Source organism: Narcine bancroftii, chromosome 2, assembly GCF_036971445.1.
Source record: "Narcine bancroftii isolate sNarBan1 chromosome 2, sNarBan1.hap1, whole genome shotgun sequence".
NCBI lineage: Eukaryota > Metazoa > Chordata > Chondrichthyes > Torpediniformes > Narcinidae > Narcine > Narcine bancroftii.
The window spans coordinates 40611396-40755574 of NC_091470.1; the positions used below are offsets into that span (position 1 = coordinate 40611396).

At 42.1% G+C, this 144179-nt stretch overlaps 1 long non-coding RNA gene across 2 annotated transcripts; it reads right to left on the minus strand.

The window, feature by feature from the left end:
• Positions 1-16607: 16607 nt before the first annotated feature.
• On the minus strand, positions 16608-77907 carry LOC138752312 (uncharacterized). Of its 2 annotated transcripts, none has more exons than XR_011350510.1 (3): positions 77837-77907; positions 30157-30247; positions 16608-17179 (listed from the first exon to the last, which is right to left on the minus strand). It is a non-coding gene; the product is annotated as an uncharacterized lncRNA (long non-coding RNA). The 2 variants fall into 2 exon arrangements; XR_011350511.1 differs by lacking the exon at positions 77837-77907 and adding an exon at positions 31693-31773.
• Positions 77908-144179: the final 66272 nt, after the last annotated feature.

Consider the following 144179-nt stretch of genomic DNA (forward strand, 5'->3'; position numbering starts at 1 on the left):
TATATTCAAGGTCACCGGAATGACCCCTGGTGATCTAGTGATGTAATTACATATCACCACAGGCTATGCTGGCCAAGCCGCGTTGTTTGCACACCTATTATCATCCTAGAACAGACAAAATTCTAAAACTCTGCAGATGCTGGAAATCTGAAACTAAAACAGAAAACACTGAAAAAACTCAGCAGGTCAGGCAGCATGTGTGGAAAGAGTAACAGTTAATATTCAGGTCTGGATCCTTCACTGGAAATGAGCAAAGGAAACATAATTAAGTTCAAGAAACAACAAAGAAAATTTATTTGGCTACCTGGCAAAATAGGCTGTGAAATGACTTGTGAAATTCAATACAAACCAGTGTGAGGTGTTGCACTTTGGGAGGACAAACTAGGATAGGACTTGCATGGTAAACTGTGGAGAAATGCAGAGTGTGGTAGTATAGTTCCTAGAAGTGGATTATAGTGGATGGATATTTGGATAGATACATGGATAGGAGGAGTATGGAGGGCTATGGTCCAGGCATGAGTCAATGGGACTAGGCCAAATAATCGTTTGACATGGAATAGATGGGCTGAAAGGTCTATGCATGTGAATGTGATATTCCATAGTTATATTGTATATACACGCACCCACACCCCACCTCCCACCACCAGAAATCACACTATCCTCTACTATGGGCAGCCAATTATTTTTAATCCAATCTAGCAGGTCTCAATGAAACTCATGTGTCTTAATCAGTCTACCATGAGGAATCTTGTTGAGATTTTGACTGAGTACAAAATCCATTGACCTCCCCTCATATTTGACACCTCCTCAAAGAATTGAATCAGGTTTGTAAGACATGACGCCCCACACACACACACTCATACTATTTTAATAAGGTATAATTTTCCAGGTGTGAGTAAACCTGATCCTTAAAATGCTCCACAGTGTTCCACTGTTATCCATCAAGAATGTAATGCATCACGCAATGAAAGAATAGCAAAGCCATCCACAAAACCCTTTATGATTTTACTCTCATCCGATATGAGAATTGAAATGATCTATATATCTAACCGTAGAAAATTAGTTTCCTACTACTTAGAGTTCTAAATGGCAACATTTCAAAACTCTAAGATAAGCAATGACCTCTAAATTCTTTGTCATTCAATGAATCTTCTTTGGCTTGGCTTCGCAGATGAAGATTTATGGAGGGGGTAAATGTCCACGTCAGCTGCAGGCTCGTTTGTGGCTGACAAGTCCGATGCGGGACAGGCAGACACGGTTGCAGTGGTTGCAGGGGAAAATTGGTTGGTTGGGGTTGGGTGTTGGGTTTTTCCTCCTTTGCCTTTTATAGTGCAAGAATGTTGCACCAGTTTTACATCAGGGGACCTAGTCCCAGCAGCCATATCTAAATATTTTCAATACAAATCCGTTAAGAAAAAGAGAATAGTCCTTAAAGTTCAGATTTATTGTCAGAGAGTTTTCTGGCAGCGTCACAGTGCAAACATTCATATTATAACCATCTTGCAACATTGCTATAAAAAAATAACAAAATAATAGTCCACAAAAAGTAAGACAGTGTCTTTGGTTCATTGATTATTCAGGAATCTGATGGCAACAGGCAAGAAACTGTCCTTGTGGCACTGAGTGCTCATCTTTAGGCTCCTTGACCTTTTCCCCAGTTGTAGGAGAATGGAGAGAGAATGGCCTGGGTGGTGGGAATCTTTGAGGATAGAGGCTGCTTTTTTAAGATATGGCCTCATGTAGATAGAATGAAGCCTGGTGCTTGTGATGTCGCAGGCCAAGTTAACAACCCTCTGGAGTTTATTCTTGTCCTTTTTTTTTAAACTTTATTTAAAATTTTATGACATGAATAAAATAAAAATTACATTTAAAGAAATAATAAAAAATAAGATAATAAAAATTAGAATACTACATCATTAAACTTCACAAATTAACCCCCCCAATAATTATAACACAACATTAATCATCTAATTTAAAATTAGTCCAACCCTCCCCCCCAAAATAAAGAGTGAAGAATTAATTAACAATATTGTAAATAAAATAGAAAAAACCCCACTTACAAAAAAAGGATAAAACTTAACAACAAAAAAAATTACTAACAACAAAAAAATATCAATACTAAAATAATACCCTTAAACATATATTTAAATCAAACATAATACATGTATTTAACAAATGAAATCCACTTTAAAACTAAGTTCAAATATTAAAATCATATATCAACCACATATCTGTTATTCAAAAAAATCATAATTAATAATACATAAATACAGAATTTCCATTAATACCAAGTTTCCCTTATAATTCATCGAGAGAACAAAAACATCCCTTAGAAAAACAATCAGATAAACTTTTTATTCCCTTCCCCTCCCCTTATATAAAAAAAAGAGAAAAAAAAGAAAAAAGTTCAAACTCTTATAAAATTCTCCATATTCTTCATTTATAACATCTTCAAAATTCTCTATCGAAATTAACTTAATTTTATTAAACTCTTCTCCCTCAATGTATTTGTACTTAATTTTCTTCTTTTTCTTCTTATCACCTTTCCCCTCATCTTCCTCTTCATCTAATTCAACATCCTCAATTTTTGACTTATTATCTTCTGTGACATCATCCTCTTAAAAAAGAAAGAAAAAAGAGAAAAAAAACCCCCCCTAAAAAAGAGAAAAAAAGGAGAGAAAAAAACCTAATTCCCTCTCAATTACAGAAATCAAAAAGAGTTAAAAAAAATTATTTATTTAAAAAATAATAATAATAAAAAAACCTTCACTTCTTAACCCAAAAATTAAAAAGTTTATTCTTGTCCTGAGAGTTGGCGCCACCATATCAGGCAGTGATGCAACCAGCAAGAATGATCTCCACGGTACACCTGTAGAAGTTTTGGTGCCATAATGAATCTCCTCAGACACCTCACAAAGTATAACTGTTGGTGAGCCTTTTTTGTGATTGCATCAACATGGAGGCTCCAGGACAGACCCTCAGGGATGTTAACACCCAGGAATTTGAAGTTCTTCACCCTCTACTGCTGAGCCGTCAATGAGAATTTGGTCATGTTCCCCTGACTTCCTCTTGAAGTCCACACTCATCTGCTTGATTTTGCTAATGCTGAGTGCAAGGTTGTTGTTATTATGTCATTCAATGATCTGATCCATCTCCCTCCTGTAGGCTTCCTCATTCCCATTTGTGATTCTGCCAATAACTGGTGTCATCAGCAAACTTGTAGATAGCATTGGAATTGTGCCTGGCCACACAGTCATGGGTGTATAGTGAGTAGAGCAGTGGGCTAAGCATGCATCCTTGTGGTGTGTCTATGTTGATAATCAGTGAGAAGGAGATATTGTTTACAATTCATATTGACTGTGGTCTTCCAATGAGAAAGTCAATTATCCAGTTATAGAGGGGGGTACAGAGGCCTAGAGTTTGTAGCTTCTTGACCAACACTGAGGGAATAATGGTATTGAAGGCCGAGCTGTAGTCAATGTATGAATTGCTGTTTGAGGTAATCCAGAGCTGAGCGGAGAGCCTGCGATATTGCATCTAACATCACATACAACCCAGAGATTCTTTTTCCTGCAGCCAAGATAAAATTACCCCTTATTCCTAGTGCAAAATATTGTACTCAAGAAGATACATATACATGTTAATGAATAAAGAAATGTAAACAAATTGACTGCAAAATACAAAGAATTTTTTTAAAAATCAATAGAGGGCACAAGAGCCCTTAAATTAGTCTCTGATTGAGTTTGTTGTTGAGGAGTCTGATGGTGTTGTCAACTGTTCTTGAACCTGGTGCAAGTCTTGTGGCACCTATACCTCTTCCCTGATGCTAGCAGCAAGAACAGAGCACGTGCTGGATGATGTGGAGTTTTGATTGCTGCTGCTCTCTGACAGCAGCGTTCCCTGTACATGTTCTTGATGGTGGTGAGGGTTTTGTCAGTGCTGTCTTGGAATGTGTCCACTACCTTTTGCAGGGCCTTATGCTCTGGGGAATTGGTGTCTCCATAACAGACCAGGTTACAGCCAGTCAGCACACATCTGTTGAAATTTGCCAGGGTTTCCAATGTCATACCAAACTTTGCGAACTCCTTTGCACTGGGGTGCTTTCTTTGTAATGCCATTGGTGTGTTAGATCCAGGAAAGATGCTCAGGGATAGTGACTCACAAAAACTTAAATTTGTTCACCTTCTCCACCTCTGATTCCCTAATGGTAACTGGATTGTATCCCTCTGCTTTTCGCTTCCTGAAGTCAATAATCAGCTCATTGGATTTGGTGACATTGAATGCAAGGTTGTTGTTGGTGCACCATTCAACCAAGTTTTTAATCTCCCTCCTGTATGCCAATAAATTGCCATTTTATACAACTCATAGTATCATCAGAAAATTTGTAAATGGTGTTGTTGTACTGAGCACACAGTCATAGGTGTGTGAAGAGCAGAGGGCCAAAGGGCCTGTGGTTCTCCAGTAATGATGGAGATTGTGAAGGAGATGTTCCTACAAATTCTCACTGATTGTGGTCTGGAGGTGATGAAACCCACAGTGGGATATCGTGGCCCAGGTCTTGAAGTTGGCTGATCAATTTTGAGGGGAAGATAATGTTGAATGCCAAACTGTAGTCAATAAAGACCATCCTGATTTATGCAGCTTTGTTGTCCAGATGTTCCAAGGTTCTTGGAATCAACAGAAAATGCATCTTTGACATTCATAAATGAAGTTATGGGATCTGCTATAGGAGGTGAGGGAAATGATTGCACTGGAAAATGAAGCCAAATGGAGAGGTAAGAAAATCCAAGGAGTCAAGTAGAGGAAGAAATTCATACAGAGTGGAGTGGAGAAGACAAAGACTGTCAGCACTGGATGTCTTTCTTTTGACATTTGGGAGACTGGGATTCTAATAAATTAAAGACCATTCTGCACATTCTTTTAAAAAATTTTTTTAAACTATTATTCATACAAAACCGATTGAAAAACAACCATTAGGTAGGTTCTAAAGGAAACTTTAAAATCTTCAATGAATGCAGAACGATAAACCCACTTATTAACAGCATTCAAAAACAAAAAGGTAAATGGGTATCAGTTACTTCCAGATTATTAAGTTTATTGAATAGAGCTATTTTGATATTCAAAATGGAACTTCTGGGCTTTTTTTGCGCAGTGGCTCCCACTAAAACTCTCTACTCCCTGCACAAGAGCAACTGGGGATGAGTAATAAACCAGTGGTGTAACCATCCCCTGAACTTGACTGTTCTGATGCATGATCATTAACCCATAAAAAGTCACGACAAGGGTTGAAACAAGAAAGTCCGCAGATGCTGTGAAAGTAATAACTACACAGAAATGGTGGTGAAACTCAGCAGGTCCTGTAGCGTCCATAGGAGGCGAAGATATAGAACCAACCTTTGGGACTGAGCCCTTCGTCAAAGTTATTTCTCTTTTTTGCTATTTATTTTTGTTGTGAATGATGAGTATTGCATGCTTTTACCACTTCTATTTCAGATTCCCACATTTAGTAAAACTTGCTTGATTGTCCTGCCAAACATTCTCATAATTTAGAGAAGGCCTGCATATTTGATTAATCAAGCTTACAAATATATAAATCAGTGCAATGGCATTATCCTGTTTGGATTACAACAGGTTCTGAACTCTTCTCTTTAAGCTTGATTTTGCCACTGTGAAGACGTTACCAAAACAGTGGTTTACAGATGAACTTAAAAAGGTTGATTTAAATGTGTGTTCTTGCAATCTGCACAAATTCACCTACAATGCGAGGAAAAATAATCATAGCTTGTACCTTCCATTGGGGTAAGGAAGGGGAGTGGAACAGATACTAGGTGTTGAGTTGATGGGTTGCAGGGAGAAGATGGTCAATGGGTAGGGTTAGAGGACCATTGGAGGTGTTAATGATTGATGGTGATTGGAGACAGGATCCTAAGCAGAATGAGTGGTCAGCTGATTCAGAGAAGGTTAATATATTGACAGGTGGTGAGGTGTCAAGAGAGTGAACATTTGGGCGCTTATGACTGTTAGTGATGAGTGGTGGTAGGATCAGTGCAGAACAGGGGTTGCAAAAAAAGTATGGACAATGTCTCCTAGTTCAACCATGATGTCCAAAAGCAGCGCTTTTATATAATGTCCAATCCCATGTGCCCTTCATGTGGAATTCATGTCAACTCATGTTCAGGACCAGTAAGGTGAAATTTCCATAGTAACATGAAATGACCTAAAAATAGTCATGATTTAATTTCCCTCTCAAAAACATTGCATTAAATTTTCAGTTGAATTTCTAGCAATACACATAGGTCAGGAAAATCAACAGCAAGAAAATGGTGGCAACAATACAAGATGCAACCATTAACTGAAAACGGTTCATTACTATTCTGTTGATATAGTAATGTGAAGAGACATTCAAATTCTTAAAGTGTACACTGTCTTAAAGTACTGTTATAAATATTTTAAGGTCTTTGGTAATTTACAAGAATAATTGTTTCCATTTGTTTAATATATTAGATTTTATCCCCCTCGAGGAAGCATAGAAGATACTGATTGTCAAAGGATTTAATTCATGCATGATTGACATGTATTTTAAGTATGTTTGTAACAAGATATATTCAATATTTCAATTGATAAAAATAAGGTCATTTTAATTCAAAAATCTCAGAACTGAAACTGATTCTAAAACTGATTCTACTTCTCCTTTCCTGACTCACTCAGGTAGAATACCCATGTCTCCAACTAGGTGTTTAAATAGTCCTGGTCTGCAAATTAAGACAGTGGGGTAGACCTTGAGTTTGAATTGTCAGTCAGTTTTACACCTCACCTTGTTTTTATTTCTGTCAAATATTATACCAAATAAAGATCTAGCCAAGGGAGTGTATTTTGACCACACAGCACAATCCTTCATTCCCAAACTCCAGCTAGGCTTCATCTTAATTCTGTAACATCCTTTAAAAGCAGGAGTCTTTTATTTCATTTGCAAACTGTTGCTTTTATCCAAGCAGAGGCTGTGAGAACTTCAGTATCCTAGCTAAGATTTTAGATATGTGCTGTAGGTTTCGGCTCAAGGTTAACGTTATTGGCCTTTGTTCTAAGAGTTTGATAATGGCTATATAGTGCACATTCATTCAGCATAATCTACAGGCAATAAATGATTTACTATTACTTTATATGCTTGAAAATGTTTTTCAGAAAGCAAAATTCTGCAGAAGCTGTAAACCTAAAATTAAATGAAAAACACGGGATATAAACAGCATGTCTCTGGGAAAGAAATCACAATCCTTGCCCTTTGTACTTTCCCTGCCCTCTTTTTTCCATCTTCAGTTTCTCTCCATCTGCAAATGGTTCTGTTTTCCAGAAATACAGCTCCATCTCTCTCCGAACTGCCTGAGGATGTGGATCCCTTTACAGGTGCTCCATGTGGACGATGAGGAAGAAGTATGTGGGCTATTACCACACGTTTCGAGGGGTCCGTTCAGGCCATGAATCTCTCCTGTAGGCAGACCTCACATAACACCATGGGAGACATTTGTACCTACATCTCAATATTGGCACCCCAGAGGGAGCAATCATCTCTGCACATTGAGCAGCATCATGGGAGGAAATATTTTGTATTAAGTACCTTAAAATCCTTCATTACTGTTGTAATCAAGATTCCTTTATTGTAATGTAATAACATGTACAGAAATTGTCTGAAGCACCTCTTACAGTCAAAAAGAAGCAAGAGTGATCCCAGAGTCACCAAGGGTCTGAATTCGCCTCCAGCATTGCTGCAGTCCCCACAGCCACACCATCCAAACCATCTGCAGCCTGAGCTCCAGATCCGATCCTCCGACATAATCAAGAAACCTACAGCGCCCTCGCCACCCTGTCGCATTCCAATACCTGGTACTCCTTCAGTCAGACTCAAACCAGCCTCCAGCAGTTCGCCACCTGGTGTGAATTCCTCAACTGCAGTCGTCTGCAGCCATCATTGTCGTAGGCCAAAAAAAAAACAGAAATCAACCACCATCATAAACGGTATTAATGTGTTGAATGGATTAGTTGCCGAGGGTGTGCCAATGGAGGCACCCAAGTTGTCATAAGAACCTATCAGGTTCACTCTAGGTAGTCTGGCTCCATTTTTTTGTAAATGATATGATTGTAATATGAAACCTAAATAACCTGCTTCCCAGTCAAGTACACAAGGACCACAAACACTTTTTGTTGTGCAGTGAGTTGATTGTTCATCCAGATTAGCCAACAACTTGTCCTTGGGATGAACAATCAGATTTTGCAATTGTCTTCTTTACTAACCAGAGAGGGAATTCCACTGTTTTCATGAGAATAGATATTTGTTTTTGGATATTTGTTTTGGATGCAGAAAAGTTAAAACCACAAGTGCAATTATCAGTGGTGAAACTTTGATCCCTATCTTACACTCACCAAATATTTACAGATTCTTCCATTCACATTTGATTTGTATTAAAAAGATTTATCAGCAAGGCATAACAGAGGCCACTAATGCACCAACAATTAATGCACTTTGCCTGAGCCATTTGCAGAGTCTTAATTTAAACTCCCAAACAAATCCAAGTCAATGTAATTAGTGTGCCTCTCCAAGAGAAATCACAGGATTGAATGCGCCTCATTAATATGCAACTGTGGCGACGCACATTCTTGTAGCGGTGAACCGGCCCTGCTTGTCACATGCGGTCGGCGGGGCTGCCGCAGCAAGAATGGTGTCGCGGGACCATCTTTTCCAGTCCAGGCCGGAAGGTCGTGTATGTGCTTCAGGATGCAAGCATCAGGACTTGGGATGGAACAGAACAAGGTTCAAAAGCTGCGGCACGAGATTCAAATTAAAGCAGTTGTGATACTCAAGCTCCCAGCTTGTTGTCTCAGTCTCTTTGCTGCGCTTGGTCACAACTCGCTACATTGGTGATCCCGACAAGTCTCCACATCTTGAAGACTTGAAACAATGGAACAAGCAGCTGTAGGTGCCATTGAATGCAGTCTGCCAACTTTCTGGATGAACAGGCCCAGCACTTGGTTCAACCTAGCAGAGGCCCAGTTCCAGATTAAACAGATAACCTGTGATTTAAACAAGATACTTCTACGTCATCAGCTCACTTGACCAGGAAGCTGCCTCACAAGTTGATGACCTCATTCAAGTGCTGCCAGGGGAAGGTAAATACATGGCTCTAAAACACCTCATTAGTATGTATGACCTCTCACAGCATGAGCGAGCAGCCAGGCTCCTGCACTTGGATGGCCTGAGCAATAGACCCACCTCTGCCCTCATGGATAAGATGCTCACACTTGCGGAAGGTCATAAGCCCTGCCTCATGTTTGAGCAAGCATCCCTTGAGCAGATGCCCAAGGACATCAGGCTTCTCTTGGCTGACGCTGATTTCAGTGAACCCTGCAAAGTTGTGGCATGGGCGGATGTTCTCTACTATTAAAAACGCAAAGCCACAGACTCTGTCAACTGTGTTTTGCAGCCACAATCGAGGACAATGCCCAAGTCCAGTCCACCACATGAGCAATCCCTACCCTATCAGTGGATGGAGAGGCCTGATCTGAAATGGTGTTTATATCACCAATATTGCGGGAGTGGCGGGGGGGGGAGACATCCACCTTCAGATGCCGCCAGTCATGTTCATTCCTGGGAAACTATGTGGTCAGCTGCCATGAGTGGCTGCAGCAGCTGGCCGACCAAATAGCCTTCTCCACATCTCAGCTGCAAGTTCCTGGTGGACATGAGGGCAGAGATTAGTGTCATACCCCCTACAGCGTTCAATATGTGCATAAGACAACATGGTCCTCCCCGTTGTGCTGCCAATAACCCTGCCATCCAAACCTTTGGCAAAAAACGGATTCCAATAAGTTTCAGCGACTGAGCATTCCAGTGGTCCTTTACCCTTGCTTGGCACAAATTTCCTCTAGGCCCATCCCTGCTCACCAATCTCCAGGGCAAGCAACTAGTCCATGCTCAGACTTTCCACATGGTGCCCCTCAGCAGATAAAATAAACAGTACACCCAGCCTGTTTCAGTGGAGACCAAACATGGCCAACTCCTCACAGAATTTCCCTCCATTCTGCACCCACAGTTCACAGCAGCCATGCCCAAACATGGCATCCAAAATCACATTGCTACCACTAGCCCACCATTGCATTCACATTCCCACCGCCTGGCCCCAGGAAGAATATAGGCACATAGAGGAGCAAGGAGCTGGACATTGTCCATCATTCCGATAGTCCATGGGCCTCACCCCTCCACTTGGTGCCCAGGTCCAATGGTAGCTAGAGGCCCTTTGTGATTACAGACATCTAAATGACACAACAACACTGGACCGCTACCTAATTCCCAACATCCAAGATTTTGCAGCGAATCTTCACAGTGCAAAGCTTTTCTCCAAAGTCGACTTAATCCAGGGATACCATCAGATTCCCATACACCCGGACAATGTCCAAAAGACAGCTATCATCACCCCGTTCTCCCTCTGAGTTCCCACACATGCTGTTTGATTTGAAAAACTCAGCACAGACTTTTCAGCGCCTCATGGATCCTGTCGGGAGAGACTTGCCTTTTCTTCTTCATCAACCTCAACAACATCCTGGTAGCCAACAGTTCTCCTGCAGAACACATGATACACTTCCATCAGGTGTTCACTTGCCTTGTACAGTTCAGCTTCACCGTTAATCCAGAGAAGTGCCAGTTTGGCCTCACAAAAATACTTTCTGAGTCACAAGATCACCCCAACTGAAGCAACCACTTTACCAGTCAATGCCATCCAGCAGTTTACCAGACCAATGACACTGAAGGGCCATCAGGAATTCATGGGCATGGTGAATTTCTATGACAGGTTCATCCCTGCAGCAGCCAATATTATGCACCCTCTCTTCACTTTAATGTCAGCCTTGAAGGAGCTCCAATGGACAGAGGAGGCACACAGCCTGTTTGAACAGACTAAAGCTCTAGCCCACACTACAATGCTGGTACATCCACGGATGGATGTACCCACTGCCCTCACTGTCGAGGCGTCCAACATGGCTGTGGGTGCTGTCCTGAAACAGTTTGTTCATGATTCATGGCAATCCCTCACATTCTTCAGTCAACACCTGTGACCACCCAAATTGAAGTGCAGTGCATTTGACAGAGCTACTCACATTTCACCTGGCTGTCCACCATTTCCATTATTTCCTGGAAGGATGCCTGTTCACCATCTACACCAACCACAAACTTTTGCCTTTGCAAAATCCTCAGACCCGTGGTCTGCCTTTTACTTTAAATGATTTTTTTTTAATATTTGGTCCAGTAAAGATATAAAGAGGATAAAGATTTTTTTAATAGGTTCTCTCTTTTTGACTTTTGAGCAAATGAAAGAGAAATATGATATATCAAATAATACAATATTTTCATATTATCAATTTAAATTATATTTTAAAATGAAATTATGTATGAATTTAAGATTACTGGAACAAGGTCAATTTGAATTCTTAATCACAGATACAATTATTGAGAAATTTATTACAAATATGTATAAAAAATGCAAGACACTATGAAGAATAAGGATTTATATAAATCAAAATGAAGATGGGAGAAAGATTTAAATATACAAATCCAACAAGGAGTGGTCAAGTCTGTGTCAAGAGAATGTGACAAGTGCAATTAATGTCAGATATTAAAATGGTACAATATAATTTCTTGCATTCAATGTACAAGTTACATGGACTTAAACCAAATTGCTCTGACCAATGTTTTAGATGTAATAAAAAATAGAGACTTTATGTGAAAAAGTAGAAAAGTTTTGAAGATACAAATACCAAAAGATCCAGGATTATTCTTATTTGGTAATCTAAATGAAACAGATTAAAGTTAGATAAATATTTTTAAAAATTGAGTGTAGCAATAGCAGTGGCAAAGAAATGTGTAGCAGTAACGTGGAAATCAGATAATTTAACAGGATTGGAACGATAGCAGGTTGAAATACAAAATTATATATCATTGGAACATTACATATAGTTTAAGAAACCAACTTGAGAATTTTTATAAGATTTGGAAATCATCTATGGATTTTATTGGAAAAAGTCCATCTACATCAGGGGTGTCAAACTCAAATTCACGGAGGGCCAAAATTAAAAACTTGGACTAAGTCAAGGGCCGAATTAAATATTTATTGAAAATTTTCAACAACATCTGCATGTCTTCTCTTCTTTCAACATATGTAATGTTAAACTTTAGGATATAACTTTAGGAGGATAATGTTACAGGTCAGGAGTAGGTAGCTCAAGTTCACCCTTTGCTTGACCTGAGCGAAACATATTTGGTCCCTGTGGAGATGTAGTCAGCATTCACAGGCTGTGTCCATTTTGGCCTGCATCAGGACTCAGCATTTCCTGCTCACTCCTCAGGCTCTAGGCCTCTATTCACCCTCGACCCACCATCCCTCTACCTGACCAGTCCTTTACCCAACCTCTACTCACCCCTCACTCCACTCGCTCTGCCTCTACCCACCCCATCCTATACACGCCCCTCTACTGCCTCTCCCCTCAACCTGTTCCTCCCTCTACCTGTCTCTCACCCTCTAATCACCCCTCCCTTTCTCGCCCTGCCCCTCCCCTTTTACCTCTTCCCTATCCACCCCTCCTTCTACTCATCCCTCCCTCTAACTGCCCCTCGCACCACCATAACTTCCCCTGCCCATTACTCCTCACCTACACCCTCTGCCCACACCTGCTTACCCACCCACTCAGGCCCAGCGCGCTGCCGATCAGCCTTGGTGGAACAGCGGGGGCCGTGCGCAGCCTGCCATGTACGTTGCGCCGACAGGAAATCACAGGTGCTCGCCAATCCGCCGCACCGCTCGACAGGCGGGAGAAGTGACTGGTTGTGCGGGGAGCCTTCCAACTGGCTTGCCGGCTGATGACATCGACAGACTTCTCGTGTTACAATTTTGTTTTCCCCGTTCTCAAAGTTTCACGGCCAACTTGCAACACTTTTGCTCCCTCCGCGTCCCGTGGATCTGATGCCCGGGTGTTGTTAGGATTCCCAGCAGGTTTGTGGAACTTTACCATTCTGGATTCCTTTTTGAGGCTATTTGGCCATCTTTTAAGGGGGGTGGTTTTGGGGGGAGGGGATAGTTAGGGGGTGGGGAAGGATGTGCAATGAAGGGGGAGGATGGTGGGGGTGACATTACCAAAAAACAGCATCGGCTCTCGCTGCAGGGCGGGCCACCTCTAATACATTTTTGAAATGATCTTGCAGGCCAAATATAATTATATCACGGGCCAAATTTGGCCCGTGGGCCAGAGTTTGACATGTGTGATCTACATAGTCCACGCATCCTGCTCCTCCCAACTAAATATTTAGAGGATGAAATGATCATGTTAGATTAGATGAATAGTGAGTTTTTTTTACTTTAGAGGGGACAACAGACTCGCCAAGGCAAATAGCGCCTTTGGAAGACTACACAAATGAGTCTGGAAAAACAAACAACTGAAAAACCTCACAAAGATAAGCGTATACAGAGCCGTTGTCATACCCACACTCCTGTTCGGCTCCGAATCATGGGTCCTCTACCGGCATCACCTACGGCTCCTAGAACGCTTTCACCAGCGTTGTCTCCACTCCATCCTCAACATTTATTGGAGTGCCTTCATCCCTAACGTCGAAGTACTCGAGATGGCAGAGGCCGACAGCATCGAGTCCACACTGCTGAAGATCCAGCTGCGCTGGGTGGGTCATGTCTCCAGAATGGAGGACCATCGCCTTCCCAAGATCATGATATATGGCGAGTTCTCCACTGGTCACCGTGACAGAGGTGCACCAAAGAAGAGGTTCAAGGACTGCCTAAAGAAATCTCTTGGTGCCTGCCACATTGACCACCGCCAGTGGGCTGATATCGCCTCAAACCGTGCATCTTGGCGCCTCACAGTTCGGCGGGCAGCAACCTCCTTTGAAGAAGACCGCAGAGCCCACCTCACTGACAAAAGACAAAGGAGGAAAAACCCAACACCCAACCCCAACCAACCAATTTTCCCCTGCAACCGTGTCTGCCTGTCCCGCATCGGACTTGTCAGCCACAAACGAGCCTGCAGCTGACGTGGACATTTACCCCCTCCATAAATCTTCGTCCGCGAAGCCAAGCCAAAGAAAAAGAGAGGGGAATGGAGGGAGTGGGGAAAAGTAATAAAAAATTTTGTATCATTTTGTGTCATTTTCTATCATATTTTGTTCAACAAATGGTTCATTATTTATATTTGATGCAAATGAAAATAAAATTTTCAAAAGAAAACTGACACGTCCTACATTTCTGAATTCACCTCTGCTATTCTTCACCTCTCCAGAGAGCACAACTTTGTTGCCTATGCACTTTCCAGGCCTACAGTCAATGACCTGTCACAGAGGTATCGACTACCATGATCTGACTCAGGCACATCAGAACAACCCCAAGACATTCTGCTCCAGAACAGCAATCACGGGGCTACAGCTCCGCTGGATGCCGATGGCACAATGCCAGCCCTGACCTCTCATCCCCACACAGTGGAGGGGATGGTTTTCGACTTAATCTATCGTTCCTCACACCATCCATCTGGCTAGTATCCACAAAATTTGTTTGACATGGCCACAGTGAGTGAAGAACCCCCCACAGACTGCCAGACGTCCAAGTTCCAGTGACACACCAAGAATGAACTCTAACACTTCAACAGACCAACCAGAAGGTTTCAACAGGTCCTTCTAGACATAGTCGGACACCTGCCCATCTCCCGGGGATCCCACTTCCTGCTCAGTGATGGACAGATTTACTCACTGGGTAGAGGCCATACCCATCCCAGTCACCTCCACAGAATCATGTGCCAGGGCTTTCCTCTCCACCTAGGTCTCCCGTTTGGTGCCCCGGCAGAGATTAAAGAGAGCACAATTCATCTCTGCCCTGTGGACACAACACTCCAGACTCCTGGGCACCCAGCTGCACCTTACCACAGCTTACCACCCTCAAGCCAATGGACTAGTCAAGAGTTTCCACTGCCACCTCAAATTGGTGCTGATGGCAAGCCTTGATAGGTCCAACTGGATGGATGAACTGTCCTGGGTTCCCAGAGCTGATTCACTGGCATGGCATACTTTCACATCTCCAGCTGAGGTAAGCTCCATCTTTCATAGCAACCTCTCTCACTTTCTTGTCAATAATTCCAAACACAATTTGATCATGGATGTCCTTGTTTTCAAATTCAAGTCTGTTTATAAAAAATATTAAAGCGTGCTCCGTGCACAAGCAAAACATTTACCTCTTGAACATTTCATTTTTCTTTGGTGAGCAGTGTCCATCAAACATCTCAATAACCTTGTCAAACTTACCCTGGTCATCTGCCTCAGCAAAAACAAATGTGTTGAAAACCTCAAGTGCTTGAGGCCCCACCACAATGAGTAGCAGTGCAATCTTTCAAGCATCCAGTTTGCTATTGAGTCCAATGGCTTGCAGATACAGCATAAATTGTTGCTTGAAAAACTGCCACTCATGGTTGACATTACCAGTCCAATTCACAGCATCAGAAGGGTTCACACTTTCCATGCCTCCTGCTGATACCCTTTCCTGGTACCATGTGAAGTTTATATTATTGTAATAATGAAACATAAGTTATTTTGCATTAATTTTATTTTATTAACAACTCACAACCTCGTGGAATCCATTTTTCATCTAACCCAAGGTGGAACATTCATCTCTAGTGATCAAGAGGATCACCATTTCCCAATCACCACAGTGTGGACCCAGAAGACCAAGGACACATCAGTGTTCCACAGGGATCTACCTCCAGGTCCTAATGCTAATGGCTCTATGCAGGCCTTAAACAGCCTGTTAAAGGAGCCAGTGGTGTTTTTTGTCATTCCTGTAACCACGAAGGTCTGTGCCCAAGATGGTGGTGCCTATGCTGGGCAGTGTAACATGAGAGGTGGCAGATTCCAAGGGAGCAGCATACCAGCACAGGGCACCAGAAACAAAGAGAACACTTCCCGTGGAGAAGTAGAAACATTGGAGCTGACCCTACGGGATGGTAACCATGGCAGTGGTCCAATGAGGGGCTCAATAGCTGAGGGACTCACACAGGCTGCAGGCTGTTGGTGACATGTAGTTGAAAGATCCACACAGACGCATACTTATGGTCGAAGGACTCACATGGGCTGCGGGCCTGCTGGAGATTGACTCCTGGGACCCAGGTATCAACTGGATTCGTGAGGGTGAAGAGAGCAAGAAGAGTTCGTTAGATGCTAAAGGGTTCCTAATCATATCAGTGGCTTTGATCTGGAGCTTAGACTGCCAATGGTTTGAACTGGAGTCTGTGAGGTTGCAGAGCCTTCAGGAGCTCTGGAGGAGGATCCATGGGCATTCAATGACTCTGTTGGGACCCCATTTTGCTTCTTTCTCTTATTGTTGGGGGCACCAGACAATGCTAATGGTCATTCTTTGATTGCCTTATGGCAGACAAATGTTGAAGTATATCATGTATATTATATTTTTATGTATTATTACATGACAATAAAAGGAAATTGAACCTTTGATATAAGCATAAATCAATTCCTCCAAGAAGAAACTAGGATCTATATTTCAAATAATGCAATAATCATGGGGAAATTTAATTTTCATATAGAGTAGACACATCAAATTATCAAACACAACTTTGAGGACAAATTCAAAGAACATATTCAGGACAGAAAAAGAGTTATGACCGTATGAAATAAGAAAGTGAAGGAAGTGAATGATGATCCATTCAAAAGGCAGAATAAGTTATAATGCAAAATGAGCAAATGGCAGAGATAATAAACTGATATTTTGTATATTGGTTTTCATAAAAGAAACACAAAAGCAGTGAACATAAAACATTTCAGCACAGTGCAGTCCCTTCATCCCATGACATTTTGCCCACCTATATCAATTTACTCCACTACATAGTAGCTAATAGAACTGAATTCTGGAAAATAAGTATAACTAGAATCCAATGTCCTACTGAGGTTTAGTGCTCAGAGACAAGAATGCATCTGTCATCTTCTCCATCAATTTTCTGAATTTACTTCATATAAATGACTACGATGTGCTTCGAGACATCCAAAAGGTGTAAAGGTCTCCACATCAGCGTAGGTCTTTCAATTAATCAGCATTAATCCCAAAAAATGGAGATGTCTGATGTGGCAACCTAAACCTGCAAACTATGAAACAGAATGTTAAATGAGGATGTTTAATCAAAGAATATTAGCATGCTTGGAACATGCTTAAATATATAAAAATAACAGTCAGTAGCAAGATCAGTTTACCATTTTAACCTGTTACTAATAGAAAAATCCTATGAGGTTAAAATCAGCTCATTAAAATTCTTTATTCAGCATTGTATTCAGTTCCAAGCATTTATGTTTCTTATGCTAATCGTTAAATAACTATTGTGTTTACCAACTGTGAACAAACCATTTTTACGAACTGACCACCTAGTGAATATTCCTTCTATTCATCTGGGTAAACATATTTGATATGCTTTATCAATCTTGTACTTCAGCCAATCTTCCAGTCATCACATTACAAATCTTTCAATGCATTTCCTCATAAATAAATCTGCAATATTTACCGACAGATGGTCCAGTATTATTATTATTCTCAACTAATACATTTTTCTGGCCAAATATTGCAAAAAGAATTATTTTGGCATATCTGTGTAAAACCCAATATTATTTGGGCACTACAAATCACATGCACATGATTTAACATTCTATTACATTGTTTGTACCATTTCTCCCTCAGTTGATCTTGGCTTTAAATAAACTGCTGAAGTTAAAAACGACTGAAGTTCAATGGAATTGTTAGGCACAGGTAAGCAATTCAATTGTTTAATTTGCATTAATCCATGCCATATTCTAATTGACCGCACTTGAAGTTTGCTGAGAGAATTGACTATGCTCTGATATAGTAAGAAAACCTGGGCTCTGCGAATAATCAACTCAAAATCAGGTTTATTGTCATGAGCATGTATCATGAAATGTGTTGTTTATGGCAGCAGTATTATACAGTACAAGGTCCAAAATTACTATAAATTACAATTCCGTCAATACAAGATTTTAAAAAACAAATAATCAGTACCAAAAGAGAAAAACTGAGGTAGCATATATAGGTTTATTGCTGTTCAGAAATCTGATGGCTGAGAGGATGAAGCCATTTCTGTATCATTGAGTGTGTGCCTACAGATTTCAGATTTATTATCAGAGTCCATACATGAATCCTGTGATTCCTTTCCCTGAGGGCGCGGTACAAAAAAAACTGTACATAGTGTAAACAATTTTTTTTAAACTGCGAATGGATAATGAATGTAAACAAACTGACTGTGCAATACAGAGGAAGTAGAAAAAAATCAATGAATGGCACAAGTAAGAGTCCTTAAATGAGTCTATGATTGAGTTTGTTGTTGAGGAGTCTGATGGTGGAGGGGGAGCAGCTGTTCCTGAACCTGGTGGTGTGAGTGTTGTGCCACCCATACCTCTTTCCTGATGGCAGAGCGGGTGCTGGGTTATGTGGGATTTTAATGATTGCTGCTGCTCTCCGAAGGCAGTGTTTCCTGTAGATGTACTCAATAGTGGGGAGAGTTTTGCCTGTGATGTCCTGGGCTGTGTCCACTACATTTTTGTGGGCTTTATGCTCAGGGTATTGATATCCCCATACCAGACCATGATGCAGCCAATCAGCACACTTTCCACCATACCTCTGCAGAAATTTCCCAGGGTTTCTTGTGTCATACCAAACCTCCACAAATTCCTGAGTAAGTAGAGGTCCTGACATGTTTTCTTCATGATGCCATTGGTGTGTTGGGTCCAGGAAAGATCCTCCAAGGTAGTGACTTGCAAGAACTTAAATTTGCTCACCCTCTCCACTTCTGATTCCCCAATGATCGTTAGATTGTAAACCTTTGCCTTTCCTTACCTGAAGTCAACAATCAGCTCCTTATTTTTTGCGAAATTGAGTGCAATGTTGTTGTTGTTGCACCTTTCAGCCAAGTTTTCAATCTCCAACCTATATGCAGACTCATCCCCATCCTTTGTACAACCCACTACCATGGAATCATCAGGAAACTTGTAGATGGTGTTATAGTCAGAGCAAGCTACACAGTCATAGGTGTAAAGTAAATAAAGTAGGGGGCTAAGAATGCAGACCTGTGGTGCTCCAGTGCTGTTGGAAATTATGGAAGAGATGTTCTTACCAATCATCACTGATTGTGGTCTGGAAGTGAGGAAATCCATGTGGGGTGTTGAATCCTAGGTCTTGGAGCTTGCTGATCAATTTTGAGGGGATGATGGTGTTAAATACCGAACTGTAGACAATGTATGCATCTTTGCTGTCCAGGTGTTCCAGGGCTTTGTGTAGAGCCAGTGAGATGGCATCCACTATTGATTCTATCATGATTCTATGGCAAAGATTACTACAGTGTACCCACCAAGGAGCCAAGTATTACATTAATTTTTTGGATTTCTGCATTTACCAATGAATGCAAGAAGTTGCCATGGCTTTTGCTGTAATGCAAAGAACCCTGACAATTTCATAATTTTTACTACCACAAACTCCAACCCACCTACTATAGGGAGAACCCATTTGAGGAGACAGGCCCTTCCAGCTCACAAGTCCATTCTGCCCAAAAACATACATGTGACTCATCACCGAATGTCTTTGGAATGTGAGAGGAAACTGGAGCATCCATTAAAAAAAAACCCACACAGGCACGAGGAGAATGCTCCCTGCAGACGGTACTGATTGGAACCCAGATCGCTCATGCCATAATAGCAGAGTGCTAACTGCGCCACATTTTAATCATAAATTATTATTCCCTGTAACATGTGGGCCAAACAGCACATCTTGGCTCTCGAGAAAATAGTGCCTGACTGTCTGCAGAGGGCAAATAGTTCATTTTAATCCAGCAACATCTAACAGCATTAACTTGATAGCTAAGATCTCAAACATCAAATTGCCATTTGAAAGATCTTGAATTTTAGTCTGAAAGAGGCTTCTCATTTAAATGACCCTGAACAACCTTCATTGGTTCTCAGCTGAGTTGTGAAAGAAAGGACCATTTTGAAATGAGTTGTTCTTTCTTGGGAGGAGGCAAAAGCAAATTTGGTCCATCTCATTCCCTTTGAGTGAGCTTCCTTCCAGCTGATCGCACAGTAACACACAAGTAGATTGCACTGAGGCAGCACTTATGAATGAATGTCCAGTGGTCTCCTGAGCTGAGGAGGAAGGTTACCACTAAATCTGCCTGCACTAAGATTTACATTTATAGTTGAAAAATATTCAAATGCATTGTTCAATAATTGAAAGTCATTTTATTTGGTAACATCATTGTCAACATGATCATCATGTCTTGTTTTCACTTCCTGCATTTTGGTACGTTAAAAGATTTGTTGTGCCATCCAATATAAGCCTACTCAAAAATCTAACCTTCCCTGTTTCACACCCATAACTCTATGTTTCTAGTATCTATGTGCCTAAAAGTATTTTAAATGTCCCCATTGTACCAGCCTCCACCACCAGCAATGCATTTCAGTCATCCACTACTCTCTGTGACATCTCCGCTAAACATTCCTCCCCTCACCTTAAACAGATTTCCTCTGGTATTTGCTACTGTTGCCCCAGGAAAAGGGTGCTAAGCTGTCCATTTTATGCCTCTTATAATCCTGTAGATCTCCATTAAGTCACCTGTTATCCTTTTTCGCTCCAAAGAGAAAAGCCCTTGTTCTATTAACTTGCCAATCCAGGCAACATCCTGGTCAATCTCCTCTGCACCTCTCCAAAGCTTCTACATTCTTCCTGTAATAAGGTGACCAAAACTGAACACAATATTCCAAACATCAAGAAACAGCTCCACTTGGAGATATGGTGGATGAAGCTGTCAGTGATCCCCAGGATAAGATGCTGCCCTGAGGAACTCTTCTTGCAGTCTGAAGGTATTTGGCCTCCAATAACTACAACAGTCTTCCTGTGTGCCAAATCTGACACCAGCTACTAGAGAGTACTACACTGATAAACATTGAATTTATGTTAATGAGAGCTTCTGAGCATCTCCATTAGTCAAATTCTACCTTTATGTAAAGGGCAGTCATTAACAGTTCTCGTCATGTCAGAGAAGACGATAGATTAGAGATTGATAATATCCAATGTAGAAATAATGAGGTAGTCTGACGTGTGGCTTTACTCACATTTCAAAGATAAAATACATTGGGTATAACTGACAACTGAATGGATTATACCCAGCATGTGGGAGGAACAGCTTTGACAGATTGAATGGACTTTTCTCATCCATATTCTTCAGTTGTTGACTGTGAATTTGTTCAAAAATGGAACTAATAAATTATGCAAGTCTGTATTATTTATATATTTATTTCCTCTTGCAATTTTATGGAGTTATTTAGACTTCTCTTTTCCTTCAATAATATTTCTTCCATGGAGTTAATGTTTCCATCTCCTAATTTCTTGCTCTGAGGTCAGACGTGGGAAGGATGTTTGATCAGGCCTCTTGCCTCACCAATCACCCATTTACACTCAGAATACACTAATTCCATTTTCTCTTTTAGTTCCCATGTATTCCCATTCCACTATTCACCTACACACTAGGAACAATTAACAGTGGCTATTTAAACTATCAATTCATAGAACCATACAATTGTATAGCCCCTTCATCTCATTATGTCATCATCAACCTTTCTGACCATCGACACTAATCCCATTTGCCTGCATTTGGATCAAACCCTTCTATGGCTTGCCTATACAAGTGTCAATCCCTGATGCGACTTTCTTCACACATTAATAAAGACTCTTTCTTTGTAAGTAAGCTGCATTCAGACTCGTTACCTCTCAGACAATATGTCTCAGTCAAGATTCTTCAGCCCTGTTAGTTAAAGGAACCTACAGCTATTTTCTCTTTCCACACTGCTCCTAGATCCCTATGAAAAACTCTGCATTATAACAACAGCAAAAGACATTTCAGAAATACAAGTGCAATGAATAACCAATACTATTGGATAGGGTGGCAGGGTGTCCAGAATGTTTTCCTTAAACAATACATAGAGATCACTATGAAAGAGGGCACAACACTGGACCTTCCATTGGGGAACAAAGCAGACAGGTGGCTAGAGCATCAATGGTGCAGCACTTGTGAACTTAACTCTATTGTGGAAAATGATACAAGTCATAAAGTCCTAAAATGGGATGAAGGTAAGGTTATTTGCTCACTAATGTAGATTTGAACGAAGAGCAGGGGAGTTCTCCCTAGTGACCTGATCAACATTTATCCTTCAACCATCATCATCTACAGATTACCTGATTGCGATCATGTTGCTGCTTGGAGAACCTTGCAGTATGCAAATTACCCGGCACATGTCCTCAATTGCAATAAATACATTAATTCTGAAAGGTTTTGGCAATAAATCATTTTGGTCCATTCTGATTTTGTGTAAGTACGGTATTTTTATGTTTGCATAGATTTGAGAGGTGATTAATTTCACATTATTTTCCAGGAGCACTGGACCTGATCATAATCTATTCTAAGTGTAGGGTTTCTGGTTCTCAATTTATTTCAGTTTTCCCTTTCCTGATAAAATAAATCTTTCTCGAGCTCTTTCCTTTTGTTTCTGTCTCTCTCTGTTTATTCGTCCACAAATCATCTCCATTAGGATGCAAGTCGCTGAAAATAACGACTTATATGAATTACCCTGGTCTCTTGAAGCTTGTTCAATTTCCTTCAAAGTTCAAAATGTTTTTTCTTTAATTTATAACAGATATTGGGTTTTTTTTCTTTGATTCTGAGCTGCTTACCTGGCTTTACTGAAGAAAATTATTGATGATTGATACACACTGCAGTAAAATTTTAATGTAGATGAGACTGTCCTTTTTGTAAATGAATACCAAAATGAACTTGCATTTTTATAAAAGAGAAAAAAGTGTTTGGGGTCATTATTTAGAAGTTTGGGAATGTTTTTTGTCACCAGAAATAAATTGTAGGAATTTAATTCTTAGTTTTTATCATTGAGCCTATGGTAAAATGGATTTTGTTTAACATCATTTCACTTAAAGTAGCACTTCTCAAGAACATAACAATAATGTTAAGTGAAGCCCACCTATACACACGGCACAACTCAGCTCCAGTGATCATCAACACTTTCATTTAAATATGCTGGGCCTTAATTCCACATCCACAAAACAAAACTCTACCAACCTGTGCCTCTCCTCCGACAATTATAGTTGATTGCCAGATGCTGGAAAATGTGTGTATCTCGAGAGACCCTTGCAGTGAAATAGATTGTTGATGATGAAGACCACCACCACCTTTAGTCTGTCAACCCAGCATTTACATGATGAAGGATGAAAGTATTTCAGGATTTGGAGTATTTGAAATATTTGTGCAGTATCGTTGGGGTAGCAGTTAGCACAATGCACCAGTGACATGGGCTTGAATCTGACACTGTCTGTAAGGAGTTTGTATATTCTCCCCATGTCTGCGTGAATTTCCTCCAGGTGCTCTGGTTTCCTCCCACCCTTCAAAAATATACAGGGTAGGTTAATTGGTGTATTTGGTGGGCATGGGCTCATGTGTCTGAAGGGCTGTGTGTCTAAATTTTTTTAAATATTACAGATTAAAATCAAAGTCCGACACAAAGCTGTGGACATAATGGACTGTATGCTTTCGAGTTTTGAACCAGCCACAACAGGCATCTCAAGGCAGTGGTACATTATGATCCACAATGTCTCCAAGTTCCCTGGAAGAACAAGCAAATCAATCTCAGTGTTGTCTCCTAGGCCAACATCGCCTCTACTAGTTGGTCAGAAACACTTAACATGCAATTTCACTCACACAGCTGACACTAAACTGCAAAATCAGACACTCGATTTTAAGGTGCATCATGGGATGAGATTACCGGACAGGTAGGGAAAACCATGTAAGAATGGTTTCAAAGCCTCAGTGAAGAAATGCATTATCCTCACTGACTCCTGCGAGCCTCTGTCCCATGACCGCTCAAAATGATGAAGAAGCATTCAAGATGGTGCTGAGAACAGAAGAAGCAGAGTTTCTCACAAGCCATTCACTAACCTCTTCTATCAGCCTTCACCTATACTATTTATATCCTCTTTCGTCACTTCAGAAACCAGAAAAGAAGCAAGTCATCCTTGCAATATAATGTGGATAAGCGTGTGGTTATCCACTTTGGAGGAAAGAATGGGAGGGCTGAATACTATCTTAATGGTATCCAATTAGGAAAAGGGGAGATGCAAAGAGACCTGGGTGCCACTGTGCATCAGTCATTAAAAGTGGGCATGCAGGTGCAGCAAGCAGTAAAAAAGGCGAATGGTATGTTGGCGTTCATATCAAGAGGATTCAATTACAGGAGCAGAGAGGTATTGATGCAGTTGTTTAGGGCCTTGGTAAGACTTCACCTGGAGTATTGTGTTCAGTTTTGGTCTCCTTATCTGAGGAAAGACATCATTGCCGTGGAGCCAGTGCAGAAAAGGTTTACCAGATTGATACCAGGAATGGTGGGTCTTGCATATGAAGAAAGGCTAAAACAACTGGGCTTGCACTTGCTGGAGTTTAGACGATTAAGTGGAGATTTAATAGAAACGTTCAAAATTCTTAAGGGATTTGGCAGGCTGGATGCAGGAAGATTGTTCCCAATGTTAAGCAAGTCTAGATCCAGGGGTCACAGTTTAAGGATAAAGGAGAAGTCCTTTAGGACTTAGATGAGGAAGAATTTTTCACTCAGAGGGTGGTGAATTTATGGAATTCTCTGCCACAGGAAGTGATTGAGGCCGGTTCTATAGCTATATTTAAGAAAGAGTTAGATTCAGTACTTGTGACTAGGGGGATCAGGGGGTATGGAGAGAGACCTGGAACAGGGTACTGAGTGGATGATCAGCCATGATCAAAATGAATGGCGGTGTAGGCTTGAAGGGCCAAATGGCCTACTCCTACACCTATTTTCTATGTTTCTATGGTCCCAAGAGACTGTCTATGTTTAGATAGGTGGCCTAAATGGATCAAATGGAGCAGCTAATCAATGTTCATTAGCAATTGTGAAGAATTTGTGCATCTCAGCCTATTTTGGCTGCAACACCCTGATTTTTTTAATTACAGTATCCACCTGCTGCTCTACACAAAGCCGTGGAAAATTATTAAATAAACAGGTCAAAGGGGTTCTTTTTGGCTGTTCCTGTTGGGGCAATGGATCAGAGTCGAGAATTCTACTTCTGTTCATCTCTTTGACCAAACAAATTTACAAACTCAGGATTCAAGATTCCTTTTCTGTCATGTAATAAAACAGGTGAAATAGAACAAAATTGACTTTATTCTTCCTTAAGGCGGCAAAGATTTGCCATCAGTAGAAATTGCCCAGTGCCCCTTACAGTTAGAGGAAGAGAAGCAAAGCCAAGTCCCCACGGAATCACTGAATCTTTGGTGTACTGACAATAATCACACCAGCGGTGCGAGTATAAGACAACTTTAATAAACTAATATGTACACTAAAAGGTCTTGTCTCTTTGCAAGACGAACCTGGAAGGCTAGACTGTAGCTCTGGACTGCTTTATATACAAGGTCACCAGGATGACCCCTGGTGACCTAGTGGTGTAATTACATATCACCACACATGGATCACCTCCAGTGCTTCCTCAGCCTCAGCAACTACAGAGCCTTCAGCCACCCGAGCTCCAGATCCAAACCCCTGACACGATCAGGAGGCTTTCAGCACCCTTGGCATCCTTTTACTTCCGATACCTGGTACCCTTCAACCAATCTTGAGCCAATGTCCAGCAATCTGTAGCCTGGTGTGAGTCCTTTGACCACAGTCGCCAACAGCCCACACCCTGCATGGGTTCCTTGAGTTATGTCACCAACAGCCCACAGTCCGTCACCAAGCACCAGCTGCCTGTACTGCTCAGCTTAATTCACTGCACATATAGTTAATGTATAGATGGGGCAGGGAGGAAGGTGATAAATGTGATGTGTTTAAGTCAAAAATATCAAAATCAATCATTGTTAAAAATTGGAGAATAAGCAAAGTAATGGAAATGCCAACCGAATGCTATGCCATTAGAAAGACCCATAAACACACCCATCTGTTATAAATATTTATAGATATTGATTGATTTTAAACATGATGAAGTCTTTATAAAACTTCAACAATGAGCAAAATATTCTCCTAAAATTAAAATAGAGTAACTAGTGTAATAAAAATGTGGAAATTATAATACAGCTCTTTCACTGTATTTAATACTGAGAAACAATGTTACCAAACTTATTAATTCATGACGAACAGCAGATACAATTAGCATTCTCATTACCTAGATTAGATGAGGCATGTTTGCATTGGTGGTCATTTAACACCCTGCCTGGGCTGTACCCAATAATCCAGTATGGAAGGATATCTTCAAATAAGTTTTTTTTAATGGATCATTTACCAAAACAAATTGATATTGTGGGACTTACAGCACAGTAGAAGCCAATTCCAGCCATTTAATCTTCTGCTACTCAATTTCATCCAAATTAACCTACCCCCCAGTACATTTTGAAGGGTGGGTAAAAACTGGAGCAATCAGGGAAAACCCACGCAAACTCCTTACAGTCAGCATGAGATTTGAATCCTAGGTCCCTGTTGCTGTTATAGTGTCGTACTAACGTCTATGCTAACTATGCCATCCATTTACTGCTTTGTGTCATGTAGACTGGTCATTAGTGAACAATAATATATTGATTAATACAAAGAAAAGTGACAGAGATCAATATGTTTTTGGATTTTTGGAAATCAAGGAATAAGGAGTTAGTGCAGGAAAGTGGTGCTCTTGTAAAAGATCAGTCATAATTTTATTGAAGGTTAGAACAAGTGAAGTGGGCCACACTACACTTGCTTCAATTTTTTTAGGTTCATTTATTCTCAGAAATCGTGACAGAATCATAGAAAGTTTCTCGATGTGTTTCTGAGCTCCAGCAACAATGGCCATTAAATAATGATCCAGCCTTAAAATGAATTTTAAAGCCGCTCTATTCAAAAGCAATTGTTCCTGTGTACCACCTGACAATTTATGTAACAAACAACTCCAGGCCACCAAGTTTGAGAGTCTAGTGGCATGGTGCTGAGATAACAAACAACTTGCTGGTCATTCACAATACAAAGGAGCTGATCAAAGATTTCAGGGAGGGAGTAGAGGCTCCACTATTGACTACCTGAAGGGGGAGACAGTAGATCATTTCAAGTTCTTGGAAGTAAATAATTTAACAACCTGGCCTGGATCAACCACTTGATGTGACGGTTAAGAAAGAACACCACTGCCTCTACTTTCTGAGAAGACTAAGGAAGTTCGGTATGTCCTCCATGTCATTCAATTTTCTGTAGGTTCACCATCAAAATCATACAAGTAGAATACATCACAGCATGGTGTTGGAGCTGCTCTGCACAAGACACTGAAAGAAGCTGCAAAAGGTGATGAATGGAGGTCAAAACGTCGCTCAAACTTCCCTCCCCTCCATCAACTCCATCTGCACTTCATGCTGCCCATGTAAGGCAACCAACCTACTGTAGGACCCTCTGGTAGTAATGTTATTAGTTTGGTATTTGATCTGTTGATGATTCAGTATTGTGTTTTATCTGGGTCAGACGGAGCAAAGGAGGGGCCCCACATGAAAAGTATACTTTGAGTCATTTTCAGTAAAGGTATTGAATGCTAAGCTCAAAGTGGTCTTTATTGTGTATGTGAACCCAACCCAACATGGTGTCAGAAGTGGAGATGCTTTGAGTCACGGACTGGAAGACAGACATCCTGCTTAAAAAAAAAGTTGCAGCATGGAGTATGAGCCGGGACACCTGGAGAGGTGCCCCAACTGGGATCTGAAGCACCTCCAATGGCGACTTTCACCATTAAACCTCTGGAATCCTTCGACTTCTCGAAGCCAAAGGATTGGGAGAAGTGGATTAGGAGATTTGAGAGTTTCAGACTGGCAAGTAACTTGAACAACTCCACCAAAGCTAACCAAGTGAATAAACTGGTATACTGCATGGGGGACGAGGGTGATGAGGTGCTACGAGGGCTGGATTTAACAAGCGACCAGCATCAATGTTATAATGCAGTAAGGAAAGGTTTCGACACACATTTCGTTCCAAAGAAAAATGTGTTATATGAATGGGTCAAATTTAACAAGAGAGGACAGCATCCTATGGAAGTTGTGGACTCATTCATCACAGCATTGTATGTACTGTCAGAGAACTGTGAGTATGGAGATCTGCATGACAAACCTTTGAGAGACAGATTAGTAGTGGGTCTTGGAGATTAATCACTGTCAGTGAGGATCCAACTTGATAAAGACCTCACCCTCACAAAAGCTATCACAATGGCTAGACAGTGAGAGGAAATAAAGCAGCCATAGACTGACGAAAGGGGATGTCACTGCTAGTAAAGTAGAAATGAATGCAATGCACATGAAGAGGGGAAAACACCACAAATACAAAGCCTAGGAACAGACACAGGGAGAACCAAAATTTAAGAAAACAGTGCAGAGCAGAGTGGACCACAAAGCATGCCCCAAATATGGAAAGACTAGATCGTTACATGGATAGGAGGGGACTAGAGGAGTATGGACCGGGTGTTGGTCAGTGGGTCTAGGAGGTTGGGGATTTGCTACGGCATGGATTAGTAGGGCCGAACTGGCCTGTTCTGTGCTGTAAGTGGTTATATGGTTATATGGTAAAACACCTTTCTACTCAGCATTTCAGTGCCCAGCCAAGAGTGCAGAATGCCAGCGAATGAGGTTGTTGAGGATGTGGATGGACTGTTTCTAGGAGAGGTGGCTTCCAGTAAGGAACATCAAGATAGGAGGAAGTAAGGTAACCTTCAAAATCGAGACTGGAACTGACGTTATAGGCATTCCCGAGCAGAAGTTTAAAAAAGTCATACACGAAGAGGGTAAGCTAGATAAAGCTCAGAAGCCACTCTATGGTCCAGCTGGAGTGAAACTGATGGTCCTGGGGTCAGCTACTAAAACACACTCAGACAGAGAGAGGAGCACCACAGAGGAAGTCTTTGTGGTGATAGATCTCTTTCTTTCTTTGGCTTGGCTTCGCGGACGAAGATTTATGGAGGGGTATGTCCACGTCTGCTGCAGGCTCGTTGGCGACTGACAAGTCCAATGTGGGACAGGCAGGCACGGTTGCAGCGGTTGCAAGGGAAAATTGGTTGGTTGGGGTTGGGTATTGCGTTTTTCCTCCTTTGTCTTTTGTCAGTGAGGTGGGCTCTGCGGTCTTCTTCAAAGGAGGTTGCTGCCCGCCCTCCAGCGCATGACGTCCTGTTTTGCGGAAACTGCCAAAATGTTTGGCCTGGAAGTCAGCCTGAAGAAAACTGAGGTCCTCCATCAGCCAACTCCCCACCATGACCACCAGCCCCCCCACATCTCCATCGGGCACACTGAACTCAAAAACGGTCAACCAGTTTACCTACCTCGTCTGCACAATTTCATCTGATGCAAGGATCGACAAGGAGATAGACAACAGACTCGCCAAGGCAAATAATGCCTTTGGAAGACTACACAAAAGAGTCTGGAAAAACAACCACCTGAAGAAACACACAAAGATCAGCATGTACAGAGCCGTTGAGAGATCTACAGGTGGCGCTATTGAGCAGACCAACCTCAGTGAAACTCAAGCTGGTAGACAGAGTTGACGCATAGACCAAGAGACAGTCAGAAATACATATCCTAAACTCTGTAAAGGATTCAGGCTGGTTTAGAAGCCTTGCAACATTAAACTCAAACCTGACGTCAAGCCCACTCATGGGCAAAGTGAAGAAAGAGCTAGAGAGAATGGAAAATCTAGGGGTAATCAGCTGCATGGAGGAACCAACAGATTGGTGTTGTGGCAAGGTGGTAGCCCCAAAAAAGATCAAAGAGGACGTTCGCATTTGTATGGACTTGAATGGGTCAGTGTGCCGTGAAAAGTAGACCAAACCTTAGGCATGTTTACAGGTACACAATATTTCACTTAATATTTCACTTAGTTGGATGCAAACACGGTCTTTTGGCAGATTCCCTTGTCTCAAGAATCAGCTCTCTATACCACCTTTATCACAGTATCTCCTCTGCCCCAGAACACTTCCAGAACAGGATTGGTATCGAGGTTACCGCAGATCTGGAAAGGGCTGTCTGTCACATGGATGATATCCTCATCTGGGAGGCCACAAAGGACCAGCACGACGCTAGACTCCGTGTTCTCCTGGAGCAAGCAGAAAAAGTACAGGTCACTCTCAACATGTCCAAATGTGAGTTTGGGAAAAGAGAGGTTAAGTTTCTTGGATACATCATCTCATTTTAACTGGGTCTGGTATGGTATAGTGAATTAGTTAGGGAGGTTCATACCATACCTGGCTAAAAATGACAAGCCAGTGAGACCTGCTGTCCAAAAAGAACCAGTGGTGCTGGGGTCATGAGCAACAGAGTACATTTTGCAGCCTCAAGCATGAGCTCTCATCTGCACCGGTCCTTCGGCTGTACGACCCTAACAAGCAACTGAGAATATCAGCTGACACCTCATCCTATGGGCTAGGAGCAGTGATGCTAGAAAACGATGGAGACATTTGGTCACCAGTTGCTTATGCATCTAGGTTGCTGACAGACAGAGCAGCGACATGATCAACTGGAAAAAGAGGTGCCAGCACTGACCTGGGCCTGTGAGAGATTTAGTGATCTCATCCTTGGACTACATTTTGAGCTGGAAACCTCTTGTGAGTCTACTAGATCGGCAGGCTTTGGACTCACTGCTACCTTGGATACAAAGGTTCAGGATGCGCTTGATGAGGTACTCTTACACGATCTCACACACACCTGGAAAAAGCCTCACGACAGCTGACACACTCTCTGCTGCCTCCCCACTCAAAGATGGTGCTTCACATGCCGACAGTGACCTCATGGAAGATACTAATATCTACATTGAGTCTGTGCTGGACAATCACCCAGCAAATGGCAGATACCTGAATGAGCTTCACAGCAGCTGTGTGCCAACAGTGTTTGCACACATGTCATGAGATACTGTGTTGAGGGTTGGCCAGACAGGAACCAGCTACAGGGTTTACTGGCATGAGAGGGCAGTTCTAAACGTGCATGAAGGACTTCTCATGTGTGGCACAGGTTAGTTATTCCTGAAGATCTATTCACTCTTAGAGACAGTACTTATTTTCTAGTGGTGGACTATTTCTCTAGATAGATAGAAATAGTGTACATCAGTCCAACAAGATCCACAGATGTAATTATTAATTTGAAATCTATGTTCGCACAACATGGCATCCAGAGACATTCATAAGTGACAATGGATCACAATTCCCTGGATACAAAATGAAAGACTTTGTGGTGGATTATGGGTTTGAGTATGTAACCAGCAGCCCTAAATATCCCCAGAGTAATGGCACTGTTCAAACTGCTAAAAACTTGCTTAAAAAGGCCAGGGATCCCTATCATGCCTTTTTGGCCTACAGAGCCACACCTCTGAGCAACATCTACAGCCATGCTCAGTTGCTCATGGGACATCACCTTCGCACCACATTGCCTACCCTTCCAGAGAGGTTGCAGCCAGCTCTCCCAGACCTGCTACAACTCCAATCCAAGGAGAGGGAGACAAGATGGGTGGATGCAAAATATTTCAATAAGAGGCATAGAACAACCGACCTTGCAAAGCTGCCACCTGGAGGCCATGTTTGGATCTCAGATGCAAGAGCACAAGGCACAGTGACATCCATACACCACAGCCCATAGTCGTACCTAATCAGCAGAACACAAGGAAAACTGAGGAGGAATCATTACCATCTCGTGTCTATACCAGCGCTAGAGTGTCAGGGCAATTATCTACAGGAGCACCTGCCGGAAGTGGACACTTCAGCAGAAGCAGGTTCAGGGACTCTGTCACCAGCAACAAAATCCCAGAGTTCACCTGGCGTCATGAGAACAAGGTTAGGTAGAGAATTTATAAAACCATAGACTTAACCTGTGAGAGACTGAAAAAAAGAGTTCAATGGAAATATGTATTATGAATGTTTTTCATCTTAATTGAAATGAGCAGAAGCCACAGCTAAGGTTAAATAATTTGGCATTTGACCTGTTGATGATCTCACGGGAGCGGGCTTCAGTATTGTGTTGTTTCCAGGTCAAACAGGGCAGTGGAACGAACGAGGGGCCCCGCATGAAAAGTGTACAGCGGGGTTGTTTTCATTAAAGGTTCTGAACGCTAAGCTCAAAGTGGCCTTTATTGTGTATATGTGAACACAACACCGCAGACCCATCCCACCAGGTCACACTCTCTCTTCTCTCCTCCCATTGAGGAGAAGGTTAAGGAATGTGAAATTACGCAGCAGGCTTAAGGATAGTTTCTTCCCCATAGCCATCACTCTACTGAATGAACCCCTCTCATTGTTCCAGGCAAGGTGCGACCATAAACTTGAACTTGATCTCCCATCATCCTATCTCTGCAATAAAAATGGGGATGAGCACGTGCATAAAATGGGAAGGACAAGGAGAGTTTAATTAGTCATGACCTCTCAGATGGACCAGTGCCTAAATTGAGAGCAATTAAGAGCATTTATAAAGTGACTACACCAGCAAAGATATATTCAACAGTCCAAGGATTAATGTTGAGAGATATAGATAATGGAGTGACACTATTGTGAAGATAAAACAATGGTGTTCTCCTTGCTGGTAGGTCTTTCATCATTAACTAAACACATGCATAGCCACTTGATAATATGGAAAATTAATGCTGCTCTTGGTTTTCTTGAACTCCATTGCTCATCTTCCAATTTACACATGGAACATAGAACAGTACAGCATTAGAAAAGGACCTTCAGTGCACAATCTTTCTAGGTCAACCAAGATGGTAATTTAAACCAATCCCATCTGTCTGCATATGCTCCATATCTCTCCACTCTCTGTTACTTATTACAAGAGAAATACACAGCCTGCTCTTGAGATGGACGCAATAAAACAGCCACAAGGCATATCCTTCATTCCCTCAATCATTCTCCAATCAATTAATACATCATTCTTGTGGGGCATGCAGTATCTTTGGTGGCTTTATTTCCTACACATCAATGACAGCTTGGAACACTCTGCAGTTGTGCAAGTACAATTAAATGTATGCCTTCATTTCTTTAAACCTTTTAATGGGATAAGGGTTGGTATTCGTGAGCCAACAGGAAACGCAGAAAGCTTCCATGGAGAATCTCGTCAGCTTTCTCAACTCTGGAATGAAAAAAAACAGTTCCTTCTTGCCTAAGACTAAAGTTGAAATAACTCTCAGAGCCAAATAACATCATCAGACTTAGAGTTCCATTAGTGGATAAGGACTTTGATGCCTCTAGGTGGGTTTTTTGTTAGTAACTAACCTGGGCCCTGCCAACAGTTAGCACAGCCATTTCCACCAATCAGGAATGATAGTAATCTTTCTAAATATTTTAAATATTAGCAATTAGATAAAATTACAAAACTAGCAAATAGTTAAGTACTAGTTGTGGTTCAGATTTACTGGTTTATTGAAACAAAGCAAATTTATGATTATGTTAGTCTAATGTTGTAAATATTAATGCTTTGATTATATACTGCAGTTTTGTTGGAAACATGCAAACAAGTACCCAGTAGAAGGAGCTTTGTTAAAGTTTAAATGTGCCTTGAAGTAATTTGCTGCAACTTACTTCTTCCCTTGTGTGAACAAGGACTGATCGTCCTCTGAATCTCATGGCCTTCATTCAGAACTTGCTATTTACCATCAATCTTTAAATATCCAACAGAAAGACAAACAATCATATAAATTTAATGTGATCAGTTAACAATTGATCATTTTCTAACTTAGTTCAAATATTCTCCAGTTCAGATTGTGGTGAATCATTGATGTTTTGGTTTGATGTAAATTATGCAGCGTACTAGGAGTGCTATAACTCCAAAGCAGCATTTCAAAGTTCATTAAGCAGTCAACTTGTGCTCCTGTGCTCATTATTTTCCTGCAGTCAGTAATTACATTATGAACACAATATTGCCCTTTTCCTGCACTCATTAAAATTACATTCAGAAGTCTATTTAATGAAACAATCATAATGGTACAGAAATTGCCAGTTCAGGTTAGTCTCCGCAGTCATCCTGTGCATTTCGTCATCCATCCAATTGCAGCTTGTTGACCAAATACATCCTGGAATCCAGCATTAAGGCCTGAGAAGATGTAAACACCTCAATGAGTCCATCAAACTCTCCACCTTTACGACATTCTGGCAAACTCAGTGGTCACCCTTTCCCATGGGACATGCGCCATTGTACAACTGGACAGGCTGCAGAGACTCCATGAGGAGCTCTGTCACCCGGGGATCACCAGGTCTGCACACTTTGTGAAGGCCTGCAACCTGACCTGAGCCTGCCCAGTATACGCTGAGTGTCAGCCCAACTTCTTTCGGCCCGAGAGGACCCATATCATTAAAGCCACACAGCCCTTCGAATGCCTTTCCTAAAACTTTGACTGGTGACAAAACCATCCCCATCATTGCCACCCATCAAAGATATGAGTGTTTAAATATTTTTGAAAGTCTACTGATATTCTTAACATTTATAAACCATTAAAATGAAATTAATTTAAATCATTGTAAAATGATTAAAAAATTTAAAAATAAAAACAAGGTATGTTGAAGGGCTCAGCCCAAAGTGTTGATTGGTGTGTAAGTATGAATACTATCACCAATGCATTTATTTGTATATATTTACATATAGCTGTAGTGATTGGCTGAGAGCTGTAGCCACGCCCACCGACAGGTCATAAAGGGCTGGTCCTAACCAGTCTGGACTGGTCGACCTCGATGTAATACGCTCCAGTCATTTGCTAATAAAAGCCTTGGTTTGAGTCAACAGATCTTTGGGTCATTCGACGTGCTATAATTGGGTAATTTTATCTTTGGTACATAAAGTACTGCTTGACCTGCTGAGTTTCTCCAGCATTGTGTTTTTACTTCAATCACAATGTCTGAAGACTTTCATGTTTTACTTCAGGTAACAACACAAAAAAAGTTTTAAATAATTTAAAACTTAGACAATTTAAAAGAATTATTCCTTCTCCTCATCAAATTATTTTGCAGTCTTACAATCCCCAATGAAATTAATGAAACCATTAACTAGGGTTGACCTGGTGCAAGTTTGAAGAGTTGATTCCAGTTTAAATGCTGAATGGACACAAACCGCACATTTACCTCCCATTCTCTTATTTTCTTGCACTATTTATTTATTTTGAAATGTAATGTATAGCAATATTTGCTATTTGCAATATCTGCTGCAAAACAATACATTTTGTGACATGTTCATGACAATAAGTTCTGGTTCTGAGTTCTGTAAAGATTATTGCAGACCGATGATTTCTATTTTATTCAGCCATGTGATGTGGACATAGAAGACCCGGTAGAGGTGAAGGGGTGTTTAGCTGGCTGGAGGTCTGTGACCGGTGTGAGGTGAAAAGTTTTGGGAGGTCAAATGTAATAAGAAAGTATACATCAAAGGTCAAAGAGCAGGATGTTTAGTCGCATGGATCCACAGTGATCTTGGAGTGTAGGTTCATAGCTCCCTGTTCATCATTTGTTTTGAATACAAAATTTGCCAAATCATGTTGCAATTGTATAAAACCTTTGTTGGATCGCATTTGGAGTAGTGTGTAGTCCTAGTCAGATGGATGTGGAGAATTTAGAAATAATGGATAAGAGGTTGGTCAGGATGTGTCCAGGATTAGAATTATTAGCAATGAGAAGTTGGACAAACTTGAACTGTTTTTTTTTCTGGAGGCTGAGGGGTGACCTGATGAAAACAAATGAAATTATAGGAGGCATTGATATGGTAAATCTTTCACTCAAGGTGGAAATGTCAAAATCCAGAATGCATAGATTTAAAGGAGATATGCAAGACAAGTTTTTTTGTGGCATGAAAAGTGGTAAGTGCCTAGAATGTGCTGCCAGGGGAGGTGGAAAAAGCACATGAAGAGGCAGGAACTGAAAGGATATACATGGTGTCCAGACAGATGGGATTAGTTAGATTTGCATCATAATTGGTATAGATACAGTGGGCCGATGGCCTTTTCTTTTAGTCTACTCTTTATGTAAAAGGTGTTTTGGTCATTGTGAACCAAAACCATTTTTACTTAACATCTTTACAAATGTGCAAGCTTCTGATCTATTTCTCTAAGCTACATATTTTGTTAGACTATAGGGAAATAAAGATTCGTTCATGATCCATCTACAGATATGGGACACTTATTTCAAACCTTTTTTATTGTAATTCAACAGTTCTGACATTTGGGAAAATTGCAATTGATTAATGTTCCTCTGTTATAAACCAATGAATTATTATTTCTGTTGATGAAAATAAAATATTTATGATAGTGTTCACCAAGTATAAATCTCTGAGGGAGGTACTGAGGATTAGGGTGGCACAGTTAGCATAGCGGATAACACAATGCCGTTACGGTGCCAGCGACCCTGGTTTGAATCTGGTACAGTCTGTAAGGAGGTTTACATTCAGCCCGTGTCTGCATGGGTTTCCTCCGAATGTTTTGGCTTCCTCAAATGTAAATGGGTTGCAGGTCAATTGGGTGCAATTGGGGGGCCTTGGGTTCGTGGGCTGGAAAGGCCACTTACTGTGCTCTTTGTCTAAATTTAACATTTAAACTCATCTCCTATGTTTCCTTTTCCCAATGCAATCCACCTCTAGTCTCCCTTCCCCTTCCACCTGCTGTTTCTACTTTCACCCACTCTTACCCCACTCACCTCATTTCATTATCCCTCCTCCTCCCACTTTCTCTCTCTCTCTCTCTCTCTCTCTCTCTCTCTCAACAGTTCCCCAACCCATTAAGTTTCTCCAGCAGATTATTTTTACATCTAGGGATTTAGACTCTCATTCCACATCTGGACTTGCCATTGAGTCCACAGGAGTCCAGCAACATCCTCAACTGTTGTGCAGCATGTACACTTCGCACCTCATTTCTCAGCTTTACGCCAGCCTCTGCTGGTCCATTTAGTCTATCCCCACTGAAGTGAGGTCATCAACTTTCAAGATAAGTTGCTTTGTCACTGAAGTACATACTTGAGATGTTGGTATCAATTATATATCACACAATTCAAACCCTAAAATAACAAAAGAAATAGAATGTTGTGTAAATATTTTGATATAAAGACAACCACATAAGACAATTGTATTTTTCTCGGATTGCTAATTGCTATCTACTTATTCTCTTTTATTTGCTTCTTCTTCCTATCTGGTGTATTCCTTTAGAACAGGGGTGTCAAACTCAAATTCACGGAGGGCCAAAATTAAAAACTTGGACTAAGTCGAGGGCCAAACTAAATATTTTTTGAAAATTTTCAACAACATCTGCATGTTTTCTCTTCTTTCAACATATGTAATGTTAAACTTTTTCTTATTAAAATAAATGTTTAATAATAGTTTTGGATAAACTCTTTCCAGAAGCATTAACAAATGAGAAATAAAATATTCAATAAATAATATTTCTCTGTAGAGGATTTGTCAAATGTTGCTAGTGTGCTGTCGAATAGTAATATCTGAGGGCTATTGAGAATGTGGGAGAATAACATGATTCCTGAAACAATCAAATGGGTGATTGATTGTGGGTATGAACTCTAGCAGGGTTATTTGCCATGCCCTTTTTCCATTGGTACAGATATCCTTTGATTTACACACTTTTCAAGTTTTATGCCTAATGAGCTTGTATCCAGGTGCAGGACCATTTTTAACCAGGAATATATTTATCACTGTGACATGAAACTATTGGAAGATCGTTTTATCCTGAGATTAAAGTTCATAATACTTACTCAGGCCTCTGTGTGGGAGGGCGGGGTTTGCGGGCGATCAGGTTGGACAACGACAGTGCGGGGGCATCGGCTCTCGCTGCAGGGCGGCATCTCGGCGGATCAGCGGCCCCGTCACCGTGAGTCGCGGGTCGGCCTGCGGCAGGGAGGGGGAGTGGGCAACGGTCCTGGAGAGTTCAGGCCCCCCCCTGAGTTTCTGCCGGACTCCCTTGACCTGCTGAGTTTCTCCTGGACCCCCCTTGACCTGCTGAGTTTCTGCCAGACCCCCCTTGACCTGCTGAGTTTCTCCCGGACCCCCCTTGACCTGCTGAGTTTCTGCCAGACCCCCCCTTGACCTGCTGAGTTTCTCCCAGACCTCCCTTGACCTGCTGAGTTTCTCCCGGACCCCCCTTGACCTGCTGAGTTTCTCCCGGATCCCCTTTTCTTTCCGTGCCGGTGTCCCAGGACCTTTCCAGGGCAGTCTCCGCGCTCAGGACCGCGCTGGGAACCCGGTCAGCGGTGGAGGAGCAGGTGAGCGCAGCTAATCCCGATCCAGTCCACGCCACTCCCGAGATTGGCGGGGGGTTCCACCCTACCTGCCCGACCAGCTTCGCTCTCCACGTGTACTCCGGGCACCCGCCGTTGGTCCGGTGGGAAGGCGCAGGGCGGCCGGAGGCCGGCGCCCCCATCGCCCGGCGGGGAGCCCCAATCTTCCCTCGGGGTCCCGACTCCATCTGCAGCTCCAAGAAACGCTGTGCCACTGGGGGTGCGGGCGCTGGGAAGCGGCCTTGGCTTCCCCTGACACCGGCCAGGCCGCGCTGCGGTGGGGGGGTGGGCGGGGGGGACACGACAACGTGTTTATAAAACAACCCACCACTACTTTTCAAGGACCAGGATTTTTCTCTCTCTCTCTCACCCTGGGACACAGCGGTTACTGTGCATGCGCTATATTGGCGCGGCGGCCAGCGGGCCACCTCTAATACATTTTTGATATGATCTTGCGGGCCATATATAATTACATCGCGGGCCAAATTTGGCCCGCGGGCCAGAGTTTGACATGTGTGCTTTAGAACATCTTTCTGCTCAGTCTAGCACCAGTATACTTCCCTACATTAGTTTTTGCTCTGCCTTTTGTGTTGCACCCTCCATCTTTTAATCTTTCACTGAAACATTATCTACCTTCTGTCAGAAATGCCAGAGTTGTTTAAATACCTTCTGAACAGTTCCAAATAAGTCATCTTTACTTAGACACCAATTTAGTAAGCTGGATATCCTCAAGACTTTAATGGAAAGCAGAGCAGGCAGTTTATAAAACCATTGTTGGTTTGATTGCGTCAACTGTTCGGGGGCAGATTGGATTAAAATCCTAGTCAATCGTTATACATTTTAATGCAGCTATTGCATCAAAATTTAAGTTCTGAAGAATTCTTTCACTGAGGTAATTTTCCTGTCAAGATATAATTCTGCTGGAAGAGTCATTTTAATTTTAAGTAGTTCTATTTTAATGAGGTAAGTTCATTTTCATTAACCTTCATATTAGTGTCTGCACTGGTTACCATAAATATTTCATTATCATTTCATACATGCAACTTTACAAATAGCCACTTATCTTGAGTTAAATCCATTGCATTTCCTAACACCACCAGAATAACTAAGGCTACGTTTTGAGAGAAATGTTGTACAAGAGAAATGAGCATCAGATAAAGAACAAGTGAACTACTTATGCACGTACCACTTAGGAAAACTAACCCACCATGTAATAACATCCATACTGATATCAGAAGCCCAAAGTGAGCACCAGCCAACACGTTAATTTGTGGATATGTGTTTTGGCCAAGCAGATAAGCTTCAAAAATTAAAGAAAGAAATATTAATTATGTTTTGTGTGTTTACTTCTGTTCGATAGCACACCACAATAAGATAGAGTTGTTCCCAGTTGGTGGGGAAGACTAGGGAACTTAGCTTCAAGATCAAGGGTAATAGATTTAGGACAGAGATGAGTAGGAAATGCTTTTCCCAAAGGGTGGTCTATCTATGGAATTCGCTGCCCATTGAAGCAATGGAGGCTACCTCAGTAAATATATTTAAGACAAGGTTGGACAGGTTTTTACAACTTTGGGGAGTTAAGGAATATGAGGAAAAGGCAGGTAGGTGGAGATGGGCCTGTCATTGAATTTCGTTAAATGGCAGAGCAGGCTCGATGGGCTGGATGGCATCTTCCTGCTCCTATTTCTCATGTTCTTATGATTTAGGAATAAATCCTACCACTGATGATCAGCACAGGAGCACATCAAGGATGCGTGCTTAGCTTTCTGCTCTACTCACTATACACTGTGGCTATGTGCAAATCAAATACCGTCCACAGATTTATTGTTGTCACTACACCTGTCGGCAGAATCACAGACGGAATGAGGAAGTGACCAGGAGGGAGATAGTTCACTTAGTTGAGTGGCGACACAACAACCTTGCACTCAATGTTAGCAAGACCAAGGAAATAATTGTGGACTTCAGGATGAAATCAGGAGAACACAGAGTAGTTCACATTAAAGGACCAGCAATAGACAGGGTCAAGAGCTTCAAATTCCAGGGTGTCAATATCTCCAAGGATCTGTCCTGGAGCCTCCTCGTCCATTTAGTCATGAAGAAGGCCCACCGGCAGCTACACTTTGTGAGGAGTTTGAGAAGATTCGGTATGTCACCGAAGACTCTCGAAAACATCTACAGGTATACCATGGAAAGCATTCTGACTGATACAGAGGTGGTAAAGCTCAAGATATAAAAAACTCTACAAGGTTATTAACTCGGCCTGTGATATCACAGGCACCATTCGAGGACATCTAGTGTCTTAAGAAAGCAGCTTCTATCCTCAAGGACCCCCGATGCCCAGGCCATGTCCTCTTCACTCTGCCACTGTTGGGGAAAAAGGTAAGGAGCCTGAAGCCAGCCCTTCAGCAGCACAAGGACAGCTTCTTCCCCCACTGCCACCATCTAACTTTCTCTTATTTTTGCACTAATTTATCTATTTTTATAGCAATATTTGCCACAAAACAATGAATTTTATGACAATAAATTCTGATTCTGATCTGATTTTTTTTTTAATTGGGTGCCCTTTTTCCTGCCCTGTAAACTTCTTTTCCCTAAATATTTATTCTGTGGTTTTTTTTTTGGAGCAGAAATTGTTCAAACTAACTCCAGATATTGAAGTAACAGGTCAGATGAATTTCTCTCAGAGACAGCAACTCCTAGATTTACAAAGTGACAGAGCATTTTATTTCTATTGTCTTCCAGTTGTCCAAGTCATCACTATATTTTCCTTTGATCAGTGAACTTGCATGGTGCTGTTCAATAGGTGGAAATCTGGATTATTTCACCATATTCATGCACTATGTTAACTTCTTTGGTAGTGATCTTACGGTCTGGATTTGTCTGCAGCCTCTAAAGTTGTGACTACACTTTCAGCTTCCTGCTTCCCTTTCAGTTCACAATCACCCTTGCTGTTTTATTAAGCTTGGCACAGCTTAAGAAAACTGAAAGGAACACTCTAAATACAGACAATACTTAGAAGCAGCTCTGTCTCTGCCACTTTCAATTTCCAGAAAATGTCGTCAATTATGTAATGGCTTTATTCGCAGTCCTCCAATGCCTTTATTTAGTCATAGATGGCTTTTTTCCATTATACTAATTATTTCATAAATTAACTGGATTGATTTCTATCCTCGCACAAAAAAAAGAAAATAGGCTGTCTGCTTAATGGAAAGAATACATTGACTTGTTACAAGTCCAATGTATATAGAGATGAGCTGTGAGCAAAGATCAGGGCAGCTCAAACCCTGTGATCTGGAAAGACTACAATTAAATAGGGACTTAGGAACAGTAAACCATTAACATTGAAATAAACGTTAAAATCAGGACCAAATCACATAAATAGAATTTAGTGAAAAATCAATACGTTAATTTGGAACATAGACTAGTCTATCTTTACTTGATAGAACTAAATTACTTGGATTAAACTGCCAAGTCAGGTGGAAAACGAAAAGATCTGTGATGTTAAAAATACAATGAAATGTGAAGGTGAGAAAATCAGTGAATTAAATGGGTCAATCTTGATGCAACAAACAACAAGGTATTTAATTTATTTCCATCTATTTAATAACAGTTACTGTCTCTGTAATTTTACAATTCAACGACTTGGATTCAGTGATTAGCGGCAAAGGAGCCGCACATAGGTTTTGTGAGGAAAGCAGATTGCCAGGTTTTATTGAGCTCTTATGCACAAACATGCTGATTTCCTGATACCTGTTTGCCTTCTACTGAGGATCTTTGGCATACAATGGTATGGCAGGCAGCAGCGAGTCTGTTCAACCAATCGGGCAGCAGAGCAAGAGGTACAAAATCTGAAAATAAGCCTTCGTACAGAAGGATTAGAACTTGCACATCAAGTCATCAAATTTAGTTTATTGTCATCTGTACTCGGTGCAAACCATGCAGACACACAACCAGACAGACACATTCAGACAAACAATGCATATGCAGGACAAATTTTCATATACACTACAACTCCGATTATCCAAAATCAGGTTCTCTGAAATCCTCAGTTATCTGAATGTTTTTTTTAAATTTGAATCAATGAGGATATCTGAAACATATCAAAAATCCTAATTTATCTGAAATTTTTTTGGAGCCGAACTGATCGTGGATGTTGGGCTCCCGGAGGCGGCAGCAGTGGACCTCGGACTTCCGGAACTGGGAGCAGTGGACCTCAGGCTTCCGGCACGAGCAGGGCTTCAATGGGGAGTTGTTGGTGATCTATGTGGCCAACATTTTTTTGGTAAAAACTAAACATTAATTTAATGCTTAAAAAGCCTTACCTTGTGGTTTGTTGGTGTTTAAACACTGTTACAAGTGATTTGCTGTTGCTACTGAGCTGCTTTTAAAAACGATCTCCAAAAAAAGCATTTATCCAAATTAGGCCCAGTCGCAACCACTTTTGATAACCTTAATTCACAAGGTTGACTTGTGATCCATTATAGTCTTGATTCTTGCCACATGTGCCCTGTGTCGCTGATGTCACACAGCTGTTTGTGGATCTTCTGTGCATAACCCCACTTTGCTTTCCAGATTTCACAGGAGAGTTCAGGCCTAGTTGATCTTTAGTGTCATCTTGGACCCTGTCCTGAAGGCAACATCACGAGTACTGAGAAGGACCCAGACCTCTGCATGGTTGCATGGTTTTTGGTTAGCTCTGGTTGTGAAGCATTTGATCTCTGTGACATCCTCAATGCATTTGCTGATGTAGTCAGTCACTGAACTCATGTTCTCCTCTATGTTTACACAACCATTGCAGGTAAATGCCTCTCTAAAACAGCTCCAGTCCGTGGTCACAAGGCAGTCACAGCACTGCTGTGCACCACCCCTTCCACCCCCAGCCACATCCTGATCTCCCTGCAAACTGTCCTAGTTTGCTTTGCCAGCAGTCCGTATGCCGGGGTTAGAAGGACATATATGTGATCCAAGTAACGAAGGTGGGAACAAGGTGCAGACTTGTACTCATCAGGGACGTTGCTGTAACCTAATCGAGGGTGTTCTCTCCTCTGGTGGTGAAATTCACATGCTGTTGAAACCATGGTAAGACCATTTTCATGTTGGCGTGATTGAAGTCACCAGCAACAATCATGACGCCATCGTGGTGGGAAGTCTGGGCTTCACAGATGGCACAGTTAACCCCCTCATGACTTCACCCTCATTAGCCAAAAGTGGAATGTAGACTATGGCCATCAGAGTGGCAAGAACTCCCTGGGCAGGTAGAAGGGACTACATTTCACCAGGAAGTACTCTATCTCTGCTGAGCAGAGGTCTTCACAACAGAGGCATTGGTGCACCAGCTCTCAGTAATGTAAATTCACATTACAATTTTAAATAATACATATAGAGTCATCATTTTTATCTAAACCAGAGCTCACCGTTTTATCATTAAGATTAAGGTACTTTAAATAAAGAGATTCTCCAGCCAGTTTCTGAGGTTGATGCATTAATCATACAAAACCTATCATCTGAATAGGTTCATAAATACCTTCTTTTTGTATAACTACCTGTTTTGATAGTTATTTGGTGATTAACAACTTTACATTTTTGAGATGGAGGTTAAAAATTTTGACAAAATTGATGAGCAAATATTTTCACAAGTCGTAATAATTGATTCCAAATGTTTGTGTGGAAAAGGCAAGATAATCAGAGCAAATATTAGTCAACTGAATTAAAAAAAATATTCCTTGGTGAATGAAGGAAACTGTATTTCTAATGCACTGACAGGGAAATATACTTCAAACCTTTGATATTTTCTAATGAAGTTTTCAATTTCAGCTTCCAGTTAAATCACTTATTTGCATACTGATCTCTTCTTCAATGACTTGGTAATTATATATTATCAATGGAGAGACAAAAACGGTCTGGTGCATCCTGCTTGCTGCATCCTGCCACCTGGCATGGTATAAAACTTGTGAAATATATGAAAGACTGCAACGCTGTGATTGAAGTAAAAACTCAAAAATGCTGGAGGAACTCAACTCAGCATCCATAGATGGTAGAGATATATAACCAACATTTCTGGCCTGAGTGCTTTGTCAAGGTATGAGCAAAAAGCAGGCAGGCCGCCGGCAGCTTAATAAAGGTTTAGGAGAGAAGAAAGGTCAGGGGAGGAGCACAGGCCAACAGACAAAAGGCCATAATTACAGATGGATAAATGGACAGGTGAGAATTGATCAGAGGACAGCTCGCTCAGCGAATACAGAGCTGGAAGAAAGGAGACAGGGAAATGGAAAGAGTAAGAGATAGGCGGAAAGGAGACCTGGGGACAGGGGAAGGGACGAAAAGGGGTGTGGCTGGCAGAAACCAGAAAATTTGATGTCTGGTTAGAGGGTGCTGCTATATATGGATTGTGGAGGAATACTTGGCCTCCCTGTCTGTCTGTAACATTTTGGATTGTGGACGGTCACAGGAGCTCCCTGTCTGAAATTTATTCGGAAGTCGCATCAGCTGCCAATCAAGATTGGACTCCGGCCACCCATTAGTGTTCACCTTACTGTTGGCTCATTTAAATGATTCAGTGTCATCGCTGGACAGACACCCAGCTCAGAACAGTATAAAACATTGATGCATAGCACATTTCTCTCTCTCTCTGCCTCTTGATTCAAGTCCTGGACATTGCTCCACTCCAGGTCACTACTGTGGACATTGCTGGATGAGTCATGGGTAAGGTGTGCACTAAACATAAGTTGAGCTGTAATACTGTGATAGATCAGTGCTTGCAGAGATTCATACGTCCATTGGTACATGGAATCAGAAGTGTGTTTGTAAGTCCCTGTCTGTGAACTGTGCACATGTGTGGAAGCATGTAGAGCATGTAGGCAGCCTCTGGTATCGGAGTCCAACCAATGTGAATGTCTATATAATTGCTTTGTAGTAGAGTAATTAAGTATCATTTGACGTCTTCCCCTGTTTGTCTCCCATATATTCAATAAAATTATCTTTGATTGTAACACTTCTGTCCTGACTTGTCTTTCTGTTAACCCACCAAACCTGATACTTTCCAAACAGCACAGGTGCCCAGATGACAACCCATTTCAATTCCCTGCCCCATTCCCATGCCAACATGTCTGTCAGGGAGAAAAGATTTTAAAAAGGGGCAATTGTGGGGCTCAGTGCTTTAGCAGACCAATCAAATTGTGATTCATCAGCTGGAAGGTGAGCAGCCAGAGTTGTGGTATATTGGAGTCAACGACATAGGCAGGAGTTGGTAGAGGTAAGTGTAGAGAGTTAGAAAAGAGGCTGAAGAGCAGGATCTCCAAGGTTACTCCCGGTGCCAAGAGCTAGGTGATAGGCTCTATCAATGACTCTAAAGCCGTAGAGTGAGGAACAATAGTCTTTATTACACTTTAGACTTGTAGCTGGCCCAATTGCAAGTATTCAACTAAGGCCAGGAAGAGAGAGGTCGACCTTTATTCCAGGGTCACAAGGGGAGGAGTTATCAGTGGGGGATGACCCAGCTACCATTGACAGTCACATATACACATATTTGTATCATCATTATAGGGAAATTCAGAACAGGAAGACACAGTTATCAAAGTGGTTTGCTCAGTGCTGTTACACCATCAATTAACAATCAAATCCAGCACTGTCTATAAGGAATTTGTATATTCTCCCTGTGTCTGCGTGGGTTTCCTCCACCCTTCAATTCATGTAGGTCAATTGGGTTTAATAAAGTGGCATGGACTCGTCGGGCAAAACGGCCTGTCACTGTGTTTTATGTTTAAATTTAAATTTCAATGAATGGTGAAGAAGCTGGTGCAGAGGGCATGGTTTTGTTCTTGGATCATTGGAACATTTTCTGGGGAAGGGGTGACCTGTACAAGTGGGACTGGTTGCACCTGAACTTGAAGGGAACCAATATCCTATCAAGGAGGTTTGCTACTGTTGATGGGAGGTGGGGGGGAGGGGGGAGGTTTGGGGGTGTTTAAACTCGATTCATGGTGGGGAGGGGGGTGGGAACCAAAGAGAAGAGGCAGTAGGGACAGCTGGTAGGGAGTTTGTGTGGAAGGATAGGCGCAGATAGGGCAAAATTGCAGCCAGTGGGATGAGTTGCAATGCAACAGGGGCACAGAGACAAAAGTAACAAATAAAGGTCTAAAGATTTTGTAGTTATATGCATGCAGCATAAAAAATTACGTGGACGACATGTAGTACAGCTACAGATTGGCAGGGATGATGTGGTCTTCACGGAATTGTGGCTTAAGAATGGATGTCATGGAATATAAATTTGTTGTGGGAATATATTATGCAGGTATTAAAACATTTGTTAAAGGTATGAACTAGAAGAAATAAGGTTCTAGGATCAAAAGGTAAATTATCAATTTTAACCCCATTATATAATAATCAGCTTATTCCTTTTTCAATTTTTAATAATCATTTAAAGAGTTGGGATTCTAAGGATATAAAGATATTGCAGGATTGTTTTGAGGAAAGATAACTTCAATCTTTTAATCAATTGTGGGAACAATTTGATATCTCTGAAAATTCTCTGTTTGTTTATTACCAACTTAGAGATCTGGTAAAAGATATTTATGGTAAAGAGATGATTCTACCTGTATTGACAAAATTTGAATCTTTGATTTCCTCTATACCAAAAAAGGGTTATATTTCAGTTATGTATCAAGTGTTACAAGATAGAATGGATAAACCGGAGAAGTCTAAGCTTAAATGGGAAAATGATTTAACTTTTATTTTTCTGGAAGATTACTGAGCGGATATGTGTTATGATAATGTAACTAAATTGACGAATGTACAATATGGAATGGTTAATTATAATTTTTTACATCAGTTATATTTAACTCCGGAGAAATTGAAAAAATATGGTTTTAGTCATTTGGATTCTTGTTTTCGATCTGGTTTATGTACTGGAACTTATTTACATGCTGTTTGGTCCTGTGTTAAAGTACAACCATTTTGGGAAAAAAATTAGGTTAGTTTTGGAAAAATTATATATTAAGTTACCATTAGACCCATCTATTTTTCTAATGGGCTACATGGTTCCTTTAAGGGGATTATGGTTGGATAAGTTTCAAATTGCATTTGTACAATTAGTGTTGTCTGTGGCACGAAAATGTGTAGCTAGTACTTGGAAAGATAATACAGTGATTAGTATAATACGTTGGGATAATGAATTGAAAGCTTGTATTGTCATGGAAAAAATTTACATATAATCTACATGATAATTATTCTTTTTTTGTGAATAAGTGGCTACCATATTTGGAATATATGCATTTGGATGTTCTTTGATTTATTAAATACTTTTAGGTTTTTTTTGTTTATATTCTTGGCTCTCCTTAAGAGAGCTGGCTGATCGGGTGGCAGGATGGGGGGGTGGGGGGGGATTGTTTTTTTGTGTTTTCTTTTATATATATACTTATACAAAATTGTTCTTATTGGATTGTATACTGTTTTTTCTTAATGATCTTTTAAATAAATAAAGTTTTTTAAAAAAAAATGGATGTCATTGGGAGTTTAATGTCCAAGGATACACAGTGTATCAAAAGGATAGGCAGGTAAGCAGAGGGTACAGTGTCACTCTGTTGGTAAGGAACATTAAATCATCAGAAATAAATGATATAGAATCATTGTGGGTTGAATTAAGAACGGCACGGGTAAAAAGAGACTGTTGGCAGTCCTACAAGACCTCGAAAGAGAAATCAGGATATGGACAACAAATTACAACAGGAAATAGAAAAGGTGCTGGATGATCCAGTAACCAACAGCTTACTCAGTAAGATCCCACAAGTTTAAATTTAAATTTTAAATTAAATTTAGACATACAGCATGGTTTCAGTCCATGAGCCATGCTGCACCATTATGCCCAATTAATCTACAACCTTGGTACGTTTTGAACGGTAGGAGGAAACCGGAGCCTCTGGGGAAATCTTGGAGAACATACAAATTCCTTACAGACAATGTGACGTTTAAACCCAGGTCCTGATGACTGCCGCTGTAACAGCATTGTGCAAAGCACTACGCTAACCATGAGTTGATATGTTTTTTCCCAATCTTTTTTGGTTTCCTGCTACATCTGCTACTAATTCAGTCCACAAGAAGCTGACTTTCAATAAAATAAGGATCTCCGAGAAGCAAACCAGTTCCTTACCCCATTAACGAAGTATAAAACCTGCTCCCTACTAATCTGTCATGCTCAATATTCCAAATATCTTGGAATTGGCGTCATCCTGGCATTTTGTTAAAGGCCTCAATCAAAGTTAATGGAACCTTTTGTTTTTTCACCTCTCTCAGTCTATTTGATTAATTACATGGATAATTATTAAGTACATGGGACAGTGGAGAGAACAAGACAAGAAAAGAAAGAAACTTACCCAGAAGTTTTTTTAAAAATTAGAAGGCAATTAGAAAGGAATATGAAATTCATTCATCAGCTTTGGAAGACATTATTTTCCAGGAAATAAATTAAAAAGAAGAAAGTTGGCTGAGGCAGTGTAATTCTGGACATCTGAGATCAAATAATTGCTATAGTCATTCATGTCTGAATTATCAAATAATTGTTTTCTTTTCATATACAGGCACTTCCTCACTTATGGCCATAATTGGGACCATAGGATCGGTCGTATCTCGAAACAGACGCAAGTCAGAATTTCGCTTGCGCGCATGGAGTACCGAAGTCTTAAAGCAAACTTTTTAAGAAAATCTTTTTTTCATCGTAGAGTTGATAATAACAATTTAAATCTTCCTGGATTTGTCATTCAACCTTGGCAAATCTTTCCACATTTGTATGTCAGCATCCTGGGTTAAACGCCTTGACGATATTAAATTTGCGCCCTTAACTCTCGTGCATGCACCAACTGAACTCCAATGGGCGAACTCACCACACAAGCACCAACCGAAGACCTGCACATGCATGAAGGAATAAAGATGGCCACACCCAGCCTACAGACCCCAGGATGCCTACTAACAAAGTAAGTATGCACATTTTGGCTCTTACATGCCCTGCATCCCTGTTAAAGTTTGTCTAATACAACATAAACCATGTAAATTTTAAATTTTATAAAAATACTGGTTGTATGTGTGGATGGACGTAAGTCACATAGGTGGCAAGTCGGGGAGTACCTGTATGTTCTGACATAACGTCAGTTGGTCACAGCATCAGATTAGAAATGATGTAACCTGATTTGCATTAAAGAAGAAAATAATAATAAACAAACCAAATGCAAAGATCTGTGGTGTGATGGATTAGACTCATGCCTTCCAAACAAATCTAGGGAACCAATAGTTGTAATACATTTAAATGTATTTAGCAATTCATTAGAACGCTTCCACCAGCGTTGTCTCCGCTCCATCCTCAACATTCATTGGAGCGACTTCATCTCCAACATCGAAGTACTTGAGATGGCAGAGGCCGACAGCATCGAATCCATGCTGCTGAAGATCCAACTGCGCTGGGCAGGTCACGTCTCCAGAATGGAGGTCCATCGCCTTCCCAAGATCGTGTTATATGGCGAGCTCTCCACTGGCCACCGTGACAGACATGCACCAAAGAAGAGGTACAAGGACTGCCTAAAGAAATCTCTTGGTGTCTGCCCCATTGACCACCGCCAGTGGGCTGATCTCGCCTCCAACCGTGGAGGAAGACAAAGGAGGAAAAACCCAACAGCCAACCCCAACCAACAAATTTTCCCCTGCAACCGCTGCAACCGTGTCTGCCTGTCCCGCATCGGACTTATCAGCCACAAACGAGCCTGCAGTTGACGTGGACATTACCCCTGCATAAATCTTCATCCGCGAAGCCAAGCCAAAGAACCTGTTGATAGAGTCAGAGCCAGCAATAAATAAAAGGAAAGGGTGCTCAAGTGTAGCGTCCAGTGTTTTCAGTGGCCCAGCATAGATTGGAGAATTAAAGACTCTTGCGAGCAGAGGCTGAGGATTTGCTGCAGGTAAGGTTTGGTAAGATTGTTTCATAATAACCCAGAGTAGGTAGTGGACATGACAGCTAGGAGAGCTGCAAATATAAGATGTGGGAAATCTGGGACAGCGCAAGTGTCCCTGGTGACCACACCTGCACAAGTACAGCCAGCTGCATCTCCTTTCAGATCATGTTGGGGAATTGGAGCTGAAGCTGGGATGAATTCCAGATTTGAAAGGCAGAGGGGATGATAGAAGCCACAAAGACAAGTCACACCCAAGAGGCAAGAGGTAGGTAACTGGGTGACTGTTAGGAGAGGGAAGGAGAATAGGCAGACAGTGCAGAGACCTCTGTGGCTGTTCCCATCAGCAATAAGTATACTGCTTGGAATACTATTAGGTCACGGGATGGTGGGGGTGATCTACTAGGGTCAGGTCGTAGTGGTTAGGTCTCTGACACAGTCTGGCCTTTGAACTCAGAAGTAATAGTGAGGTGTAAAGACAGGACGTTCAGTGAACTAGATTGAGAGTCCCAAAATGCATGTTGCCTTCAAGTACCAGGGCCAATGACATATCACATCGAGTCCACAGTATTCCCAAGTGGGAGAGTGAGTAGCCAGATGTCGTAGTCCACATTGATATCAATGGCATAGATAGGAAAAAGGATGAGGTCCTGAAGAGGGAATATAGGGAGTTAGGAGGGATGCTAAAAAGCAGAGCCTCAAGGTTGGTAATTGCTGGATTGCTGTATATACCACCTGCCAGTGAGGGCAGGAATAAGAACTTATGGCAGATGAATGCATTTTCTGAACAGGTAGGGGACCAATATCCTGGCAGGAAAGTTTGCTAGAGCTCCTGGGGAGGGTTTAAGCTAGCTTGGCAGGGGAATGGAAACCAGAATGAGAGGGAAGTGAATAAAGCAGAAGATACGCAAGTAGATAAATCTACTGGACCAGATAGAATGCATCCTGAGGTTCTGAGCAGCTCTCCTAGCTGTCACGTCCACTACCTACTCTGGGTTATTATGAAACAATCTTACCAAACCTTACCTGCAGCAAATCCTCAGCCTCTGCTCGCAAGAGTCTTTAATTCTCCAATCTATGCTGGGCCACTGAAAACATTGGATGCTACACTTGAGCACCCTTTCCTTTTATTTATTGCTGGCTCTGACTTTAGTTGCCCATACAGAGCCAGCTCTTCAGCGCTTGACGTCCTGCTTTGCGGAAACTGCCAAAATGTTTGGCCTGGAAGTCAGCCTGAAGAAAACTGAGGTCCTCCATTAGCCAGCTCCCCACCATGACTACCAGCCCCCCCACATCTCCATCGGGCACACAAAACTCAAAACGGTCAACCAGTTTACCTATCTCGGCTGCACCATTTCATCAGATGCAAGGATCGACAATGAGATAGACAACAGACTCGCCAAGGCGAATAGCGCCTTTGGAAGACTACACAAAAGAGTCTGGAAAAACAACCAACTGAAAAACCTCACAAAGATAAGCGTATACAGAGCCGTTGTCATACCCACACTCCTGTTCGGCTCCGAATCATGGGTCCTCTACCGGCACCACCTACGGCTCCCAGAACGCTTCCACCAGCGTTGTCTCCGCTCCATCCTCAACATCCATTGGAGCGCTTACACCCCTAACGTCGAAGTACTCGAGATGGCAGAGGTCGACAGCATCGAGTCCACGCTGCTGAAGATCCAGCTGCGCTGGATGGGTCACGTCTCCAGAATGGAGGACCATCGCCTTCCCAAGATCGTGTTATATGGCGAGCTCTCCACTGGCCACCGTGACAGAGGTGCACCAAAGAAAAGGTACAAGGACTGCCTAAAGAAATCTCTTGGTGCCTGCCACATTGACCACCGCCAGTGGGCTGATAACGCCTCAAACCGTGCATCTTGGCGCCTCACAGTTTGGCGGGCAGCAACCTCCTTTGAAGAAGACCGCAGAGCCCACCTCACTGACAAAAGGCAAAGGAGGAAAAACCCAACACCCAACCCCAACCAACCAATTTTCCCTTGCAACCGCTGCAATCGTGTCTGCCTGTCCCGCATCGGACTTGTCAGCCACAAACGAGCCTGCAGCTGACGTGGACTTTTTACCCCCTCCATAAATCTTCGTCCGCGAAGCCAAGCCAAAGAAAAGAAGATTGCTGGCTCTGACTCTATCAACAGGTTCTTTGGCTTGGCTTCGCGGATGAAGATTTATGCAGGGGTAATGTCCACGTCAACTGCAGATGTGGAGACACTAATAATCTTCCAAGAATGAACAGATTCTGGCATGGTCTGGAAGGCTGGAAAATTGCAAAGGTTGCTCTGCTATTTAAAAAGGGAAGGAGCCAGCAGAATTGAAATTATAAATCTGTTAGTCAAACATTAGTGGTTGGGAAGTTTGTTGAAGTCAATTGTCAAGGATTAAATAACGGAGTACCTGAGGTACATGACAAAATCAGCACAGTTTCCATGAGGAAAAATCTTGCCTGAAAAAACTTTCAGCAATTTTTTGAGGAAACTACAAACAGGCTAGAAAAAAGGTGATCGGTGGATGCTGTACAGGAGAATTTTCAAAAGGCCTTTGCACATGGATCTACTTAACAAGATGAGAGCCCATAGAATTGCAGGAAAGATACTAGCATGGTTAGAGCAAGGATTAATCAGCAGTAAACACGGAGTGGAAATAAAGGGGTCCTATTCAGGTGGCTAATGTTACAAATGATGTTCCGCAGGGGTCGGTGCTGGGGCCACTTTTTTTTACGTTGTATGTTAATGATTTGGATTGTGGAATAAATAGCTTTGTGGCTAGGTTTGAAGATGCTAGGTGGAGGGATAGGTAGTGATGAGGAAATGGCAAGGTGGCAGAGAGTCTTTGATGGATTAGAAGAATGGGCAAATAAGTGGCAAATGAAATACAATGTTGGAAAGGCTATGGACATGGACTTTGGTAGAAGGAATAAAAAGACAGACTATTATTTGTATGGGTAAAACATTCACAATTCAGAGGTGCAAAGGTACTTGGGAGCAGGGGTGCAGTGGTGCCAGAGATCACCAGAGCACTGCTCTAGCACCTCATGAGCCCGCTCCGGCACCTCATCGCTCCAGGTAGGGTGAAGGAGTGGGAACGACAGCAAACCCCCCCACTCTTCCCCTCCACACCCTGCTGAGCGCTATTCTGGATATAAAAGGTACCCCTTGTCCTACCGTTTGCTCTCAATTATACAATGCCAAATACAACATGGCGGCCATCAAGCCCAGGTCTCACGAGACCTCCTTGTCACCATTTTTGGTGAGCTCCCGCACCTAAAAAGTTAGCACTGCCCCCCTGCTTGGAAGTCCCATGCAGGATACACTAAAGGTTAACCTCCAGGTTGAGGTGTTGGTGAAGAAGGTGGGAACTCTTATCTAGAGGAATAGGACATAAGAACAGAGATGTGATGTTAAGGCACTGTTGAAGCCTCATTTGGAGTATAGGGTACAGTTTTGGGCTTCTTATTGTAATGAAAGATTCTAACCTGTTTTTTTAAACTTGCAGCTCTGGGTTCTGCAAGGCTGAGAACCTGCTTGTGCTTTAGAATCAGCAGACATAAGCTAAATTCCACTGAGGGGGCAGAGATGCTGTTATCTGACGAAAGGACATCTGTGTACCAAGAACATTTAATCTTCCTGCTTGTTTTGGTCACAGACTGTCAGAAGCCTAGCCTTGATGCAAAATAAACCATTGTATTCAAAGTGATAAGCTGAAAATTATGTTATTCGTTAGAAGCCTAGCATGCTAGCTTGCTCGCTTATCTTTCTTGCTGTGCTGGGAATAGGTGCTTGGGTAAGCAGTTTATGGGAAATATAAGCCATGGTCCCACTGCTGAAGTTTGAGACTCTCCGAGAGGTGGCAACATCTCTCAGCAAGAAGAAGAACTTCTGGAGTCCAGCCAACGTCCCGGTCAGGGGAGGTGGAGAAGCTGCTACCGGCACCCTGACAACCTACTACAAGTGTGCAGTCATTGCCTCGGTTCGGCAGTTGGGACCAGTCCAAGCGTTGATAAGTATAGTTGGGAAGGGCCTGCATATTGTAGTGTGAAATCAGCTTTCGAATTTGTAATAAACATTTGTATAAACTGAACTGCTCTCGGTGTGTGAGTCTATTTTCTTTCAGTAGCTCAAACACTGTGACCAATCTAAAACGAACAAAATGAGAGGTATAAGTTTACCCAAGATACTTATTTAGAGAGGATTTGATCAATTGTAGCACAGATTGTACAGATTTACTTCTTTCTATAAATTTCAGCAGCAAGAAAAACTTTAAAATTATTTTTTATGAGGAAATACTAGAATCTGTTAAAGAAATTGTTTTAGTAGCGCATCTGCAAAACGTGAGAACCAAGGCCACGTTATTGTCAAAACGCAGGCTAGATGTTTTGCTGAAGTCTGCAGATTACAAGTCATGTGAATATTTGGAAAAGGGTGTAGAATGGGAAGCTAAAGGCCTGTGCCCATCTGCCTATGGGCTTTCTTGTAGGTTACAACAGGTCTTCTCGTGTAACAGAGCATCCGCTTTGCAAAGCTAATAAAATTGTGTTGTACTCGCATTAGTTGTCATGCACTTCTTTACATTTAATTTAACTGTTTCAGAGAAGATTCACAGGGATGATTCCTGGAATGCAAGGATTAGTTTACAAGGAACATGTGACAACTCTTAGACTGTAGTCCTTACACTTCAGCAGAATGAGGGGTGATCTCATGGAAACAATACAAATGTAGAAAAGCCTGGACAGACTGAATGTGCCAAAGTTATTTCTCATATTGGGGGAATCTAGGACAAGAGCGCACACCTTCAGGATTGAAGGGTGCCCATTTAAAACAGAGATGTAGAGGAATTACTTTTTTTTAATCTTTTTAAATTTTTCACACTATGAACCATATTAATCAAAACACACACAAACATTTCCCTCTTAAATATACCCAGTGTCATTTTCCTCCCTTTTTTCCCCCTCCCTTCCCTCTCTCCTTCCCACCCCCCTCCAAACCCATTAAACATTCAACATATACAATAAAATAAACCCATTAAACAATGTCATTACACAATGAAAATAAACAAGAAAATTGTGTCATCTACTTTTACACACTGGGTCAGTTCATTTCATCTTCTTCTCATTCTATCATTTTAGGGGGTGGATGTCCGAGGCAAGCCCTCTCTGTTGTGTTCCATGTACGGTTCCCAAATTTGTTCAAATAATGTGACTTTATTTTTTTAATTATGTTATTTTTTCCAATGGAATACATTTATTCATTTCTAAGTACCATTGCTGTACTCTCAGGCTCTCTTCTGATTTCCAAGTTAACATTATATATTTTTTTACTACAGCTAAGGCTATCATAATGAATCTTTTTTGTGCTTCATCCAGTTTGAGGCCTATTTCTTTATTTCTTATATTACTTAGAAGAAAGATCTCTGGATTTTTTGGTATGTTGCTTTTTGTGATTATATTTAATACCTGATTTAGATCTTCCCAAAACTTTTTCACTTTCTCACATGCCCAAATTGCATGTACTGTTGTTCCCATTTCCTTCTTACAGTGAACACATCTGTCTGATAATGTTGGACATTTGGGGCGTGACATATAGCCCAACACCCAATCCCAACCAACCAATTTTCCCTTGCAACCGCTGAAACCGTGTCTGCCTGTCCCGAATCGGACTTGTCAGCCACAAACAAGCCTGCAGCTGACGTGGACATTACCCTCCATTAATCTTCATCTGCAAAGCCACGCCAAGGAACTAATTATATTGTATCATGCGTAACCTCGTATTTATTATATTTCTCATAGTTCCAGAGCAGGACTTTTCCCATATTTCATTTTTTATCTTTATGTTTAGATCTTGTTCCCACTTTTGTTTGGGTTTGTAGCTTATTTCATCATTTTCTTTCTCTTGCAGCTTGATGTACATGTTTGTTATAAATCTTTTAATTATCATTGTGTCTGTAATCACAAATTCAAAGCTGCTTCCTTCTGGTAATCTCAGTCTGCTTCCCAATTTGTCCTTTAAGTAGGTTTTCAGTTGGTGGTATGCAAGCATTGTACCGTGAATTATTCCATATTTGTACTTCATTTGTTAAATGATAATAAATTATTTCCCAAAAAACAATTTTCTATTCTTTTAATTCCTTTTCTCTCCCATTCTCTAAAGGAAAGGTTATCTATTGTGAAAGGGAATAGTTGATTTTGCATCAATAATAATTTTGGTAGTTGGTAATTTGTTTTCTTCCTTTCTATGTGAATCTTCTTCCAAATGTTGAGTAAATGGTGCAGTACTGGTGAACTTCTCTATTGCACCAGTTTTTCATCCCACTTATAAAGTATATGTTCTGGTACCTTCTCCCCTATTTTATCTAGCTCTATCTTGGTCCTATCTGGTTTTTCCCTTGTTCGATAAAAATCTGATAGATATCTTAATTGTGCTGCTCTATAATAATGTTTAAAGTTCGGTAGCTGCAAACCACCTTGTTTGTACCATTCTGTTAATTTATCAAGCGCTATCCTTGGTTTCCCTCCCTTTCCATAAGAATTTCCTTATTATTCTCTTTAGTTCATTAAAGAATTTATCTGTTAAGGGAATTGGTAATGATTGAAATAGGTATTGTATCCTTGGGAAGATATTCATTTTAATACAATTTACCCTTCCTATCAGTGTTAGTGGTAAATCTTTCCAATGTTCTAAGTCATCTTGTAATTTCTTCATTAATGGCTGATAATTTAATTTGTATAGATGGCCTAAATTATTATCTAATCTAATACCTAGATATCGGATTGCTTGTGTTTGCCATTTAAATGGTGATTCTTTTCTAAACTCTGTGTAATCCGCATTATTCATTGGCATCACTTCACTTTTATTTGCATTGATCTTGTACGCCAATATTTCTCCATATTCTTTCAATTTCTTATGTAATCCTTTTATTGATATTTCTGGTTCTTTTAAGTATACTATGATGTCATCTGAAAATAAACTGATTTTATATTCCTTCTTTTTTATTTCTATCCCTTTTATTTTATTTTCTATTCTTATCAGTTCTGCCAGTGGTTCAATTGCTAAAGCAAACAGTGAGGGAGATAGTGGACATCCCTGCCTAGTTACCTGCTTGATTTAAATTGGTTCGATATATATCCATTTACCTTCACCATTTAATCCAATTAATATATTTCTCTGGTAGGTTGAACCTCTGTAATACTTTGAATAAATAATTCCATTCTACCCTGTCAAAGGCTTTCTCTGCATCTAAAGCAACAGCCACGGTGGGTATCTTATTTCCTTGTACTGAATAGATTAAGTTCATCTTTGGCTTGGCTACGCAGATGAAGATTTATGGAAGGGTATGTTCACGTCTGCTGCAGGCTCGTTGGTGACTGACAAGTCCGATGCAGGACAGGCAGGCACGGTTGCAGTGGTTGCAAGGGAAAATTGGTTGGTTGGGTTTGGGTCTTGGGTTTTTCCTCCTTTGTCTTTTGTCAGTGAGATGGGCTCTGTGGTCTTCTTCAAAGGAGGTTGCTGCCCGCCGAACTGTGAGGCACCAAGCTGCATGGTTGTAGGTGATATCAGCCCACTGGCGGTGGTCAATGTGGCAAACACCAAGAGATTTCTTTAATCTAATGGAGGCCCTCCATCAGCCAGCTCCCCACCATGACTACCAGCCCCCCCACCCCCCACATCTCCATCGGGCACACAGAACTCAAAACGGTCAACCAGTTTACCTACCTCAGCTGCACCATTTCATCTGATGCAAGGATCGACAACGAGATAGCCAAGGCAAATAGTTCCTTTGGAAGACTACACAAAAGAGTCTGGAAAAACAACTACCTGAAGAAACACACAAAGATCAGCATGTACAGAGCCATTCTCATACCCATGCTCCTGTTCGGCTCTGAATCATGGGTCCTCTCCCGGCATCACCTACGGCTCCTAGAACGCTTCCTTCAGCGCTGACTCCGCTCCATCCTCAATATTCATTGGAGTGACTTCATCACCAACATCGAAGTACTCGAGCTGGCAGAGTCCGCAAGCATCGAATCCACGCTGCTGAAGACCCAACTACGCTGGGTGGGTCACGTCTCCAGAATGGAGGACCATCGCCTTCCCAAGATCGTGTTATATGGCGAGCTCTCCACTGGCCACCGAGACAGAGGTGCACCAAAGAAGAGGTACAAGGACTGCTTAAAGAAATCTCATGGATTAAGTTAATGAACTTCCAGACATTGTCCATTGTTCGTCTTTTCTTAATAAATCCATTTTGATCTAGTTTTACTATTTTTGGTACACAGTTGGCCAATCTGTTTACTAATAGTTTAGCTATTATCTTATAATCTGAGTTAAGTAGAGAGATTGGTATATATGATGCTGGTGTTAGTGGATCTTTCCCTGTCTTTGATATTACTGTAATTATTGCTGTTTTACATCAATCTGGTAAGTTTTGTGTTTCTTCTATCTGGTTCATTACTTCCAGGAGAGGAGGAATTAATAATTCTTTAAATGTTTTATAGAATTCTACTGGGAGTCTGTCCTCTCCAGGCATTTTATTGTTCAGTAGCTTTTTTAATATATCCTGTATTTCCTCTATTTCAAATGGTTTTATCAATTTGTTTTGGTCCTCTTCTTGCAATTTTGGTAGTTCAATTTTAGCTACAAACTCATCTATTTTGTTTTCTTTCCCTTTGTTCTCAGTTTGGTATAATTGCTCGTAGAATTCCTTAAAGTTTTCATTGATCTCTGTTGGGTTATATGTAATTTGTTTGTCCTTTTTCCTTGATGCCAATACAGTTCTTTTAGCTCATTCTGTTTTAAGCTGCCAGTCTAGTATTTTGTGCGTTTTTTCTCCTAGCTCATAATACCTCTGCTTTATTTTCATTATGTTCTTCTCCATCTTATATGTTTGTAATGTTTTGCATTTTATTTTTTTGTCTGCCAATTCTCTTCATTTTGTTGTATCTTCCCTTGATGCTAGTTCTTTTTCTGTACTTACTATTTCCCTTTCCAGCTGTTCTATTTCCCGATTGTAGTCCTTTTTCAACTTAGTTACATAACTTAATATCTGCCCTCTAATGAAGGCTTTCATTGCATCCCATAATATAAATTTGTCTTTCACTGATTCCGTATTTATTTCAAAGTACATTTTAATTTGGCACTCAATAACTTCTCTAAATTCCTGTCTTTTAAGTAGCATGGAGTCTAATCTCCATCAATATGTTATTGCTAATAACAGGGGTGAGTGATCAGATAACAATCTAGCTTTATATTCTGTTTTCCTAACTCTCCCTTGGATATGGGCTGACAACAGAAATAGGTCAATCCTTGAGTATGTTTTATGTCTACTCGAATAATATGAGTATTCCTTCTCCTTTGGGTGTTATCTCCTCCATAAATCCAAAAGTTGCATTTCCTGCATTGATTTAACCATAAATTTGGCTACTTTGTTCTTTTTGCTAGTTTTTCGTCCAGTTTTATCCATCTTTGGATCCAAATTAAGGTTAAAGTCCCCTCCCATTAATATATTCCCCTGCGTATCTACAATCTTCAAAAAAAATCTTGCATAAACTTTTGATCCTCTTCATTAGGTGCATATATATTGACCAAATTCCAGAATTCTGAATATATCTGACACTTTATCATTACATATCTCCCTGCTGGATCTATTATTTCCTCCTCTATTTTGATTGGTACATTTTTATTGATTAATATAGCTACACCTCTGGCTTTTGAGTTATATGATGCTGCCGTTACATGTCCTACCCAGTCTCTCCTTAATGTATTATGTTCCACTTCAGTTAGATGCGTTTCCTGCATGAATGCTATATCTATTTTTTCTTTTTTCAGTAAATCTAATAGCCTCTTCCTTTTGATTTGGTTATGTATTGCATTAATATTTATAGTCATATAGTTCAACATGGCCATCTCATACTCTGTTTAAATCTCATTTCCGCTTCCTCACCACCACCTTTCCCCTTTTCCCCATTTTCATCTCTCAGTTTTCCCTTTTTGAACTCAATGTATGACAACACTTCTAAAACATAAAATACTTCAACAACTCCCACATCTAAAATTCCCTTAACCCCAAGTGTTCCCCCCCCCCTCTCTGAGTCGCCCCTTGTCCCTTGCCGGGCAACCACAACTTCCCTCTCCATTCGGACTGTGAACCCATTCGCAAGTGTCAACTGATTTCGCAGTGACTGTTATTCTCTCCTACCCAACCCCCTCTAAAAAAGACTTTTATCTTCACATTAAAACAAAGCTACCCCTCTTTTTTCTCTTTTTCTTTTTATTTCCACCCTCCTTTTTCCCCCCTTCTCCCTTACTTCCCTCCTTTAGTTCTTACTTATACATTATTTTTACATCTTTATATGTAGTTTGTCGTCGTTCTTCATTCTTGTTACATCTCTTCATCTCTCTATCTGTCCTGCAGGCATTCTGCAAATTCTCGTGCTTTCTCTGGATCTGAGAACAGTCTGTTTTGCTCCCCCGGGATAACTATTTTAAGGACCGCTGGATATCTTAACATAAATTTATAGCCTTTTTTCCATAAGATCAATTTTGCTGTGTTAAACTCCTTCCTCTTCTTTAGGAGTTCAAAACTTGTGTCTCGGTAGAAAAAATTTTTTTGACCTTTGTACTCCAATGGTTTTTTGTCTTCCCTAATTTTATTCATCGCCTTCTCCAATATATTTTCTCTTGTCGTGTATCTCAGAAATTTTACTAAAACAGATCTTGGTTTTTGTTGTGACTGTGGTTTCGGGGCTAATGTTCTGTGTGCCCTTTCTATTTCCATTCCTTCCTTCATTTCTGGCATTCCTAGGACTTTTGGGATCCATTCTTTCATAAATTCTTTCATATCATTGCCTTCTTCATCTTCCTTTAGGCCCACTATCTTTATATTGTTTAGCCTACTATAGTTTTTCATTATATCCATTTTCTGAGCTAACAACTCTTGTGATTAACTTTTTTGTCACTTTCTTCCAATTTTCTTTTTAAATCGTTCACTTCCATTTCTATAGCTACTACAAGTTCTTCCACAATTTCTAATCCTTTCCCTACATCTGTTATGTCCAGCTCTATTCTACTCACTTTTTATTCTGTTCTTTTCATTTTCCTTTTCATTTCACTAAATTCTAATGTCAACCATTCTTTTAATGCTTTCATTTGTTCTTGAAAAATTTTTTTTATCTATGTACAGTCCATTCATTTTACCTTCTTTTCCTCTGTGGTGAGCTTGGTCTTCTTCTTCTTCTGTATCTGCTCTTGGGTTTGTGTCTTCTACTTCTCTTCCTTGTATCTGTGTCTCTTCTGACTTTCTTGTTGAGCTGCTTGCCTCAGTTTGTTGGGTATTTTTTTTCATGGCTTCTTGATGTTGGTCCTCTTCTTCTTGGCTGGTTAACTGTTGGGCCTCCTGTTCCTGTTTTTCTTTCTCATCCTCCCTTTCCTGTTGCTTTCCTTTTCTTCCAGCTGAGAGCCCTGCTGTCAGGTATCTTTCAGCTGGTCGTGCTCTGTAGGTTCACTCCACAGCTGGTCCCTCCTCCTGTCGGTGTTCTCCTTTTCCTTGTTGTGCGCATTGAGCACCTCAGTCCCGCAGTCGGGAAGTCACAACCCTGAGGGGTCTCCACTAACCTCGGGGAGCGGGCTCCTCTGTCCATGGCGGGTCCCTGCTTCTTCGTGCAAGTAAGGCCTTCTCCTTTCTCTTCTGGCATCTTTCCTTCTTTTTTTCCCGTTGTTTTTGCTTTTTCTTTCTTAGGTGCCATTTTCTTTCTTTTCTCCACACCTTTATCTTTTATTTGTTGTGTTTTGTGTTTCTTGAGCTTTGCGTTTCCTTCACTTTTTTTCTTCTTTTCTGGAGAGGGCTGGTATTCTCCTACCGGCCACTACTCCATCACTTGACTCCTCTGAGGAATTTCTTTAGCCAGAGTATGGTGAACTTCTGAAATTTGCTCCCTCGGGCTTCTGCATCATTAGGTGCATTTAAGGCAGAGATTGCTAGGTATCTGAATAGTCGGGGTATCAAAGGTTATGGGGAGAAAGCAAGGGAGTGGGGCTGAGTAGGTGAATTAAATCACCTCATGGCGGAATGGTGAAGCAGGTTTGATGGACTGAGTGGCTTACTTCTGTTCCTTTATCTTATGGTCAAAAAGTGAAGAGAAGAATAAACCAGTCATCTCCAATCTACTGGCAAGAAAGGTATTAGAAACCCTGATATAGGATAAAATGAACAATGAAATTAGATAAATAATCACCATAGATAACAAAAGAGAAACAACAACTTTATTGAGGGAAAAGATAAGAGTATAGCAGAAAATATGCTTAGCATTCAAAGACCTTCACATCAGATACAGTAACAATATCCAGAATAAGGGGGCTAGAGGAGAATGGGCAGATGGGTGTCTGAGGTATAAAAAGCAGAGACAAAGAGAAGGATTATATTTCAGAATATCAATCAACTCTCAACCATTTTGAATTTCATTAAGCAGACAATCTCAAGAAAATCTTCTGTAAAAATATTCCTACGTGACTAAAAGCAATTAAGAGGAGCTTCAAAATTAGCCATCAATTCCTTGTATGTTATGGTTCTTTTACAATTATTTCAGTTGAAATATTCTCAGAGAAGTTCTCCCTGAGAGGTTACATTCCCAACACCAGTGCACTGCAAGTTTGCGTATTTAGCCTTACTATACTCTTTAATACTCATGACTGTGTGGTCAAAAACTGCTCTAACTCCATCCACATGTTTGCAGGTGACATCACTGCTGTAGGTTGGGTCTCAGACAATGACGAGCCAGATTACAGGAAGAAAATAAACAGTCTGATGGCACAATGTCAGGACAAAAACTTTCCCTCAATGTCATCAAAACAAAGGTGCTGGTCATTGGTACTTTTCTATGTTCTTTATCTGTTCCTTCACCTCTCGGTGACTATTGGGCAGCCTATAGTAATAGCTCTATCAGAATGATTGCACCTTTCTTATTTTTGACCTCTACCCCTCCTGCCTCAGTAGATGAGCCCATGATCATATTCTCTCTGAGGGCAGCTGTGAGGCTCTCCCTGATTTGCAATGTGTGATAGTACAGATTCTATCACCAATGTGTATTTGTACAGATTGTAGTGTAAGATGACTGTGATTGGCTGAGAGTGTAGCCACTCCTACTGGCAGGTCTTAAAGGATTGCTCCAAGCCAGACCAGGTCATTCTGAACTGGATATGCTCCAGTCTTTTAGTTAATAAAAGCCTTGGTTTGGATCAACAACTCTTTGGTTCTTTCGACGCGCTCTACAATTTTATTAAATAAAAAGTTTTGAAAGGATGGAGTGTATGCTACGGCTGGAATGCCTCGACATCGACCCACAGTCAAATACAGCCTTGAATGACTTTAAGCACTGGGTGAGATGCTTCAAAATATACTTACAGCTCTCTGACCCTGCCATGATAGAGGACAACCATCGACTACTAATATTGATGACTATAGGGTCCCTGAGAGTCTACCAGAGTGTCCATGACATGACCACTTATGCCACAGCCATGAAGGTGCTGAAAGGGCTCAATGAGCGACCTGTGAACAGGGTCTATGCTCGGTACAAACTTGTTACAAGGAGGCAACAGCCCGGTGAGTCCTGTAGAGCTTATATTCAGGCACTAAGGGCAATGGGCAGGGACTGTGCCTGCACAGACAGAACTGCTGAGGAGACCACAAATGATCTCATTCGGGATGCCTATGTGGCTGGGGTTCGATCGAATGAGGTGAGGCAGCGCCTGCTAGAGCACGGGGGGAAAAACCTAGAGGATGTGATCCAGATCGCAGAGACAATGGAGGCTGCGGTTTTAAGTATGGACATGTACTCTCGGGGCTGGACCCCACACTCTGATGTGAGTAGGATGCCCTCCTTCTACCCTACTACTGTCGCTAGGCTGCCCGATGCAACCCCAAAATGCTATTTCTGCAGGAGGAACAAACACAGCAGGTCCCAGTGCCCAGCGAGAAAAGCCAGGTGCCAGAAGTGCCTTAAAAATGGCCACTTTGCTGTAGTCTGTCGCTCCAAAATGGCCACCGCCAAACACAGTGCCTCGTGTGAAGCCCAATCGCCACTCTCGATTTCAAGCACTCCTTCCTCAGAGCTTTCGTCCAATGAGAGCGAGGAGTCCACCGCACGGCAGCGCCTGACGTCACGGGGCAGACGCCGAGCACAGAAGGTACAACCCACACTCATCGCAATGAGGTTCACCCTACATCATGAAGCAACACCTGACCAGGGACCCGCCACTGCCACAAACTAGAGACCCGCTGCTGCCGCTGCCGACCGGGGACTTGCCAATGCTACTGACTGGGGACCCGCCACCACCAAGGCAGCTGAACAGGTACCTGCCACCACTACTGACTGGGGACCTGCCACCACCGAGGCAGCTAAGTACCCGCTGCTGCTACCATCTGGGGACCCACCACCACCGCCGCTGCCGACTGGGGACCCGCCACCACCAAGGCAGCCAACCCGGTACCCACCAACACTGCCGACCGTGGACCCGACACTGCTGACCAGGGACCCGCTGCCGCTGACCGCCCCACTGCCGACAGCAAGCAGCGACCCCCAACACTTACCGTTGGCTGGCCAACACCCCCATCAGGCTGCCGGCAGCAACACCAACTCCTCGACGCTGTCCCTTCAGGCCCAACTGTTTGCGTGATATCATCACCCACACATTGCTTGACGTCATAACACAGGACTCCACTGTCCCCATTACAAGTCTCTGCATCAATAACCCACAACCAGGACTTCCCACAAACCCTCACAAGAGCAATGGAACTGATTAAAGTGCATGGACACTATACCAATTGCTTATTTGACTCGTGGTCAACTGACAGTTTTATCCGCCCAGACCTGGCCCACCGTTGCAGACTGGCTTCTCCCCACTGCACAGAGAATTTCATTGGCGACCAGATCGCACTCGACTGGGGTAAAGGGGTCCAGCATGGTGACCCTGAAAGTCCAGGGCATCACATTCACAGACTTCAAACTATTAGTCCTTCCCCAATTGTGCGCCCCTGCACTGCTGGGCCTGGATTTTCAGTGCCAGTTTCAAACCATTTCCCTGCACTTTGGGGGGCCTCAAGCTCCACTCTCTGTCTGTAACCACTCCACCCCGGAAGCGTCCTGCCAGCAGCAGACCGAGCCACATGCCCCCGCGCCCAGGGCCTCACCTACAGTCTCTCCACCCTCCGAGTTGCACCGCCAGCACTTTTCGCAAATCTCACCCCTGGCTAGAAGCCTGTGGCCACCAAAAGATAGCAATAGAGTTATGAACACAGGAAATTTATCACAAGCAAGGTGCGCAGACTGCTGGACAAGGGCATTATCGAACCTACCTCGAGTCCCAGGTGGTGGTTGTTAAAAACGGGGAGAAGCCATAGATGGTGGTTGACTACAGCCAGACAATCAACTGCTTCACGCTTCTGGATGTGTACCCCCTTCCACCGATTACGGATGTGGTGAATCAGATCACCCAATACTGCATATTTTCCACCATTGACTTAAGTTCGGCCTATCATCAGCTCCTGATCTGCCGAGAAGACCGATCTTTCTTGGCCTTCGAAGCAAATGGGCGGCTGTATCAATTCCTCAGGGTACTCTTTGGGGTCACAAATGGTGTCGCGGTCTTCCAGCGGGAAATGGACCGGATGGTGGACCAGAACGGGCTGACTGCTACTTTCCCGTATCTGGACAATGTCACCATCTGCGGCCATGACACAGAGGATCATGATGCCAACCTTGAGAAAGTTTTTCAGACTGCAATTTGGCTGAACTTGACCTACAATTTCGACAAGTGTGTCTTCCGGACCACTCGGCTCGCAATTCTGGGTTGTGTGGTGGAGAACGAGGTGGTCATGCCGGACTCTGACCATCTGCATCCCCTCATGGACTTGCCCCCCCCCCCCCCCCCCCACACCCAGAAGGCACTCAGACACTGCCTGGGCTTTTTCTCCTACTATGCCCAATGGGTTCTACACTATGCCGACAAGGCACGGCCACTCATCAAGACCACCTCCTTCCCCCTGTCAACCGAAGCCAGAGCGGCTTTCAACCTCATCAAATCGGACATCACCGCTGCAACACTGCACGCCATTGACAAGTCCATTCCGTTCCAAGTTGAGAGTGATGTGTCCAACTTTGCACTGGCAGCCACTTTGAACCAGGCCAGCCGGCTGGTAGCCTTCTTCTCCAGAACCCTCCAGGGTCCTAAGAGCCGACACTCCTCTGTCGAGAAGGAGGCCCAGGCCAGAGTCAAAGCTGTACGTCATTGGAGACACTTCCCCACTGGCAGGTGCTTTACACTGCTGACTGACCAACACGTGGTCTCCTTCATGTTTAGCAATACCCAGCGAGGTAAGATCAAGAATGACAAAATCGCCAGGTGGAGAATTGAGCTCTCCACCTTTAATTATGGCATAATATATCAGCCAGGTAAACTCAATGACCCGCAGATGCACTCTCCAGGGGGACCTGTGCCAACATACAACTGGACAAGCTGCAGAAACTCCATGAGGAGCTATGTCATCCAGGGGTCACTAGGTTCGCACACTTTGTCAAAGCTCGCAACCTGCCCTACATGGACGAGGAGATTCATTCCATGACCAAAGCCTGCCTGGTGTGCGTTAAGTGCAAGCCCCACTTCTTCCATCTGGATAACACCAACGTCATCAAAGCCACCCGTCCCTTTGAGCATCTCAACATAGGCTTCAAGGGTCCCCTAACGTCCACCAACCGTAACGCCTACATCCTTACGGCCATCGATGAGCACTCCCACTTCCCGTTCACTATGCCCTGCTCGGACATGACTGCCTCCTCAGTTATAGAGGCCCTGCACAGCATCTTCGCCATCTTCGGGTACCCCAGTTACATCCACAGTGACAGGGGGTCCTTGTTTATGAGCGCTGAGTTGCGGCAGTACCTTCTGGAGCGTGGTATTGCTTCAAGCAGGACCATCAGCTATAACCCATGCAGTAATGGGCAAGTCGAAAGAGAGAATGCCACCGTCTGGAAAGCGGTTACGCTTCCCTCCGGTCCAAAGGTCTCCCCTCCTCTCGCTGGCACGATGTGCTCACTAGTGTCCTACACTCCATCCGCTCCCTCCTATGCACCGCGACCAATGCCACCCCGCCCCCACCCCCCATGAAAGGATGTTCTCTTTCCCGAGGAAATCCGAGTCGGGTATAACCATGCCAGTGTGGCTCACGATTCCTGGTCCAGTCCTCTTACGACACCACGTCCGGTACTCAAAGAATGACCCCTTGGTTGACCGAATGACTCTGCTCCATGCGAACCCGCATTATGCCTACGTTGAGTACCCGGACGGGCGGGAGGACACAGTCTCGGTAAGGGACCTAGCCCAAGCCAGATCAGACACAGCAGTGCCTTTAATCCAACCTCCCACTATTCCTTCTCCCCCAGGTCATGTGCTTGAACAGAGGGACCAGCACCACCTCACCAGCTCAGGCCAGACTGTCGACAACGCCGTTAGGGAATTGAGCGAAGCAATGGCTGCTCCCTACGAACCTGCCAGCGACACTACTCTGGCGACCTCAATCCCGGCACCACAGCGGTCACGCCAGATGGTCAGGCCCCATGACCGGTACAGCCCCTAACCTCCATCAGTTCTCAAAGAAGGGGTGAATGTGATAGTACAGTTTCTATCACCAATGTGTATATGTGTATATGTACAGATTGTAGTGTAGGATGACTGTGATTGGCTGAGAGTGTAGCCACACCTACTGGCAGGTCTTAAAGGATTGCTCCTAGCCAGACTAGGTCATTCTGGACTGGTCAACCTATGTGATATGCTCCAGTCTTTTAGTTAATAAAAGCCTTGGTTTGGATCAACAACTCTTTGGTTCTTTCGACGCGCTCTACACAATGCAATGCCTCCACCTCTTTTATTTTCCTCTCTATACCTTCTAAACCACCAAAACACAGGAATATTGAGCTGCCACTCCTGTTTCCCTTGTAGACAAGACTCTGTAATCACCACATCATAATTCCATGCACTGATCCAAACTCTAAGTTGATCCGCCGTACCCACAATGCTCCTTACATTAAAATAAGCATACATCTTCCCCCTCAGTCTCGCTGTGTGAATATCACACGATTCTCCATGCTGCATTGTTTTACCATTTTGAAATAAAGAATGATTTACATGTTAAGATTAATTGCTGATTTAATCTTTTTACGTCTCTTGTGTTATGTGCATTGTATTCATTTTTTGACTTGATAAACATCATTCCTTGACTCAAACTGAGCTGAATCTTGCATTGTTTCTTATGCTGGATTAATTTCAGGAATGTACTCATTTGGAAAATGTTGATATTCTATTGTACTCTCACAGAATTAAATGACTTGTGATACATTTCTAATTCTATTTTCACACGTTCTTTCTATCATATAATTCAGCTATCATGCTTGCATTCCATTTCCAAGTGGCAGATTTACTGGATGGAGTGAACGCAAACTTTTATTCTGTTGCTTGAATTATTTCTCTTCTTGACACATTTAATTTCTGCCTCAACTGCTTTTCTTCCCCTCAAGATGAGGCTGAAATAAAATCAAATCAGTTCCGAGTATTCTGCACTTTTGTATCTAGCAAGGCTATGACCTTTCAAATGTAGTCTCCTACAGTTAGGCAAAAAGCTAATGAATCAACATCTCATTGTATTATTTGTTTCTCCACAGGTTCACCATGCTCTGCTTGAAGAAATTTCTCCTCATCTTAGTCCTAAATGCCTTACAGCATTTTCCAAGACTGAGACACTCAGTTTCTGACCACCCAGCTAGGCAAAACCCCTGTCTGAGATCTCTTCTTAGTCTTCAGGGCTAGCAGATCCAATTACTCCTCATATAGCAGTCCCGCCATCCCAGGATTCAGTTTGATGAAAATTTCTTGCACCATCCCACATTTTAGTTTCTCCTTTCTTAAGTATGCACCTTTCTTAAAACTGCACCTAATACTCCAGATGTGGTGTCATAAAAGTCCCAAAAAAATTGGAGTGAGACATTTACAATGGATTACAAAGAGGAGTAAAGAGTTGCACAAAGACATGTTTATTCCACTCTCTCCAACTTCATTGTGGCTTTGGGTATACATCACATATTTATACACTCTGCATTGCATAAACTCAAAATTAGATCCGACTGACTCCAAAATATAATCATATTCATCAAATGTAATCAATTGTGTCTTTAATTGAAGTTTGGTGAAGGAAAAGGAGATTTAAGTAGTGCTGGTCAAACAATTCCCTTATGAGTACAAATATATAAGTTCACCTAAGAGGGAAATCGGAAGGGCAAACAATGGACCTGTGGTGGATCTGCAGGCAGGATAAAGGAAAATCCCAAGAAATTGCACAGGTATATCAATTATAAAGGGTGCAAAGGAGGAGGATTTAACTCGTTCAAGATGAACATTGCTGTCTTTATGCAGAGCCATGGGATGGATGAGATTTTAAATTAATATTTTTCATCAGTCTTTCGTGTGGAGAAGATCCCAGGAGCCAAGGAATTGAAGGAAAACATTTACAATGTGATAGATAATATAAGAAGTAGTACAGAGGAGGTATTGACAGCCTTGGAAGATAGAAAGGTGAACAGATCTCCAGGGCCAGATGAACCACCTCCTCACCCATTATGGAAAGTGAGGGAGGAAATTGTGGAAGCTCTTTCTGAGATATTTACATCATCTTTGGAGTGAGGGGAGACAAGAGAGTGGCTAATGTATGAATGATTTAAAAAAGACAGCAAGGTCACGTGAGGAAAGCACAGGCCAATGAGCTTAGCATCATTGATCAGAAAACTGCTAGAGGGGATTCTGGAGAACAGAATCAACAGCAACATGAGTGGCAGATTATGTATCACAAATATTATAGAGGGATTGAAGAGGTTATCAAGAGGGTTGATGAGCAGAGGGTAGCGACGTATACATTTGACCAAGTCACACATGGCACTTTTGTCTTGAAAGTTAGATCAATTGGGATCCAAGAGATCTGGCCATTTGGATTCAAAATTGGGAAAGTGGAAGGAGTCACAGGATACTAGTGGAGGGATGTTTTTCTTATTGGTGAGCTATGACCAGTGGTACGTCACAACAGTGGGTTCTGAGTCCACTTGTGTTTGTAATCAATGTTAATGAACTGGATGGCAATTTAGCGAATGTGATTGGTAAATTTGTGGTTGACAGTGAGGGAGGATAGAGTGAACACACAAATGTCTTCAAACACAGTAATTGGAGTAAAAACACTGTGCTGGAGAAACTCAGTTGGTCACATAGAACACTTTAGATAGCAAAGATAAATATATGTAACCAATATTTCAGACTTGAGCCCTTCATCAAGGAAAGCAAACTCATTCAGGCACCTAAATGAAATGATGGGGGAGGGGCAATAAGGAGGAGCACAGGCCCAAAGGCAAGTGTAATAGGTGGATAAGAGGGGTGGGGGAAACAAGAGAAAACAGGGGAGAGGGGATAACTCTGTGAATGGAGAGGGAAGGGGTGGAGAACTGGAAAAAAGGAGACAGAGGGATTGGGAAGAGAGTGCTGTAACAGAAACTGAGAAGTCGATATTAATGCCATCCATTTGGAGACTGCCCAGAAAGAATATTGGGTGTTGCTCCTCCAATTTTCAGGTGGACCTGGTTTGGCAGTAGTCAGACATGTCATCATGGGAATGGGAATGGAGCGCAGAATTGAAATGGTTGGCCATTGGGATATCCCCGTCACTGATGCAGACTGAGTGAAGGGGCTCAGCAAAGTGATGGGAATGTGTCTGGTGGTGGTATCATAAATATAATTTTTAAATTAAATTTATACATATAGCACAGTAACAGGTCATTTTGGCCCATGAGTTCATGCTGCACAATTTACACCCAATTAACCTATACACCTGTTGTAGCAAATACTATCCATTAAAAAAAATGCTCGGAAGCAAAGTAGGCTCTTAACTGTAATGCGAAGAGCAAATTTAAGGTGAAGACCAGATGTATTTTTAAACTGTTTATTAATGAAAACAAAAGGACTCGCAACAACTATGGTAACGTGGTTGCGTGGTAACATGGTAGTGTCCATGGTTGTGGTGACGGCCAGCAGAAAATATCGGAGCCCCACTCACCCTCCTTTCGGAGTCGTTAGCCTGCCATACCAACCAATGCAGCTAAATGACTCTGAAACCCTGTGAAACAGTCACGTATGTGCCAACAACCGAAGTGAATAGCACATGCGCACCAGAGGAAACAGAACATTCACAGCCTTTGGATTCTGCAACACCACCGATGCCCACAGCTAAACCAACGGCTATAAACCAAACACATTTGGCTCCTATATCCAGTACATTTTGAATGGTGGAAGGAAACCGGAGCCCCCAGGGAAAACCCACGCAAACATGGGGCAAACTCCGTACAGACTGCATGGGATTCAAACCCCAGTTCCAATCACTGGTGCTGTAAAGGCATTGTGCTAATGACCACACCAGCCATGATGCCTATCATGTTGTAGATGACAGAAATTGCAAAAGATAATATATTGGATGCACAGGCTGATAGGGTGGTAGGTGAGGTCAAGGGGAACCCTGTTCTTTTTGCAAATGGTGGCAGAGGGGTCCGGGGCAGATATGTGGGAAATGGAGGAGATATGGGTAAGTGCTGACTTGACAGCGGGAAGGGCGAAGCCATGATTTTTGAAGAAGGAAGACATCTCAGATAATCTGGAATGGAAGACCTCATCTTGGAAACAGATGCGATGGAGAGGGAGGAATTGAAAGAAAGGAATAGAATCCTTACTGGGAATTGGGTATGAAGAAGTGTAGCTGAGGTAATTGTGGGACTTTAAAGTTTGTCAGAAAGGGGAGAGTGTCCCCAGAGATTGACCAAATAAATTTGAGGTCGGGGTGAAAGTTAGCAGCAAAGCAGATAAAGTTGACTCGCTTAACATGGGAGCACCAAAGTAGTTGTTGATGTAGAGGAGGAAGAATTGAGAGCCTTGCCTGCGTAGGTTTATAGCATAAGTAAATCATAAAATTCCATAGACAACGTGGTTAAAATAAAAACAGAAAATGCTGGAGAAACTCAACAGGTCAAACAGTGTCCTTCATGTAGCAGAGGGAAAGATACATAACTGACGTTTCGGGCTTGTGCCCTTCATCAAAGTATGAGAAAACACTGACAAACGTCTGAACATAAGAGTGGGAGGGGGGAAGGGTGGCAAGGCAGTAGATGATAGGAAGAGAAAACAGGGAGGGGACAGCAGGGGGTATGGTATGGCTGTGTGGGTGAAAGAATTGGAAGGACAGGAAAAGGGAAGTGTGGGGAAGAAAAGGCAAGCAGGTTTAATGGAAAGCAATAAAGTCAATGCTCCTGCTATGTGGCTGGAGGGTGCCCAGATGGAAAATAAGGTGTTGTTCCTCCAATCGGTAAGTGGTCAGGGTGGGTCAGTACATAAGGTCATGGACAGACGTGAACCTGGGAGTGTGACCCAGAATTGAAATGGTTGGCCACTGGGAGGTCACTGTGGTTGCAAACAGAGCGGAGTTGCTGAGCGAAGTGATCTCCCAGTCTGAAACTGGTCTCTCTAATGTAGAGAATAAGTCCTCTCCATGTCCTCTCCGTGTGTTGCTTCACGTGAAAGGCCTGTTTTGGGCCTAGAACAATGATGAGGGAAGCAGTGTGAATGCAAGGGTTGCACCTCCTGTAGGCACAGGGGAAGGTGGCAGAAGATGTGTTGGACATGGAGGCTGATTGGGTGGTAGGGGAGAATGAGGGGGATTCTATGTTGTTTGCATCTGGAAGCAGAGGGATCCAGGGCAGATGAGCAGGAAATGGAGGAGATGTGGGTGAGGGCTGAGTTGATAGTTGTGGAGGGGAAGCCACATTTGTGGCAGACATTTCAGAAGCTCTGAACTGAAAGACCTCATCTTGGGGACAAATGTGGCGGAGGCAGAAAAATTGAGAGAAGAGGGATGGAATCCTAGCAGGGGGTGGGGTGAGAGCAAGTGTAGTCCAGGTAGTTGTGGGAGTTGGAGGGTTTGTAGTATGTAACAGTGGAAAGCTAGTCTCCCAAGATGGAGACAAAGAGATCCACAAAAGGAAGAGTGTTATCAGAGATGGACCAGGTGAGTTTGAGATTGGGGCAGAAGTTGGATGCGAAGTGGAAGAAGCTGACAAGCTCATTACAGGTGCTACATAGATTGCTCCACATAGCCTACAAAAATGCAGGCATACCTGGGATCCTTGTGGGTAACCATGGCTACTCTTTTGACTTGGAGAAAGTGGAATCAGTCAAAGGAGAAGTTATTGATGATGAGAACAAATTTTGCCAGGTAGTCGAGGATGGTACTGGAATGGGAATGGATTGATCTGTTCATGTGAAAGAAACAAAGGGCTTTGAGACCTTCTGTATGGGGGATGGAGGTGCAGTGAAATTTGACGTCCATAGTGAAAATAAAGTGGTCAAGTTCAGGGAATTGGAAGCTATTGAAGAGATGGATAGATGTGAGGTTTCATGGATGTAGGTAGGGAAGGACTGGACCAGAGCGGAATAAATTGTGTCTAAGTAAGATGATCCTAGTTCAGTGGGGTGTGAGCATATGGAAATAATGGGTCTATCTTGATAATTAGGTTTGTATCTTAGCTAGGAGGAAGAACTGGTCAATAGGAAGATGGGAAACCATAAGGTTGGAGGCCAGGGGAGAGAGATGACCAGAAATAATGAGGCTAGAAATGGTGGATTGGTATTCTTTGGTAGGGTCCTGTTGAAGGGGTAAGTAAGAGGAGGTGTCTGAGAACTGTCATCTAGTTTCAGCACCACCCTTGTCTGTGGGTTTGTTAGAGCAGTTAGGATTGGTGCAGTAGGACTGGAGGGCAGAGCATTCAGAAGGGGCGAGATTGGAATAAGAGATGGGAGTGGTGAAGTTGAGAAGGTTGACATCTTGTCAGCAATTGAAAATAAGATCTCTCAATTGGAAAGGTGAGCCAAGGAGTGGAAAATAGAATTTAACTCTGACAAGTATGAGGAGTTGCCGTTTGATTATATGATATGCCCTTTGATTTACACAGTGAATGGTAGGGCCTGGCAAGTGTTATAGAATTGAGAGGCCTGGAGGAACATGCATAATTCCCAGAAAGTGGCAACTCACTGAGCAGGGTAAAGAGTACTAAAGTTGCAACTGCACAAAGCACTGATGAGACTTTTCTTGGACCACTGTGTGCAGTTATAGTTGCCCTGCTGGAGGAAAGACCAGTAACTAATTGGGTATAATTATGGCAGATATTCAAAATGTTCCAAATTGGGTGGAATTGGGAGGCAAAGAGACTTTGGCCAAAATGGCCTGTTACCATGCTGTATGTCTAAATTTAAATATTGATAGGTTTTTGATTAGCCATGGCATCTAAGGTTATGGGGAGAAGGCCAGGCAGGAGGGCTGAATGGTGGGGCAGACTCAATGGTCTGAATAGTCTATTTCTGCTTTATATTTTTTGGTCTTGTAGTCCTTACATTGGAAGGAGCACAGAGGAATTCACCAGGATGTTGCTGGGACTAGAGGACTTGAGATATATGGAGATGGTGGATAGGCTGGGTCTTCATTTCCTGGAACATAGAAGGCAGATGTGTATTCTTACAGAGGTTGATGAAATTATGAGATAAAGTGAACCTTCTTTTGATTGCTGAACTAGAAGGCAGAGATTTAAGAAGGACCTGAGGGTCAAATTTTTCATTCATATCTGAAAAATATCTGCCAGAGAAATTGTAGAAGTGGGCACAATTTTAACATTCAAAAGTCATTTAGACGGATATATGGATCAGAAGGGGTTCTGAGGATATGAACCAAATGCGGGCAAGAATGCCAATTTGTTTGGCTGGGATGTGTTAGGTTGAAGGGCCTGTTCTATGATTGTGTGATGCAGAATAATGACATGTAAAATATGTTTTTGTTAAAAAAAATCTTGAGTATCAGTGAAGTTGTTAAAAAGGGAATGCTAATATTTTCTTCATGATGAAAAATGTCTATCAAGAACAATCTCTGTTGGGTGAACAGTACTCATGAAAGATAAATATTGCTGCATCCAAATGAATTACCACATTTTCTACATTGAGCATCAATGGCTGCTAAATGCCAACCTGGATCAATATGATATCTATTGTCACTCTAGGGAATAAGTCGATATGAAATGTCATCTCTACTCTAAGTAGGTTTCCCTGTGATCAAGGCAGATCACGCAGGCTTGTTAATTGAAAAGAAAAATTATGGGAGCATTTAAAAAGACAATCCAATTTGTGAATGAACATTAAACTAGGATTTTTTGGGAAGAAATATACGCACAAAAAAGGAACAGATGAACATGGGACTGGTAATCCCATTTTCTGCATCAATTTTCTTCAGATAGCCTCTATTTATGGAGTCACGACCTAGTAAAGTAAAGGACTCTAAAAGAGAAATTAATCTGAGATCCAAATCATGAAATAATGCGAATGACAACTTGCATCTGCATGGTTTCTTTAACATTACCAAATGTTCTGAGCTCTTGCACAAAGATTTTGTACCATGAAAAAAAATTGACAAACAAAAAAATTGACAAACAAAAAAATTGAACATTGTACTTCACTTTCCAAAAAAATCATTTTTTTTAACATTCAGAATCTAAACATCCAAAGAGATATTTTTTTAGAAAAATTGAATTTACTCAAGAATTTCAGATTCGCATTCAAAGCCACCTAGATTCTGCACAAGGAAATTAGCAAACTAATTTCCAGCCACATTTTTAGGACTCCATTCAAAGGAGATCTTCCATTTCAGGAATCATTCTTAATGTCAGATAGTCGATGACCACTGCAAATAAAAACCCTAGAAATGCAATATAAATACTGTCATGTGATTGATCACGGTTGTTTTTTGGGGAGGGGTTGCCAATCAATTCCTCAGTCGACTGCTAACGGCACTAACAAATTCCTATAATAAACCTAAACCTAAAGCAAGCCAATTAACCTTGCCTACCATCAAGGCCATGTGAGATGCTTACTTCCCACTAGCATGGTCTGACAGCTGATAGATCACAGTAAAGTCCATCAGATTGACAGAGAGGAGACAGCAATTATTGGTATCCTTACAGACCTAAATTTTGCTTTTTTTGCAGTTAGGCTTTCAGTGCTGAATTAGCAAACATTGGTGCAATACCACAAACTTAAACAAAAATAGTACTTTTGGAAATTTCACATTTTCTAGAGCAGATAATTTCTGGATTTTACTCACTGAAGTATCACTAACATAAACAATGTGGGTTTTATAAACCCTTTACAAATACATACTGTGCCACTTCAGAGATATATAATTAGACAATATTGCCCATGAGATATGTCAAGAAATAGCCACGATAAAGAATACAGATAAGGGAAGTCAGCAGAACAAATGGTGCGTGTGTGTGTGTGTGTGTGTGTGTGTGTGTGTGTGTGTGTGTGTGTGTGTGTGTGTGTGTGTGTGTGTGTGTGTGTGTGTGTGTGTGTGTGTGTGTGTGTGTGTGTGTGCAGAGGGAATATCTTTTGGTTTGTAGGGGAAACAGGAAGAAACTTGGTAATATAGGACCTCAAATACAAACACATCCATTTAATCTGCAAAAAAGTAAAACCCATGTTATCTGGAATTCAATCAACCGGTAGCTTCAAGCAACCAGCAAAAAAAATAGGTAAAAAAATTCTGGAAGTTTAAAATTGGTTCACCTCATCATTTGTTCAGCAATCATTCAACATGCAATTTCCAGCAACCAGAAAATTCACTATCCAGCATCTACCAATCCCCATAGGAGCCCAGATTCTAGAGGTTTTACTGTAATAGGGGAACATGAGGCAAAAGGGTCCATTCAGACAGGGTAATGGGAAAATAGTATTTCCCATGAAAAAGTGATGGAGACATATGTTTACAAATCATAGGGGATGGGAAACAGACCAACAAGTCATTACAAAAGTATAACAAGTGTTTAACTTTAAAGGCATCTGAGCTGCATGTATTAGCTTTTATTTCTCTTATGGCTAAGCAGGTGGACGTTACCCCACCTAATTGTGCTCAATGGCTATGTGACAGCATGTCGTATTTAAATTTAGAGAAGATTAGAAGCTCTATTTCCAAATAGAATTCAAATTTTAAAATACTCTGGGGACCCTTTTTGATTTACTTTAATAATCTTTGATTTGTTACGAAGGAAGAAATGTTGACAAATGAGGCCATTTATCACTGTCTTTCTTTTTTTTGACCAAACAGCTTCTTTCCTGGTCGTGGGTTTAGATTTTCTTTTTTTTTAACAATAAAGTAATAAAACATCAATACAATATAATCTGTTTGATTAAAATATGGAGAACCTTGGAATAATCTTTTTGACTTTTAACATATTTATTTAATGTATTTATTCTGTATTTTTGGATGTGAAATTTCAAAGTTAATAAAAATATTGTAAAAAAAATATAACAAGCATATAAACAAAGGAAAACGCCATCAATATTAAATTACCTCACATGCCTGCTTTAACTTGCACAGGCTCAGCCTAAGGGTTGGGAAATCTACAGAAGCTGGAATAGCCCTTTTAGAACCCATGAGCAACCCACTATTGGGCACTACCGGTTGCCCCAACAGTCACAAAGACAAAGACTGAGTGGAACAATAGGCTTTATTACACACTTGCTAGCCCAGGTCCAAGCTAGAGAAGTGCAGGGAAGGAAGAGGTGACTCGACCTTTATGGCCTAGGTCACAGGGGAGGAGTCTAGGAGAGGATGTCATCAGGAGGGCGGGCCAGCCCATACCTGTACTGGCTAGTACATACAATAAACCATGTCATTACACCCACCAAAGTCAGTGCTCTGTCACCATGATCCAGTGTTGGATTAACTACCAACCAGGTCCTAGGCTGAGCTTTAGTAAGGCCCCTCCAACCTCCCCCCGTACCCCATGGCCTCCACCCTTCGTTGAATTGAATAAAGCAAAATTGTTCCATTCATTAGTCTGTGGCTGTGATGCCATCACATATTCTGAGTAGCCTTGGTGATTTGGCACACATTTTAATTTCAGGTTCTGTTAGCCCAAATCGACTAGATCTCCTTTCTGGCTCAGTTAAAGAATTTGCTGTCTCATTCCCTGTGCACGTTCTGGATCCTGCTCACTCTTCCTCAACTGGATGGGACTGGGTCCTTTGGTTTGAACAGTCTGCTGCCTCTGCATTCATGTGTGCGACCAGGTACATGGTCTCCGCCGATTCCAAAAGGAGGATTAATCTGTCAATTTGGCTGCAGTTGGTTGAAACACTTATGATAGTATAGTTTATATCTTAATGCTTAAAGCTTTCACTGTTGGAATTAGAAGGAAGCTTATAATTATAATATGGCTGAATCACATAGTGTGCCATAAAATGGCTGAACTCATTTTGCAAATTGCAGAACACAGGTTGTAGACCTTGCTAAGACAGAGATAAGAAATGGCTTGCATAAACATCATTTAAATTGTATCCTTCAAGGTAATGTTAATTATTCACCAGACAAAAACACATACCATTCTTTTGTGTAAGAGAAACACCAGAAAAAAAGAGCTGAGAACATGGATTTTATGATAAAATGATGTAATGCAAAGGTGGGGATCATTTCTGCCCCTTGCCCATTAGAAATTGTATAAATATAGAATGAAATCTTTGTATCTTTGGAGTGAGAACTAAAGACTTCAGAAAGGTGTCAGAAATTGACCATATACGAATTGACTATTATTGTAGTAAAGATCTGTATGCTTTAAAGTGGTATCTTGCTCTGCGTGTGTTTGATTCACTATCAGTAACTCCTTAGACTAGAAGTTACCTGACAGATAGGCTTTTATTACCATAAACAGAAGGCACGTCTCATGTTGCTGACCTGAGACCCAATCTTGTTCTGGGCAGGGGTTATGATGTTGCAGCCTTTATTAGGGAAATCAAGGGGGTACAATCAGTAAGGGGCGGGCCAGCCATACACATACAAACAATATTAACAGGGGTTCCATCACATACACCCCCTCTTTTAAAAGAAGTCCGGCGGGGTGAAGTGGGTTCCATGTCCATCTCAAATCCTTGTCTGCCGGCTATGTCTCAGCTGTTGATTCCTGGACAGTCTGGTCATTGTCAGTGGGTGGGGTGTCTGGTGACTGAACTGAGACCATTGGGGTGGGGGCTGGGGTAGATTGGATGATTGTGGTGGAGGTCTGCAGAAACACGTTAAATCAACGTAGCCAGAGTTCTAACTTGTTGGATGCTTCTGGTGAACGTGGGTCGATTTCCAGCCTCTCTGGTCTGATAGGCTTTTATTACCATAAACTGGTGGCTGATCTGAGACCCGAGCTTGTTCTGCGGAGGGGTTATGACGTTGATGATTTTATTAGGGGAATCAAGGGGAAGGAACTACAGGTACAATCAGCAAGGGGTGGGCCACCATACACATAGAAACAGTATTAACAGTGGTTCCACCACAGTGTTCTATTCTGCTGTCTAATTTCATTTCCACACTCTCAGGCAGTACTATCGGAGGAACAAGCGTCTGACATTTCAGCCACCCTGCCCCAGTATACAGCAGAAGAGGAGGCTTCTCCCAAGGTTGTGCAGTGTCCAAACTGCCTCAGCAGTCATTGGTATTTGAACAAACCAACTCCTGCCCATAAACCTGGACAGAACACAGACTGGCCAGTAAAAGGTTAAGCTTTGGAATACCATCGCTGATTTCAAGCTATGCTGTTTTTTTTTCCAGGTTAAGCTTTGGAATACCATCGCTGATTTCAAGCTATGCTGTTTTTTTTTTACTTCATTTGATTTCTCTTAATAGCATTGTAATCTTTCTTTTCCATGAGGATTTCAAAATGGTGGGGTTTCCATGTGGTCTCACTAATACAGAAAGAAGTGACCCCACAACCCTACTCTACCCACCTCTGGGCTCAATGATCTATCCGTGTTGGATCCTCCCTGCTTTCTGGGTTTCAATTTGTATTTTCATTCATTGCCAATGGGATTTCAATGACAGGGCAGAGCACTTGGGAGTGAATTGATCACAGCATGTATAACACAAGATACATTTCTTTCCTTCAAACCCACTGCACCACACACTTGGAGCGACCAAACACTCCTTGTTCACAGAGAATTGCACATGCAGGATATTGGTGACGACCATGATGCCAAATTAAAACCCTTAACTCACAATGCCCTTGAACGTTACTCTGGTGTCCGCTTCCATCATTTCCTTGCTGCCTCTTCCAGACACCATCCACGACTGTGTGAAAAATACTTCCCTGCATATTAACAGACACAGTTTGAGCTTCAATTTCTTGGATGCTAGATCTTGTTCACACATACACGCAGGATAGTTTTCTTTCCCTCTGCTGATTGACAGATGAACGCGGTACTTCCATTACATTGGTTGTGATGGGCCCCCTTACCTTTCCTTCTGGGCCCCTGGGCTTCAGCCTTCTCAGCCTAATGGTTAATCCACCACTGCCAAAGTCTAAACTTGTGAATAACCCAGCAACAGGTTTATCTGCTAGCAGATTTTGGCAGATCTCAGCAGAAAAGCTGTCCTGTCCATTTTGAAAACTTACCCTTTTCCTTAACTAATAATAAATTTATAAAGAACTGAACAGGTGGAGGAACTAAGAAATATTATTCCATTCATTCATTCAGTTGTATGATTCTAATGCTTTCTGAGAAATTAGCCCCCTGCACATAATTAGATAATAGGTTCTGATTCATCAATTTTCCATTAAATGTTTTTGTTGCAAGTAATTAAAATATTCCTAAAGTATGCTTAAATCAAGTGGAACTCCAAACCCCAAACTCAGCCTATCGATCCAATTCCCTCTTGATCAACTGCATTACGTGGTCTATCTACCATAGTCTGAGTGCAATGGAACCATCGTCAATGAGTGACAGAACAGGCCCTTAAGCCCATCTCATCCACATTGACCAAGATGGCGTTCTGGGCTAGTCATTTGCCTGCATTTAGTCTATGTCCTTCCTATGCATAGATCTGCACAAATGTCTATTGAACGTTGTAATTGTACCCACTTTTTATAACTTCCTCTGGCAGCTCGCTCCTGATACTCAGTGAAAAAAGTTGCTCTTCAAGTCTTCCTTCAATCTTTCTCCTCTCACCTTAAACTTGTGCCCTCTAGTTCTAGAATAATCTATCCTGGGAAAAGGATTGTGAGGATTCACTTTATCCATGCTCCCAAAGATTTTATAAATCTTAATTAAATTACCCATCAGCCTCTTGTGCTGCTGGGAATGAAGAACCAGCCTATCCAACCACTCTCAATAACTCCAACCTTCCAGTCCCAGCAACATCTTGGTGAATGTCCTCTGATCCTTTCCATCTTATTGATACTCTTAACGTTGGCATTCAAAACCCCCATCAGTTACCATTGATGTTAATGATGTTCAATGCCTGATAAGCTATGGTATTGAAAGTACAGTCTTTTATTGAGTCAGAGTTGGAGTGCAGGAAATAATTGAATCATAGAATATTCATTTTCAAGTTTTAAATCATATATCTTCATTTATATTTTTCCATAATGAAATCTTCCATTATGAGTGTTATAAAGAAAATTGCCAATGGAAGCCGGCGTCCTAGATTTACAGAGTCCTACCACAAGGGAACAAGTCCTTCAGCCCACTTCAAATCCTTTCCAGCAACACCCAAAATGCTGGGAGAACTCAGCGGGTCAGGCAGCATCCATGGTTAATGTTTCAAGCCAAAACTCTCCAACAGGAAGAGCAAGATTCCTGACGCTTTCCTGATGAAGGGTTATGGCCCAAAACATTGGCTGTCTATTGCTTTCCATGGATGCTGTCTGACCCACTGCTTTCCTCCAACACTGTGTAGCTTCAGCTTTCCAGCATCTGCAGTCTCTTTGTTTTCTTAAATATCCTGCAAACCTCATCAAAATTCAAGATTATTTTATTGTCATGTAATAAAACAGAAAATGTGATATTGCACAAAATTTTCTTTAGTCTACGGTAAGGCAGACAAAGATAGACTATCACTGAAATGGCCTGGCACCTCTTGTAACACGACTGATTGCACTCTGAGACTTGAGAGGAGCACAAACTCACTTTTAATAGCTTACAATCGATACAATAGTCCTCAGGTGAATCTGAGGTAAGGCGAGAAAATCCGGGGGGTAGGTGAGGGTGGAGCCAAGGAAAAAGCCAGCCATCTGAACTACACACAGTCAGTGAATTCCAGTTCACTGCAGCTCTTACAAATAGAGGATAAGAAACAAAAGAGGGTATCTCCCCCACCCCAGGGTAATTGAGTGTCCATGGATTTGCCTCCAGTGCTCCCACAGCTACACAACCTTCAGTCTAAACCATCAGTGACCCAAGTTTCAGATGCATGCCTCCAATACCCTTGACAGGGTACCAAGTTCCAATACCTGGTCGTTAGCCAGTCTCCAGCAGTCTGCAGCCTGGTGTGAGTCCTTTAACTGCAGTCAACAGCAGTCTGCAGTCTTCGTTGGTTCCTCACCTTGAGTCACCAACAGCCTGCCACCTTTATGATTTTCAGCTCAGAGCCCCTTCCTGGCCCACTGCTATGTTCACCATCCTGTAGGGTCATCTTCTTTCCTTCTTCTTCTGTAACCCCCTTGAGGCCACTGCTGAGCATGGGCACCACCATCTTGGGCCCTGACCCCATGGTCGCAGGATTTTAAAATAAACCACCATCAACTTATTTAACAGGCCGTTTAAAACCTGGACAGGGCCGAATGCAGTCACACTGGGCAGTTGGACCCCACAGAGGACAGCTGTGTCTCCCTCCTCACTCTCTGCCATCTGCACCAGTGGCAGGGCTGCTGTTACAGCAGCTCCCACAATGCAGCATTTTTTTTTACCATTTACTCTAAATCTGCTCCCTCTAGTTGTAGCTATCTCTGCCCCATGAGAGTAAGCTTTGCATTATTTACCTCAAAATTTTCTGTGACTCTATGAGGTCTCAACCCCCCCCCCCCCCCCCCCACCACCTGTCTCTTCTGCTTCAGGGAAAACCATGCTTTATATACTTTATACCATCCTTATGAATTTCCTCTGTATCCTTTCCTGTGCAAACATATTCTTCCTATAGTATGACAATCTGAAATGCATACAGGTGTGGTTGAAGCAATGTTTTACAAAGTTGTACAGTAATCTTCCTTCTAATTATTCTGCATCCCAGCTAATGAAGGCACGTAATCTGAACCTACCTGCATCTTGCTGCAAAAGTCCTTCTGTTCCTCAATAATCCCTACCTATTCATTGTGAATGCCCAATGTTTATGGGACCTCCCAAAGTGAATTACAACATACTAACCAGGATTAAATTCCATCTGCTATTGCTCTCCCACCAAGTAACTAATCAACCACATTCTCGCTCTCAACATCACCACTGATTTTTCATGTCATATGGAAACTTACTAACCATATCTCCTGAAGTTATATCCAAGTGAGTAAAAAAACAAAATGCTGGAGAAACTCATCAGGTCATGCAGCAACTGTGAGGCGGGGGCGAGGGTGTGTGGAATTGTCTTCGTTTCGAGTTGAGACTCTTCATCAGCAGGAACACAGAGGTCATCAGTGCTCTGGTAAGTAAAGGAAGTGATAATGGGAACCACTGGGGGACAAGAGAAGAACAAGGGTATCAGAAAAAGGATCTCCACAAACCTAACCATGCAATTATTCTTGACTAATGATCCGTATCCAAGTGCAGATTAATCTTGATGTTCAGAATTTTCCCATCAATTACCCATCCACTGACATGGACTCACAGGCCTGTGATTACCTGGAATATCCGTCCTTGCTGCCCTTCCTGAATAAGAATATCACACTTACTATCTCCAGCTACTTGCTTTCTCGCAATGTGGCAGCAAATTCTTTGTTACTAAAATTGCTATTTTGCTTCAATAGAGGTGACAATTGGAGTTTTTAATGGATCTCTGAGAAACAAATGGCAAACTTCAATATAATTGTAGGATATAATGTAGATATTGCAAAATACAATGCATAAAATGGTTATGATTATTTGCGAATGTCTGTGACAATGAAATATGCAGGAAACTGAGAATTTTCAGCGTTCTACTCGCTGCGTTATAGTCCTGTTCACAGTCCAGGTATACCCCACTTTACGAAACTAGAGCATTCATATGAAACCTTTCGTAAGCTGAAATAGCATAAAGCTGTGGTTCTCAACCTTTTTCTTTCCACTCACATACCACTTTAAGTATTCCCTATGCCATGGGTGCTCTGTGATTAGTAAGGGATTGCTTAAGGTGGTAAGTGGGTGGAAAGAAAAAGTTCAAAAACCACTGTTTTATTGTACCTAATGACTCGTTATGTGCACAGTTTCATAACTCCAATGGAAATGGGCCAATGACAATTTTTCTCAAGCAAAATATTTCAGTAACAATTGAGTCTAGAGCAGTGATTCTCAACCTTCCCTTCCCATTCACATACCACCTTAAGCAATCCATTACTAATCACAGAGCATTTATGGCATAGGAATTACTTAAAGTGGTATGTGAGTGGAAAGAAAAAGGTTGAGAACCACTGGCATAAAGTGAAGAAGTGATAACCATTGATTTCTATGGGAAACCCAAAAAATAACCCACCAAATCATACCAAATAACACATGAAACCAAAAGCAACACCAACATATAGTAAAATCAGGAATTATATGATAAATACAAAGCCTATATAAAGTAGAAATAATGTATTTCAGTGTAGTTTCATTTACCAGAATCAGGAAGTCAACAAGTTTTGATCGGCCGCCCTGTAACAGCCCCTTCAGCCACGCTCTGACAGACCCATCGGCCATGCGCTGATAGCCCCACGGCCGCCCTGTGACCGCCCCGCTGGCTGCTTTTTTGTAAAAGTGAAAATCCTTTCGTAAAAGTCAACATGGGTTTCTTCGTAAAAGCGAATTTGCGTAAAGTGGGGTATACCTGTACACCAAATCATCCATTCTTCTAAAAGGAGAGGAGCATTTTGTATTATGTAATGCACCATGTGTAATGTGGGATTGGGTGAAGAGAAGTTTGAGATTACCTGTTTCTTGAAAGCCACAATACTTTAAAATCCATAGACCAATTGGCCCGAGCTTTAGAAATTTTCAACTCAAAGGTGTTTCCACATTTCCAGTCATAAGGCAGAAGACACTTTTAAAAAGTGGCTTTTGACATTTTGCATAACAAATAGACACATCCACCTTGATGAAGGGTTCTGATCCAAAGCCTCCACCATTTTTTCTCCCAGTGATGCCCTTTGACCTGTTGAGTTCCTCCAGTAGCTTGCTTTCCACTTTAGATTCTGCTGTCCCTTGTTAATTGTTATAGAAAGTGAGAGAGGAAATACTAAGTATGACACAAGAGATCAAAAAAAGGGCAATGAATTAAAAGTCGAGGGAAGGATATGAAATCTGTAGAAAGGCGGTTTGTATTAAATGTATTAATAAGTGTCGAAGGCTTTGGTGAGGTCAACAAAGGTGATGTAGAGTCCTTTGTTTTGTTCACTGCACTTTTCTTGGAGCTGTCTGAGGGCAAAGACCTTCGACACCGTGAGCAGGAAAGGGCTTTGGCAAATACTAGAGCGCATCGGATGTCCCCCAAAGTTCCTAAACATGATTATCCAACTGCACGAAAACCAACAAGGTCGGGTCAGATACAGCAATGAGCTCTCTGAACCCTTCTCCATTAACAATGGCGTGAAGCAAGGCTGTGTTCTCGCACCAACCCTCTTTTCAATCTTCTTCAGCATGATGCTGAACCAAGCCATGAAAGACCCCAACAATGAAGACGCTGTTTACATCCGGTACCGCACGGATGGCAGTCTCTTCAATCTGAGGCGCCTGCAAGCTCACATCAAGACACAAGAGAAACTTGTCCGTGAACTACTCTTTGCAGACGATGCCGCTTTAGTTGCCCATTCAGAGCCAGCTCTTCAGCGCTTGACGTCCTGCTTTGCGGAAACTGCCAAAATGTTTGGCCTGGAAGTCAGCCTGAAGAAAACTGAGGTCCTCCATCAGCCAGCTCCCCACCATGACTACCAGCCCCCCCACATCTCCATCGGGCACACAAAACTCAAAACGGTCAACCAGTTTACCTATCTCGGCTGCACCATTTCATCAGATGCAAGGATCGACAATGAGATAGACAACAGACTCGCCAAGGCAAATAGCGCCTTTGGAAGACTACACAAAAGAGTCTGGAAAAACAACCAACTGAAAAACCTCACAAAGATAAGCGTATACAGAGCCGTTGTCATACCCACACTCCTGTTCGGCTCCGAATCATGGGTCCTCTACCGGCACCACCTACGGCTCCTAGAACGCTTCCACCAGCGTTGTCTCCGCTCCATCCTCAACATCCATTGGAGCGCTTACATCCCTAACGTCGAAGTACTCGAGATGGCAGAGGTCGACAGCATCGAGTCCACGCTGCTGAAGATCCAGCTGCGCTGGATGGGTCACGTCTCCAGAATGGAGGACCATCGCCTTCCCAAGATCGTGTTACATGGCGAGCTCTCCACTGGCCACCGTGACAGAGGTGCACCAAAGAAAAGGTACAAGGACTGCCTAAAGAAATCTCTTGGTGCCTGCCACATTGACCACCGCCAGTGGGCTGATAACGCCTCAAACCGTGCATCTTGGCGCCTCACAGTTTGGCGGGCAGCAACCTCCTTTGAAGAAGACCGCAGAGCCCACATCACTGACAAAAGGCAAAGGAGGAAAAACCCAACACCCAACCCCAACCCACCAATTTTCCCCTGCAACCGCTGCAATCGTGTCTGCCTGTCCCGCATCGGACTTGTCAGCCACAAACGAGCCTGCAGCTGACGTGGACTTTTTACCCCCTCCATAAATCTTCGTCCGCGAAGCCAAGCCAAAGAATAAGTGATAAAATGGAAAATGGGCACATTAAAAATGGATGCAGTTAACATTATAATTGATAGTAAAATAACAGCAAAGTTGCCAAATGAATACTTTGTAATCATTTCATCAATAAAAATATAAATACCTGTACAATTATCGGTCATATCACCATATGTATAAATAAATCAAGATTATCATCGATTTCATATTTTTAAATGATAATGGAGAAAATAATGGATTGTAAGACACAAATTTCCAATATTTCGTGATTGCCACTCCAGGGTATGAAAAGTACTCAATGAGCAAATTGCAGATCATGTCAGTTGCGATTTTACAATGTTCTCTGAATTGCAGTGTTTTGCCTCTGGATTAGAACCTTAGTTCATTACACTCAGAGTGAAATTAGATAGCTCGACCACTGTCAGTTCAGGATCAATTGCAAAGGCCGCTGCGCAGCTCAGACGGCAAAGTCCTCCTCAGCGACAAGATCTCCATCCTTAACCGATGGTCAGAACACTTCCAATCTCTTTTCAGTGCCAACCGCTCAGTCTAAGAATCCGCCCTGCTCCAGCACCCTCAACAGCCCTTAAGGCAAGAGCTAGATGAGGTCCTCACCCGGGAAGAGACATATAAGGCAAATGAACAACTGAAAAGTGGCAAAGCAGCAGGTATGGATAGAATCCCCCCCAGAGGTCTGGAAGGCTGGCGGCAAAACTCTGCATGCCAAACTGCATGAGTTTTTCAAGCATTGCTGGGACCAAGGAAAGCTGCCTCAGGATCTTCGTGATGCCATCATCATCACCCTGTACAAAAACAAAGGCGAGAAATCAGACTGATAAAACTACAGGGGAATCACGCTGTTCTCCATTGCAAGCAAAATCTTCGCTAGGATTCTCCTAAATAGAATAATACCTAGTGTCGCCGAAAATGTTCTCCCAGAATCACAGTGTAGCTTTCGCGCAAACAGAGGAACTACTGACATGGTCTTTGCCCTCAGACAGCTCCAAGAAAAGTGCAGAGAACAAAACAAAGGACTCTACATCACCTTTGTTGACCTCACCAAAGCCTTCAACACCGTGAGTAGAAAAGGGCTTTAGCAAAACTAGAGCGCCTCGGATGCCCCCCAAAGTTCCTCAACATGGTTATCCAACTGCATGAAAACCAACAAGGTTGGGTTAGATACAGCAATTCTGAACCCTTCTCCATTAACAATGGCGTGAAGCAAGGCTGCGTTCGCACACCAACCCTCTTTTCAATCTTCTTCAGCATGATGCTGAAACAAGCCATGAAAGACCTCAACAATGAAGACGCTGTTTACATCCGGTACCACACGGATGGCAGTTTGAGGGGCCTGAAAGCTCACACCAAGACACAAGAGCAACTTGTCCGTGAACTACTCTTTGCAGACGATCCCGCTTTAGTTGCCCATTCAGAGCCAGCTCTTCAGCACTTGACTTCCTGTTTTGCGGAAACTGCCAAAATGTTTGGCCTGGAAGTCAGCCTGAAGAAAACTGAGGTCCTCCATCAGCCAGCTCCCCACCATGACTACCAGCCCCCCCGCATCTCCATCGGGCACACAAAACTCAAAACAGTCAACCAGTTTACCTATCTCGGCTGCACAATTTCATCGGATGCAAGGATCGACAATGAGGTAGACAACAGACTCGCCAAGGCAAATAGCGCCTTTGGAAGACTACACAAAAGAGTCTGGAAAAACAACCAACTGAAAAACCTCACAAAGATTAGTGTATAGAGAGCCATTGTCATACCGACACTCCTGTTCGGCTCCGAATCATGGGTCCTCTACCGGCATCATCTACGGCTCCTAGAACGCTTCCACCAGCGTTGTCTCCGCTCCATCCTCAACATTCATTGGAGTGACTTCATCTCCAACATCGAAGTACTCGAGATGACAGAGGCCGACAGCATCGAATCCACGCTGCTGATGATCAAACTGCGGTGGGTAGGTCAAGTCTCCAGAATGGAGGACCATCGCCTTCCCAAGATCGTGTTCTATGGCGAGCTCTCCACTGGGGCCACCGAGACAGAGGTGCACGAAAGATGAGGTACAAGGACTGCCTAAAGAAAGCTCTTGGTGCCTGCCACATTGACCATCGCCAGTGGGCTGATCTCGCCTCAAACCGTGCATCTTGGCGCCTCACAGTTCGGCGGGCAGCAACCTCCTTTGAAGAAGACCGCAGAGCCCACTTCACTGTCGAAAGACACCCAACCCCAACCAACCAATTTTCCGTTGCAACCGCTGCAACCGTGTCTGCCTGTCCCGTGTCGGACTTGTCAGCCACAAACGAGCCTGCAGCTGACGTGGACATTACCCCTCCATAAATCTTCGTCCGTGAAGCCAAGCCAAAGAAGGAATCTATAATCTGAAGCAAATCCACATAAGGAAAATATCCACTAATCAAATTAAGATGGCATGGTTTCATGAAGTACAACATTTCTGTCTAACTTAGTTGGATCCTGTCATGATAATGAATATGTATGAGATGTACTGGAAGTCACGTGGTAAGAGAGAGAGATAAGAGCACAAGCAGGAGAACAAAGGAAACTGGGAGAATAAAGACCCTGAGAAGTTTACCTGATAAAACTTGTGTTTAATGTTTTATTAACTTCAAATTTCAGGCCACAAATGTGACATTGGCGACGAGGATGGGATAAGCTTGAAGAAAATTAAAGACTAAAGAAGATTACAGAGGATTACAGACAACTTCAAGGTGATAAGTATTTTCTCTTTGTCTCAGTACTTTTGGGGCTGGAATATTTCCTCATGGCTGGGGCAGACGGTGACTTTCTAACACATAGTGGAATTGCTCATTTTGATCCAACGGGTGATGCAAGCACTGTAAGTGTGAAGTGGAAGGCATGGCTGGAAGAATTTGAATCCTACGCCGACAGTCGTGGCCTATTTCTAGATACCGGTACAGTTGAACAAAAAGCGCAGAGAAGGGCGTTACTTCTTTTCACTGCGGGATCCGCAGTTCGGGAAACATTTAAGACACTTTTAAATACTGGAAGAAAGGATGAGTACCGGAAAGCGGTAGATGCATTAAATACACACTATGTAGTGACACCGAATGCTATATTTCAACGCCATTTGTTTCGGAGAACGAGACAGGAAGATGGCCAGACAATTGCTCAGTACGTGACGAGACTACGCCAGCTAGCTGTTGGATGCAATTACATGCCAGCTGATTTGGACAACCAATTACTGGATCAAGTTGTACAGCACTGCAGATCAGATAAACTCAGAAGACGTCTACTGGAAAGAGGGAGTGAGTTGGAACTCACCGATGCTTTAACCATTGCTGCTGCATTAGAGGCTGTTGAAGGGCAATTTCATACCATGACCCTGAAAGACAACTCAAGCCAGCAAATTAAGAGGCTCTCACATCGCCATAACCAGCCAAGATATACGTCGACACAGGACGTGGAGTGTTATCAATGTGGAAACCGAGGTCACTTTGGAAAAGACCCATATTGCCCGGCCAAAGGCAAAGTTTGCAGAAAGTGTGGAGGTAAGGACCACTTTGCAAAGAAGTGCAAAAGCAAGTCCAATGCAGACCAGAAGAGGAAGAGTACAACTTCCAAAGGCAAAGCCTGGGGGAAAGGAAAGTATCCTGGAAAGAAAGATACCATTCGCCAGATAGACGGTGACGATGATGATACCCAGGAGGGACAGAGTTGTTACCAATTTACGCTGAATGATATACATCATGAGAAGGTCCCAGTGATCATTGGTGGAGTGACAGTGCAGGTCATTGTAGACTCAGGCAGTGACAGTAATATGATTGATCGACATTTATGGGAGAAGTTGAAAAGGAAAAAGATCATCTGTACCTCAAAGAAGTGTTCCAAGAAACTGTATCCATACACAGCAACCAAGCCATTGCAGACCATTGGATGTTTTACTGCAACTGTTGAAGCTGGAGATAAGTACACCGAAGCAGAGTTTATGGTCATAGAAGAGAGGGGAGAACCATTGCTGAGTAGAAGCACAGCGCAAGACCTGGCAATACTTCATATTGGAGCTTGTGTCAATTCAATTCAGTCATATGAGGATATGAAGCAAGAATTCCCCGCAGTCTTCCAAGGAGTAGGAAAGCTGAAAGGTCGACAATTGAAGCTAGCGGTAGATGAAACGGTCAAACCCAAGGCACAACCAATGCGCCGAACTCTGTTTGGACTTCGTGGGAAAGTCGAAGCCAAAATTAAAGAATTGATCGAACAAGACATTATTGAACCGGTGGAACATTCGACACAATGCGTCAGTCCCGTAGTGATTGTGCCCAAACCAAAGGGTGACATAAGACTATGTGTTGACATGAGAATGGCCAATGAAGCTATAATTAGAGAACGACACCCTATACCAACAGTGGAGGAAATACTTCAAGAACTAACTACCAGCAAGGTATTCTCAAAAATTGATCTGAAATGGGGCTATCATCAATTAGAGCTGGATCCAGGTTCCCGAGATGTAACAACATTTATGACTCACTGTGGATTGTATCGTTACAAGAGACTATCATTTGGAATTAATGCAGCTTCGGAGATCTACCAGTATGAAATCCATCGAGTGATTCAAGGCATTCCTGGAGTTGCTAACATTTCTGACGACATCATAGTCCATGCACCAACGAAGGAAGAGCATGACAAACGGTTGAGGCGTGTACTATCTAGACTACAGGAGGCAGGCCTTACCGTGAATGGAAACAAGTGCCAGTTCAGTGTGTCAGAAATGGACTTCATGGGACACAGACTTACACGGGAAGGTCTAAACCCTGCAGAGGCCAAGGTGAAAGCTATTGCAGAGGCACGTGCACCTCAGAATGCAACAGAGGTGAGGAGTTTCCTGGGATTGGTCAATTTTTGTGCAAAGTTCATTCCTAATTTCGCTACAGTGGCAGAACCACTAAGGAAACTAACCAGGAAAGGTGTACCATTTCATTTTCGATCTGAGCAGAAGAAAGCGTTCACAGCGCTGAAGCAAAGCCTGACAGATGCAAAAACTCTTGGATATTACGATCCGGCGGCATCAACCAAAGTCATAGCGGATGCCAGCCCGGTTGGTTTAGGAGCCGTGTTGGTCCAGATGCATGATGGAGGACCAAGAATCATTGCCTATGCCAGCAGATCGTTATCAGATGTGGAAAGAAGATACTCTCAGACAGAGAAAGAAGCACTCGGACTTGTATGGGCCTGTGAGAGACTCCATGCATATTTATACGGCATTGAATTTGAACTCATCACAGATGATAAGCCATTAGAGGTGATCTATGCACCTAGATCCAAACCATGTGCCAGAATAGAGGGATGGGTACTCAGACTACAACCCTACAAATATAAAGTAATCCACATTGCAGGGAAAACAAACATTGCAGATCCGCTGTCCAGATTGGTGAAGGATGGTGGTCCACAATCCAAGTCAGAATTGGGAACAGAAACAGAGAGCTTTGTATGCTTCGTAGTTATTCAGTCGACACCGAAAGCTGTGACTACGAAGGAAGTCGAGAGAGAATCCGAACGTGATCCAGAACTCATGGAAGTAAGAGAATGCATACAGAGTGGACAATGGGACAAGTGTACTCACAAGGCTTACATTCCCATTAGAGACGAACTTTGTTGCATCGGACAGTGTGTATTGAGAGGTTGCAGATTGGTGATACCGCAAAGATTGAGACCGAAGATCGTATCCTTAGCGCATAAAGGACACCTAGGCATTGTTGGTACCAAGCAAAACCTCAGGACCAAGGTATGGTGGCCAGGTTGTGATAAAGACGCAGAGAAATTTGTTAAAACTTGTCACGGATGTCAAATCATAAGTAGGAGTAATTCGCCAGAACCGATCCGGAGTACGCAACTCCCGACAGGACCATGGATCGACGTAGCTGTTGATTTTCTTGGACCTTTACCGACGGGTGAATCAATTATGGTAGTGATAGATTACTACAGCAGATACTATGAGTACGTGGTGTTGAAGTCCACAACCACTGAAAAAACAATACAAGCGTTAGCAGAGATATTCGCAAGATATGGATTACCTGTTACGTTATACTCTGACAATGGTCCACAATTCATTTCAGAGACATTTTGCGGAATACATGAGGACCACAGGTATCCACCATCATAAAGTAACTCCGAAATGGCCGCAAGCCAACGGAGAAGTAGAGAGACAAAATCAGTCCATTGAAAAACGATTGAGGATTGCACACGCAGAAGGACAAAATTGGCGAGAAGCATTGCTATCTTATGTGGCTGTCTATCGAGCAACGCCATGCAACCACTGGAAAAAGTCCTGCAGAAGCATTTTTTGGGAGAAAAATCCGCACAAAAATGCCAGAAATAAAGGAAATCCGAGACAACCAGGAGATGAGGGACCACGATGCTGAAAAGAAAGGTGCAGCAAAGCTGTACACAGATTCGAAACGTGGAGCCAAGTACTCAGACATCATGCCAGGAGATAATGTTCTAGTGAGGCATGAAACTGGTGGTAAACTAGACACACCTTATTACCATCAACCCTATACTGTCGTATCCAGAAGTGGCAGTATGGTGACAGTCAAGTCTCCGACTGGAGTCCTGTATAAGAGAAATGTATCAGGTGTAAAAAGGTACCAGTCCAGAGATACATCGAGCGAAGAGGTTGAAAGGCCAATACGAGATGCTGAAACTGAGAGACCTGATGATGTTCCAGAGGCAGTTACCAGCACTCCTGATGAAGTGACTAAAGCGCCAGAAACACCCGAAGCCGTGGTGAGCAGTATTTCCGACGCTGAGAGTGAACAACCGAGAAGCGACGACAATATCGCAGGCAGGCCGAAACGAAACCGGAAAGTGCCCAAACGATACGAAGACTTTGTGCCATAGTTTTAATAAGAACTTTGGGACAGTATTTAATCTTATATCATAAAGTGCATGTATGAGTGCTGTAGGAAGTAAACTTTATGTAGTTGAGTTATAGTATTACCATTAGTTACGATGTTTGTATGTTTCCGAGAGATATTGGTAAGTGAAGGTAAAGTTTATTTCTGATTAAAGGAGGGACGTCATGATAATGAATATGCATGAGATGTACCGGAAGTCACGTGGTAAGAGAGAGAGATAAGAGCACAAGCAGGAGAACAAAGGAAACTGGGAGAATAAAGACCCTGAGAAGTTTACCTGATAAAACTTGTGTTTAATGTTTTATTAACTTCACATTTCGGGCCACAAATGTGACAGATCCCTTTTGAGGAAATCAACTATGTCCATGGAACATTTTTATTCCAGTTATATTTCCAGATCTTCCATTCACTTTCCGTGTATCCCTGATATCTCATGCTTAATCTAGCCAAGCTGTGGCAAACATCCATGTGGCACCAACTCCAAGCAAGTAATTTCAAGGCTGTGTCTGTGCAATTTCAAAACGTATTTAAGTACCATTGTATATCCCATAGATTTGGTTCAAGTTAAAAACTTTTTTAAATTATTTGGACATGGAGCACAGGGCCTGCTGAAAGTAGATTGGGTCCAACTGCAAGAAGGAAAAGCAACACTCAATAAATGATGTGATGTTTCTTCTATTGTGATAAAGAAATGTGGGTTCTTTTGAATTACTTATATTTTATTATCAACTCACAACCTCCTCGGACATATCAATTTTGTGCATCTAACCCCAGGTGGGACAGTCCGTCTCTGATACTCTCTAGAAGTCAGGAGGATCATTAACTCCCAATCACCATATCCCATTTCCTTAAGATGTTCAATCTAGCAACATTACTCAGTAATACAGTATTCATTTCAATTTAAAGCACAAATTTTAGAGATTCAGCCTGTCGGGTGCTTTGATAATGCATGTGGATCTTCTCAACACAGGTGCTTGTGTCACCATTGCTGGTCCACTGTCTAGCTGTATTTCCTCTGTTGCTGTGCAGGCTGGATCTTCTGCATTTGTTTGTTCTTGCAGTGTCATTTGCATTTTCAGCAAACTCTTTCAATTTCTCCTCCATTCTAACAGTGATTTACTTCCTCCAGAAGACTGACCTTCTTGTTCCAAGTCTTGAAGTCTCCAAGTCTCACTGTCTCACGTTGTGCCAGTGGCCCTAAGCTTTTTGCTGACTTGTCATAGTTTGCTTTTAGTCTCCTTTTCAGATGCCTGTGTTTCCATTTGACATCTCTATTCTTGTTTGGGTCTGCAGAGTAGGGAAGTGACGTGTGTAGTCTAAGTCCTGTCAGGGGCTCAGTGGCTGACGTACCATGTTCAAATGGTGAAGCTCAGTAACTCAACAGAGCTAGATAAGATCTGGGCCACTGTAGTGCTTTCTTGAGCAGCTGTTTAAATATGTGAACTCCTTTCTCTGCTTCACTATTTGACCTGTGGCTAGTGGTATGCCTCAGGGATCAGTGCTGAGGCATTGTTGTTTGTCATTTATATAATGATCTGGATGATAATGTGGTAAATTGGATCAACAAATTTGCCCTGGACACTAGGATTGGAGGCATCGTGAACAGTGAAGAATGTTTTCAAAGCTTGAAGAGGGATCCAGACCAACTGAAAAATGGGCTGAAAAGTGGCAGATGAAATTTAATGCAGACAAGTGTGAGGTGTTGCATTTTTGAAGGACAAACCAAGTAAAGACATAACATGGTAAATGGTAGGGCACTGAGGAGTACGGTAGGACAGAGGGATCTGGGAATGCAGATACATAATTCCCTGTAAGTGGCATCACAGGTGGATAGGCTTATAAAGAGAGCTTTTGGGATATTGGCCTTCATAAATCAAAGTATTAAGTACAGGAGTTGGGATGTAATGTTAAAGTTGTATAAGATATTGATGAGGCCAAATTTGGAGTATTGTGTGCAGTTTTGGTCACTGAACTACAGGAAAGATATCAATAAGATAGAAAAAGTACAGAGAAGATTTACTTGAATGCTGCCTGGATTTCAGGAACTGCTAAACAACTTAGGAAAGGTTAAATGGGTTAGGACTTTATTCTCTGGAGCATAGAAGAATGAGGGGAGATTTGATAGAGGTATTTAAAATTATGAAGGGGTTAAACAGTGGGTGAGGTATAAACCAGAGGACATGGGTTAACAGTGAAAGGGGAAAAGTTTAGAGGGAATTTCTTCACACAGAGAGAGGTGGGAGTGTGGAAAAAAAGTTCCAAATTATATGGTGAATGTGGGCTCAATTTTAACCCTTAAAAGGAATTTGGACAGGTAAATTGATCGGAGAGGTATGACGGGCTATAGATTCGGTGCAGGTCAGTAGGATTAGGCAAAAAAAATGGTTCAGCACAGACTAGAAGGGCTGAAGAAGCCTGTTTCTGTGATATAATTGATTGGGGATGATTGGGGATGCAGAGGACTTGAAGTCACATGTCGAAAGTTATACTATTCTGTGAAGTTCTGGAATGATCCACGACAGTCCATTGTCACTGTAGACAATTTGAGGAATTCCATGTCATCCAAAGAACAATTTCATGTATCTGATCTCGCAAGCACTGGACATGTTGGGAAGAAGTGCCATCTCAGGATAGTTCGATACATAGTCAATAACGAGCAGGTAATTCTTTCCATCCAGGTGGAACAGATCAGTCCCAATTTTCAGCCATGGCTCCTCTGGTAAGTCAGTTTTGGCCAAGGGTTCATTTGGCTGCTTTGTGTAATGTTTCAGACAGGTCTCACAGCTTGAGACCAATCTGTCGATGTTAACATTTATCCTTGGCCAATAAACTACAGTTCTGGCCCTCCTCTTGCATTTTTTCCTGCTCAACTCTGTTCACACTTGGCTGTTCAGTGTCTGTTGGTTTGAAACCTACCTGTGCTACCATGACCACAAAGAATGTATCACTGAGAGCAGTTTCTTTATAGAAATTATAGATGTGCACACTTACATTTAAACTTCTGCTTTGTTTCCCTTTGGAAAAACATTGCTTTCCATAGTGATCCTGTCCTTTGCACTTGTTTCAGACATCCACAGGCTGGGCATTATTTTGGTGCATGTTGCATGCCATATCATTTACAATTGAATGTCTCTGCATTTTTGTTGCTTCCTATGTCTTGTTCTCTGCTTATGTGTGCGTCCAGACACTGTGCATTCGTTTTCACTGGCCCTCGCATTCTAGCTGCTGAGCTGATTCACTAGTATGGCATATCTTCAAAGTGCCAGCTAAGATAAGCTCTGTCTCCCATAGAAACCTCCTCCTCACTTTCTTGTCAATAACTCCGAACACAATTTGATCACAAATCATTGGATCTTGCAACAATCCAAATTTGCATTGTTCTTGCTTTCAATTTCAAGTTTTAAAGAAGTATCAAAGCTCTCTACCTGCAGCTGCGTGCGCAAGTGAAACTCATATCTCTTGAACATTTCATTTTTCTTTGGTGAGCAGTGTCCATCAAACAGATCAATAACCTTGTCGAACCTTGGCAAAAACAAATGTCTTGAAAACCTCTAGTACTTGTGGTCCCACCACAGTAAGAAGCAGTGCAATCTTCAGTGCATCTGGTTTTCTATTAATTCCACTGGCTTGCAGATACAGCATGAATCATTGTTTGATCAACCATCATTCATGATCAAATTCCCAGTCCAATTCACGGCATCAGGTGGCTTCACACTTTCCAAGTCTCCTGCTGATATCCACTGCTGGAACCACATGATGTTTCGTCTATTATGATCATGAAACTTGGGTTCTTTTGCATTACTTATATTTTATTATCAACTAAATGGAACACATCCATTTTGTGCATCTAACTCGAGGTAGGACATTCCATCTCTGATGCCCTCTAGTGGTCACGAAGATCATCAACTCCCAATCACCACAAATGGGAGCCACTGAAAGGTGAAAGAATTCAGAGTCAGCAGGTCCCTGTAGAAATGATTTCCATTGGTGGTAGGATGATGACACAGAGAAGGTAGAATGAAGACAATTGGCACAACAACTAGAAGTGGCATGAAGAACACTTTCTCTATGCAGTAAATTCTGGAATGTACTGCTGGAAGGGGGAGGGGTGGGTTGAAGGCAGGTTCAGTTGTGTCTTCTTGTGATTTCAAAACTGTTCTGATGGGACAGAGGTGGAGAAGGTTAGCACCTTCAAGTTCCTGGGTTCATACAATTGGAGGACCTCTACTAGAGCCAGCATTTCAAAGCAATCATTAAAAAGGTACACCCACACCTCTCCATTCTAAGACATCTGAAGAGATTTGGCTTGTCATCATACAGTCAATCAAACATCTAAAGTTGTACTGTGGTTGATTCATGCACTGATTTGGAAATCTAAATGTGCAGGAATACTGAAGGCTGCAGATAATAGCATGAATAGTTAAGTCCATCACAGGCTTTGACCTCCCATTCATTGAAGACATCTATGTGAGGCGCTGTCTCAAGAAGGGAGCTAACATCATAAAGGACTCCCTCCCTCACTTATTATGTTTGTAGTTTCAGTAGAAGCAGTTTGCCAAGTCAAGTCGATTTTATTGTCATCTGAATGTACAAGTACAAGCCGACGAAGCAGCGCTCTCCAGTCCTCGGTGCAAAACACGCAGACACACAACCAGATATAACACGCATACAGAGAAACAATACATATGCAGGCCAAGGGTTCATCTATACAAACAAATAAATCAATATTGTTTCATGAATATGAGAGTCTCAGGTGGTTAATGTGAGCAGTTCCTTTGGTCGTTCAGCATTCTCACTGGCCATGAGGAGAAGGCGGATGATAATGCCTATATTAATGATTCTCTCTACTCCCCATCTCCATAATGTAACCTCTGAAGTTCTCTGACTTCCTTACTACTGGAAACACTAAAATGAGTTATATTTTGATTTGGATACAATTAAGTCTTTTGAAAAAAAACTATATCATTTTATTAATACAGGCACAACCATCACCAGGAAATCAAGAGTGTAGGCAAAATAATTTCTTTTTCTATCTTCACTGCAGTCAGTAATAGACTGTGCAATGTGTGAGCAGAAAATGACTGTCACCAGATAAGATCAAGCTGAGTTTTTTTTTTAGTTTTCACATGTAACTTATCCTATTTCTCTTTATTGTACTTTGCAGATCGAAGTGTCTGATGTAACTGTCATTTTCTTAGGGAGTTGTGTAGTAGCTGAGTTGGTCTCTCACTAGAGTATTCTGAGAGCTTTAATTCAGTTTATCCTTTGAAGCTGCAACCAGAGCAGGTTATGGGACTTTGTTTATCAAAGACACCTGACTATTTTTCAATCTTACCTGTGTTACAGGTTATATTAAATTTTATATTATATATAAATATGTCTTTAAAAGAGATAGATTGTGGGGGTTTAGCGTAGGTCACTTCACAAACAGAGTAATAAAAGCCATCTCATAAAATGCAAGAACTTTGCTGAAGCTGGACATTCAGGCACCAATGATTTTTGCAAAGACAATGCAAATGCTTTGGAAAAAAAGAAAAGTCCAGTCTCAAGTGCTGATTAAGATTTTTCAAGGATTGGGTTTGAAGCCTTGGGAGGAGGTTTGGTTTTTACAAGCAGAGAGAGAGAGAGAGAGAGAGAGAGAGAGAGAGAGAGAGAGAGAGGGAGAGAGAGAGAGAGAAGTCAGTTCTGCAGTAGCTTTTGAGGCTGCAAGATGGCAAGCTGACAGGCTTGTTGAAACCCCATTTTGAAGACAGGTTAAGAGTTCTGAGTTCAGCTGTTGAAAACCCTTGTAGTCCTTACAAGAGAAAATGGCTGGCTAGAGTGATTCTCCTGAAATAAGGGAAACAAGAGGAACTCTGATGTGACCTGGAAGAAGAGGTTATCATTTGGAAAACCCATGATGGGGCAAGTTTCTTCAGCAAGACACTGAAGTCGCTAATCAGAGGAAATCAGTTTGTGTGTCCAATGAGCAACAAATATCTCTCTGAAACCAACAAAGACCTCCTGAGCGGTAACCATCTAACTTTAAGCACCAGAGCCTGGTGAAGACTCATAAATGTTAAATTCTGTGCACAGAATAAGAATTGCCTGATACCAGTGAACTTGGAGGAGTGAGAAGTGAGATTGGACTGTGAATCAAAGAACTTTCCTGAAGATACATACATTACATGCACATGCACTTAGAATTAGAAGGGGGTTAAGTTAGGTTAAGTTAATAGTAATAAGTTAAAGTTTGATCCTGTTTTTATGTTTAAAGAAAATTAAAAGCAACTTTTGTTTAAATAACCATTTGTCTTGGTGAATTTCTATTGCTGCTGGGTTTTGGGGTCCTCTGGGCTCGTAACACCTGAATGTTCTGACTCAAGAGCTGGTGATTCACAAAAAACAGTTTATTCCATGAGTTTCAGAATATTCTCGAATCATCCATCCACAAAGACCTGAATGAAATGCCAACTTAATTTTCAAACTATTCATATAAAATAGTTACATGCTGCACAGCTAATAGAATAAAAACACAATATCTGGTGCACTTTGTATGATAAATTTATTGCAAATAAGGGAATAGAGTCATTTCTGACAGGTACAATTGTACAAGTTGTACAATTGCTACTTCAATGTCATAAGTTTTTGGAGCCTCCCTGGAAACTATATGTACTGCTTGAGGAACTCAAATGTTACGTTTAGTTTTCTATGTGTTTCATCCAATATATTTCAAACTTACATATAACCATTCACAATCCCAGTTAAAAATTATTTTTCCCAATCTATATATTTACATGTTTATTTATTAACTGATATAAATTTTCAATCTAGGACAAATCCCCTTCATTGCTTTGTATCTGGATCATTGTTCTTTCCTAAATAAGTTTGTGTTGGCACACATTTGAAATGTGAAATGACCAGATCCTGTTACAAACCACATCCATTCTGTGTTCACTGACATTGTGACTTGTGCTGCGATGAAGTCCATTTTCCTTTGATTGACACCCCAAGCGCCCATGCTATTTTGTGATTGTTGCTGAATGTTTATTCTTCATTGATAGTAAACTTAAAAATACTGAAACTGCTCAACCAACATCTGTGAAGAGGGAAGTAGAGTTAAAGCTTCAGGCTAATCACCTTCAGTAAAGGGCCTTGGAACACAGAGGAAACAAGAAGGAAAAGTGGTGTTCAAGCTTGAGAGATGCCATCACAAGCACTAGTGATGTAACATTACTTTTAAGTCATACTTAGTTCTGGACAGACCAATCTTTGCTTGTAGTAAGACTAATAAATGGCTTCAGTATTCACATTCACAGTGGTAAATGTAAATAGTGGCAAAGCCAGAGACAACCTAAAGAGTATCACTACTGTGTATCAGTTCATTCCAATATCCTGCATGAAATGCTGATGTGTTCTAAGAATATTCTAAGAATATTATTTAAAAATCCGTAAGTTCAGCAGAACCATGAACTTGAGCCATCAAGGCTGAGTAAGTCCAGAAAATCCTTTTGGACTCATGGAGACTCCCTGAAGGACCTACAGGATGGCAAAAATCAGCTGCTTGGTCGGCAACATTCCTAAATAAAGACCACCTCAAGAATTACTTGGCTTCATTCTGCACAGAAAGCTGTGCCTTGCACTTCATCAATTTAATACAGCGCACAGTAGCTCTGGCCATCTCTTTCAAAGATAGGAACAAAAACTTTGTTCTGACTGCAAACGTGGTACAATGAAACCAGTTCATTACATAACCACACCCTGTCTATCACATCTTTACACAGGAGAATACCACAGTGTAAATCAAAAATTGGAGGGAAGAGAGGAACAAATATTGGGAAGTTAGATCACCGAGACCACAAGGGCCCAGAGGTCGGACCTGTTCTAAACTCACGACCTCTCTAAAGGATCAGGGTTTGTCTGTCTGGAATTGGATCCGCAACTTCCTCATTGGCAGACCCCAATCATGATGAATTGGGAACATCGTCTCCTCCATGCTGACCGTTGTGATTAGTCCCCTACTCTACTCCCCGTACCCTCACAACTGCATAGCCAAATTCAGCTTCAACCCCATCTACAAATTCAGTGATGATACCACCATTGTTGGCTAAATAGCTGGAAACTATGAGTCAGAATATAGAATGGAGATCGAGAATCTGGTTGGGTCGTGCCAGAGCAACAATCTTCCTCTCATCATCACCAAGACCAAGGAGCTTATTGTTGATTTTAGCTAAGAGAGGCCAAGGGACCACTCACCTGTCCTCAATGATGGGATAGAGATGAAGGGGGTTTAACATTTCAAGTTCCTGGGAGTCCATATCTCAGAAGAATTATCCTGGAGAATTCAAGTCAACCATAAAGAAGGCACACCAGCACCTCTACTTTCTTTTGGAAAAATTTTATTTATAAATTTAAAACCACAAAAAAAATCACATAATTAATAATATAATACAAATCAAATACAAATAAATGTGGCTTTTATATGAAAAAAAGAAAGAATAAAGAACCCCCTATATACACCTCCCCCCTCTATACCCCTACTGAATGAAAAAAGAAAAGAAAAATAAAACAAATAACAATAAAATAACATTGGATCCTGTGAGAATTTAATCCCCGATATTCGTTCCAATAAATTATCTATTTTTAACCAAAAGGGTTTAATTTTAGGACACTGCTAAGTAGAATGCAAAAATGAACCAATTTCCTCTCCAAATCTAAAACATAAATCCAAAAGGGTCTGATTCGATTATTTTAACTTATATGGTGTCAAATATAACTGATGAATATAATTATATTGAATCAGTCTATATCTCACATTTGTGGTATTTTTTTATTTTTTTCTACATATCTCAATCCCATCACTTTGATCGATTTGTTTATTCAAATCTACTTCCCATCTTTGTCTAGATTTATGAAGTGCTATTTTTCAGGCTTTCTTTTATATTAACCTATACATCATGGAAATAAATTTCTTTATATTTCCATTACATAACAATAATTCTAATTCTGTCTCTGCTGGCAATAATGGCTCAATCAAAATTAAGCGCCCTGACGATATTGAATTTACACCCTCAACTCTCACGCATGCGCCAACCGAACTCTACCCGAACTCACTGTGCATGCACCAACTGAAGACTCGTGCAAGCGCACAGGAATCAAGACGGCAGCACCCAGCCTTTGGACCCTGAGATGCTGACTAACAAAGTAAGTATGCACATTTTGGCTCTTACATGCCTGGATCCCTATTATAGTTTGTCAAATACAACATAAACTACAAAGATTTTGTATTTTTTCTTACATATATTTTTCTAAAATTTGGTTGTATGTGTGGGTGGGCGTAAACTGTATAGGTCGCAAGTTGGGGAGTACCTCTATATTATTGTAGCTGTTTTTGTAGTTTTTTTGTACAAAGTACTTGTTCAGCTTTTGCAAATAAGAATTTTATTGAATATGTACATTGTACAATGTACAATTAACTCATTATTAAGTAAATTGCAATTACCAGGGTAATGGTACTGAGCAAGTTGATGGAGCTGCAGGCTGACATCTCAGGGCCCTGATCAGCTTCATCCTCAAGTCTTAAATAAAATGATGAAGGCGACAGTTGATATCTTGGTTTTAACTTTCCAGAATTCCCTAATTTGGGCAAGGTTCTATTATGTAGGAAAATAACAAACTTATCTCTTTACTCAAGAAGGGAGACTGAAAGCAAGAATTTGTCGGAGTGATGTTGGAAGATTAAGTGAGTTAACAAAGAGGGACAATGTAAATATCAATTGACGCAAGACAAAAACCATATTATCTCTACATGAGAATTTCCAAAGTTAAGATATGCAGAGAAATCTAAGTGACCAAGTCTGTGAATCACAGAATCATTAATGCAGGTAAAGCAAATAATTAAGAGAAATAAAAGAATATTATAATTTACGGCTTGGGTAAGTATTGAAATTAAGCTTCAGCTATTCTAATTGGTTGGACCTCCTCTGGAGTACAGTATTGATCTTATTTAAAGAAGAATGTAATTGTGTTGGAAGCAGTTTCAGGGAAGATATATTTGTTAATACATGTTGTCCAATGAGGAAAGGTTGGATATTCCAGATTTGAGTTTGCTGAGTTCAAGAAAGTGAGAAGAGACTCTACTAAAGCATATAAAATCCCAAGAATGGAGCAATGTCAGAGGAGGCATGGCTAAATGTGTTCACATTAACAGGGCCAAGAAGCTGTACAATAGCAGAGAGCTTGTGCTATTATGACCTCCCGTTTTAGTAAAATGGGATTATCGCTGTAAGTGATAGTATAGACAGGAGGGACTGAATGGTCACAGTTAACATTTAACAATCCACACAAGCCCAACACAAGTCATAGCCCAACAATAATTCAATACATTGAAAGAACTGAGGGAAGGTTTGTAACAGTCTGTTCCAGAATTTGATACATTTGCAAAGACACTATGATTTTGCAAAAAGAGACCCATTCTGACTGTTGAAGAGAAAACGGCTCTTGTGGCCAGCCATTTTTGTGGAATTCAGAGCAAGGCATGCTCTATAAATGACTGGGCATTTCTGGTGGATTGACCTATACTAGGAGTGTCTTTTTGGGAAGCAAATTGCTTAATTTTAATTGTGACTACCAGTGGAGTGCACTTGGAGAGACTGCAGCATTTCAAGTGTGAATAGCAGTGAAGTTACTGGAGAGAGCAGTACCAGGGACATAGAAACATCGCGTAGGCCGCCCAGTTCGAGTCTTGCCTACAAAAGGACCAGGAGTGTTGTTACCACAACTCATAGGGAAGAACATTTCTTCAAAGGCAAGAAGAACTTGTGAGCCTGTAGCAGCCAAAACTCCAGTCTTCCCATCAGTTCAATATTAATTCTGGGCATCAAATTTCAAAGGCCTACAGTTCAATACTGAATTTAAAAGACTGAACTTTGAAGTAACTGTCATATAGTCAAAATAATGTGAACTATTTTGGAACAACTTAAGAATACACCCTTCTCACTGTAGTGCACCACTGTGGGGCGCGTGCGTGCGTGTGTGTGTGTGAAAAGTGTCCTGAGATAGTGGAAGGCATGAGTAAAGTATCTTTTGTTATTTGAATCTTGCATCTCTAAGTTATTTAAGAAGCCTCCCAAGTAACACAGAGAAAACATGGTGGCAGCTATAGGAGTTTAGAAACAGTTATTATTTTAATGGTAGGAGTTCTGAAATAGTTATAGAAGGTAGAAAGAAAAAAAGCAAGGAAAAAGCTAAAATATTCTTTGTGTAAAATGGCACATGAAAAAGCAGAACAGAGTAAACAAGATAACAGACGAATTTAAGCAGACATAGAAATATGCACGCACGCACAAAGAGCTTGTTTAATAGTGGGTGGGGAAAGGAGGTGTGAGCATGGGATAAGAGAAAGTTGGAGTCAGTTAAGAGTCAGACGAATAGGGAAAAGTGCCAAACCAATCCAAGAAGGACAAACGTAAGACAAATGTAAGGGGAGGTGAAGTAAAAATCATATAAAAACAAAGAGGCTTCCCGCCCTCGAGGTACTTTCCCAAGATAAGGGGAGAGTACCTGTCTTGGGTAAACTTATACCTCTCATTTTGTTCGTTTTAGATTGGTCACAATGTTTGAGCTACTGAAAGAAAATAGACACACACTCCGAGAGCAGTTCAGTTTATACAAATGTTTATTACAAATTCAAAAGCTGATTTCACACTACAATATGTAAGCCCTTCCCAACTATACTTATCAACACTTGGACTGGTCCCAACTGCTGAAGCGAGGCAATGGCTGCACACTTGTAGTAGGTTGTCAGGGCGCCGGTAGCAGCTTCTCCACCTCCCCTGACCGGGACGTTGGCTGGACTCCAGAAGTTCTTCTTCTTGCTGAGAGATGTTGCCACCTCTCGGAGAGTCTCAAACTTCAGCAGCGGGACCATGGCTTATATTACCCAAAAACTGCTTACCCAAGCACCTATTCCCAGCGCAGCAAGAAAGATAAGCAAGCAAGCTAGCATACTAGGCTTCTAACGAATAACATAATTTTCAGCTTATCACTTTGAATACAATAGCTTATTTTGCATCAAGGCTAGGCCTCTGACAGTCTGTGACCAAAACAAGCAGGAAGATTAAATGTTCTTGGTACACAGATGTCCTTTCGTCAGATAACAGCATCTCTGGCCCCTTGGTGGAATTTAGCTTATATCTGCTGATTTTAAAACACAAGCAGGTTCTCAGCCTTGCAGAACCCAGAGCTGCAAGTTAAAAAAAACAGGTTAGAATCTTCCATCTGTCAGACACGAGACTTGACAAGCATAAGAGTACAAAAAGAGAGTAAAAGAGAAATTAAAACTACAATAATCACAAAAACAAGCAATAAAGCGAGCAACCAACGGAGAATATTGTGGCCCAACCCCCCAAATGTACCAGCTAACCATGAAAAAGGATTCCAACCAAGGCTCACATTATCCTTGTTGGCCACAATACCCAGACACTGGAGCTCACAAACAGATTTTGAAACATGCTGAACAATACCATATTTATATAAGCTGCACTTGAGGCGGGTGACCGAGGACTTCCTTGATATAATGCATCGGACCGTGTCTCCCACTGGCAACTCACTCGGAACGTCCTCGTCATTACAAATCCAATTGTTGGCACCAAAGCAGCTGTTAAGCCAGATCACCAAGAGCGTAAAACGGAGAACCTGGAACAAAGAAGCCTGACACATATCACTCACGATACCGCAAGCGTTCAGTGTTTAAACAGACTAAATCATCCTGTCCCTCAATAGCTACCCACCGAGTGTTGCCCTGGGCAGGTGTCACTATTTCTCCTTTTACAGGAGGGCCACTACCTGGTGGTGCCACCCATACCTTTTGTCCAGCATTCTCTAGTTCAGGAGTGGGGGGCAATGACTGTTTTTCCTCTGGAATAGGCTGTAGTTCAGAAGCGTGAAGAAGTCGGTGGAAAGGGCGATGATTGAAATTGTCGACTGCCTGCTGCATCACATGACACCACCCCTTCAGGGTTCCCAGTGGTGTTAACAAATGAATTTGTTCCTTCAGTAAGCCATTCATTCGTTCAACTAACCCAGCAGCCTGCGGATAATAAGGAATATGGTGAACCCATAAGATACCGTTGTCATTTGCCCAATCACAGATTGCCTTCCCGGAGAATTGCGAGCCATTATCAGACTGAATCTCCTCTGGTACATCATAATGAGAAATTAAATGATTTAGTCCTTGGATAGTGCTAGCTTGGTTAGCCGTCTTGGTGGGAAAAGCAAAAATCAGGCCCGAAAAGATGTCAACCATTACTAGGACGTAACATTTACCCATACAGTCTGGCATAGGGCCTATGTAATCAATTTGCCAAACCGCAGCTGAGTGAGCATCCCGTTTTATTCGGCCATGAGGACCAGGAGGAACGACACGGGACTTCACAAGTTGACATTCTGGGCATGTACGCACAACCATGCAGACATCATCCTGATGGACAGGTAAAGCATGTGAACGGGCACACATAGCTGATCCCTTCTCCCCCAAATGACCACTCTGTTCATGTGCCCATCGAGCCAGGGGGACAGTATCAGTACGGCTGATAGTGGCAAGCTGATCTGCAACTGCATTATGTTGTGCCATGTTAGTTGCCATTTTAGTATGGGCATCATCGTGATACACAGTTATCTCATGGTGGTGGGAAGCATCCCACAACAGCTGCCACAGCTCTTTGCCCCACACTGAGCGGTCATGTATCATCCAGTCATTCTTTTGCCAATCAGGCATCCTTACCACAAGTCCATTAGCCACAGCCCAGGAATCAGTAAACAGGCGAAGAGGGTGATCATGGGGATCTAGTGGTAAAGTGACTGCCTTCAACTCAGCATACTGACTGGAGCCACCATCCCCCTCCTCTGGTATGTGAGTTCCTGACTTGGGATGGTAAGCCACTGCCTTCCACTTTTGCTTTCCTTGCACCCACCGGCTGCTACCATCAGTAAACCAGGCATCCTCTTGTTCTGCTGGAGTGAGCAAATCATATGGTTTATCCCACTGAATTGGTGAAGGGGGTAAAGGAGGGGGCAAGGCAGGTTCAACGTCCTCATGACGACACGGAAGATCAGCCACCTGTTCGTGTATGCGGCCCACCCCTTCAGGCCCTCTGGTTGCACGACTCTGAATATACCACTTCTATTTAACAATAGAAGACTGCTGCGCCTGCCCGATCTTTAGATTAACATCATTAGCCAGAACCCAATTCATTATTGGAAGTGCAGGTCTCAATTGAACATCTGCATCACCTGTCATTCTTTCAGTCTCCAGGAAGGCCCAGTAACAGGCAGGTAACTGTTGTTCAAAAGCAGAATAACGAATGGCAGCCTCAGGCATGGTACGTGACCAGAATCCCAGCGGGACTTGGTGACCCTCTTGTTTCTGCCAGAGGCTCCAGCAGGCCACATCATCAGTAACGAAAACCTGTAGTTCGTAGGGGGTATCTGGGATGCAGGGAGCAATGGGCAGGGCCTGAAGAATAGCCTGCTTGGCAGACTGGAATGCCCTTTCCTGATCATCACCCCATACAAAGTCTGTTTTCTTTAGGATAACCTTATACAGAGGACGTAAAAGCAATGCCAAGTGTGGAATATGGCGTCGCCAATATCCCAATAACTCCAGGAAACGCTGGGTCTCTTTTTTGTTAGTAGGAGTGGCCAAGTCTGCGATTTTATTGCGAACATTATCGGGAACCACTTGTTCTCCAGCATGTCACTGAATTCCAAGGAAAATAACTGTCTGGGACGGGCCCTGTAACTTGGCGGGATTAATGGCCCACCCTCTTTGCATCAGGGTATCTTGGACAATCTCCAAACCTTCCTGTACCATCTCTTCTGTGGCCCCTTGGATCATCACATCATCAATATAATGGTGAATTGAGAGGGAAGGCGATACTGGCACCGTCTCCAGGTCACGGGCAATTAGGTTGTGACAAATGGTGGGAGAGTGTACATAACCCTGAGGGAGGCGAGTGAAGGTATACTGGCGCCCCTTCCAGGTAAAGGCGAACTGATCCTGTGAGTCCTCAGCTATAAGAATACTGAAGAAAGCGTTAGCGAGATCAATGACAGCATACCATGTTCCTGAGTTCCCAGTAGCAATGTTTTCAATAAGGGTAACAATGTCCGGAACTGCTGAAGCAAGTGGTGGGGCATGTTTGTTTAAAAAACGATGGTCAACTGTCATTCTCCAGGAGCCGTCCAGCTTCTGGACCGACCAAACAGGGCTATTAAAGGGCAACGTTGCGAGCCTCACTACCCCATCTTCTTGCAGAGCATCGATGGTCGCAGTAATCTCTTCCTGCCCTCCAGGGAGGCAATATTGTGGAATGCACACTGGTTTCATGGGGGGTGGCACCATCACAGGATCCCACTTAGCCTGACCCACTACTAGTTTTTTTGTAATAGTCCGAATTCCAAATGCAAATCCCCCTTGGCTAGTATTAAGGGCCGTACCGGCCAACATATTAATACCCAGGATACACTCGTCAGTAGCAGCCACCAGGGCATGTAACCAGATAGGGGAAGGGCTATCACCCACCGTGGCACGGGCTTTTATTTCCTTTGCCAGGGCGACCGCTCCTCCCAACCCCTCTATTCGAAAGGTCGGTCCAGTCCAGAGGTCGGGGTTACCCGGAATCACCGAGTGCTCCGCACTGGTATCGACCAAGGCCAAATATTGGCGGTCATTACCCCCACCCCAATGGATTGTTAACGGTATGTAGGGCCGTGGGTCCCCATGTATTCGCCGTATCTCAGTGGAGTAGACACGGGAGCCCTGCCCACACCTTCATGCTTTAGTAGGGTTTGGGGGCTTCCAGGCCCACATGCCACTATTATCCATAAGAGCCTTGTTAACCGTTTGTTGTACCTCATCACGGGTAACTGGAGCAGGAGAAGCAGGCTCGATAGAAGCAGCAGTGGGAGCAGAAGGCATAGCTGGGCCAGGAGGACTCAGCAGATGGGGATGATGTTCCCCTGCTTTTCTCTTATAAAGGGCATAAAGGACCGCAGTAGGTTTCCCATCAATATCACTTTTAGGTACGCCTAACTTTAACAAGGTTAGAAAAAGGTCCTTTCTTGTCGGTCCGTTATTAGCAGCAGGCCCTCTCCTTTCATCCTGTTTGTCTGATTTAACCTGGGTTGTACATGAGTGGATTTTACCTCCCAACTCTAATTCTCGAAGCCCAGATAAAACGTTCACCGCCTCAGACACAGGATGCCCAATTAGTGGACTAGTGACAGACAGAACCAGTCCCCGTGTAGTGGGTTGGGTGGAACGAACCAATCTGCTATGCATTCCGGCTGTGAATATCTCTTGATCAGGGCTCCCCCCATGTACCCATAGCCTCAAACGCCCTGCATACAAGGCAGAGGCCAGGGCCTGTTGATGAATTACTGCTATACCCTCCTCTGGGGTTCTCCAATTGTTCTGTAAATGTAAATCCCAATCTACTGGTGATGGGTATACTCGTAGCAGGGCATCCCCTAGAGTAGTAAGTAAGTAATCCACCTCTCTCCCTCTACCCCGCAGCTCAGCAGTGACCCTGATATCAGTAGACAATGTTTCTAATCCCAACAATCCCTCAGGGGTTAAAAATACATTACCCCCTCCTTGTTCCCAGACACGCAGGAGCCAGGCCGCCAGAGATTCTCCTGCCTTTTGCCTAAATCGATCTCCAATGGCAGCCAGCTCTTTTACAGAGAAGTCATGGATCATTGACTGTTTCCGACCCCTGTTCCCACTTTGGCCCACAGGGCCCTCCACCCAGTCTAGGGGAGGAGGTCGAGGCCATCCCATAGAGGGAGTAGGCCATAGAGCATAAGCAGGGGTTAGGGTATTTTCCCCTGGGTCCACGTGGGAGACCGGAGTATCTATCCCTTCAATCTCTACCCTTACATCATCCCCCCTTCTGTCTGTTTGGGAAGTCTGCTGCCTTATAGGGCAGGCATGAACATCAGGTGGAGAGGGTAGTATGTTAAACACATGCTGAGGAGTATCTGCATTATTACCATTGTCATTCCAGATATTCCCATCCCAATCCTCAATTACATCAGGATCGTCACCATTCATTATCATGGCACGAATACGATATGAATCGGGTTCTACTCCTTGCCTTTCCTTATCTGCACAGAGCTGCTGCCGGAGTTTAATATTACGGCAGATTGTTTGGACATGCTTATCTTCCCATTCTTTGGCTCTGTCCTGACTGGTGCGAACAATCTCACTCATCATGGAACAGCATTGTCGCATGGCTTCTAGCTTCTCCTCTAATTGCTTTCTCTTGCGCTGAGATTCTACTTCTCTTTGAACTGATTCTGTTTCACACTGAACGGAGTGGCGTAAGGCTGTGGCCAGCAACCAAAAACCATCAGTCAGCGTCCCCTTTTTATCAGGAAATTTTCTTTCACGAAGGAGAGTGGCAACCCGCTCTCCCAGAGGTACACTTGATGAATCTAACTTCTCATCCCAACTAATGGGTGCTCCCAACAAAGACAGGGTATTGGTCAACATGCCAAACCCATCGTATGGTTAAATGTGCTTTTTTTTTAAATATATACAACTTCATTCTATGCTGGAGAATGGAAGGTGCATGATATGCTGGGTTTCTCCAGCACACTTGTGTATTGTACTTGACCCAAGCTTCTGTAGATTTTCTTGTTTAAACATAGAAACATATAAACATAGAAGACAGGAGCAGGAGTAGGTCATTCGACCCTTCGAGCCTGCTCCGCCATTCAACGAGATCAGGGCTGATCTTAAAGTTCAGTACCCCGTCCCCGCCTTCTCTCCGTAACCTTTAATACCCATATAGTGAAGAAATAGATCTAATTCCCTCTTAAATATATTTAATGAACCTGCCTCTACTGCCCTCTGTGGCAATGAATTCCACAGATTCACCACCCTCTGGGTAAAGAAATTCCTCCTCATCTCGATCCTAAATGGTTTGCCTATTATCCTCAAACCATGGCCCTGGGTTCTGGATTTTCCCATCATTGGAAACATCCCATCTGCATCCATTCTGTCCAGTCCTGCCAGAATTTTATAGGTCTCTATGAGATCCCCTCTCAATCTTCTAAACTCCAGCGAGTACAATCCCAATTTGCGCAATCTTTCCTCATAAGTCATTCCTGCCATTCCAGGTATCAGCCTAGTGAATCGCCTCTGCACTCCCTCCATTGCAAGAACATCCTTCCTTAGATAAGGTGACCAAAACTGCACACAATACTCCAGGTGGGGTCTCACCAAGGCCCTGTACAGCTGCAGTAAGGTATCCTTGTTCCTATACTCAAACCCTCTTGATATGAAGGCCAACATACCATTTGCCTTTTTAACCGCCTGCTGTACCTGCATGCTTGCCTTCAGAGACTGATGTACAAGTACCCCTAGGTCTCTCTGCACTTCCCCATCTCAAGCTATTGCCATTCAAATAGTAATCTGCCCTCCGGTTTGTATTACCAAAGTGGATAACCTCACATTTATCCACATTGTAGTGCATTTGCCATGTATCTGCCCAGTCCCTCAATTTATCCAAATCACACTGGAGCTTCCTGACCCCCTCTTCCATGCACACAACCCCTCCTAGCTTAGTGTCATCTGCAAATTTGGAGATATTACATCCAATCCCCTCATCCAGATCATTAATGTAAATTGTGAACAGCTGGGGTCCCAGTACAGATCCCTGTGGTACCCCACTGGTCACCGCCTGCCACTCAGAAAACGAGCCATTTATCCCAACTCTCTGTCTTCTACCTGCCAGCCAGTTCTCAATCCACATCAATACTTTTCCCCCAATCCCATGAGCCTTGATTTTGGAAGCCAGTCATTTATGCGGCACCTTATCGAAGGCCTTTTGGAAGTCCAGGTACACCACATCCACTGGCTCTCCCCCATCTATTTTACCTGTCACCATCTCAAAGAATTCCAATAGATTTGTCAAGCACGATTTACCTTTTGTAAATCCATGTTGACTCCGTCCGATCCCTTCTCTGCTAGTCATATGCTCCGCTATTACATCCTTAATAATGGATTCCATCATTTTGCCCACTACTGATGTAAGGCTCACAGGCCGATAATTCCCCGCTTTTTCTCTACCCCCCTTTTTAAATAGTGGGGTAACATTAGCTACCCTCCAATCCATGGGTACTGATCCTGAGTCTATCGAGTTCTGGAAAATAATTCTTAAAGCATCTGCTATCTGAATGGCCACTTCCTTAAGTACCCTAGGATGTAGATTATCAGGCCCTTGGGATTTATCTGCCTTCAATCCCATCAATTTCCCCAAGACCATGTCCTTAGAGATACTGATTTCTTTCAGTTCCTCCCTTGCATTAGTCTCTATGTTTCCCAACATCCTTGGGAGGTTATTTGTATCCTCTCTTGTAAAAACAGAACTAAAGTAAGAATTACAAGCAACACCTTTAAGGGCTGACATGAAGTCCCCACAGAACTTCTAAATGGCAGGAGATTAAAATGAATCCGCCAAGCAAAATACACCCTCCAGAAGACCAGGGGGGAAACCAGTAGAAGACTGGCTGCACGCAAGAAGAAGGATGCCAACTTTATAACAAACATGCAGAAACATTGCCAGAACTCTTCAGAGGTCAATGTGCATATTCAAGAGCTGATATTGAAAACATGGACCCCAGCAAAGGTCATCATAGAAGATGAGACACCAAGATCATATATTGTCAAGTCAGACTCTGACAATCAGCTGAGGAGGAACAGAATTCACATCCAGCCGACACGAGATGTGATTAACCAGAAAACTTCAATACCAGCAAAACCTGTAACACCAATATCAAGTGAGGTATCAAGTCAAGAGACCACAACCACTAATATCGAAACATCAACAGAGCTGTTGTCAGGTGAAGCACAACAAGCTACATCACCTACACGTGGACCAGCAACACAGAGCCCAATGTTCGCAGCCAAATCCACAAGATGGCGAAGCAACATACCTGTGCGGTATCAATAAGAACTATTTAAAAATAGTTGTGTAAATAAACTAGGGAATAAGTTCAGTTACTTAAGATAAAAACACTAAATAGTTGTGTAAATAAACTAGGGTATAAGTTCAGTTACTTAAGGTAAAAACACTAAATTTTTCCTTATCTTGAGAAGGAGGGATGTTATATAGTCAGGATAATGTGAACTATTTTGTAACCGCATAAGAATACACCCTTCTCACTGTAGTGCACCACTGTGTGTGTGTGTGTGTGTGTGTGTGTGTGTGTGTGTGTGTGTGTGTGTGTGTGTGTGTGTGTGTGTGTGTGTTGTATGAACAGTGTCCTGTGATGATGGAAGACATCAGTAAGTAAAGTCTCTTTTGTTATTTGAATCTTGAGTCTCTAAGTTATTTAAGAAGCCTCTCAAGTAACACACAGCTGCACATAGCTGGGGATAGATTTAGTTTTAAAAATAATTTAAGAGTTAAGACCATAGTTTAAGAGTTAGAAATAAAATTTGTGTTTTAAAATTAAACACTGTCTGCTTCCTTGTCTATTCCTGCTCGTTACACACGGTTCATAACAGTACGAAATCCAGAAATTACCCAGAAATGCAGTATCCCAGTGTGCTTTGAGAGAACCAAAGCTCTGTGAAATGCACAAGCTGTGAAATTGCATGATCATTACATAGTGAGAGAGACAGAAAAGGACAAGGGCCAGATCTCTTGTGTTTTTGATTACCCATAAGGCTGTAACATTCACAATACTGTCAAAAAGTGAAGGTTCCATGCCTGAATTTTGTCCTTGGAAGTGCTAAGAAATGCTGACATGCAGGGCTTTTGTTTATGCATGGTGTGGTTTAGATAAATTGTTTCAAGCCAGAAATCAGTTGCCAGGAAGATTTTAGAGTTTTTATTTCCTTGGCCCATTGTAACTATTGTAATTGTTCTTAATTGCCTAGAATATAATTCAATATTATGGCTTTGTTACAATAAAACATATCAAACAGCTGAGACAAATAGCAGACCAGAGAGGCAAAGAGAGCTGAAGTATTGTTTGCTCTGCCAAGGAGGAGAGTGGGAGTTTGAATACAATGCTGTATCCAAGGGAGATCTGCAGATGCTATTATTCACAGCAAAGACATTTTATCTGGAAAAAAAAAGGAGCATTGAGACAAAACTACCACAGAAGGGTGAATCAGTTACTGACTGCATGAGGACAGCACACGCCAGACGCCTAGGTTCAATGCCAAGCCTCAGGGGGTGTTTGTGTGGAGTTAAATGTTCTCACTGTGACCACATGGATTTCCTCTGTGTTCTCCAGTTTCCTTCTACATCTCAAATATATGCAAGTTGGTAGGTAGGTTACGTGTCCACAGTAAATTCCTTAAAGAGACTCAAGAAACTGCAATTGCTGGAACCTTGAACCAACGTAGAAAAGCTGGAGGAACTCAAGGGTCAGACAGCTTATGTGGAGAGAAAGGACAAAGTTTCAGATTGCTACCATCTTTCAGGACTCAGTCCAGTTTCTCATTGTTTGGTATAAATTGTCTCCAGTGTGTAAATTATTTGGTAGAATCCGTGGATAGCTGGGAAAGACAAAAATTGAATTAATGTCGGTGTGTGGTTATAGTTTGTGTGGATCATTGGTCAACTGACACCCAACCCTCAATCCAGGATGATTTGGGTATAGGCAAATTTCAGGCGTGGAGAGAAAAGGAAGTATATCTATATGTTACATTTAGAGCACTAATCATCTCTCTCTCTCTTCCTCACAGGAAGTGCATTGCCCCCAGTATGAGAAATTTTGGTTTTAAATTATGACTCCAAGTTCAAGATTATCTCTCAAGATTCTAATTTTTTTTTAAATTTAGACATACAGTGCTTTGTCTCTGTGTTACTTGGGAGGCTTCTTAAATAACTTAGAGATGCAAGATTCAAATAACAAAAGAGACTTCATTTACTGATGCCTTCCACCATGTAAGGAAACAGTTCACACACACAAACATATACATACACCCCACAGTGATGCACCACAGTTACCACAGTGAGAAGTGTGTACTCTTTCACGGTTACAAAATAGTTCACATTAACCTGTCTATATAACACCCTACCTTCTCAAGATAAAGAAAAATGTAGTGTTCTTTATCACATTCTTTCCAGTGCAACTTAAGTAACTGAACTTATACACTAGTTTATTTACACAATTATTTTTAAATAGTTCTTATCGATATCGCACTGGTGGCAGTATGTTGCTTCGCCATCTTGTGGATTTGGCTGCGAACATTGGGCTCTGTGTTGGTGGTCCACATGTAGATGATGTAGCTTGTTGTGCTTCACCTGACAACTGCTCTGTTGATGTTTCGATGTTAGTGGTGGTGGTCTCTTCACTTGATATTGGTGTTGCAGGCTTTGCTGGTATTGAAACTTTCTGCTTCATCACATTTTGTATTGGCCAGATGTGAATTCTATTCCCCCTCAGCTGATTGCTAGAGTCTATCTCAGCAATGTATGATCTTAGTGTCTCAGCTTCTCTGATGACCTTTGCTGGGGTCCATGTTTCCTACATCAGCTCTTGAATATGCATATGCTGCCCTCTGAAGAGTTCTGGCAACGTTTGTGCATGTTTGTTATAATGTTGACGTCCTTCTTCTTGTGCGTCAGCCAGACTTCTTCTGGTTTCCTCCTGGTCTTCTGGAGGGTGTATTTTGCTTGGTAGATTTATTTAATATATCCTGCCATTTAGAAATTCTGCCAGGACTTCATGTCACCTCTTAAAGGTGTTGCTCATAATGATAGAAGAGCGAGGTCTGGGTCTTCTTTTGTTTTGGGACACTTAACTAGTGTGTATTTCACAGTTTGCACTTGTCTTTCAATGAATCCATGACCTTTGGGGTAGTATGGGGATGATGTAGTGATAACAAACCCATACTCTGCAGTCAGCTTTCTGAATTCTCGCATGTGAACTGTGTTCCATTGTCACATATTACTTGCTCAGATATTCCTTGTTCAGCAAGGAGCGCTCTCATTTCTGAGGTGATAGTTGATGCTCTTAGGTCTTCACCCTTTTGATGAATGGAAACTTAGAGTAGTGACAGGCTACTATTAAGTACCATTCTTGATTTTTGGTGAACAAGTCTGCTCCCACAGTGTGCCGTGTCCTGGCAGGTACTCCTGTGGAAATCATTTCCTCTTTTTGTTGTGTGTTTCTGTACTTTTGGCATATTTGACATGTAGTCACCATATTTTCAATGTCTTTGTATATACCAGTCCAGTACACGGCTGACTTCACTCTGAGTGCGCATTTTTCCATTCCCATGTGACCTTTCTGGAGAATCTCTTTCTGAGCTGTTTCAGGTATAATCAGTGTTGATCCAGCAGCAGAACACCATTCTCCATTCTCTGATAGACCAATATTGATGTATTGAAGGCTGTATCTGCTTTATCCTCTCTGGCTATCCTTGTATTACTTGTTGAGAAAGCATTTGCCACACATTGTTCTTATTGGTTTCTTCTCTGATCTGGCTTAATTTATTATTGGTCACACAGATGAGATGATGCATCTTGATTCCCCCTGTCGTCCATTTCATATTTTTCATTCAGGGGAGGTCGTGACATGGTATCAGCAAACACCATCTCTTGTCTGGTATGTATTTTAAATGGAAGTCATAGCATTGTAGTCATAGAAGTAATCTCTGCAATCTTGATGGTACCTTGTTTAGGTCCTTTCTCTGGATGTGTTCCAATGGGCGATGATCACTTTCCACTATAAACTTTCTTCCATACAGAAACTTGTGAAACTTCTCGCATCCAGATATGACCGCCAACAGCTCTCTCTTAATATTGGCATATCTGGTCTCCACTGTTGTTAGTGTTTTTGAGGCAAAAGTTATTGGTTTTCATTCTTGTACTAATGCTGCACCAAGACCTCTGTTAGACGCATCTCCTTGCAGAGTGAGGGCTTTTTCTCTATCATAGTACCTTAACTCCACCTCTCTACATATTATTTCATTGAGCTAGTCAAAACTCCTCTGATGTGATGGTGACCATTGAAATTCCACGTCTTCCTTCAGCAACTCTGATGTTTGCTGTGTTGTCTGACATATGTTGTATGAAGGAACTCATGTATTGGGCGAACCCAAGGAAATTTCTGAGTTCCTTCTTGTCCTTTGGGTACTCCATCTTGGCAATGACTTTAATCTTCTCTGGGCTTGGCTTTACCCCATCAGAAGTGTATACCATTCCAAAGAATTGGCATTCCTTCTCATTTGTCTGCATTAAGATCAATTCTAGCTCCTCTTGTTCTCTCTATGGCCTCATGTAGATGAAGATCATGAGCTTTTCCATCTCTGCCAAAAACCTGGAAGTGATCCACGATGCCAACAGAACATTTACACCCTCTGTAGGTCTCATCGATCTTCTGTTGGAACATGTCCTGGCTCACCTTTAGGCTGAAACGTAGTCAGTCGCAGGAACTACTAATGACCAGAGTATTGAACGTTGTTAGTAGTGTTGATTCCTTGTCTCGTTTCACATTCCCGTATCCATTCTTAGCATCTAGTTTGGTGAAGATTTTGGCTCCTCTAAGTTCTGTTGTGATGTCTTCAAGTGTCAGTGTTGGGTAGTGACGTTTTTATTGCTTGATTTAAGTCTTTAGGGTTCAGACATATTCTCAAGCAGCCATTTGGTTTTTCTTGATCACTATGGAATTTACGCAGTCATTTGGCTCAGTCACTTTGGCTCTGACTTGTATCCTTTCCATGTCCTTTAGTTCTTGCTCCAGCTTCTTCTGAAGCTCTAGTGGGACTTTCCTTGGAGCATGGAGTTTGGATCTATGGCAAAGTGATATTCAAAGTCTCCAAAGGATCCAACTGAATCATCAAAGCATTCTGGATACATGCTCATGAGCTCAACCGTGTTTGTGACTGGAGATAGGTTCTCCAATGGAGTGTCTCTGTTGATCCATTTGGCTTATCTTCTTCATCTGGATCTCATAATTGACAGAGATCAATTGCAACTCCTGGCAGCTATCCAGACCTAGAATTGCTGATCCATCTGCTTCTACCACGTAGAATGTACAGAGAATGTTCTTTCCCTTATGGCAACCATTGATCTTAGCTCTCCCTAGCTGCTTGATCATGGGTCCACCATAGGCCATTTGCTCTTTCCAATGCACCACCTTTTGGATACCCTTTTATTATGTTCTCTGGGAACAACTGGCGGTAGAGTCTGAGTGGAAGGAGGTTGCTTTGTGATCCAGTATCCAGCTTCACCTTTTGGTTGAAAATCGTAGGCTTGTTCTGGATTACCTTCTGTATTTGGATCCTTGTGTGCAACTCGCTTCCTTCCTTCATCTCACCCAACATCTCTTGAAGGTGTATGGATTCCATGTCCAGTATCTGGGTGTCACAGTCCTCAATGTGGTTTCATTTTATGAGGTGGATCTTCTCCTTGTCTTCTTTCTTCACTGTTATTACTGTTTTCTTCATAACAGACTTGCACATCCTCACCCAGTGGTTTTCTTTACCACAGACTCTACATTCGGAACCATATGCAGGGCATTTCTTTTGGTCATTGAAGGGGTGTTGTCTGCACCACTCCCTGCAGGTCTTGGGGGTTTGCACTTTTCTTTTTTTTTTAACTTTATTTAAGATTTTATAACATGAATAACATATAGGATTACATTAAAAAAATTAAGAATAAAATAATAAAATTACAATAGAGTATCAGTAATCTAAATAAACTATACCCTCCCCAATAATAATTACACATTAATAACCCAACTCAAATTAGTCCAACCCCCCCTTCCCCTCCCAAAATAAAGAGTGAAGAATTAATAAAGTTAATAATATATGTGAGAAAAAAAAACCCACTTTCAAAAAAAAACAAAAACATAACCGATTAAAATACTAACAAAAAGAAAAGTAATTAATATTAAGATATCAGACTTTAAAAACATATTTAAATCAAACTTAAATGCATATATTTAACAAACGGAGTTAAGATGAAACATATATTTAACTCAAACTTAATATAAAAAATTAGTAAAGTTAGTAACATTATCTATCAAAAATTTTTAAACAATAATCAATTCTTAAAAAAAATTGTAGCATGAAAAAAAAGATGAAAAAAAAACTTTCTCTATAGAGATAAACCTTCACCAAATATCAACTAACTTCACATCTATCATCATATTAGTAACATAAACCACCATCTTAAAACAAAATTCAAACCTCATTAAGCATTGTACAATTCAATTTTAGTACTCTTCCACCATTTTTCCCTTTTACTCTTGAATAGTTATCCAATAAAAGCTCCAATACCACATTTAAATGGGGTTTGCACTTTTCTGATTGTGTTCTTTATTGCATTAACCCTTCCTTCTCTTTGCTATGGGTGAATCTGCATTGATAGGGATTTCATTTGTGTCCTCGTGGCTTTGAAGACTCTGGCTATGTCTATAGGTTTGGCCAGCTTCAAGCTATCCTTCTGTAGAGCTCGTTGAAAGAACCAAAGACTTGTTGATCCAAACCAAGGCTTTTATTAGCAAAAGACCGGAGCTCTTCACAGGTGGCCAACCAGTCCGGAATGAACCGACCTGGCTTGGGACACAACCCTTTAAGGCCCAGACAATAGGTGTGGCTTAGCTCTCAGCCAATCGCTGTAAGCACAGTCTAGATACAGTAACTATATACACTATGTACATTGGTGATAGATCTGTACTATCACACCTTCTCTATAAGAGACGCACTTTGGGATGGGCACTCCCACATATTATTTGATCAACTAATCTTTCCTCTATATCCTTAAATGTGCATTATGTAGCAACCATTTTTAGTCTAGTGAGGAAGTTATCAACAGTTTCATCAGTCTCTTGCATTAAGCCTTGAAATTCATAGCATTTAATTCTCTGATTAGACCTGAGTTCAAGGTGAGAAGCAAATTTTGCAAATATCTGCTCTGGATCATTTTTCTCCACCCCGGTAAGCTCCCAGCTATTGAATAATTCAAGACCTCGCTCCACTGTCCAGAGTATAACTGACCTTCTCCTCTGCTGTTTCATTTTTAAAATAGTTTTTGAATGCTAAATTGGACTTCTGCTGAAACTTTTTAAACAATTTAACAATGTCTTCAGCTTCCCCAACCATCACTGGGTGAACTGCTATTGTTCAGTCTTTTTTTTAAGTAATGTTTTTTCTCTTCTTCCCCTTTGCATTTCAGAGACTTACAATCAATTTTATGGCTTTATTCTTATTCTCTTGTACCACTGCCACCATGTTATGTCTCTGTGTTACTTGGGAGGCTTCTTAAATAACTTAGAGATGCAAGATTCAAATAACAAAAGATACTTTACTTACTGATGCCTTCCATCATCTGAGGAAACTGTTCACACACATTCATATACATATACTTATGCCCCACACTGGTTCACTACATTTACAGTGAAAAGGGTGTATTCTTACATGGTTACAAAATAGTTCACATTATCCTGACTATATAACAATCTGGAATAAAAGACCATCCTGTGAGAAAATGTCACCAAAACAGAGGAATTGAGGTAATTGTGGGAGTTGGTGGGTATGTAGAAAATGTCTGTAGCCTGTTTGTCTCCTGAGATGGAGATCGAGAAAGGGGAGAGTGCTGCCAGGGATGGACCAAGTGAATTTGAGGTTGGGGTCAAAGTTAACAAAATGTAGATAAAGTTGACAAGGTCATCATGGGTTCATGAGCTAGCACCAATATGGTCATCAATGTAACAGAGGAAGAGTTGGGGAGTCTTGTCTGTGTAGGCTTGTATCATGTATTGTTCCACAAAGCCCATAAAAAAGCAGGCATAGCTGGGACTCATGCGGGTCTCCCATTTGGAGAAAGTGGGATGTCAACAGAGGTTACTGAGGAGAAATAATATTCAACCTGGCCACTCCAACCTGATGGCATTTACATCAACTTCTCTGGAATCCATTTGTTCCTTTTCCTGTCTCCCTTTCTTTCCCTTTCTCTCTCCAACACCCCATCCCCTTCCCTCTCCATTCAGAGATCTACCCCCTTTCCTTATCACCTCAGCAGTTTTTTGTCTCTGCCCTCCTATCCATGTCCACCTATGACCTCTTGCCTGTTGGCCTGTGTTCCTTCCCCTGCCCCTTCTTCTTTTTATTCAGGCATTTGCCTGCTTTTTGTTCATTCCCCGAAGAAGGGCTCAGGGCCAAAACGTTGATTAGATATCTTTAGAGGGTGACCAGCTGAATTCCCCCAGTTTTTTTTTGTTCTTGTATTTTTTCACATCTGTGGATGATGCCTTTCAGATTTGGATGAGAGTTCCATTGATTTGGAATGTTTCCAGCATCTTGTTTACATTACAGATTTCTAGTGCCTCAAGATCTTTTACCTTCAATCCTCTTGCTTCACATTTTCCCATGGAGGGAGGCATTCTTTCATCATGCACTTTATGAAGCAACATTTCCTCACAGAATAGTGCCTGCATCTAAGGAATCAACCTTCAGAACTTCCTCTGAACTGTCTCCATTGCAAACACATCCCTCCTTAAATCAGAATCCCAGAATAATATACACTACCCCAGATTGCAGAAATAGCCTGTACAGTTGAAGCAAGACTTCCTGATTTTTGTTCTCCATTCCCTTTCAATGTAGACAATTTCATCTTTCTTCCTAATTATTTTTTGCACATGAATGCAGACTGAGTGTACAAGAACATCCATGTCCCTCTGTACTGCAGCATTCTGCAGTCTCCCTCTATTTAAACAAAACTCTTTTCTGCTCCTGCTACCAAGCTTTTTCATTTCACACCTACCCACCTTACACTCAATCTGGAAAGTTTATGTTCACTGACTTAATGGGGTGCATTCTCAAAAGAGGAGCATAAAATCAATCTATTTGCAGATGATGTGCTAGTATAGTTGATGGACCTGGAGTTTCATTGGCCAAGCTGAGGACCACACTGGAGGATTATGGCAAAATTTCAGGATATAAGGTAAATTTGAACAAGAGCAAAATCATGCCCTTGACAAAGAGGGATGATAGACAATATCAACAAGGGTGCCAATTTAAATGGCCACAAGAAGGCATCAAATATTTGGGGATAAAATTGGATAAGGATTTATCTAATTTATATAAACTCAATTATCTCCCTTTTTTCTGGAAGATTCAGGAGGATCTTGGTAGATGGATAGCCCTGCCCATAACTTTGGTGGGCAGGGTTAATTGTGTTAAAATGAAAGTGATGCCAAGACTACAATATTTATTTTAGTCCTTGCCCATCCCATTGTCCCAGAACTTCTTTGAGGTGCTCATCAGATATATTAGGAAGTTTTTGTGGAACAATAAGGTGGCTAGGGTCACCATGGAAAATTTGACTCAGGGTTACAAATTGGGAAGTCTGAAATTGCCAGACTTCAAAAAATACTATTGGGCAGCCCAGTCAAGGTTTATCACTTCTCTCTATGAGGGAGGAGGTAACCCCCCCCTCCCCAGACACAAATTGGACTACACATGGTAGGAGAAAAGATAGCAGGAGAGTTAATATATAAGTGGGACGCTAAAGTGATATCAAGGGTAATGGATAATCCCATACACATGTAATTCAGTCATGCAAAAAAATAAATCAATGTATCGAGCTAAAGGTGGGGTTATCTTCTAAAATGCCCTTGACCCAGAACAAATGAGTATCTATGACTCTAAATAATAAGATCCTGGACACCTGGGGCCAAAGAGGATCAGGTGTATTGAGGATTGTTATGAACGGGCCTGGCTCATGTCATTCAAACAGCTGAGGAATAAGTATGATTTGCCGAATAAAACTTTCTTCTGCTATCTTCAGCTAAGATCTTTCTTAAGGGATAACATCGGGACAACTATGGACCTGCTCATGTATAGTGACATGGGGACTCTAATTCGAAGGGGGAATATGCTTAAGTTTATCTCTATAATGTATTTCCTACTCCAAAGTGACAGCCCAAAGCTGGGCTTACATAAGGCGAAGGAAAGGTGGGAGTCAGACTTGGGCACAACAATCCACGAATGATACTGGTTAGACCAGTGTAAGGACAGCATGACAGCAGTCATTAATGCCAAGTACAGGTTGGTGCAATATAATTTCCTGCATCAACTGTACCTCACACCACAAAGATTACATAAATGCAAACCATAAATTTCAGAAATGTGCTTTAGGTGTGGTGTAGAGATTGGAACCTTTATCCATTCAAAGGAGAGATCCTTCTGGGAGAACCTGGGGGAGCATTCTGAAAAAAAATTACAAAGGTAGATTTTCCACAGGATCTAGAATTGTACCTTCTGGGAAACATTGTGGACACGAGTTTTAAACTGTCCAGATACCAAATACAGTTGTGAAGGACACCTTGTCGGTAGCCAGGAAGTGTATAGCAGTCGCGTGGAAGTCCGACTCCCAACTAAATATTACACAATAGAATACAGAAATGTAGAGTTGTATTCCCCAGAAAAAAATCATGTATAATTTAAGGAGGAAATATGGCATATTCGTTAGGGTGTAGCAACCCTATATGCAACATTTTGGTATGCAGAAATAATTCTACCCCTTCTGAATAAAGGAAATGCAACAATCCATGCCAGTAATAAAATGATTTGGATCAATGAAGTGGGTCATGGCGCAGATGACGTGCTCTTGTATTTTGTTCTTTATCTTTTTTTATTTTAGATTTCTTTGGGATTTTCTTAAGTTCCCCTTAGGGTTTGTGACTTTGCAGATATTTGGAGCTTTGTATTTGTTTCATTGAAATTATCTTTTTTTGTGGTACTAGGGTATGGGAGGAAGGGGAGAGGGGTAGGGGAAAAATAAACTCTGTATGTTATATACTATTGCTGAAAGAGATGTGTTGTTTGTTTGGATTTGTGTGAGTCTTTGAAAATCAAAAATAAAATATTAGAAAAATGGGGTGCACTCTCCAATTCGAAATTCACTTTCAATATCTCAGAATCTGTTTTCAGGTTTGTAACCCATACTTTTTCTGCCCTCTAGTGGTTTGGCTTTGGAGAGAATCTAAAAGTATTCTTTTTTTAAATCAGTCATTCCCAAAGTGGCAGCGCCACACCCCTCAGGGCAGTGGAAAGATCCAAGGGGGCAGTAAGGAAAAAGAGTGTGGTCCGAACTTTTGTTTGTATCTTGGTGATGTGGTCTGGACAGGACACGCGCCACACGCCAGCCAGATCAGACAGCAGACACCATGGGGACTGGTGATCATCACATTTTCATGTCTGCATTGCAAGTCATCTTCAGCTGGGGATGGAGACTGGCTGGGATGGGATCGCTCGGGAAAGGACTGCTCAGGACGGCGACCACTTGGGATGGCAACTGATCATCCAGGATGGTGACTGCCCAGGACAATGACTGCCTGGTGACTAGCCAGGACAGGACTGCTCGGGATGGGACCACTCGGGATGGTGACCGCCCGGGATGGTGACTGAACGCCTGGGATGGTGAATGGTCAGGACGGGACCACTGGGACGGTAACCGACTGCTTGCGATGGTGACCAACGACATAATATCAAAGTCCTCACTGTTAAAAACTGTGTTATACAAGGTATACCTGTATTTACTTTAACTTCAAAGTAAGCAGTTTTTATGTATTTGATTTTTCAGTTTCATAATCATACTTGCATTATTGTGTCATATACTTTTCCCAGACATTGCTATTCTATTTCCTTATGTTTTTTCTGATGCATTTTGTTGTGTTTGACATGATTTTTTACAAAGAACATATTTTTGGTTGCAGAATACAACATGCCTGTAGCACAGCAAATAAAAAAGAAGTGTAGGCAATATAGTCTGAAAACTGGGAAGACAATGTAGTTACAGGTGAGATGTAAATTTGCCCTTTCATATTGCTAAATAAGTTGGTTTACAAGTTTTATTTGAGAAACACATGCACTTGTTTATCACGTTAGCTTAGTTGTTGTTTTAAATTTGCAGTAGACCTAATACCAAGAAAGAGGTGTGTTTTTGTTGTATGTGTGTGTGGGCTTGGGGGGCACTAGTGATGTGGCCTGGGAGCCAAGGGGGCAGCAGCCCGTGAAAGTTTGGGAACCACTACTTTACATCGTCCACATTGCTTGCTCTGCCCAATATCTTTGGAAATGTCAGCAAATTTCAAAACCCAAGTACTTTCCCCCATCTTTTAAGCTACCACATGGATGGTAAATCAGAATGATGGCCTTCTTTATATCTTGATTCCTACTATCTCCTCTCCAGAGAACATCTTCTTCCTGCAACATCCCCTACCTCAACTACCTTCCTCCATATCCACCCCTCACCCCATCATCTGCCCAAACCAAACCATCTCTAAAGCTGCCATCACACCAGGCGTCACCCCAAATAACAGCTCCCTTGCTCATAAATGTTCACCAACCTCCTCCAAAATCACCTTTTACTGTGATTCCCACCCTCCCCCCACCAACAATCCTCCCTTCCACTAACCGCTCATTTTCCTTGATCAACCACTGAACAGAAAGGTGGAGAACTGCAGAAATTGGATGTGTGAATGAGATTCCTCATGCAAGCTATAATCTGCCCTACCTAACTCCTTGAGACATGTATGCGATAGAATATCACTACTGGTGGGCCTCACTTAACGCTAACCAGTCCTTCAAGCATGTTTGTTGAATCCATACAACATGTGTATTACTAGATAAGACATCAGATCGACTGCCATGGAAAATGCATTAAGTTAGGACATATAGCACAAAGGGTAATCTGTTGGTTTATCATTCATTCCTGTGCAGGCTCTGAAAGAACTGCGTGATTTCTCCATATCCAAGTCTTTCCCATTGCTGTTCAAAGACTCTAATATATTCAAATCTCTTTTGAAAACAGTCATCAGATCTGCTTCATTCAGCTCATTCCAGATCATTGCATTCTCCAACAAACGCGCCCTCAATTCTTTCTCTTTTGCCAATTATTCTATCTCTCTACTCTCATATCGTAAAGTTGTTGAAGTTTTAACCATGGAATTTGCTGCCTATCTTGTTTGAAGTTGGGTGAGCTTATTGTTATTGATTGTTGCTCAACCTTTTCTCCTGAGGGATGGAGTGCTGTTACCAAGCAGAAATTCACTGCTTGGGATCTCAGAATCCCATTGGCAGGGTTGTAATCTGGATCTTTCTCTGCCCTCTAGTGGCGAAGGCTTCAGACAAAATGTTGCACTACATTCCAGGATCTTGGACTTTTTCTTTATTTTGATAAATGCTGTCCCTAAGGACATTTGGTGGAGAAAGCACTCAAAGATTGCAGTTCAGATTCAAAGTTTGCAACAAAAAAAAATGAAAGTATACAGATTTGACCACAACAATTCAAAAGATATATCTGTCTCAGAAAGTCGATGAGGGCAGATAACTTGTGAAGCCAAATGATGAATGACAGTGAATGTACTCAGGATTTAAGAAGCATCTGGAAAGTCCCTGAATTGTCAAACCATAGAAGTCTTTGGACCTAATGCAGGTAAATGGAATGAATTTAGGTAGGTTTGTCTGGTGCCCCTGGACAGTCTGGGCTGCATGGCTGAATTCAATGGTGAGCAACTCCATCGAAACACATGAGCCTACAGATGCCCTCAATCTTGAAGCAGAGGTTAGGCATCCCACAAAGGATTCTTAAGATGATGTGAAAATGTTTATCTGTGGCCACTGTAAAAAGATTTCTTTAACCTGTATGCAACTTTTAAATTGTAAACAATGATGCTTACAAAATCATTAAACAGAGTAATATTTTCATCAACCTTCAAATTCTCATTCACCAGTGAAATGACTAGCAACCAGGGGCAGTCATATTTGACAGTGATGAAGTGTTTTGCGAAACTAGTATTGAAGTATATCAGCTCCAGTCTGAACGGTGATATCGATCCATTCCAACTTTCCTACTACTGCTAAAGGTCTACAGCAGAAGCCATCTCACTGACTCTACAGAATGGCCTTGGACACCTGGACAGCAAAGATGCATACATAGGGAGCTTTATATTGACTGCAGTTCAGCATTCAACACTATTATATTTTTTATTTTAAATTTACACATACAGCACAGTAACAGGCCATTTTGGCCCATGAGTCCGTGCCACCAATTTACACCCAATTAACCTACGCCCCCTGTATGTTTCGAACGGTTGGAGGAAACCGGAGCTCCCAGGAAAGCCCACGCAGGCATGGGGAGAACATACAAACTCCTTATAGACAGCGCAGGATTCACACCCCTGCCCCGATCGCTGGCACGGTAAAGGCTTTTCACTAACTGAGCTGCCCTAATATATTATCTCAAAACTGATTAGCAAACTCCAAGACCTGGAGCTCAATACCTCACTATGTAATTGGATTCTGGATTTCCTCCCCTTTAGACCCCAGTCAGTGCAGATTGATAAGAACATCTCCTCCACAATCTCCATCAACACAAGAGGACCACTGGGCTGTGTACTTAGCCCCCAGTTCTATTTGCTTTACACCTATAAATGTGTGGCTCGGAACAACACCATTTACAAATTTGTTACCTGATACCACTGCATAAAAATGGATGATGAGTCAGCGTACAGGAGGGAAATTGAAAACTTGGCTGAATGCGGCACTAACAACAACCTCTCATAATATCACCAAAACTAGGCAGCTGATTGTAGACTTTAAGAAGAGAAATCTGAGGTCCCAGTGATCATTAGTGATCAGGCATGGAGAGGGTGAGCAAATTTGAATTCCTGGGAGTCACTATCTCAGAGGTCCTTTCCTGGATCCAACCTACTAATGTCACTGTGAAGAAAGCATGTAAGTGCCTCTGTTCTCCAGGAGTTTGCAGAAGTTGGGTATGACATCAGAAATCTTGGCAAATTTCTCCAGATGTGTGGTGGAAAAGGTGCTGACCGCCTGCATCACAGTCTGGCATGGGGACACCAATACCTCTGAACGTAAAAAGCATGGCCTGGTATGGGGCACCAATACTTCCAAACAGAAAAAGGTAGTGGTCACACCCCAGGACATCACAACCTAAACTCTCCTCACCATCAAGAAAATCTACAGCATACGATACTATAAGAGAGCAGCAGCAATCATTAGGATCCACGCCACCCAGGTCATGCTCTGTTCTCATTGCTACCTTCAGGAAAGAGGTATAGGTGCCGCAGGACTTAGACCACCAGGTTCAGGAAGAGCTGTAACTCCTCCACCATCAGACTCCAAAACAACAGACTCAATCAGAGTCTTACTTTGCACATTATTTACATATTACTGAATATTTATTTTTTTTCTATATTGCAGTCAATTTGTTTATCTTCGTTTATATTTCTCTCTTTTGTATACAATTTACAGAGGGCACCGAGGGTGGGAGGGGTTCCCAAGGGCCTCAGATGCTGAAGGCTTCCTGATCATGTCGGAGCTTTGGATCTGCAGCTCAGGTTGTTGATGGTTTGGACTGAAGTCTGTGTGGCTGCATTCTGAAGGGATTCTCTTTTGCTTCTCTTTCTCTGACTGTAAGGTGCGCTGGGCAATTTCTACCATTGATGTGTCTTTGTATATATTATGGCAGACTAAATGCAATTTTATGTAATATTACATATGTTTTACTACATAACAAAAAAAATCTTGAATCTGTATGTATTTATTTATTAGTATTCATAAAATATTTGTCCTGCATATGTATGCATGTGTCCTAACTGGTTGTGTGTCTGTTTCGTCGAGTTGAAATTGTACAATCAGATGATAATAAACTTGACTTGAATCTGGAGTATCTCCTTTTCAATTAATTTTAAAAAGGTTGCTCTCAGTCTATGTGCTGAGCTCACTTACTTGGGGAAACCACTGCTGGGCTGCAGCGCCCTCTCTGTAACTCGGTTCCTCTTGCTTTGCAAAGCGTAAATAAATGCAGGTTTCACTTATTTATCAGAATTCAAAGTAGAAATTCTGCCTGGCCCACGGGAAAGGGAATCTCAGGGTTGTGTGCGATGCCATTTATGACTATAAATTTAAAGTTTGAACTTGAAATCCTGTTAGAATAAATTATTATGGTTGCAAACCTTAGATCAGTATTCATCCTTTCATACAAATTGTACAGAAATCATTTATGGAGAGTAAATGCACATGTAGCAGACAGTTTAAAGATTTTCGGGATGGATTACTAATCATTGCCCATTCACAGAAACTTCAAAATATATATTTAGCAGATATGGAGAAGAAAAATCAATGTGTGCAATATTTTAATGAATACTTTGAAAAATATTGTTCATCGAGAGAGTTTATCCACATTATATCCACCTCGAAATGTTATTCATTGATCTATATGGGTCTGTTTTTCTTATCCACCAATCTTCTTATAGCATTTATTCTTATATTCCTTACATTATTTACATGTTGCACATTTGTACCTCAGAAATATTTTGTATGAAATTATTGTATCGATACAACATAGCAAATTTCTTTGTCCTGTTTTAAAACACAGAAATCTCATGGCTTTAAAAATGTGGTAACAAAATTCTGCATTAAAACATTTTCCTTGATCAAGAATTTAAAACTTGAAAGGCAATTCTTGCATATCATTAAAATTGTAAATGTAAACTGAATGGAACTTCACATATTCAGTGGGCTCCCTGAGGGACAAGATTTTAGCAATATTTTGAATTGGCCGAGAATTTCTGAGTTAAAATTTACATTCTAATCTGAGTGGAAGTCTAACATTCCCTGCTGCATAAGATAAGCTCTTATCTATTGTATTTTGGTTGATGGACCAGCAATCGGATTGTTGCCAGTAATCCCTCTTAAAAAGAAATGCCCTGTTGGAAATGTACAGTGTGTTAGGACTGTGATGTCACCTTATTCATTGATACTCTCTCTGGATCTGACTGACCCCATTTTATTGCCAGAGAAAATGATAACACTGGTGATTTCAAATTGCTTGGAATGTAATTCTCTAATAGCTTTTTCATTGAATTTGTGTTGACTGCTTCTCAGAAGATGTTAAAATACAATGGGATCCAATATAAGACCACGACACAAAAAAACGTCTGGATTATTTTTAAGACTTCCTGATATTATATTTGAACAAAATTGGTATTCAGCTTCTATATTCTGCATGAAAAAAGATTTGGAGCTCTCAGTAGTCACAGATGGACATGTAGCTTCACAACCTCTCTGCCATTTGAACATCATTAGTATTCCCCCTCTACTCCTAATATTATTGTACTGGTACCACACTCTAGTATGTCTTCCCCAAACATTTCAAACCCGACCATTTCTCTCATCTTCAAGTTTATTACACTCCTTAAAATCAAGTTATTTTATGGAGTTTTTGATCAAACTTCATAGCAACTTTTTCTGTGTCCATTTAGGTCTGATTAAAGGTTCGAGGGTTACTTTTATTGCCACATAATAATACATAAAAATGTAACATACACAAAATACAATACTTCAACATTTTGTCTGCCATAAGGCAAAGAAAGAGCTGCCGTGAACATTGCCTGGTGCCCTTACCAATAAAGAAAAAGAAGCAAAAGAGAGTCCCTTCCGAGACATTGAGTGTCCATGGATTCACCTCCAGTGCTCCCACAGCCTCTGCACACACACCTGTTCAAACCTTTGGCAACCCAAGCTGCAGATCTAAACCTCCGACACTGCGGAAGTATCCATAATTTTAGTGCTGCTTTCACAAGTCTGAAGGAAATGGAAAGCTGCTTGGCTAAGCAATAAAGCAAAAATAGCATGATTAGGCCATGGGTGTGATGAGAAAATGAGACATTGTGGCAGGTGGGAAAAGAAAACAGCCCCCTTTGTTGAGAAATAATTCAGGCTTTATTTGTGCTGAATGTGCTGTGGTAGTGGGAATCTGCTGTGCACCTGGAGTATCTCCTTTTCAATTAATTTTAAAAAGGTTGCTCTCAGTCTATGTGCTGAGCTCACTTACTTGGGGAAACCACTGCTGGGCTGCAGCGCCCTCTCTGTAACTCGGTTCCTCTTGCTTTGCAAAGCGTAAATAAATGCAGGTTTCACTTATTTATCAGAATTCAAAGTTTTCTTATAGTTCAAAAGTTTGGAAAGTGAAATGATAGGACAATATGATCAGAAAGAACTCAGCACCCTTCAGGAGCCTTTCTTGCCCTCAGCACCCCCTTGAACCTTCGTTCCGATACCTGGTTCCCTTGAGTCGATCTCCAGCAGCTCGCAGTCTGTGTGGGTCCTTTGACCAGGTGACACAATTCAAGATAATTTATTACAGTCATCATATGTGTCCTCAATAATACCTAGATTGGAGTTAGCTTACATAGTTCATCAAACCTATCAATCAGAACAAATTCTGTCCTAATTTAGTAAAAGTGAAAGCAATAATGTGTTCAAACTAAAAAGACAAAATCAGCTTGACTCTAATATGTTGTTTTGGGGGGGAAAAAAAATCAACGTAATTTCAGTTCTACAGAGCATCCTGGCTCAAAAACATTCATTAAGTAAACCAATTTGAGCTTGGTTTGGCCCAAATAAATATTTAAAGCCATAGCTGAAAACTAGTGTTAAAACCTGCAAACTAAAAGCAGTTGATTTTTATTTAAAAAATGATGGGATTGAAATTCCTTTTAACCCTTTTTTTTGGTAAAGCTAAAAGATGATTCAAGTTAGGCCATCAGCAGGTTTTGTCAAGAGACAACCCACGAGTTCAGTCCGAAAGACATTTACTATCAGCATCTGTCAGGTTTGAAGTGAAGGCTTCAGAGGGAGAATGAACACATGTATATGTGACCTATAAATGCTCTTCAGGTCTGCTCTAGAGGAAGACAAATACGCTTGCTCTCAGGCTGGGTCACACCTGGTTATCATGAAATCACAAGGTCCAGGGAGAACCAAGATAATGGTGGGATCACATCAGGAAAGGGACTTTGGCCAGGGATTAGGCCCCTATGTGCATATGTAAGGCAGCACGAACAATGTTATAACCGGTAGGAATTATTCAGGAATTATGGAATTAGGTGGCTATTAACCATAATTTACAATTTACAAATTGTAAATTACAAGCAATTTTTAAATTAAATCAAGAACTTTGTTAACAAACAGCACCGTCTACAGAGCAAAGCTATAGTCCGCAACAGGAGGCTGCTTAAAAGACATGGTTTGCAAACTGACATGGCTATGAGACATTCTTGCATTCACCAGCCAATTGCAAGACAGTGGGGTGGAATACTCATTGGTCTAACTCAAATCCAGCATCAGACACTTTTTCAGCTAAGTTATTCTGTGTTATTGTAATAGAGATCAAGAAAAAATTGCCACTTCTCACAATGAATATGGTCATAGACATTTTCTCTATCAATAATTGGGATATTGTGTTCCTACAGAGCAAATCTTCACAAAGCTAATTTTGAATGTGATACACCATCAATAAGACTGAGGTTGAGAAACCAATAGGCTTTTATTCACTAAAGAACAAAGGCACATCCTTACGACTCGAATGTCCTGCACTGAGCTGGGGGCTGTGAAATAGTCACATTTATACAGGAGCCTGTAGGAGGGGCCACAGGTACAGCTGGCCAATGGGTGTGCCCAACCAGACAAATAGATGCGACAGTGGTTTACAACATTCACCCCTTGTTTTTAAAAAGAGTCCGACGAGGTGAAGTGGTGCTTCCAAAGTCACAGATTACGTCTCCCAGGTGACCATCATAGTACCGGATATGACTGCAGTGCAGTGATGAGGTCCTGAACAGTCTCAGGTGCCTGATTGTGCTTATTAACGTTATTCCAATGGTTACGTGATGATGAGTTTGGTGCATCCTCTTTTGGGGAAGAGGCAGGGGTACCATGGTTCAGGTGCATCATGTGTGGTAGGGGGTGTTGGGTGATCAGTGGATGTCTCCAGGGCCTCTGGAGGAGCCAAATCCCTAACAGAGACAGTGTCCTGTCCATCAGAAGATGCCATGTGGTATATTTAGGGTTGGCATGGAGGAGATGGACCCTTTTGATCAGTGGGTCAGACTTATAACTCCTCACATGCTTCTGGAGTAGGATCGGTCCTGGGGATGTCAGTTATGTCGACAGTGTAATCTTTGTCACAGATTTCCTGGGAAAGAAAAACATATATTCATGCAGTGTGGCATTTGTGGCAGTACATAGAAAGGACCTGATGGAGTGGAGTGCTTCTGGGAGGAGCCTGGATCACAAGGTCAGGAGAATGGCCTTCCAGACCATGGCATTCTCCCTTTCCACTTGACTGTTCTGCTGGGGGTTGTAACTAATGGTCCTGTTCATGTCAATGCTCCTGACCAACAGGTACTGGCGCTCATAAAAGAGGACCCTCGGTCGCTGCTGACATAGCTGGGGAAGCTGAATAGAATGAAGGGACTGCGCAGGGCCTTGATGACTATAACAGCTGACATGTCAGAGCAGGGATGGCAAACAAGAAACGGGAGTATTCGTTAATGACATTGAGGAAATACACGTTGCGGTCTGTGGTGAGCAGAGGTCCTTTAAAGTCAACACTGAGGTGGGTGACTTTTATCAACTCTGCCCTGTCTGGACAGTAGAAGTGTATTTTGCACTCATCACAGACCTGGTCATGGATTTATCTCTTTGATGGAGGTTGTGGGCTTTGATGAAATGGAAGAACCTGGTAACTCCAGGGTGGCAGGGGTCATTATAGAGGGTTTGTAAGCAGTCAATTTGCCAGAGTCGCACTGCCTTGACAATGGCTTGACAATGGCTTGGGCCTCTTTCTTGACCAACGAGTGTCGAATTTTGGGACTCTGTAGGGTACGGGTGAAGAAACCAACTGGTCTGCCTATTTGGTTAAGGGTGGCAGCCAGGGGAAAGTCTGATGGATCAGGTTCCACCTGGAATGGGACGGATTCATCAGCAACGTACATTGAAGCCTTGACTTGGTGCGGTTGAAGGCTGCATGATCCTCCGCTGTCAGAGAAAAGGATGTGGATTTGACGAGCGAGCGGGCTTTGTCTGCATAATTAAGGATCCATTGGGCATAATAAGAGAAGAACCCAAGACACCTTTATCAGGGCCTTATGCCTGTGGGAGAATGGAAGTTTCAGGAATGGCTGCATACCGTCAGGGTCTGGGCCAATTACTCCATTTTCAACGACACAGCTGAGGATGGTGAGGTGGGTTGTGCAAGATATGCACTTGGCATTATTATACATGAGGTTGAGGAGCTTGGAGGTTGGCATCATGGTCCTGAAGGGTCTTGGCCACAGATGGTGACATTGTCAAGATTCAGGAAAGTGGCCTGCAGCTCATACTAGTTCACTATGCGGTCCATCTTTCGTTGGAAGACCAAGACGCCGTTCATAACACCGAAGGGGACCCACAGGAAATGGTAGAGGTGGCCATCTGCCTCGAACCCAATGTATTGTCAGTCCTCCAGGTGGATAGGGAGCTGGTGATATGCCAACTTCAGCTTGAAAGTTTAAAAGGCCCAATACTGTGCAATTTGGTTCACCATGTTGGGTACATGGTTGTGGGTGTCTACCTATTGATGGTCTGACTGTAGTTAATGACCATCATGTTCTTTTTCCCATTCTTCACTATCACTATCTGCGCTCTCCAAGGTCTGGTGCTGGTTTCAATGATCCGCTCCTTAAGTAAATGCTGTAACTCTGCCTGAATGAAGGCCCAGCACCGTACTGTCTAATTTTAGTGGTGACGGGTTTACAGTCAGGGGAGAGGTTGGTGTGTAATGGAAGATTCTAACCTGTTTTTTTAAACTTGCAGCTCTGGGTTCTGCAAGGCTGAGAACCTGCTTGTGTTTTAGAATCAGCAGACATAAGCTAAATTCCACGAAGGAGCCAGAGATGCTGTTATCTGATGAAAGGACTTCTGTGTACCAAGAACATTTAATCTTCCTGCTTGTTTTGGTCACAGACTGTCAGAGGCCTAGCCTTGATGCAAAATAAACCATTGTATTCAAAGTGATAAGCTGAAAATTATGTTATTCGTTAGAAGCCTAGCATGCTAGCTTGCTTGCTTATCTTTCTTGCTGCGCTGGGAATAGGTGCTTGGTTAAGCAGTTTTTGGGTAATATAAGCCATGGTCCCGCTGCTGAAGTTTGAGACTCTCTGAGAGGTGGCAACATCTCTCAGCAACAAGAAGAACTTCTGGAGTCCAGCCAACGTCCCACTCAGGGGAGGTGGAGAAGCTGCTACCGGCGCCCTGACAACCTACTACAAGTGTGCAGCCATTGCCTCGCTTCAGCAGTTGGGACCAGTCCAAGTGTTGATAAGTATAGTTGGGAAGGGCTTACATATTGTAGTGTGAAATCAGCTTTTGAATTTGTAATAAACATTTTTATAATCTGAACTGCTCTTGGTGTGTGTGTCCATTTTCTTTCGGTAGCTCAAACACTGTGACCAATCTAAAACGAACAAAGTGAGAGGTATAAGTTTATCCAAGACATGGTGTGAGAGGGCCCACAGGTTGTGCATGGTGGGCGACTAGGTTGTTAGCTGTGCATTATGAGGGAGGGGAGCTGGGGGGTGGATGGAGCACGGCGGTCAGTTTGAAAATTGCCAGTTAGAGACAGTGAGGGGTGGATGGGGCCAGTCAAACTCCATCGTCACGCTTTTAAGCTGACATTGAAAATCAAGTCCCAATAGCACGGCAGCGCAGAGCTGCATCATTACCAGATTATTTTGTCAATCATTAATGGTGACAAAACCATATCTGTTTAAAACTCTAAGTAGAAAGGTAGGGAACACAATGAGTACAAAAGACCCCTCAAGGATGAACTACCATCCAAAACCATTTTTATTTCTGGTCTTATTTTACTGACATAAGTGAGCCCAGCCCAAATGGGAAAAGGGCATGAGAGGAAGCTCTGATGGTTGAGGCTGAGAGTGATTTTAAATGAACCATCAATGTCTCCCAATTCTAGGTGTAATGTGGTCAACTCAGCCTTTGGAGTGTGTTCAGCAAAATGGTCTTATGAGGAATGGTCCTACTGCTGGAGGGAGGTGAGGAAGATGTTCAGAGTTAAAAGTATATGAAGAAATGTCCCAGATCTGGATTCAGCACACCAGAGGATGGAGTGTTGTGTGTTTGTGGAAGGGTTTAAATTATTTCTAAACTGAGGAACACAGGAGAGTGACATAATCAGGCAATGCAGACAGAATTAAATGCAGGAAGAGATACCAATGTGTAAATTTCCTCAAGGTATGTCTCATTTCATACCTGTGACTTCAAACAATATTCAACAAAAATTCGTTTCCTGCCAGTTTTCACAGGTGGAACAGAAGAAGCTGCCAGAAAATTATTTGTAGAGGATCATGACCACAGCTTTGTAAATCCCATTCCCTCTGCCTGCAGCAGGGTGTATTTGGATACCATGTGGTTCTCATATTATAGTGGACCTGTCTTCAAAACACTACCTGTCCTAAATTGCAGTGGTCAGCCACATTAAGCAGGAACCAATAAAGGAGCATGGCTGTGTTTACATTGTAAAACAACCTGAATTTTTATATTGTTTCTCTCTCTTGAGTGGATCCATTCTTGAAGCAGTGTATAGTGGCCATTAACTTTAACATGTGGGACTCATGGCCCACCAATGAAGAACCCATTTGCCATATCTATGAATTAAACAGACTGCGAGCAAAGTTGATGTTCCTCAATTCCACCATACACAAGCAGTTGGATACACTCAGGAGAATTTGGTTTTCTTACTTTAGCAAACACACACCCAGTTTACAATCATAATGACATTACAAATCAAAACAGCTGTTACTAATATTAGGATAAAAATATAATAGTTTACTGCTGCATTTCTTATCCTCATTCTATTCCATTGTGTTCAAATTATTTTACAAGCCTCAACATATGAGGCGTGAAATTACAGCCTTTCCCTTCAAATAGCAAGCTGAAGCCATTATAGTCTTCAAATATATATATATCTTTCTTTGGCTTGGCTTCGCGGACGAAGATTTATGGAGGGGGTAAAAAGTCCACGTCAGCTGCAGGCTCGTTTGTGGCTGACCAGTCCGATGCGGGACAGGCAGACACGATTGCAGCGGTTGCAAGGGAAAATTGGTTGGTTGGGGTTGGGTGTTGGGTTTTTCCTCCTTTGCCTTTTGTCAGTGAGGTGGGCTCTGCGGTCTTCTTCAAAGGAGGCTGCTGCCCGCCAAACTGTGAGGCGCCAAGATGCACGGTTTGAGGCGTTATCAGCCCACTGGCGGTGGTCAATGTGGCAGGCACCAAGAGATTTCTTTAGGCAGTCCTTGTACCTTTTCTTTGGTGCACCTCTGTCACGGTGGCCAGTGGAGAGCTCGCCATATAATACGATCTTGGGAAGGCGATGGTCCTCCATTCTGGAGACGTGACCCATCCAGCGCAGCTGGATCTTCAGCAGCGTGGACTCGATGCTGTCGACCTCTGCCATCTCGAGTACCTCGACGTTAGGGGTGTGAGCGCTCCAATGGATGTTGAGGATGGAGCGGAGACAACGCTGGTGGAAGCGTTCTAGGAGCCGTAGGTGGTGCCGGTAGAGGACCCATGATTCGGAGCCGAACAGGAGTGTGGGTATGACAACGGCTCTGTATACGCTTATCTTTGTGAGGTTTTTCAGTTGGTTGTTTTTCCAGACTCTTTTGTGTAGTCTTCCAAAGGCGCTATTTGCCTTGGCGAGTCTGTTGTCTATCTCATTGTCGATCCTTGCATCTGATGAAATGGTGCAGCCGAGATAGGTAAACTGGTTGACCGTTTTGAGTTTTGTGTGCCCGATGGAGATGTGGGGGGGCTGGTAGTCATGGTGGGGAGCTGGCTGATGGAGGACCTCAGTTTTCTTCAGGCTGACTTCCAGGCCAAACATTTTGGCAGTTTCCGCAAAGCAGGACGTCAAGCGCTGAAGAGCTGGCTCTGAATGGGCAACTAAAGCGGCATCATCTGCAAAGAGTAGTTCACGGACAAGTTTCTCTTGTGTCTTGGTGTGAGCTTGCAGGCGCCTCAGATTGAAGAGACTGCCATCCGTGCGGTACCGGATGTAAACAGCGTCTTCATTGTTGGGGTCTTTCATGGCTTGGTTCAGCATCATATATATATATATATATGTATTATATATATTTAGCTTATTTTGTAATCCTCTGATTTTTACATGAAGCAAATCTGACCACTTCTACAAAACCATCAAAAACACTACCTTTCCATCCCACGGCTGCACTTTGGTAAGTGCTACTCCTACCTGCCTACAAGCAGAAGCTCAGACACAAGGACCGAGCAGTAAATGTCATGTCCTGCTGGACTGAGGAAACAGATGACATCCTACGCAACTTCTTTGAGTCACTTGTCTGGTTCGTATTCAAGGCCTCAACAACAAAGTTTAATGAATATACCACCATTGACATCATGACTTTATCGGCTGGTGGGCAAAAGACTGAATGCCTCCCAAATAGAAACCATGAATGAACGATGAGGTGCACTAGTCACTGAAGGCCAGGAATGTAGTGCACAAGTCAGATGACCCAAACCAATATAAGAAAGCCAGATACAATCTACACAAGGCCATAAGAGATGCCAAGAGAACAATACTTGAATCCCAGACAAACTTCATGGACACCAGGCGATTATGGAAGGACATACATACTCTCATGGGCTACAAAGCAAAAGAGGCAGAATAGCAGACAGTGCATTCTTCCTGGATGAGCTCAAGGCATTTAACGCTCACTTGGCTGCAGGTGTGTTGAGGGACACACGATGCAGCCAATGAGAAGGGACTGGGGAATCACCCACAGTCCGGAGATTTTCTGTTACCATGTATCCATTACTGGGTAAGTCCCTGAAAGAGTAGGGGGTGGGGGGAGTAATGACAAGGTGGCACAGTGGTGGCAATGGTATAAATATAAATGAATGCAACAATGATGGAAATGTGTGGATTCGGAACCAAGGGAGGGAAGAGACTTTAAACAGGTTTCCTTTTGTTAATAATATATTGTGAATAAAGTATATTTTTGCTTAAAGAAAAAAACCTCCTCCACAATCATCCTCAACACTGGGCACTGCAAGGCTGTGTACTCAGTCTCCACTGTAATCTCTGTACACCCACCACTGTGTGACCAAAGAGCACTCCAGTTTCATCTTTAAAATCACAAATCTTTAAAATCTTGGTATCTCTTATGGCCTTGTGTAGATTGTATCTGGCTTTCTTATATTGGTCTGGGACATCTGACTTGTTCACCACATTCCTGGCCTTCAGTGACAAGTGCACCACCATCAAAAGCAGGATCTCTATCCAAGATGTGTCCTAGTACAGAAAAGAGAGAGGGGCAAATGGTTTGGTAGAAGGACAACATCCTCACCCTCTGCATCAGCAAGACTAAGGAGCTGGTTACAGACTTCCAGAAGAGGGGACAAGCTCACTCCCCAGCCTGCATTAACAGTGCTGTGGTAGAGTGGTAAACAGCTTTATGTTCCATGGGAAAAACATATCCAGTCACTTGTCCTGGTCCACTCAGGTTGATGCATTGGTCAAGACAGCACATCAAAGCCTCTACTTTCTCAGAAACCAGAGGGAAGTCGGCATGTCACTTGCATTCCTTAACAACTTCTGCAGGTTCACCATTCAAAGCATCCCAGAAGAGCGCATTACTACATGGAACGAGAACTGCCCTGTGCAACACTGGAAGAAACTGCAGAGGGTTGTGGTTAGTGTTACACTGTTACTGCACCAGTGATTGGGATCGGGGTTCAAATCCCACACTCTCTGTAAAGAGTATGTTCTCCCATGTCTGCATGGGTTTTCCACTGGAGGGTCCAGTTTTCTCCCAACCTTCAAAATGTTCTGGGGAATTGGAGATCAATTGGGTGTTATTGGGTGGTGGGCTCGTGAGCCGAAAGAGCCTGTTATGGTGCTGTATGTATGTCTAAATGTCCAAAAAAGTTGTGAATGTGTCTCAGGCCATCACACATCTATAACTCTTGCTGCCTTGGAGAAATAAAATGTTAAAAGACTCATCCCATCCCACCCTTGCTCTCTTGACCCCACACGCCCTCTCCCCGGTAAGGCAGAAGATTCATGAGCATAAATCACATTCCACCAGATTCAAGGACAATTTATTTCTTGCTGTTATCAGACCATTGAATGAACCTCAAAATTGTATTTGATCCATGCCAACAGGTCGCTCCTCGAATTCTGCACTTTTGTACTGTGTCGTTCTTGTACTGTGTATGAGATGTCTAACTGGTCTGCTTGCAAAACAACCTCACATGTACATGTGGCAATAAACTTGAACCTGAAGGGTGCACTCTTGGCAGGTGTTGAGAGAGACAGTATTGGAAGTATGGGGCAGAACACTGGTGGGGAGGAGCCTTCTTTATTTATGCTTGGCCTCTGGGTGTAGCTGGGAAGGCCAGGATTTATTGTGCATCCTTAATAGTTTTAACAGAGCGGCCTGTCAGGAAATGTCAGTGAACAGTTAAAAATTACATGCAGGTCAACTGGCAGATCTTCTCTCAAGAACAATAGTGAATCAGGTGGCTTTTCCAGCAATCAATTAATCTTATAGTTATTGATACTAGCCTTCTAATACAGATTCCAAGATTCACAATTATTTTATTGTCATGTAATAAAACTGAAAATGTGATATTACATGGTATTTCCTTTAGTCTGTTGTAAGGCAGACAAAGATTCGCTATCAGCAGAAATTGCCCAGTGCCACTAACAATTAGAGAAAAAGAAGCAAAAGAAAGTTCCCCTCCTCCCACCCTGAGTCACTGAGTGACCATGGATTCTCCTCCAGCACTTCCTCAGCTTCCACAGTCACAAACCCTTCAGTCCAAACTGAGCAACCTGAGCTCTAGATGCAAACACCTGGCACGATCAGGAAGCCTCTATCACCCTTGGCACCGTCTCGTTTCCCGGTTCTGATACCTGGTACTTCTTCAACCAGTCTCGAACCAGTCTCCATAGTCTGCAACCTGGTGACCGCAGTTCACCAGCAGCTTATGGCCTGTATAGGTTCCTCATCTCAAGTGACCAATAGCCCAATGCCTGTGTGTTCTTTAGCTTGAGATTCCCTCGCTAATCCACTGCCATGGTTATCGTCCCTTGGGTAGTCTCCTCTGCTTCTCCTTCCCAAATCAGGGTGGGGCAGGACAGTCTCCCCATTTTCTGGTGCCCTGCACCAATCTTCTGCTTCCCTGGAGTCTGCATCCTCTCGTGGCCGCTGCTGATCAAAGGCACCACCATCTTGGGCATGGACTGCTTGGTTGCAGGATTTTAAAATAAACCACCATCAGCTCCTTTAACATGTCTGTACAGAGTCGACAGCAGACGGATTGGAAGGTTGATCCCTGTGGGGGACCACTGAATTTCTGCTCCCAGCTCTCCCTGGGCCCACTCGAGCAGCAGTGCTGCTATTTTTTTCTTTAACTATGTGTCTACAAACATCAAATTAGAGCAGCAGGTGATTCAGGCCCCTGTATTTGCCCTATTCTTCCAAGGTCACGATTGATCTGACTGTCATCTCAATTCTATACTCTTGTCTATCCACATTTCATCCTCATTGATCTACCACTGCTTGAAAAATATTCAAAGATTTGGTTTCCTCTACTCTGTGTGGAAAATAATTCCAAAGACTACAGACCTCTGAGAGGAAAAAAAAACGCTAATTCTTTCTTAAGTTCATAATTCCTTGTGTTCAAGCATTGGCTCCTATTTCTAGGTTCACCAGTAGATGAAAATGCCTTCTCCACATCCACCTTGAAAAACAATAAAATAACTGCAGTTGCTGGAAATCAAATATACTGTATCAACAGAAAGTGTTGGAAATATTCAGCAGATCAATGGGAACCATGGAGAGAGAAGAATGCAGTTAAAACTTAAAAGTTAATAACCGTCGATCAGAAACTGGAAAAGGAGGAATCAAGAGTGTCAGGACCTTGTATTTTTCAATCAAGTCTCCCCTCACTCTTCTATAATCCAGAGAATGCTACCCCAGTCTGTTGAAGACAAGTTGCCCATTCCAGCAACCTACTCTGAACTGCATCCAACACACTTTCTTAAATAAGGAGACCAATTACTAGAGTTTATGCAAAGCACCAAATACTTTTGCATTCAATTCTAATTGCAAACAATATTTTCCTATTATAAAAAACAGCAAGTATTGGAAATTCCCAGCAGGTTAGACCACCATGTGAAGTTAACATTTCGTGTTGAAGACCCTGTGTCAGAACTGGGAGGAATACAATCTTGTTAAGATGCAGGGAAGATGAGGGAGGAGTATGTGTCTGACAGGATAAAATCAGAGTGACCATGGGGATAAACTGTAAATGGTATGGCCAGCAACCTAGGTTCGAATCCAGTGATATCTAAGGAATTTGTATGTTCTCCCTGTGTTTGCCACCCTTTGAGAAAGTGAGTTCCAAAGTTCCTCTCTGAAGAAATAATGATTAAAAAAAATAATCTCACCTCTGTCTAAAATGGGTGATCCATTATTTGAAACAATGACTCCAAGTTCAAGATTTTCACACCAGGTCCTCGCCACACCTCCCCGTAAAGATTCCTTGTTTACCAGTAATTAATTGTCACTTTCTAAGCAGATATTCCGATGAGAGTCACCAGTTCTACAAGGGGTGATGTGGAGAGAATCTGGTAAAGAAATCTTGAACTGTTGTCAGCACAGTTCGCGTAGCAGTTAGCAGTTACAGCGCCAGTGACCCTGGTTTGAATCCAGTGTTGCCTGTAAGGAGTTTGTATGTTTTCCCCTTTTCTGTGTGGGTTTCCTCTGGGTTCTGCGGTTTCCTCCCACCCTTCAAATCACATGGGAGTTCTAAGTTAATTGGGGTATCTGGACGACAGGGACTCATGGGTGGAAGTGCCTGTTACTGTACTGCATGTCTAAATTAAGGTCAAACACAATCTGCTAGAGGAACTCAGTGGGTCAAGCAGCATCACTGGGAGAAAAATGAATGGTCAATGTTTTAAGTGAAGGCCTTCATCAAGCATCTGTAGTCCTGCATCTTTATCCAATATCTGAAGTTTCTTGTGTGACTCCTTTAAACAAGGTTATCTGATCAATGAGCCATCAGAGCAGTTAGAGAATGAGAACATGGACAAAAGAACATTGACAAAAGAATGGAGGAATAGTGTGAAGACTGTATTGTTA